The sequence below is a fragment of the Heterocephalus glaber genome, unplaced genomic scaffold (genome assembly GCF_053883595.1).
Source record: "Heterocephalus glaber isolate CG9 unplaced genomic scaffold, H.glaber_assembly_v1.0 deba00001504, whole genome shotgun sequence".
NCBI lineage: Eukaryota > Metazoa > Chordata > Mammalia > Rodentia > Bathyergidae > Heterocephalus > Heterocephalus glaber.
This window is the reverse complement of record NW_028258324.1, coordinates 54,390,708-54,534,886: the sequence shown is the minus strand read 5'-3', so window position 1 is coordinate 54,534,886 and position 144,179 is coordinate 54,390,708. Positions and strand designations below refer to the sequence as shown.

General features: G+C 34.8%; 1 pseudogene; it reads right to left on the bottom strand.

Moving 5' to 3' along the window:
• Window positions 1–81,328: 81,328 nt before the first annotated feature.
• LOC147825351 (U2 spliceosomal RNA) lies at window positions 81,329–81,468 on the bottom strand (annotated as a pseudogene).
• Window positions 81,469–144,179: the final 62,711 nt, after the last annotated feature.

Genomic DNA, 144,179 nt, shown 5'->3' with positions numbered 1-144,179 from the left:
TTTGACAAAGAAATCTAGATATGCTTTAACAAATAATACTGTAGGAAATGCTAAACTCCTAACCCTAATAATTTTTCTCTTTCTACTTAATATAGCCTATGTTTTATTGAGTATTTGCTATACAATGTGACATAAAGAACCATGAATATTTCTCTCACTACATATTCACATCAGTCTTAAGAGGTGGATGCCATTATTATACCAGTTTGAAGGGAACCCAGCTGAGAATAAAATGTGACATACCTTGTCTAATAGCAAAAGCAAATATATGGTCGAGCTTATAAATGACAGTCAAGATCTGAACCCAAGAGTATATGACTCTAAGATCTGTGATCTTAGTGATTTCATTCTATTTAACATGTCAACATAAATCCTCTCTAACAGTTGCTACTTCTGTATGATGTTCCTGTCTGTGATAAGCTCCATTCTATTCTGATAGTCTGCTCAGGCTTATAAAACTATGTCATCAACCTTGCTAAGTTTTGGAATAAAGAATTTCCTCTACTCTAGGAGTTAATGGTCTATTCACATCTGATATATTTCATTTGAGTTTCCTTGGACTCCTTTTAAGTCCCTTTCATTCCCAGGCAGATTTGGAACCTAGTAGTGTAGGTATAAGATGCTTAAGTTTTCCCAGGACACATTTATTCCTGGTGGCCTTTTCTTTTTCAGTGTTGACCAGCTCTGGATTTTGCTTTGGTTTTTCTCCTTATTGTAACAATTGCTCTAGTTAGCCTTCATTTTGAAGATTGAAATATTCTTCATCCAAGGGATTCACAAGATTCTGCCTGAATTTTGTAATGTGAGTTTCTAGGACAAGATTCTTTTACACACTATCATCTTTAGTGTTTGAGCATATATCTCTACACATGTACAGACTGTTAAATGATGACCACCACCTGGTTTCTCTGTTCTTATAGTTGTATTATGTTCCTTAGTGCTTCTTGACTGGATGTTCTTGAATAAATATTTCTTAAGCATTTTATGAGTACAATTGCTGTATGGGGGCCACATATATGCAAAAGTAAATTATCAGTCATTGTGTTCAAAGTCTACTGACTCTGCCCTGTACAGTAGAAGCCAACTATTCCCTTTGGTGCATTAGAGCGATTCACTGAGTTTTCTTTGAGGTTAATTTCTGTCAATCTGACTGCTCTTGTTATAGTTCTATTTTCCAGCCCAGATTCCCTAAAGACTCATTATGCATAGAATACAGGTAATTATATCTCCTGGCTCAGCTCTTCTATCTCTTCTCTATGACACTACCAACATATGACATCGTTTCTTGCTTTCATTGTACATAAATATATGCTCTAGTAGTGTGGACTTTATCAGCCGTTGTAGAACAAGCTACTTTGAAATACCTAGCAAGTTACTCCCTAAGTACTCACTGGAAGTGAAAGTCATAGGGTAAAGTGGATGAAAGCTAGGGCAAGACTATGTACCAGTCAAATGCAGCCACCTGTTTTTGTAAATTACTTTTATTGGAGCTCAACTATACTCATTCACTTATGATGTCTAGTGCTGCTCTTGTGCTGTGATAGCATGAAAAACGAGGTAGTTTTGACAAAGATCCTATGGCTCACAAAGCCTCGATCTGTTACAGACAAGTTTCTGTGGGGAAAATTCACGTTAGCTACTACCAAGGAGATGCTATCACAGAAAATGCGACAAGAGATGCTCAAACAGTGTGGAGTAGTGGAGTCTTTCCAACACTAGCTTTTCTAATGGTAACAAGTCTTAAAATTTATTTTGAGTCAAAAATAAAATTGATTCTCTTGAGTTAGAAGTTGTTAGGATTATTCTTTGCTTTTAGCACATCCATACTTGAGGGAGATTTGTCAACATAATGTGGAGATGGAAGAAGTAAGACAAAAACTCCTTAAAAATTAATAAGAACTGGAAGAGACAGTGCATGCTTTGGGATGGAGACTTCCATAGACATATCAAGAAGACATACTGCACACTACATGACTTCCCAGTGACAGAGGAGTCTCATATAATTATCTTAATCGTGTTCATTCTCTTTCTCACACCATTCCATCTGGGCCCAACAGCTACTATTATGAAAAATTTTCAAGATGGTGTAAAAGAACAGATACAGTGTGTATGGACCTCAGGATATACTATGGAATGTAATTTTAAAAAGGTATTATATATATTTATTGTTTTTACTTTTCTTTTTGTCATTCACTAATAACATTTAGCAGATTTGACTAAAACAGGAAAAGGTGTTTTATCAGAAAAGACAAAAAGTGGCACATTGTTTCAGTACCACCATTCTGCCCAAGTGAAAGACTTACCAGGAAAGTTATTAATTCAGTTTATTTAGGTCACCAGTGCCCGAGTCTTGCTGTACATGGCAATCACCTGAGGTTTAAAAAAAACCCACCAATGCATAGTTCCTATCCCAGAGATTCTGACTTAATTTGTCTGTGGTGTCTTTGGGCATTAATATTTTTTTTAAATAACCTTAACAATTTTAAAAAAATACTTTCACATTTAAAGAAAATTTGCCAAGATGTTGCAGAAAGATAGCATATTCCTCTCACTCAGCTTCCCTTCTGGTTAGGGTCTTCCATGACTGTGGTTCATTTATCACCTGGAAGAAACCCACACTGGTACATGATGTGAACTAAACTCCATTCTTATTCCATTTCCTTTGCTTTTCCACTGGTGTCTATTTTTGGTTGCCCAATCCCATTCACGATGTAATACTACATTTTGTCATCATGTCTTCCTCATCTTCTCAGGTCTGTGATAGTTTCTTGGTTCTTCCTTGATGACCTTGACACCTTCATGAGTGCTGGCCAGGTAATTTGAAGAATGTTGTTGCATTTTCAGTTTTCCTGATGTTTTCCCCTGTGTGAGACTGGAGTTATGGGATTTTGGGTAGAACATGACAGATTTAAAGTGCCTTGATCATTCATGAAGTAGATGCCATGAGCCTGACCCATCGCTGAGGGTGTTGACCTCGATCACTTCCCCATGGTTTCCTTCGCTGTCAAGCTATTTTCTGCCCCTGTCACATAATCTTCCCATGCTCTATTTTTTGGCAACAAATTATTAAAGGTGGGGAGCAAAGGAGAGGAAGGCATTAAGGTTCACCTCCTGCAGTTGAGAATATCTACATAAATTATTTCATATGAAAGATTGATCTCTTCTCTCACATCCACTTATTATTGATTTTTAATTTAAATAAATGGATTCATGAGTATTTATTTTATACCCAAAACTGTGTAATTCATTTTGTTACTCATATTGTTCCATGTCTGTCCATGTCTTTCAGTTTGACATTCATATTTTAAAGCTCACCAGGTGACTTTCAAGTGAGGGCAGATGACGAACTCTAATTTTTAATCAGTAGATCCATGTTTCTCCAATCAAAAGCTTCTTGTCCATTTAGAGAGCTTTAATTAATACATCTAGTTAAATTTGAATTATATCCACACCCCTATAAAGCTCATCTATATTATCCTCGACCATTAAAGGTCCTGACTCTGAATCCTTGATTTGCCTTAAGTACATTACCATTGTAAACAGAAAATACATTAATGAAAGATTCATAGTCTTGTTTCTTATGTCTCAACTAGAAGGTGCTACATGGATTAGAGCACAGCTATCTGCAGGAGAAGTTCTCTTCTATGCAATGCAAGTATAGGCACTGCTTTAAATCCTCAGCATAAAGCAAGCAAAGCTATGCTTTCTTCTCCAGGGCAATTTAGGCTAGTAGTCAGGCAATTACTGCTCATAGCAGAACAAAGCTGCCCCCATAAGTCTGGGATGCTGGAAAGCTGTGAATTAGCTTTTCAACACCTGAAGCATAAGTTAGAGAAAGTTAATGGCTCTGCTTTGAGAATAATAAGATAAGCCTGGGGTTAGATGTGGTCCCTTTCTTCACAGTAATTTTGCACATTTTAATAATTAGTAGTGCATGAATGTTTATGATATCAAAAATAAACAGGTATATTTGGGGGAAATGTTCAGTCATGTTCATATTCTATTCACAGTTGTCCATGACTAGAGAAAGTCTTATGTCAGGGCAGGGACATGATATCGGTTAAAGCTTTCTAAATCAATACATACTGCCTGGAAGAAATTAGGCCACTTCTAAAGTGCTAGCCCTGCAACCCTACAACTAAAATGTAATGCTCATCTTAAACCACACATGCATTTCAGATTAATCCTCCTGACAACCTTACATTTTTAAAGACTAAAGTCTATCTCTGCTATTATCTAATTCAGTAATTCTCAAACATCAGTGCATGCGTGGCTCTACCCTTGGTGCTGACTCACTTAAATTGGGGTGAGGTCCCCAAATTTGCCTATCTAACAACATCCTTGGATGGCAATTCAATAAATCCTGTTTTTCTAGGGAATTACACTTTGAGAAAGCAAGACTTCCAGTTCCAAATGGATACTTTGTGGATGGACAGCAGAGCTGAATGAGTTTCTGCAAAGATAGTCCCCTCACCAGTGTGATAAATACCAAGACTGAATGAAGCAAGTTACAGATTTTGGAATTTTCTGAGTAGGACCAAAAAAGGTTGAGTGAGTTGAGCATGGTTGGTAAGAGAATAGTTGAAATTAAAGCCTAGAGAGTTGAGCCTGGAGAGGAAAGAATAGAAGACAATAGAAAGTTGATGAATGGTTAGGAAAATATGGAGTCACTTTATATCCTTGGCTTTCACTGTGGTTAGAAAGAACAAATTCTCATTGCCAAGAAGTCATAAGATTCCTCAATGTGGGAACTGTGGCTTCCACATTGATGTCAGAGCTCTACCTTGAATGTTATGAAAATGTTCAAGGCAAAAAAAGAATAGTGAGCCTTTCATTCTGTGGGTGGGAGTAAAGAGAGGGCTGGGAAATTGCTAATATCCTTAAAATCTAGGTGTTCCTTTAGCTATCTGAGTGTTAGGAAGAACAGAAAGATAAGAATTGATAAAGCTTTCTTCTGTTCAGAATTACTTTCTTTAGCTTAAGTATTTTTATTTTTATTTTTCTTGTCTCTTGTGATAATTGTCGGAGACAAAGGCTCTGGTTGCTTAGTTGCTTGCCCAACACTCTGTGTAGCAAAAGATTAAAGGGTAATTGAATCAAAAATTTCATAGGAAAAACACTAAGATGAAACATCTCTGTTAGGCGTATGCCCAGGAGGAAGATGGATTAAGTGAGCCACAAATAGCACATGATGACCTCACCAAATGCTGTGGTGCTGATCCTAAAACAGTTACATAATAAGGAGGAGCTGCTTTACTTGTGATGAAAAGAAAAAAAAAGAGAACGATTCACACTCTCCCATCTCATATGCCAGACTGAATCTGACAACTGTCTTGATCTTTGTTTTTATGTGAGAATCAGGGACATTTTAAGATCCTTCTATACCCAAAATGTTCTTTCCTTTGGAGACCCAAATTTCAGGGTATCATATATCAATTTAAATGTATGAGGGTCTCAAGTTACATTCAGTTTGCATGTTGAATTATTGCAATTGTGTAGCTTTTTAAATAATTTATTACTATGCAATTAAAATACTTGTCACTTTTGGTCTTGCAATGTTTTATTATTGGGTAGCTGGTAATATTTTTTCAGACTGCAAATATTTTCTTGGCCCTTAAAAAATTCATCCATCATGGGCATCATGATATTAGGTGGAAGATGATGATGTTAAGTGGAAGAAACTTGATGCGGGAGTAAAAGGCTTGATTTTTTGAGGAGATATAAGAAGAAGTCATGGCCTCTGACAACAGGTTCAAGTTCAAACTTTGTATCTATCCCCTGTGACCCAGGCAAAACTTTGTTTCCTTCTTTGTCTCATTCACCAGTGTCACCATTAATGTTGTTTTCCTCTGGATTTAATAGAAAAAGATAAAAAATAAGGAAAATACAATAAAGGAGCAACACTTATGAAGGGCATAACAGGTTGCTATGGGAACAAATAGAAGAGGCAGAAAGTTCAAGGAAGTCATTTTTTCCCCTTTGTGGAAATATAAATAATACACAGACTTCCTTTTGTTTTACATGCTTCATGTGAGGAATAAAATGAGGTTATGTTATATCAGAAAACTTTCCTTTGTACTTTATGGCACAGTGAAAACAACACAGGATTGGAGTTAGAAGATCTGGTTTTGCATTCTGAACTGCTCCTCTGAATAATCAGGTGCAAATGCTAAGCCTAACTTCACTCTCCACATCTCTACAAGAGGAGTGTGCTGGACTGAATTGCAGCACAACTCTTATCTGTCCAGAATCTGTGGGTGTGACCTTATTGAGAAATCATTTTTGCAGATGTAATCAGTAAAGATGAGGTCATATTGGATTAAAATGGCCCCTAATTTAATAACTGTTGCTCCTGGAAGAAGATGGAAATTTGGGTGGAGACACATAGGGATAAATGCCATGTGATGAGGAGAGGAGAGAAATGCCAAGAACTCTTGGCAACCACCAAAAGCCAGAAGAGGCAGGAAGAATTATTTCCTAGATACTTTGGAGGGAGGCATAGCCTGCCTATATTTTGATTTTGGATTTCTAGACTCCAGAATTATGAAAATATAAATTTCTATTGTTTCAGTTTACACAGTGTGCAGCAATTGATTATGGTATACCTAAGAAACTACGTAACCAATATAGGGGAGCAATATATCAGGAGTACTCTAGATCTGACTTGATAGGGTGTGAATTAACAATGGTGTGGTCTTCCAGGATCCAGGAGGCCCATATGGGAGAAACCATATATATTACAACACTCCTACCTGCTTGTTCACCATATGTTGGCATTCTCACTTCTGATTTTCCTCTAAACATCCAATCACCAAGTTATTCATTGACTTATGATTTGCAGCTACCTTTCTGACTTGATGTCTCATGGCCTAAGAACGAGTGATTCCATTTTTATGAATTGGCCTTTAAAGTCACAGCCTGCTTGTTCTGCATTGCCTCAGTTAGCATGATAAATGTGCTGGATGAGATGAGAAAGATGAAAGAACTTTGGATATTGTAGAACTCCAGGTAAATGATGGAATTTGGATAAATATTACTTATATACAAAGTAGAAAAAGGAAGTCATGTGTGCCATGCAGAGACACAGTGGAGGAGGCACTAATTCAGATTCTGGTCCAATACTGCAACCCCATAACAGGGCCGTGCCAGCATGCCACATCGGGCCTGAATTTCAGGTCTATGGGATGAAGGGGAAGGGTTAATACATTGAAGTTACTTTCAGCTCCAGTATTGCCTGAACTTTACTTAAGGTGACTTTTGAGAGGTATGAATTTTATGAGTGTCTGTAATTCTGTCTTAAGTGTTCACCCTTAATTCAAAAGTAGCTTTTAAAGTACAGCAATTTAGATAAGTGATTAAGAACCAGACTTTTGAATTATGAATCCAGAGGTTGGGAATAAGCTTTTTCATGTACAGTTACACAATACCAGTATAAGTAGCTCTGAATCATGACCCCTAAATTCTTTAAAACTTCTGTCATCAAGAAGGAGGGTCCTTATTGGCTCCCTTTGATTCTGAACTCTGTGACCAATAGAATACCTTGCAAATGACACTGCAGTTTCCAAGCCAAAGCTCTTGGATGCTTCCCTTTCTTGTCCCCTGGGACGTTTACTCTTGGTGCCATCATCTGAGGAAGTTGAGCAACTCCATGGAGAAGTCACTTAAGTATTCCAGCCAAGAACTCTACTTAAGGAGCCAATCGAAGTATCAGCCATGCACGTGTGAGAGCAGTCAGTGATTCTAGCTCTTAGCAATCATTTCTCCCCCATTTTGAGTCGCTTCAGCAGACACTGCTTGGAGCAAAGGTACACTGTTCCTGCAAAGAACTACTCAAATGGCAGAGTTCTGAGCAAACTAAATGATGGGTATGTTTGAGACTACTTTTTGGAGTGGTTTGCTACATAATAGTACATAATTAGAATGGTAAGTTACTTCTTTAAACTTCAGTTTTCTCATTTATAAAATGAGGCAGAGAGAGCTAGAGACAGAAAGACAGAGAGAGAGAGAGAGAGAGAGAGAGATTTCATGATATTGTTATGAAGATTTAAAAAAATAATGTATTCAAAGCACAGAAGATGATGTCATTTAGACTCAACTGATATAAGCCACTATTGTTATACTTGATATTTTAATTTCTTTTGGCTGATGTATTAGCCAGTTCAACATTACTACAATGAAATACCTGAAGGAGTTAACTTATAAAGAGCAAAGGTTTGCTCAGCCCAGTTTTGGATGTATGGTGTCAGCATTCACTTAGTTCTGATGAGGGTGGTGGATGGCAGGGGCACGTACAGACCAAACTGTTAACAGCTACAGTTAGAGCAACAAAAGAGAATTGATAGACAGTGCCCTTAGGTCCTTTTGTAGGTATCCTTCTAGGGGCCTAAGGATCTTCCATTTGATCCCACCTCTTAAAGGTCCATAGCACCTCTTAACACTGTCATGCCAGGGACCAAACTTTTACATATGGACCTTTGAGAGACACTGCATATATAGAAGCCATACCAGCTGATATGATGACTATCAAAAGCCTTATAATCCTCTATAACTAAGTAGTACTAGCACAAGAAAAGTGTATTTGATACCAATAAGCTAAGGAAAATTGATGGTTGCTAAGTCACCCATTCTATATTTCTGTTTTTCTTTGTTTAAGTAGAATTGGAGAAGGAACTAAAACTGCCATACCCATAGAGAGATGAGTGCCTGGACTGTAGGGAGTTAAAAATGAAGCCTCCCTGATTCCCATCACTGAGTTTTGTGCTATGGCTCATTTTCCTAGCGTAGTAATTTGCTTAAAAAATATATCTGATTCTTTGTTTATTGGGGGGCACACAGCTAGACAGTGGGCTTACAGGAGAGATGAATGTGGGTGGTCAGTCTGGCTCTAGAGCCAAACTCTTAATCATTGTACTGCAACTCCAGAAGTCAAGAGTCTCTTACCTTAGCTATTTGTGCCATATTTAAAAAAATATATATAGGGGATAACAAGTTTAAATTTGGAAAGAAAATCTGAACCCCACGTCAAGTTTCACATTTGCTAATCCTCCATTTTTCCTTAGAACTGTCCTTACGTAAAAAGGCAGAAGGTGAGGAAGAAGCTGCGGAGACCTGAACCTGCTTCAAGCCCAGCTAGGAAGAAAGAACTCTAAGGGAATTCCCAAATTACATTGTAAGTTTAATTCAGCAGCACCCATTCCCATTTACAAGGGGACCAGAATTATTCGTCATTCACTGCTATTTCATCTGCATAGATAACAGAGCTTGTTGTTGTCATAAAAGTAAAGGAGCAGACTCTAAAAATTGCTGAGTGAAGGAGCTCTTATGTATCAGTGCCATTAAATTAAATTTCTGCTCTGGATAATGCATAAAAATGGCTTGTGATTTTTTTTCCCCTTGGGTGACTCATTTTGTTTGAACTCCAAAGCAATTCCTCAGAAATGAAAAGAGGCTATTTAAAAATGAGCTGCAAGATTGTCATTTAAAAACCCATTTTTAAAAGTGAGGAGATCTTTTCTACTGGCACCAAGTGACAGAAGAGAAATTTGAAAATCCTGATCTCAGTTTCTACCCGTATCATCTTTGAAAAGGAAGTAGCCATTTAAAAAAAGTAATTTGAAGAAAGTGGAGAAATGAGAATAAAATCTTAATTTTTAAGTGAAAAATGATACTTTTTCTTATATAAAGGGAAGAGTTCTATGATACCTCTGTCTTACATTCCATTTTAGAAATTATTAATATTTCACAACAAACTGTAATATATTTTCTTAAAGAAAAAAATATCAATGCAAGTTATGTTCACCACATTTTTGGTGGTTAAGTATAATTGTATTTGAATATTTTTAATAGATGGCAGAATACAGTGTTAAAGGCTGCCAATAGAAATCAGAATTGTACGGTTTTTCTTTGTGAAATCTACTGTCTTTTTCTGCAAAAATATAACTTAGAAAATGTCCCTCCAGGGAATGCCTTGGACCATTAGAGAAGACACCAAATTGTAGACTTTGCTTTATGGATTCCTTCCCTGCCCTGCCCTTCCCTGCCCTCTTACAGTTCATCTACACACAGCTCCTCTTCAGCTTCCCTCAACCCCTTAGTCAGACTTGTTCACAAGCTTATTCCATAAAGCCTTTATCATCTCATTCAATATGTATTCAAGTATATCTCTGCAAGGGGCGAGATTTCAAGAGAATGGCTTTTCAACTAAAGGATATTTTTCAGCTGCACAATTCAAAGTTTAAAAGAAATCTTTTGGAGTTGCCACCAGGAAAAGCAGTACTAGTAAGGGAAAATTTGAGAGGTGTTGGGGGAGATGTGGAGTCTCTCACTGTGTCATGTAACACAGCCTCGGAGACAGGCCTGATAATCCGAGTAAGTCTTAGAGTTGGTCAGGCATTCTGTCAAGGGAGATTAAAGTAAAATGGATGTAAACCCTTTTGTTGGTGGTAGAAAATCTTTTCTAATCATTCTGGAAATTCTGGAAGAGGTGAGTTATTTAGGTTGTTTTCTTAGTCATTTCTAGCTTCAAAATTCTATTGCCTTTGAATCAATACAATTCATGGCTCATCTCAACTTTGCTCACCGCTTTGTCCATGTTCTACATGTTGTAACCTCAACTTGCTTCTCAGACTCACTTCCTTCATTTCTTTAGAGGTGATAAAAACATAAAAGGCCTTGGTGGGTACTTTTATAACACAGTAATGTGAACAGATTAAAAATGAATATTAGGTAGCTCAAGTTTTGAAATGTGTCTCTGTCATTTGTACCAACATGAGCGCTGGCTTTCCTCAGTCTTCTACTTTCTCTTACTTCCACCTCCCCAATTTCTTTTTCACCCTAGAACCCCACTTCTTTAAAGAATAGTTTTAGTTGTCGCTTTTCTCCCTGTTCTTTCATTCTTCACCTTCCTTTTCTAAAACACAAAATCAAAAATATTCTTTTCCCAGAAGGAATTCTGGTGCCAATTTGTAAAATAATACCCTTTTCAAGTTAGTTTTATTTCTGTCTTAGCTCAAATGATACACCAGAGAAGTTTTAAGTTTAGGGTGACAAGGAGACAGAGAGACTCCTTAGGAAAACTAGGAGGGGGATGCAAAAGAGAAAGGGGGTAGAGTGAGTCAGGCAATACAGAAAGTATGGTGAAAATAAGGTGCAGCTAGACTTGTCCCTGCTCCCTACAAACACTCTCCATTTTCTATGTGTGCATGAACTCAAATTCTTGATTTTAAGCCTTTTTAAAATGAGAATTGTGCCATTACATATTTTATTTTGTTACTGTCTACAGATTTCCAAATGTTGCCTTTCAGAATTACTTTTATCACCCCCTCTCCGGGAGCTAATAATATTTTCTCTCTACAGATTCTTGCATTAATGACTCAGGATCATAACCTCCTGGGAATCGTGTATTATTAAATCTCTTTTCTAGCAGCTGAGATTAGAATAAAGAAAAGTTAATAAGTTGCAGGGTGTCACAAAATGAGTCATTAGAATCTGGGACAGATTCAGACACTGAAACCACAAGTCCTGCTTCTCACCAGACCTGTCAGCTGCATATTAATTTAACTTCACTGCAAAAAAGCTGAATCACACTGTCCTCTTCTATGCCATGCTCCCTGCTCAGACAGGATTCAGTGGATGATTTGTCATTCTCTCCTATTTCTGTCTGTCTGCCTAATTATCTAAATAATTTTTAAGAAAGTTCATAAACATTTCTCGACCCTTCAGTCTTACATGAATATCAAATGCATATTTTTTCAAAGGCTCTCACCCTAAATAACAAACTACTTCTGTACCATTCTGCTTCAGCTGCTCACATGCATTAATTTAGCTTAAACCAATTACTAGGTGCTTTTTAATCTCAGGTTCATTGAGCTAAAGAGCCTTCTCTTAGAAGAAGTTTTTGAAAGAGAAAATTGGAGCTATAATCATTAGTATTTTCAGCATTTGGCGACAGGTAAGAAAAGAAAGAACAGAACTAGAAAACAAAAAGCATATACTCAAACTGTGCCAAAGCCAATTTTTGTCAAATTCAAAGCTTGGGTTTATGTTTATCTCTATAATTCTCTGCCCATGAAAACTATTATACATTAATTCACCTCCTATTAATCAAGAAACAAATTAAATAATTGGCATTTTAAAAGTAATATCAGAGGGCCAGGGATTTAACTCAGTGGTGCCACTGCTTGCCTCGAAAGTGCAAGACCTCAAGTTCAATCGCCGGTACCAAAAATAAAAAAATAAAAAGAAAAGTAATATCAGAAAGAATGTTCAAGGTAAATTAAGGGATAAAATGCATGCAACTGTGGCAATGATTGGACCAGGTCATCTAGTAAGAGAGGCAGTCAACTGGTTAAAAGGGTAAACTGAAAGCGAGAGGGTCTCAACTTTGTCATGTCATGGACAGGAGATCAGGCTAACAGTCACTGTGTAGCTCCACTTAGATAATAGCTGGGAAGGAATCATAAACCCTACAGAGTATATGGCATTACTTCGCCTCAAATAGCAACTCATTCTGATATGAGGCCAAAGGGTGTCTTCTAAGTTCTGCAATTTAGCTTGGGTCACTAGGCAGAATACAGGATGCCCAGTCAAGTTTGAATTTTAGATAACCAATAGGAAATTCTTTGGTTAACTCTGCTCCCAAGTATTCACTGTTTATCTGAAATTCAAATTTAATCAGACATCCTATGTTTGCTTTGTTAAGTCTAGAATCCCTACCAGCGAGGGAGGTGGAGTTGGTTGATAGTTGACTGTTGGTTTTGTAGCTCAGAAACTTAATGTTGACATAGACAGTGGACCAAATCATTTATTATTTGTTGGAGGCTGTCTACAGATCCAAACATCCATACTAGGATATTGGTACATTTACACCTCTAGGCGAGTTAAATATGAAGTCACTTTTAAGTACCTATTGTTTATTTGATAATCAAGTTTTCTCTTATTAATAGCAAGCCTTGGAAATGACAGTATGCAATTGCCTTGAATGACCACTGCCAGTATTTCTTTCTATGATTTTAATTATTTTTCTATCTTCATGGATGATTAATCCATCTACCCTTTTCTGACTGATACATTATATTTTAAATTTTAAATTACCATTTCACTGAGTATAACCCATTTTTGCCCAAATTAAAACAACTCTCTCATAAATTGATTCTACCCATCTCTGCATTGATGTTGTTGCATCTTGCTATTAAGTTTAACCTTTTGCATAGATCTTATCTTGATTGATAAGAGTCTTATCATGGTGGGAGTCTTCCCATGGTCCATATATTGCATATGAATGATAGGTATATGAAGAAAAGTCACGCCATAGCAGAAGGGTACCTTTTTAGAAATCCAAAGAAAATGCAAAGGAAAAAGTAGTACATTTTTGAGAATTTAAAATCAACTCATTTTTTTCAGGCTGACAATTCAGGAAGTAAAAGAGAATGACCTTTAAATAGATTTTACTGTCCCAGAAAAATAATAACTATTCGGCCACTTGTCTACCCCATCAATAAATAATCTGCACCAGAGTCCCTAGGACCTCAGTTTCAATCTCAGGAAACAGGTGAAGTCATCAGCGAGAGGAGGAATTCAAATTTCTTTTTTTTTAAGAGTAGGAAAAATTTATTGGGAGAAAGAAAGCTTCTGCCTAAGAGAGACAGAAAGGGGGCCAGAAAGTGGGTTGCCCACTCACCCCACTTTTCAAAGATGTTGATTTGGTGAGGCGGGTACAAAGTGGGGCACAACTATAAGACCCAATGGAAATTTGCAAGGTGGGAGTGAGGTGGGACAAAACCATGATCAACCAATAAGATTACAAGTACAGTCACCCAGGTAATATTGATTAAATGGGGGTCAAATGGGGGAGCAAGTCACGTAGCAAGTGTACAAAGATTTTCAGTAAGGGTGGGAGTCAGGGATATTTCCTGGAGAGGCTGGGTTAAGACCTTGGCCCCCCACCCAAGTGATTGATACCTGCTTAGAATATCAATCACTGCTGTTCATCCTACATGGGTGTGGTAATTTCTCTTCTTTTACAATTTTGGCCTTTAGTGAATGTGTCTTCACTGTCCTCCATGTTGGCTCCTTGACTGTCCTCCATGTTGGCTCCTCCTGGGCTGGCCCTGTCTAACAGCCTACAAGATATCTAATTAATTTACCTATCTGCAATAGGAACTCAAATTTCTTTGGAAATCCTGCCAAGATAATCCTCTGCAGACAAAATGAATTTAGTAACAGCCTTCTGAACTTCAGAGTCATCAAAGAATGTAAGAACAGTGGGCTTATTAGTTAATCCTCTCTAGAAGTAAAAGTCTTTAATTTTCCAGATATTCTTGTTAGGAAATTGTATTTACTGGGAAAATTCATCCAAGGGGCAAAAAATATCTCCATGATAACCTCTGAGTGTGCTGCAGGGGCTAGTTCAGACAAATTTAGCCATTCCATAGTAAGGATTAGAATTTAATGATTGAGAGCAGGCATTTTTAATCAAAGTAAGCTAGCTCCTTATTAATGAAGTCTTGTGTAAATGTTGGAAATGTGCACAGATAGTGTAATATTTAGAAAATAAGAATGTTCTGATATAATCATACATGGATATTTTCCTATTTTAGCTTCCTGTGCCCTCAATTCTTTGTTATAAATTATGTTCAAATGATATACAAACTGACAAAATATTCTAAAGAAACGAGAAATAAATAGAAGAAAATTCTAATTTGAGGGAATTAATACTTGGAAATAAATTAACTTTCTTAATTAAAAAGATTCTTAAAATGTATTCTCAGTTGACTAGAGCAATACATACTGCTATTTATAGAGCATACTTCCCTCTTAAAGTTTTAAGCAATTTACAGTTCACATAAATGCATTTCTTAGCATCATTAATGTTTAATTTAATTTCCTATAGAAAAAAAGACAGAGGGAATTATTCTAAGGGGTAAAAAAAAAGGACTTCAAACCCTTTTATAGCATTAAATTCATGGACACTTAAAGCATCATTCATTTTACAAATTTCCTTCCTTCTTTTCTTCCTTCTTTCCTTCCTTTTTCCCTGCCATTCTCCCTCCTGTCCTCCCTTACTTCTTTCCTTCTTTCTTTTCACTTTTATGGTTAAAGTTTTATGACTTGTTAAAGAAATCCTTAATAACCCAAAGAAATGAGGACATATCTCCTCTATTTTCTAAAATCTCTATTTTTACCTTTCACATTTTGGTCTTTAAGTCAAGTAATATTGATTGCTGTGTGTGTGGTATGAGGTAAAGTTTCAATCTGTTTGAATAGACACTCAATTATGAATCATTTTTCTTGCAATGTGCAAGGCCCCTTATGTAATATATGAAGGGTATAAATATATGTGGATCTATTTTATCATCATTGTGCTAATAAGGTAAATCCAATTATTTTACTTATTTACAATAGTTTCAGAATATTTTTTTCCCAATTTGTTCGTTAATAGTGGCTTAGCTGTATCTGTTCTTTACTTATTTAGATCTTCTTTGTTCAAGTAAAAAAAAAAATCAAACTTCAGAATTTAATTGCGATTGCAATGAATCTATATATACATTTATATAAAGTTCATATACTTTCATGAATCTTCCAATTCATGAGACATATTATATCCCATCATTTATTTTTGCCTTAAAATAATATTTTATAAATAAAATGATATTTATAATTTTCTTCATAGCAATCTTGAACATCTCTGGGTAGATGTTTTCAAAAACTTATTTAAAAAATTCTATTGTATGTAGCATCTTTTGTTTTAGTTCTCATTTTTCAAATTTTGTGTCTATAGAAAAATTTATTTTTGTATGTTATTTGCATGTACATTAACTTTCCTATCTTTCCTACTGATTCCGATTATTTATCTACCATCTACTAATCTCTGCAAATAATTACAATTTGTTGCTTTATTTCCCAAAATGTTATACCTTATAGTTCTTTATCTAACTCAACTGTACTATTTAGGTTCACCAATAAAATGATGCATTAGCATAATGGAAATCTTTTGTATTTTTTCTGCTTTCACAAAGAAAGTTCTGAATGCTTTTTCACTAAAGCGTACCGCTGCTTTGGTTTTTAAGGTCTATTTTTTAAATCAAACTTGAGAACTTTTATCTCTTCTTAGATTGCTACACATGTTAAATCCATGAATATGTGTTACATTATTTTAGAAAGTTTTTCGTTTTTAATTAATAACATAGTTTTGGTATTATGTATACTTATGTATTTTATATAACTATATAATTGTGTATAAATTATAGTAAATAATTATCTTATTTTTAATAGTTAATATAGGAAATGACATTAATTTTCATGTTATCTACCTTGCAGCCCTGAGATCCACAACTTGATCACTTTGTGTTATCCTCTGTACATACTGCTGAACTTGTTTTGCTGCATTTTGTAAACAAAATGCTAAAAATATTAAAGTATTTTAACATTTATGTATGTGAGCAACTGAGCTATAATTTTCTCATGTTATCCTTGTTAGGTTTGGAAATAAAGTGCTGCTAGTATCCTACCAAAAATGGGAACTTGTTTTTTTGTGATTCCCCAGGGACCTGTCTCAGACTCAGGTTCAAATACAAAGAGGCTACTTTGGGGTGCAATGAACACAGCAGTGCAGTGGGCAAATGATAAAGGCAAGAGAAAACAGCTGCTTTAGGAAGTATTGCTAAGATAGCTTCCACAATGGGCAACTAAAATTTAATTATTCATGAGAAATGGAAACAGTGTAATATACCAGGCATAAGTATACAATTCCAGGTCCAGGGAACTGAGTTATTTGCATTCACAATTGCTGTCAGTTACTGCTGCAGGGGGCATGAGGTTTTTTTGGGGAGGAGGATGATAACTCCTTGGTATTTCCCAACATACACACCTAGGAAAAGTCTCCTTCTAGAAGCAAGAGCCAAGAAAGAATTAAATAATAATATAGATTTTTTGGCTTATTTTAATATTATTTATGAAATAATACTCTGAATAGTCTTAGGAATCTTAGTTTAGCTCAAAATTATGCTACTTACAGTAACAGATTTCTTTCCCTTTATTACATTGGTGTTAGTGGGGTTTTTTCTACACATTATTAATTCAGAGGATCTTGGCTTCGTGTTCAGTGAACTTCCTCTCTATCACAGGTCCTCTTGTCAATGGCCAAATGGTGACTATTACAGTGGCTCAAAATTTCCCCACCTCTCATTTCATGAATACTCACCAATGCTATTGGGATTTAGGGTTATCATATTTACATTCGGTTTCCATCGGAGATCAGAATAGTTTGAGAATTAAGTAAAAGTATCAGACTGGTGAAGCCTTAGTGTTGCTGCTGGTTTAGAGAAGGTAGTTTGAGCCTAGGAATAATGGAATATCTACTGCTTTTCCTCATGAATTAAATCTACTCACTCAGAAGTGGGGACCTCCCTTAGAGAGAAACAAATAATTCTCAATTCCTCTAGACAGACTGAGGTAGATCCCCCTCTAAGTGCCTGAGCCATAACTGTTGCTTTTCTGCTATTGTCTCCAAATGAGTGGCAGGCCCTCCTTTGAAAGAGGAATGAAAATTGTTCCTTCTACAGTGTTCCCCTCTGTGAAACGAGTAGCCCTTGCTCCTTCTAAACATGAGGGATGATTTTTCCCTTATAACAATAACTGTTTCATCCTCCACTCCATCATTCTGCCAGTATTACTGAAACTGTTCTTCATGTAACCACAAGCCTTCACCCACTCCATTCTTTACCACAATGCATCAAATCTCTTTGGTTCCACCTGTTCTCCCACTCAGGCTTTATCTCACGGCCACTCAGCTCAACCATCCTAAAGTTTTGTTTCTTCATTTGTAACCATTCCTGCTGCATCAATCCCCATCTCCAAATAGCTCTCACTTTTTACTTTTTCTATTCTCACTCCTGAGCTTCTGAGTATTTTTTTTGAGATAGTCATGAAGTTTCTAATTCTGGACATTTGATTTTAAATGCGCTATCAAAATTATTTAACAAACATTTTATCCAATTATACTTTTGCACATTCATCAGTAATTTTAAAACTGTTGTTTTCATTTCCTGTTTTGATCCATCACTATGACTCCAAGGCCTATCTCTCATCTAAATACCTATAGCTCTGTAATTATTCCTTTATTAGATTTTGTCTCTATCATAGTCATGTGTAGTTCTGCTATTGCATTATATGATAAATCCTTTGGTGTACAGATTTTACTGTTTCTTGACATGGTATGTGGCTCATAGGTTGATTTTTGGAAAAAGATTGAGGAAAGAAAAATGTCCCTGAGCCTCTGTTGTTTTGTTGACACTATGGAATAGATGTCAGTGGTGACACAGAACCTAACTGTATCCATGATGTGTATACAAAGTAGAACTCAAAATAGCCACTTCATCACCTGTTAATTCATTTGCAGTTTTACCTATTTATAATCAATATATATCCAGCCTTAAAAAGATTGGCTTCTTATTCAGTGTTGCCCTACGTTCAATCCTTATCACACAACATGTTTAGAGTAGAAAGCTTACATAGTAAATATAGGTGAACTTGGTTTAATGTTTACAGAACTCTATTCTCTTTACAATCTTGTTATGAAAAATAATTTACTGAACTTAAAATAATTTTCTTGTCTTTATATGGAAATATTTGTAAGAATTAGACAAATGATACCTGTTCATCTAGTAATTCTGAATAATGGAAATTATTTACTTAGACTTGAAAAAGCACTTCTTCTATTAATAGGAAGCAGTAATTCTATTAAGTCAAAAAGGCTTCGATTTAAGTCAGAAAATGATTATAACTGATATTAGAAAGTATTGATAAAATAAGGTTATTAGGAGTTATTTCTTATTTGTGGACATAGGAAAACATCTAAATCTTTACTGAATTTAAACTTGTTACCTAAATTTTCTACGCTTATCATCTCCTCAATCGTTTTTTGGTTTCAATACTTGGTGTGAAGTAATGGCTAGGTTGCCAATTATTCCTAAATGTTAATCTTGCTCCTACTACAAACTGGTTTAAGGGTTATGTAATATATTTTACCCTTTCGGGGACTCAAGAAAAGAGATATTAACAATTTTAAAATATTTCTTTCATTATGTCCTTATTTGAGAAATAAGGGTAAGAAAATGTAGAAGACTTTGAAAAAAATCTATTGTATTACATAACATCACCACTAGTTTAAAAATATGAACTATATATATGCAAGATATATTTATAATTAGAAGACATAGAAATCCGTATTTCTGAGGTTTGGCCTACTGTTTCAGATAAATTACAAATCTCCTCACACCATAAAGACTTAACACTTTTTTTTTCAACTGCAACGTTTGACAAATTGGGATCAACAAGATGGACTTGTAGCTACTTTTTAGCGAGCTATTTACTCTGAGTTGTTAAATCTGACAAATGATGAAGGGCACCACAGAGGATCAGCTGCTCTGTGAGAAAAGAATTACCATTCCAAAGGAGGATTTGCTCTTGCAGCACATAAATATTAGTCTTGCATTTAAATTCATATAAAATACAGTCTTAATTGCAAATCTACCCCTGATTAGAATCCTATAAACATTAAGAGAATTGTAGATGATTCATCCTTTGAGAAATTCCTTAAATACAGTATTTAACCAATTCAGCATTAAAAAAGAGATTTATTACCAAATATCAAATTCAAATGAAATGTCATAAAAAAGAATTTCATGAGAAACTCAGGAAAGAGGTTATTTCAATTAGAAATTCTAATTTTCCTGACAGACTGGATGTTCTATGTATTGTTCCTTCTCTGTTCTTTCTTGTTCAAGCAAAAATACAGATTTTCTATTTTAACAAACTTAGCTATTATAAATTGAAAGTTCAACTCAAGAACGTCAATGATTAGCTATTTTTCTTTGTATTGTTCCTATCCCAGAGGAAGAAATACAAAATGCAGGGAAGGAACCAGAGAAGGCATGGAAGTTTTGAAACCTCTGAGAATCCAGAGGCCTCTGAGTAGGCTGGGCCCAGTTTCTGATCGTCAGGAAGACATTTGTTGAGGAAAATCTGAATGGACTCACTGAGAGAGAGGCTGGCTTCCCATTCCTTTCCTCATGTAGTAAAATGGCACACCACACATACTGGGTTCAGAGAAAAACATTGTACAAATTGGATCTAGGAAAAGGAGCTAGGAGTCAGAAGGGAAGATACTGCAATTTCAAATGTTGCTTGAGAAAGATTAAAAAATGTAGTTTTTAGTCCTGTTGAACTTGAGTAATTTTCTAAGACAGAAGGACTACATTAGACAGAGCCTTAAATAAAAGAGCTGTGTTATGTGGGGCAAGCATTTCAATGAATGCATAGTGTAAGGAAACATTTTGTTACAGGACAAGCTTTGAAATTAGAAGGATTTGAGTTCAAATTATAGATCTATAGGTTAGCTGTCTGATGGTAAATAATTTAATTAACCTCTTAAATTCTGTATTTTGGCTCACATTAAAGGAAATAATCTTAGGATATGGCATTGTTATGAGATAAAAATGAACTATTATACAAAATGTGTACTATTAAAAAACACTCAGGCCAGGATGGAAAAACAGCATTTAGAAAAAGTGAAGTAGTATTAAAATTAAAGAGGATGTAGTAGTATTTTGCTAGTACCACGGTATAAGAGGGAATATTTTGCCTGTTTATTTGGTTTATTAGTCTACTTTTTGTTCACCTTTTCAGTATTTATTCTTTAATTGTACTGGACTAAAGGTTCAGAATAGGAAGGCAAATCAAGATATAGTTGCTATTTATGAAATACTAATTGTCTATCATAGAGACCAATGTGTAACTGTTAAAATACACTGGTATTAAGCAGGCTGTAATGGAAAAACGAAAGAATGTATGGTTTCATTGGCATCATAAAAGGCATGTTTTATTCCACCTGGTAAGGTAGAAGAGGTCATAAAGTAGGTGAATCTTTGAACCTAATCTTGGAAAAGGAAAAAAGACATTGACTTAGTGGAAGGGGTAGAAAAGAGTTGGTAGGATCTCAGCAATTAGAACAGGAATATGTCTGAAAGCATGGAAGACATTAGGGGGCCACAGAAGGCATAGGAGAGGAACACAGGTACAGTAAATAAGAGAGAAGTAGGGCATTATCATTTAAGAGCCCAAACTGTCATGTCTTACACAAGAAGCAAAGAAATTGGAATCTAATGCTCCTTCCATTTTACTAGCAGGTTTCACACTCCAATTAGCTCTGTGACATTAGAAAACATTTAATCACTGTAAACCTCTGCTTCTCTGTCTATAAAATTAAGCTAAAATATCTACCCCACAGAGGGATGTTGATGATTAATGAGGAACTATATATAAAGGATCTAGCAAAGAGTAAGTGTTCAAAATGATTGCAAATATGGCATTTTAAGTGAAATAGCAGGCTGGGACTAGGATGGCAAGAAGGCAGAAGTGAGACATCAATGTTCAGGATTAAGAGGGAAGAGGAATAGGGATGACAGTGGGAGAGGGCTCTGAAAGAGGAGACATGAGGGAGGGGAAAGTGCAGAAGGAAGATCATAATTTTCAAAGTTTGGCTACAAATTTTCAGGGCTCAGTGAAAATTGAAAATGTGGGCTCCCTGTTCAAAATCAAGGAAAATACGTCACAAAAAAGTATACTAAACATAAAGCTTTATCTTTACAAATGGTTTGTTAATTATGCAACAAAATGGGATAATAGTGATATATGAATAACAAAATCATGTCAGCAACAAAAACAGTATTTTAGTTTCATGATTTTATATAGTACAAAAGTAGAACTTTTAAAATGTAGTATCTTCATTCATTATAAGATTTTTCTGACTTGCTTTTAGGAAATTGCTTCTGGTAAGCCATCAAAATACTGTACATGTTTCTGGCAATTTCATTTTCAAATCATGCAGTTGAAAATTATATTAGTGCTCTTAGCAAATGCAAAATCACAAATAATTTTTGATAATTTTTAAATTTCAGAAAAATTATTTTGCTGATACAAGCATTATTGGAGCTACTTGGATATTGGAGTTTCAATGCTGCCCCATGAAAATCCCTCCTCTATCTCAGGGCTGTGGCTGCTGAGCCACCTCTGTCATTGCCATGTCTGCTGCTGCAGCCACTGCCATTGCCACAAGTCTGGGTCTATGCCCTCAGCTCTTCTCATAGCCACATGCATACATGCTGGGTGGCCAGGAAAACTGCTCGGTGCCTGGCACTGCCTGCTGCGCACCAGGTCTGAGACTGTCTGTGTACATGCTGCTGCCTATGGTGCTTTCTCTGCTTACATCATGCCTGTAGTTCTATTGTACTTCACTTACAAAATCCAAATTCAAAGATAAAATGATTTTAAATTTCAATCTGCTGGTGGTTGGCTATTAAACCATGTGTGGGTCTATACAGGTCACAGTCCCTGAAGTTGGATACCATTCAAAGCGAGACAGAATCCTTTATCCATAACAAAGAGAATAAGTCTGCAAAACAGACACATACTCCGCACAGAATCCAATTCTTGATAATTGCCAGAAGGAAAGAAAGGGGTGCTATGAGAAAAACTACACCCCCGTTAAAATGAATGATTGAGGTCTCTACTCTGGTACATCCAAGTATTCCTCAGTGATCTATTTTTTTTAGGAATTATTTTATAAGCACCAATTTATAAAATTATACTGTCTAAGGAGAGTTTATTGTTTTATTTTTTAAATGCATTTGTGAAGCTTAGAAAGTTACACCTTTCTAAAACATAAATAGTACTATGGCATCATTCTGAGAGTCTTACTCGGTCTCACAAATCTTTGGCTTCTTTTCTCCTTCACATAACTCAAAGTTTATTAATGATTTCTTTAATCATATTTGTAAATTCTCAAAACTTTTAGATAAGATGCCTGGGGTAAGATATACATATGCAAATTATGGTGATCCTAGCTCATTTCCAAAAAGCATATGAAACACTAATTTTTTTTCAGATTGCCATAAAAATCCATCTTAGCAGAAATAGAAAAAAATTTAATATACCCTTGAATTATTGACTAATGTTTTATCAACTCAGCACATTTTTACAAAAACATGTAACTCAAAAGTGCCCTTAGTTTTATTGAACTTAAATCATAATTTAAGATGGCAATTTCTGATAGGTTGGAAAAAACTCCTTCAAATGGAACTATATAGTAATTTCATTCCTGTGTATGTAAATGATCCATCAGTGTTTACTCAGGAAAATATTCCCTTTGAAATGTCAGAAGCAAAAAGAATTGCTATAACGTTAGCATTAGCATTTAAAATATACCCCTCTCCAAAATATTACATCTGAAAAAGGGTTTGAGTCAGGTTTTCTGTGGAAAGCATAACCACATCATTCCATATTCAAATTGCTCTTTGAACCTAATAAAAGGTATATTTGCACACTGCTGTCAGATATTGAAAGATGTTGTCAGCAATTCCTATTGATTCTTTTTTTTTTTTTTTTTTTTTTGGTACCGGGGATCGAAATCGGGTTTGCGAGGCAGGCGGCGGAATCACTGACCTAAATCCCCGGCCCTCCTATTGATTCCTTTAAAATATTTTTTACTTCTTCCTCTGCTGGGGTTTCTATTAGTTCTTGGATAAAAAGAACATGGGCACAATAGATAGTACTCCTTGCCTGCTCAATATCCATTCACCTCTTTTTTCTAATCCAAAGAACCTTAGTTTTATTGGAATACATGGTCCCCAACGAACACCTTTATTTGCTGCCCTACAGTAGTTGGAGCAGAAACTGCAAGCAGAAGACGGCAAATTTTGGGTAAATTTTTGGTTTTTTTGATTCATGGGTTCCCCCATCCTCCTTCATTCTTCATTTTTCTTCATGCCTGGAACATCATTATGAAACCAGTAAAACATGCTAAGATTGGCAGAGTAGAAAAGTAGAAGAAAAATAGGACATACAATTTCAAATGGAGTTTCAGCAGCAACGCTGGACACCCAAGCTTGGGCTAGAGTTCTTATTATGTGAGAAAAACAGTGTCTACTTATTTTCACCACTGTAAGTGTGTTTCTTTGACAAGAAATTTAAAAAATCCTACCTGACTCAGATTTTATCTACAGCTGAATTTATGCATAACATACACAATGGTAAAACAAACTCTGTAACACCTTACATTCAGTTAGTTTATTTACCAATTCAATGATGTATTCAATTGTATATTTTAGTGTCTATTAAAATAAATTTACATTAAAGTTCTAATTTAACCTTACTAGTTTGCCCTATTTTGACACTAATGGAAACACTTGCCAAGATAAGTATAAAAACTTGAATTTCATCCTTAAAATAAACTACAATTTTCAATATATGTGCTAATGGCCCATTTGATTCATAATGGACTAGATTCATATATGAATAAGCAGATTCAACTGGGTTTTATTTGAATACAGAAGCCACATGGAGACATCCTCTAATTCTTTTATTTTTAATAAACAATTTTATTAATGTATGAGGTGCCTGTACAAATTGACAGTATCTAGCTTGATGAATTTTTTCAAAGTAAAGATATATAGTTAACTACTACCCCTATCACCTTGATCAAGAATTGCAATCCTAGCAGTAACACAGATATCTATTTATGTCTTCCTCACAGTGATGACTACATACCTTATTCCTCCCTAATGGTAACCATTACCCTGACTTTTAATGCCATCTGTTGGGTTTACTTGTTTTTGAAATTTTTACAAATTTAATTATATAACAGTGCATATCCTTCATGCTTAATGTCTTTTGCTTGATAATTTTTTGTGAATTTCACCTAGGTTCATATGAAAAATGTTCTAGAAATTTTTAAAATTTTAAATTCTGTATAGCTGTATATAATAACATCATTTTTCACGTCTACATGATCTATTCAGGATAATTGTGTTTTGTATTGATATTGGTAAATACTTTTACTTCCTCTCTTTTTCATGATCAGTCTCAACATATGTCAAGACTTTCAGTAGGCTTCTCTTTCAAAAATGCCTTTTGACTTTATGGAGCTCCTCCAGGGTATCATTTTTTTTTTTTTTTTTTTAGATTTTTGCTTTTGTCTTAACTTGTTTCTTTTATTTTTGTTGGGTTTAATCTACTTTTTTTACTTCTCAAGAATGTAGAGCATTTTCTAAAACTAACTGTATATAAAGCAAGTCTCCACAAATATGAATGTCAATATCTAAATATTCCTTTGAGAAATAAAAGGAAGATATTTTAATGTCATATTTTCATTATCCTATAATTGAAAATATTTTACATTTTCATTATTTTTTTCTCTCTCTGACCAGTGACTATTTTAGAAGAGAATTTCTTTCTTTTATATATATTTTTAGTACATGTTTGCAGTACACAATGTTTCTATTCCTCGTGTGGACTTGGTACATGCACATAACACATCTTTTTTTTTCTTCTCTTTACTCTTAATTCATGGTTTATTTATTTACACACATAGTATAATGCTTTCCTAATTATCTCAAAATGCTACAAATAAAGATGAAGGCTTTGCATTACAGCTCCTGGACAAAAATGTTAATACTGTTGCTGCATGTAACACATCTTAACTCCTTTTATCATCCCCTTCCCTTCCCTCCCTCTCTTTCCCTCCATCTCTTGAGCCTCTTCCCATTTGGGAAAGATCTTCCTCCCTTCTTCTTTCCTATTATCATATTTTTCTCATGCATCTATTATCAGCATTTGTTATTATTTGATGTTTTGAGCCATTTTTTTCTGGAGAAAAACAGAATCTCAGTGTTGTTTGAATTTGCATTTCTCTAAGGCCCAGAGGTGGTGAACATTTTTTCATATATTCATTAGCCATTTGTACTTCTTGTTCTTCTTTGGAGTGTCTATTCATTTCAGTTGCCCATACTTGATTTGGTCTTATATTTGAGGGATCTATTTTTTGACATCATTATATATTCCAGATATTAGTCCTCTGTCCAAGGGATAGCTGGTAATTTTTCCCATGTATCTTGCTACATTGCTGAATTTATTAGTTTTAGGATCCCCTTGGTGAAATTTTGTATTCTTCTGTTTAAAGAATCATGTCATCTGCAAAAAAAGAATAGCTTTAATTCTTCCTGTCCAATACATATCCCTTTTATTTCTTTCTCTTGTCCAATTGCTCTGGGTAAAGTTTTGAGTACTATATTGAATAGGAACAGTGGAAGTAGATATTCTTATTCCACATTTTAGAAGGAAAGCTTTCAGTTTTCCCACTCAGTATGATGTTGGCAGTAGGTTTGTCACTAATGGCTGCTTTTCATATTGAGATAAGGTCCTTCTAGACCTATTTTCTTCAGTTCTGTTTGTTTGTTTTGTTTTTTGGGGTCAGGAATGGATGCTGGATTTTGTCCGGGTCTTCTGTGTCTGTTGAGATGATCATGTGGGTTTTTTGGTCCTTGTTAGTTTTCTTTTTTAGTTGAGTCCTTGTTTGGTTTTGGAATCAAGGTTATGTTAGCTTCCAGAAATGAATTTGACAGTACTCTTTCCCTTTCAATTTTACTAAAGAATTTGAAGAATACTGGTATTAGATTTCCCCTGAAGTTCTTGTGGAATTCAGTAGTGAAACTATCGAGTCCTGAACTCTTTGAAAACATTGTCCTTTACCAAAGGCAAAGTGAACTAGTTAGATCACAAGATTTCTGATATTACAACCTATCAATTAGAGGACTATCTAGTATTCAAAATTTGTTTCTACTTTTAAGTCCCTTCAAGACATATTCAAGAATTGTCTTTCTTTGTTTATTTCCTATAATTATTCTCACTACTTGGTATGGTGTAGTAGATAAAAAACAGAAAACCCACAGTTGGGATTAAAAAAAGTTTGAAGTTTAAATTTGACTCTGCCAATCATTAGAAGTCATGGAACTGCCTTTCTTTGTGTCTGAGTTTTTATTCACTTGTGGATAAAATGAGTAGGCTTAAGTACATTTCCAAGGTTCCTTTCTAGATCTACAAATTCACGATTATTGGAACCATTGCCTCTAATGCTAACAATAAATTCATAGGACAGTTCTTCCATAAATTCCTTTTTGATGCTATTAGATTTACTGTTATGTAACTTATGTCTAGCATAAATAAGGACACTCTGCTTTGAGAACTCTGTGACTAACTCATTGAACCACTGCCGAGTTCTCCTCACTCCGCAGGATGTTACCTGCAGGAACGTTCAATAAATAGTCACTGATATCTCCTTGAGTACATGAATGTTTTTGAAACCCCGATGCTTCTTTCTATTTCACAGTGGGAACAATCAGGATGGACTCTTGAAATTGCTTTTACAGTTTTATGACTTCTTTAGAACTCTTCTTCCTACTCTCAAAGAAAAATGACCACATTCAGTTCACCTAAGATGAACTCCTAAAAAGCTTTCCATTTAAATGATTGAATGATGTTTAATAGTATTATGCAATAGAAAAAGATTGGCAAGATATTTGCATTGATTATCTTTGGAAATAGAAAAGGGTTAAAGTGACAAGGGACTAGAAGGGTCTTGATTACTGATAAATCCCATAAGCATACAGAGGAAGGCTGCTGCAGCAAAATACAGTAGACAATATTAAACAGATGTAAAACCAAGTCAGAGAGAGCTCATAATTTTTGTCTGTTTGCTTTACACAAGGCAATAAAACTGATTTGTGATAGTTGATTGGAATAATGGTGCTTATCAGATTTTTTGAAAGGTGTAAATTTTTTTTTCAGACTTACACAGTAACTAGGATTATAAGAAAAATGCAAAATAATTTGTTACAGGAAATAATACCAGAGATGAAATATGAATATTATATCTCTCAACTTGCTAACTACATGGTATGCTGATTTCTTCTTCTCTAGAAATTGAAGAATGAGTCCTAGGAACAACGGAGGTTAAGAGTAGAAAGATATTTATTGATAGGAAAGCTCCTGAGAGACATGAGGGGACCTGAGTGGGTATCCTGGGTACCCCACTTTACAGAGGAGTTTTATAGGGTGAAACTCATGTGGGGACAATGTGGGCCACCTCCATGAACAGTTATAATAAAGGTACAAGTATAGTCACTTAAGTAATGGTGGTCCAATTGGGAAATAAGTCATGAAACAAGCATGAATGGAAAGAACAAAGACTCTCCTAGGAAGTGGTGGGTCCAGAGGTCTCTGGTCACCCACTGAGGAGGCTGATGTCTATCTAAACTTCATTAGGCCCAGAGTTTGTTCTTTGAGGAAGTATGCAGGTCTGGTCATCTTGTCTTTATCTTGAAGCCTGGTTTTCAGTCAATGTATCTCTGATGTAGCTGTGATGTGTTTCACCTTTGTCTTGACCCTTGCGAGGACCTAGCCCTATCTGACTGCCTATAGTATTTCTACTTAGTTCATCTATCTACAATAAATTCACAATCATACAAATAAGAGTTTCTAAAACTATAAAACTATAAAATTATAATGAAAGTGTATTTTAAGAATTTTGACTAAATAGAAACTAATATCAGAGTGCTATATTTGTGATAGAAAGACATAATGAATCAAACATCCTAACAGCAGGTAATGAGTGTAGGATTAATATAAAGAACTGAATTGGAAATCTCTAGCAAGGGTCTTGCTACTGACTGAGTTGCTAAGGAGGGGAATTTAGAAACTTTACGTAAATTCTATGCACTTTTGTCCTTCTAAAACAGTGATAAGAATTAGATTAGGTCATGGATCTCAAACTGTGATCCATGAGTTCCTTGGATGGAGGAACTCTGGAGCTATCTAAGATAAGTGTGAACTTACAGATGTGCTGAGCATTGTTAATTTTATTGAACATTGTAACAAAATGGTATTATTTGTATGCTTATGAACCACAATGCGTCTAACACACATATTAACTACTGCAATAAATAAGATATGTAGTAATTCCTTACTAACTAGGGAATAAAAAATTATTTAATCTTACTCGCCTCAGTTTCTTCACCTATAAAATAAAAATGTTCACAGTACATTTTTCTTAAATACATTATGACTGTTAAATAGCATGATGAAGGAAAGCTGTTAGGAGAGCACTTTGTATATAAACAACATTGAAAAACATGAGGTATTACAATTGTCATGGTTATTACTAAAATTCAAAGTTGGTGACTACAGCTTATTATCAGTACATCTTTTTTCAGTGAATGAGTATTAAAAATATAATGATCATAACAGCCCACAAAGTCATTGTTCTTCTTACTTGCATTGGTCATGGAAGATCTCAACTGGAGGTTGTATCTGATCTACATGGCATCAGCTAAAACAGCTGGGGCTTGAGGCTCCACATCCAGTTCATGGGAACAGACTCACAAGGGTTTGAATTCCAAGAAGCATGTTTTTTTGGAGGGAATGCTGTCTCAGTTTCTCTTCTCTTATTACCGAGACAAAATACCAGATACCTAAAGTTAAAGGGGAAAGGTTTATTTATCTCACTGTTTGTGGAGGTTTCAGTCCATAGTTGGCTGGTGTCAAGGCGGAGTGAGTGGCACATGGCAGAGGGGGTCACAGAGGAGAACAGTTCCTATCATACAGAAGACAGGAAAAGCAACAAGGGACCTTAATAGTGTCTTTCTCCCCTCTTTTACCTTATCCAGACTCCTTAGGGCAGGTAGCACTCACACTCTTAATCCTAGTGCCCTTAAGCCTAGCATTGCACCATGAATCAGTTCTATCCTTACACATTCTAGATCCAGCCACCTCTGAAAAAGCACCACCTATGACTGCATGAGGTTTTGAGAGGACATCTAAACACAACCCATAACAGATGCAGTTTTGGAAACTCACTCTTAGGGTTATTATTCTCACATAGATTCAGAATGACTGGTGATATAGTTGTTATACCCCTTTTCAGCTCTTACATTTCATGAATCTGATCAGTGCTTGCCTTTTGTGCAGCAGGATGCCTTTATGAATGCCACTCCCTCCACTACCAGGCATTCTCAATGGCACATTTTTCTTTCTCAGGATATAAAAACAGTGTACTCTGCCATTGCAGACACATTTGCCATTTACAAGCCATAAGTGTCATTTTATGACTTATTCCCTCTGTTTTTTTCTTTTTTTTGGTACTGGGGATCGAGCTCAGGACCTTATGCTTGCAAGGCAGGCACTGGAACCGCTGGAGCTAAAACCTCAGCCCCACTTATTCCCCTCTGTACATTACAATGTGAGCTCTCTTCTTATTAGCAAATTAAATAATGCATTGGTTTGCTCCTTTAATATGTCAAAATTTGAAGATGAAAATCAACTAAGATTTTTTTCTGTTTGAATGTGGCAATAGACCTCAGAAATGGATTATGTAGGGAGACTAATTTTTTTTTTTTTTTTAAGACAAGGCTCGAAGGATTATACTGAATTGCTCATCATACAAAACTATTTTCAGGGATCAGGTGATTTCTTTCAAAACCTTAAGCATCTATAAATTGAAACCTAATCTGCATAGAAGAGGTGACCTTTTGCATATCACAAGGCCTTAGAACTTGTTCTTTCAGCTTATGTCTATACACAATTAAGGATTAGCTATTTTCATTCATGTCTTTTCAAATGTAAGAACACATTCTCAACGTTTAAGCTAAAAGAAATTTTCAAATTTTGCATCAAAGCAGATTAAAATCTCCTTAATATGAAAATGTTTCCCCTTTTAAGGAGTTGCGTGTTTAGTGTATTTTATAATAATATATCATCTTTATATCATGCATTATCTATTTGTATTCTTATCCACTGATAATCATCTTATTAATTATATTTAGAGGTCTTTTCTCTTGGCTGCTACTGCTGTACAGCTGCTCATATTGCCTTACTGACTATACTCATCATACCTCTTCCTATTAACCTTTGATCTTCATCACAGCAAGTAGATTTGTGACATTTGAAATATAGTAAATAAGACACAGAAGGTTGAACATTTTTTTATTATTGTCAGCTAATGATAGTAGTATTCAAACAAACTAAATGGTTAAACTCTTATAAATAATTTTCCTGGTAATTCTGATTAATTCTAGCTAATGTGTTTGCTGAAATCCTCAATTCTATTTCCACAGTACGTGTAATTATCTTGTTTATAATGATACTGAAGATAAAATCTTTTGTCAGAAATCTATGCATTTAATATACTGTTTAGGGTTTATTACTAACCTTTTAGATTTAATTTTTACTGCCTTACTGTGTTTACAAAGGAAAATTACTTTGGATAATGTATCCCTTTTTGGCTCATTTACTTAGGAAAGTGAAAGAAGTGTTTTTTACTATCCTCCAAAACTTTTATGAGTAAACCAAGTGTGTGGATCTATTTTAAAACTACCAGACAGCATCTTGTTAGTTAGCTTCCTTTTGGTGTAATAGAGAGGTTGAATGAGTCATGTCAAGTGATCCCTGATATTAATATAGACAAAGACGTCATAGTCTCATGCATGCAGCTATGAATGGCATATCTACTTTGCCATCTGTAAATTTAATGGACAAAATGTACCAGTGACTGCTTCAGGGTTTAAAGTAACTCAGTTATCAGCAGCCACATTTCCTTTTGCCTAATACCCGAATCTAATTTTATGGGGAAGCTTCAGTCTGGCTTTTCGAGTAGGTAGAAAAATTTTCTAGGCACATTATGCTCTTTCATAACTATATTGAATTAGACTACTAGCTAAGAGTGAGTAAATGCAAATACTATTTATTTTAAGAGAAGATATGTTTTACATGGATTGATATTCATTCTCACTGACTTGGTGTTTTAGCTCAATAGTGAAATTAAACAATGCATGGTAACACAGCAACTATCATCTCTTTCTGGGTTAAGTAGGATCTGAAAACAAACCATTCTGTAAAGTAAATATGTAGCATGGTTAATTTAAATTTAATTGGGTTATGTAACATTTATTATTATTTAAAACTGAATATGATATTCCTCCTTCCACATTGAAAAAGGTATAGTAGTTTTTTTCAGAGGTTAATTTTACCTGTCACAACATCAAAATCTTAATTTTTATCTTGCTCCTGGTACAAACCTTTCCAATTATAAAGTAGAATTTCTCTACTCATTATAATATACTTTATTTACAAAAAGAATTTTACATTTAACAAAAATTGAGAAGATAATACAGAAAATTTACATATACTTCCTCCATATATTACCCGCATGCCCATTTCCCCTATTATTACCTGCTTGCATTAATATGATGCATGTATTGAAATTAGTAAGCCAATAGTGGCACATTGTTGTAGGTTAAAATTCATATTTTATATTCACATTTACTCTGTGTTGTGAAGTTTTGGCGGTTTTGAATAATGCCTAATCTATTTTATCTGAAATTGTAATTGTGAAGAGTTTTATACTCGTCCTCGAAAAAATTACACTGTGCTTTACCTATGTCCTTCAGTCCACATCTTCCTCTCTAAATTTCTGGGGATCACTGATGTTTTCATTGTCTTTATTGTGTTGAATTTTCTAGAATGTTATATCCTTGTAATCATACAGTATTTAGTTTTTTCACACTGGCTGACTTTAGCCATAAGTACTGTATTTAAAGTTTCATTGTAGCTTTTTGTAGCTTCATAGATTATATTTTATTGTTAAATAATAAGTACTACATTATAAGATATAACATAGTTTGTTTATCCATTCACCTATCGAGTGACATCCTGGTTGCTCATGGTTTGGGAAATTATGCATAAAACTGCTATCAATATTTGTATGTGGATTTTAAGTGCACATAAATTTTCAACCCATTTGGGTAATACAATAGAGCATGATTCATGTTTCACACATAAACCTATGTTTAGCTTTCTAAGAAAATATTTGTCTTTCAAAGTAGACTTATCATTTTGCAACCCCACTAGGAATGAATGAACATTAATTTTGCTCAATATCCTTACCAGCATTTGGTATTATCAGTGGCTTGGATTTTAGCCATTGTAATAGGTGAGTAGTGGTACTTCACTGTGTTGTAATTTATAATTCCTTAATGACATAGGATTTGTATCACCATTTTATATACTTGTTTGGTATCTGTCTTCTTTTTTTTTAATTAAATTCTTTTATTGGTACATTGTAGGTATACAACACAATTACATTTCTCATTGGGAATTGTACCTTTACATGATGCATCTTGGTTCTTATGTTTTCCCCATTCTTAGCCCTCTCTTCACGGCCTCCACCTTTCCCTATTTACAAACACTTTATTTCCATTTTTTCCATTTCTCATCATTTTTCCTTTCCCTTTTTTCCTTTCCCCTGCCCCTCCCACTACCCCTACCACTTTGGACCTTTTCTTCCTATTTTGCATTATTGATTATTCATTCTAATCAATGGTACATTTTAGGTATACAATATAATGACATTCATCATTGGAAATTTGCACCTTTACATAGTCTCTCTTGGTTCTTATTTTTCACCCTTGCCCAGCCCTCCCTTCAAGCCCTCCAGTCCTCCCTATTTACAAAGATTTTGTTCCTATTTTTCCATTTTCTCATATTAATTCCATTCCCTTCTATCCTTTCCCCTAGCCCTCCCACTTCCTTCCCCTTTGCCCCTTTTCTTCCCATTTCACATTACCTATTATACATTTAGTCCTTATTTACACTTTCAGTTTCTCACACCAGAGAAACTATTTGGTATTTATACATGTGTGTCCTATTTATTTCACTTAAGAGTATCGCCTCAATGTGCATTCACTTAGCTATAAATGTCTCTAATTTCTCATTTTTTATGGCTGAGTAGTACTCCATTTTACTAAAAAACCACATTTTCTTTATCCAGTCTCCAGTTGATGGACATTTGGGCTGTTTCCAAGTTTTAGCTATCACAAACTGTGCTGCTATGAACATGGGTGCACATATATCACTGTGGTATGATTCTTTTAATTCTTTGGGGAAGATCCCCAGCAGTGGAAGAGCAAGGTCAAATGGGACTTCCAGTCCTAGTTCTTGGAGGTATCTCCATACTGATTTCCACAGTGCTTGCACCAGTCTACACTCCCACCAGCAGTGGAGCAGGGTTCCTCTTTCCCCACAACCCCGCCAGCACTTGTCATTGGTTGATTTCATGATAGCAGCCATTCTTTTTGGAGTGAAGTGGAATCTCAGTGTTGTTTTCATTTGCATCTCTCAAATGACCAGTGATATTGAACATTTTTTCATGTGTTTGTTTGCTATTTCTACTTCTTTGTCTGAGAAATGTCTGTTCATTTCAGATGCCCATTTTTGGATTGAGTCTTTAAGTTTGGGAGGTCTGTTCTTTGTTAGTTTTTATAGATTTGCGATAGTAGACCTTTGTCTGAGGAAGAGCAGGTGAAGATTTTTTCCCACATTGTGGGTTGTCTCTTCACACTGCTGGTGGTTTCTCTTGCTGTGCAGAAGCCTTTTAATAAGAAGAGATCCCATTTGTTGATTGTTTGTGCTAGTTCATGGGCAGCTGAGGTTTTGTTCATAAAATCTTTTCCTACACCAATGTCTTCAAGGGTTCTACCTAACCTCTGTTCCAACTGGTTCAGAGTTTCTATTTTAATATTTAGATCTTTAATCCATTTTGATTTTAGTTTAGTGCATGGTGAGAGATATAGGTCTAGTTTTAATCTTTGGCAAGTTGAAGCCCAATGTTTCCAGCACCATTTATTAAAGAGGCTATCTTTCCTCCAATGAGGGTGCTTGGCTCCTTTATCAAAGATGAGATGGCTGAGTGTGCCTGGCGTTGTTTCTGCATCTTGTAATCTGTTCCATTGGTCCTCAGGTCTGTTTCTTTGCCAGTACCATGCTGTTTTTATCACAGTAGCTTTGTAGTATAGTTGCAGGTTGGGGATTGTGATAGATCCTGCCATGTCTCTGTTACCTAGAATTGCTTTTGCTATTCTGGGTCTCTTCTTGTTCCAAATGAATTTTTGGATTGTTTTCTCCAGATCCATGAAGTATGCTGCTGGAATCTCATTTGGAATTGCATTGAATCTATATAGCAGTTTTGGAAGTATGGCCATTTTCACTGTGTTGATCCTTCCTACCCAGGAGCAGGGGATGTCTGTCCATTTTCTGATATCATCTTCAATCTCTCTTTTCAGAGTGCCATAGTTTTCAGAGAAGAGGTCTTTGATTTCTTTCATTAGGATGATTCCTAGGTATTTCAGTTTTTTGGATGCTATTGTGCAAGGAATTATTTGCCCTATTTCTTTCTCAGTGAGTCTGTCATTGGTGTAGAGGAAAGCTATTGATTTTTGTGTGTTGACCTTGTAACCAGCTGCTTGACTGAATTTGGTTATTAAGTCTAGAAGACTTTTGGTGGAGTTCTTGGGATTTCTATATAGAGTATCATGTCATCTGCAAATAATGACAGTTTGATTTTTTCATTTCCTATCTTTATTCCTTTTATTTCTTTCTCTTGTCTAATTTCCGTGGCTAATGTTTCCAGAACTATATTGAACAAGAGTGGTGATAGTGGACATCCTTGTCTTGTTCCTGATTTTATTGTGAAGGATTTCAGTTTTTGACCATTTAGTATGATATTGGCTGTTGGTTTTTCCTAGATGGCTTCTATCAGTTTGAGGTAGAGACCATCTATTCCAATTTTTTGTAGGTTTTTTTTTTATCAGAAATGCATGTTGGATTTTATCAAATGCTTTTTCTGCGTCTATGGAAACAATCATGTGGTTTTTGTCCTTGGCTCTATTGATATAGTGTATTTCATTGTTTGATTTGAGCATATTGAACCATTCCTGCATCCCTGGGATGAATCCCACTTGATCAGGGTGTATGATCTTCTGGATGATCTTCTGCATTCTGTTTGCCATTATCTTGTTAAGGGTTTTTGCATCTATGTTCATTAGTGAGATTGGCCTATAGTTCTCCTTTTCAGTTGGGTCTTTCTCTGCTTTGGGGATCAAGGTGATGCTTGCTTCCAGGAATGAATTTGGGAGTATTGCTTCCCTTTCAATTTCATTGAAGAGTTTAAACAGTAGCGGCAGCATTTCCTCTCTAAATGTCTTGTAGAATTCAGCAGTGAAGCCATCATGGCCCGGGCTTTTTTTAGTTGCTAAGTTTCTAATTACATTTTCAATTTCATTGGTTGATATTGGGTTGTTCAGAATTTTTAGGTCTTCTTCATTCAACTTTGGTAATTCATATGTATCTAGGAATCTGTCCATTTCTTCTGTGTTGTCCATCTTATTGGCATATAGGTTGTGGAAGTAGGTATTGATGATCCTCTGAATTTCTGCTGGGTCTGCTGTAATTTCATCATTTTCATTCCTAATTGCATGGATTTGGGCCTTTTCTTTTCTTTTTCTGACAAGGTTGGCTAAGGGTTTGTCAATTTTGTTGATTCTTTTGAAGAACCAACTCTTGGCTTCATTGCTTTTTTGTATCGTTCTCTTATTCTCCATTGCATTGATTTCTCCTCTGATCTTTATAATTTGCTCCCTTGTATGAGCTCTGGGGGTGTCCTGTCTTTCTTTTTCTAGAAGCTTGAGGTGAAGCATCAGGTTGTTTTTAATTGGGCTCGTTCTGTTTTCCTAATATGCGTATTCACTGCTATGAATTTCCCTCATAAGACTGCTTTCATTGTGTCCCATAGATTCCGGTATGTTGTATTGTCATTGTCATTTAATTGAAGGAATTGTCTGATTTCTTCTTTAATTTCCCCTGTGACCCATTGGTTATTCAGAAGTGTGTTGTTCAATTTCCACATGTTTATGAAATTTTTTGAGTTTCTTTTGCTATGGAGCTCCAGTTTCATTGCACTATAGTCTGATAATATACAGGGGATAACTTCAATTCCTTTGCACTTACTTAAACATGTTCTATGTGTGAGTTTGTGGTCTATTTTGGAGAATGACTCATGTGCAGCTGAGAAAAATGTGTATTCTGATTTTGTGGGGTGGAAGACTCTGTAAACATCTGTTAAGTTCATTTGTTCAAGAGTTCGATTGAGTTCTAGTATTTCATTACTTATTTTTAGTCTAGTTGACCTATCTATTTGTGACCGTGGGGTGTTGAGGTCCCCCACTACAATTGTATTAGTGCATATATGACTTTTCATGTCTGTTAGTGTTTGTTTTATATAATTGAGGGCACTAGTGTTTGGTGCATAGATATTTATGATTGTCATCTCTTCCTCTTGGATTCTTCCCTTTACAAGGATGTAGTGTCCTTCTTCATCTCTCTTCATCAGTGTTGGTTTGAAATCTACTTGATCTGAAAAGAGGCTAGCTACTCCTGCTTTTTTTCGGGTTCCTGTTGCATACAGTATTGTTTTCCACCCTTTAACTTTCAGTCTATGAGTTTCCTTTTGAATGAAGTGTGTTTCTTGTATGCAGCATATTGTTAGATTTTGTTTCTTGACCCATTCTTCCAGTCTATTTATTTTGATTGGTGAAATAAGACTATTAACATTGATGGTTATAACTGAAATGTATTGACTTGTCATTGCCTTGACTTTTTCTTTTTGTTGGGTTCTCCCCCTTTACATTTAATTTCTTGTCATGCCAGATGGATTCATTCTGCTTTGCTTTTGGGGTTGTGATCCTCAATGTCTGTTCGTAGGATACTGTGTAAAATTCTTTGGAGTTCTGTTTTGGTATTCATGAGGTTTCTAAGGTGCTCTTTGTCATGAAAATATCTTATTTCTCCATCCATTTTGAAAGATAGTTTTGCAGGGTACATCAATCTGAGTTGGAGGATGTTTTCTTTTAGGGCTTAGAATATGTCACTCCAAGCTCTTCTTGCCTTGATGGTTTGTGTTGAGAAGTCTGCTGTGATTCTGATGGGCTTTCCTTTGGATGTGATTTGTTTCTTTTCTCTAACTGCTTGGAGAACTTTGTTCTTCTGTTGAGTTTCTGGAATCTTCACAATTATATGCCTATGTGTAGATTTTTTTTGATCAAGGCTATTTGGAGTCCTATATGCCTCATTTATCTGTATGTCAAGCTCTTTTCCCCTGCTTGGGAAGTTTTCTGCCATTATTTCTGTGAAGAGATTTTTTTTGTCATCTGCACTCTCTCCTGTTTCTTCATTGACTCTAATCAGTCTTACGTTATTCTTCTTTGCATCATCTAGCAGCTGCTGGATCGATTTCTCATTTTCCCTTATAATTTTGAAGCAGTTTTTCTTTTCCTGGTCACTAATTGCAATCTTATCTTCTATATCTGAAATTCTGTCCTCACATTGGCTCATTCTGCTGTGTAGACTTTCAATGGAGTTTTTCATGTCCTGGAAATCTATTTGCATCTGTTTTATGGATTGCATTTGTTTCCTATGTTGGGATTCCATCATGTTCCTGAGCTCCTCTCTAGATTTATTAATCATGTCTTGCACTAGGGGCACAATGTCTCCTATTATCTGAGAAATTATTTCTGATTTCATTTTTTCCAGATCCCCTTTTGTTGCCAGCTCCAGGAGTCCAGATTGTTGAGTATCACAGTGTTCCATCTCATTTTCTTTTGGAGTTGCTGTGGGTGATCCGGAAGTCTGATTTTGAGACTTATTTACATGTTTTCTCATTTCGACTGGGTGGGGGGAGCTGTTAGCACCTGCACGGATTACCTCCTCAGAGCTGGGAGAGGTGGGATAGGGGCCGGGAGCAGTGGTAGGGATGGTGGCCCAAAAGCCCTTTCCTGTGGGCTGGAAGCTGCGGGAGGGATGGTGGCCAGGAAGCCCCTTCCTCTGGTCCAGGAGCAGTGGGATGGTGGCTCAGAAGCTCCTACCTCTGGGCCAGGAGCAGTGGGAGGGATGGTGGCCTGGAAGCCTCTTCCTCTGGGCCAGGAGCAGCAAGACAGAAGGTGGCCCAAAAGCCCTTTCCTCTGGGCTGGGAGCAGCAGGAGGGATGATGACCAGGAAGCCCCTTCCTCTGGACCAGGAGCAGTGGGACAGTGGCTCAGAAGCCCCTACCTCTGGGCCGGGAGCATTGGGACTCAGTACTGTGGTCTTGTGGTCTGGTGTCCTCTGTGTCTTTTTAGTGTGGAACCTGGTGGCTGTACAGAGGAGTGGGGGTGGGGTGGGGGTCCAGTGGATTGTTGCCAGTGCGCAGGCTGATTTGGCGTGTTCTGCACAACTCGGGACCTCGGTAGGGCGTGCACAGACCTGCCTGTCTGCAGGGGGCTGATTCAGCGTGTTCCGGTATCTGTCTTCTTAAATGAAATGTCTACTTAGATATGTTTCCCCCTTCTTAACCATTTGTTCATTTTCTTTTTTGTTGAGTTCTTGGAGTTCTTTGCATATTTTACATACACCTCTTTTTTCAATATATGTATTACAAATCTTTTCTCCTGATCTGTGACTTGTCTTTTTATTGTCATAGTAATGTCTTTCACAGATAAAGGTTTTACTTTTAATAAGTCCAACTTACTATTATTTTATTTCAATGATCATGCCTTTGACGTTGTATCTAAAACTTGTCATCAAACTCAAAGTCTGAAATATTTCATCTATGTTATCTTCTGGAAGTTTATGGTTTTTCACTTTAGATATTTGTTTGTTTGTTTTTTGGCGGTACCAGTGATCAAACTCGGGGCCTTGTGCTTGAGAGGTAGGTGCACCTACCACTGAGCTAAATCCCTGGCCCTCACTTTGGATTTTTGTCTATGATCCATTCACAGATGATAGGAATGAGAGCTGTGTCAAGATTCATATATCTATACAATCTTTTTAAAGATTATATATAGATGTTCAATTGTTTTAAAAAGATTATACTTTCTCCATTGGATTAGTTTGCTTCTTTTTCAAAGATCGACTGACTATATTTGTGTGAGTATATTTTAGGCTCTCTCTTCTGTTTCACTAATCAATTTGACTATGTGTTTTCTAGTATCATACCATTTGATTACTATAGAATAACCACCAATCTTGAAATGAGGTAGCATAGTCTTCCTTTATATTCTTTCACAGGAATGTGTCACATATTCCATGCCCTTTGCTCTTTCACATGAAGTTTAGGATAATTTCATGCATATCTACAAAATAACTTACTTAGTTTTTTATTGAAATTATGTTGAACCTATAGATGAAGTTGTTAAGAACTGACATCTTAACAGAATATACAAGACAGACATATTAGAGAATCCATACTAAATCTATTAACATGGAATACTGTTATTTACTTAGATCTGTTTTTATTTCTTTAATCAATGTTTTAAATTATGTAAATGTTTTATGAATTTATACTAAGTATATCATTTGTGGTGCAAATGTAATAGTATTGTTTTTTTAGTATCTTTTATTACTAGAATATGGAAAATTAGCTTTGGTATGTTTCCTTTTCACCCAGAAAGCATGATATAATCACAAGAGTTTTTTCATTGATTATTTTTTAAAATCATGACATCCAGAAACAGAGACAGTTTGTATTTTCTTTCCCAATCTCTATACTCTGTTTTCATTTGGTTTACTTTATTAGCAAGTACTACCACTGAAATGTGGAACAAAACATTTTTTGGTTCACATTTTCTTTTTTATCTTAGCATACAAAGTATACTTTATTTTAAAAATTTTGGGTGATTGCTTGATGATTTCCAATATACTTTTACAGGTAATCTATGTTCACTTTCATGTACCACTGTACTGCTTCCTGGGCATTGCATTTACCTTATAACTGAATACTTCCAATTTCTCCCTTCTATCTTTTATGTGATTGATGCCACTTATCTGTATAATTTCCAAATACACAACTGCTATTGCTATATTGAACACACATATACCTCTCACTGCAATTAAAAATAAGAAAAATAAAATTTTGTACTTTTTATTACTTCTTTGGTAAATTCCCTTTCTATATGTAGGTCCAAATTTCTGTCCTATATCATTCCCTTCTCTTTGAAGTACTGCTTGCCAACACTTCTTGCAAAGCAGGTCTATGTCCAACAAATACCCTTAGTTTTTGTTTGAGAAAATATTTATTTCATGATCACTGTTAAAGGATGATATTTCAGGACATAGAATTCTAGGTTGATGTTTCTCTCTCTGACCAGTAAATATCTCACTCCATTCTCTTTTTGTTTGTTTGGTCTCTTACGAGAAGACTGATGTAATTCCTGTCCTTCATTTTCTATAGATGTGGAATTTAACTCCTGTGAAGTTTTTCTAGATTTTCTCCTTGTCTTTTGTTTTCCGCAATTTGGATATAATATGCCTATTGTAGAAATTTTTTATTTACCCTGCTTTCTGTTCTCTGAACTTTTCAATTCTGCAGTTTGTTATCTGTTATTAATTTTGGAAAATTCCAGTCAGCATTAATTCAAATAGTCTTCCTGTTTCTTTTTTCTATTTTCTATTTTTCTTCTTCATTCAATATTCCTTCAGTGCATATTTTGCAGCTTTTTTGGTAGTTTTTCCACAGTTCTTACATATTCTGTTCTTTCTCCCATTCTTTTTATCTCTTTGCATTACACTTGAAGAAATTCCATTGACATACTTTCAAGTACACTGCTTCCCTCCTTGATGGTATTCAGTCAACAGATAAGTTATCAATTGAACATCTCATTTTGTTACAGTGCTGTTCAGTTCTAGCATTTCCCTTAGATTCTTTCCTAGACCTGTCTCTCTGCTTGTGTTACTCATCTATTTTTGCATGCCATTTTCTTTTCTATTAAGGTACTTACCATTCTAATCACAGTTATTTTAAAGACCTATCTAATAATGTCAAACTCTGTATAATATTTGAATCTCATTCACAAGCTTGATTTATCCCTTCAGACTATGTATTTTTCTTTCACATTACCTTTTAAATTTTTATTAATATGTGAACATGATATAATGAGGAATAGGATTAAAGTAATTAGGTAAGGTGTGAAATTTATGCTAATCTGGTTATAAACTGGACTGTGTTTAACATGTGTTGTAACTGTAAGTGCTAGAGGCTTTAGTTTCTTCCGATGTTCTTGCAGTTAATTTTTTCTTTGTCTGCTGTTCTTGAGTTTCCCTAAGAACTCCTTCTTAAGTTGTCTATGTCTTATAATTCTCTATTGAAGCACATGTTATTAAACTACAGTTTCATTAAGGTGCTGGTAAGGTGTTGGGGAGGAAAACATTCTATATTCAATCTTACTATTAAATTTGTTTTTTAGAGGGCATAAATCATGGACTGTGAGCTTAGGTAGTATTTCTTAGCATTTTATTTTCCTCTTTTTATCTTAGGAAGTGTGTGGGGGCTAGAGTTGAGTAATTTCTCTTTTTCCAGGTCAAGTAATGCTCTTGTAGTTTCCTTTGGAGAAAATGTCTTTGTTATAAAGGATGCAACAGGCTTATTTCATTCTCTTTTTGGTACTGGTGACCAAACTCGGGTCCTTGTGCTTGCGCGGCAGGCGCCGGAACCACTGAGCTAAATCCCCAGCCTAACAGGCTTATTTCAAATGGCTACTTTCTCTCTCCTGGTAACAAACAAGAGGACATATTGAAAACTATAAGATTAGCTCATATCAACTTATCAGAGTAATGGGTTATATTTTAATATCTTCACACATGCACATAATGCACCCACCCTTCCTACTACATTCGCTTGTCCCCCTTGCCCTTGGTCCCCTTCTATTTTCTCCTTTTAATGGTTCACCCTCTATTTCCATGGTATTCACCTTTCCTTTTTTCCTTCATTCCTTCATTGCTTCCTTCCTTCCTTCCTTCCCTCCTTCCCTCCGTCCTTCCTTCCTTCCCTCCTTCCCTCCGTCCTTTCTTCCTTCCATGTGTCCTTCCCTCCGTCCTTCCTTCCAAATCTAGATCTAGCACATGAAAGGAAACAATGCAATACTTTCCTTTCTGAGTCTAGTTTATTTCACTTAACATTCTGATCTCCAATTCCACTCATTTTTCTAGAAATGACATGATTTCTTGTTCTGTTTGTTTGTTTTGGTTTTCTGAGACAGATTCTATCTATGTAGTTCAGGCTGGCCTTGAAGTAATTGTGTAGTCCAGAGCTGCCTTGAACTCCTGGCAATCCTCCTGCCTCAGGCTCTCAAGTGCTAGAACTAAAACCATGATTTTATTCTTAAAGAAGAATCCTTAATTTATAGCTAAGCAGTACTCCATTGTGTATATATACCATATTTTCTTCATCTATTCATCCTGTGATAGATGATTCTTTATCTTGACTATTTTGAGTACTGCCTCTGTAAACACGAATATGCAGGTATCTCTATTATATACTGACTTTGATTTCTTTGAGTATATACTGAGGAGTGGTATAGCTGAATCATATGTAACTTTTAGTTTTGAGAGGAATTTTTGTGCTGATTCCCATGGGAGCTGTACTAATTTATATTCCCACCCACACTGTATTAGAGTTATTTTCCCTCTGCATCCTCACCAGGACTTTATTTTTTGTTTTCTTGATAATGGCCATTATGAGTGGGGTGATATGAAATTTCAATGTAGTTTTGACTTGAATTTCTCTGAAGCCCACAGATATTGACCATTTTTTGCATATATTTATGGGCCATTTGTAATTCTCTTGAGAAGTATCTGAAAAACAGGAGATTTTTTTATCACAAATTTTATTCTGTAGATCCAGTAACCAAATCCAAAATCACTTGGTAAATTGCGTTTATACAGTTTGATTAAAATATTTTTAATTCAGTATAATAAGCTATGGGTTATTAAGAAGTATATTGCTCAATTTCCAGATGAGTGGATTTCAACTATCATTGCCATGCAGCCAAAGATCACCAAATATAAATTTCTAGTTAAATATATTGGGTTTTTTTTTTCAAGGAGAAAACTTATTCAATGGAGTACCATGGGGAATCATAATAAGGTGTTAGGAGGAATCAACTATAGATTTATTTTTTGGCTGAGTAATTTTTTTTGGTTAAGTGACTGTCTTTAAGTGTTAGAGCAAGTAAGGATTAAGGGATTAATCTCCCTAAGATTAGAGAGAAAGTACATGTAATTTTATGATTGGTTATCCCAGTAATTTCATCTAGATCAAACTGAGGAAGGCAGCTGAAATTGGGAACAATGTGGCAATCACTTATATTAGCCAGAAAGGTGGGATGTTCTATACTTTGTTGGTTGTATGCACACTAATTTTTTTTTTTTTGCCTGTGTTTAGACTACATTATGAAATTCTTGCTTTCTCTACCTCTGTCAAGGTTGGAGTGACCTTATCTGATGTCTCTGTTCTGTGAGATATTATTTAATGTTTATTGTAGTGCAAGCCTGCCAAATTCTCTGTGAAGGTAATATCTTTTGCCTTTTCTTTCTGGCCCATGAATAATTAGGTTATTTTTTTCATCAATTGAAAGTTATTATTTCATTGTGTTGTGTCTTCAGTCATCTTTGTTGAAAAGTATTATGGTTCAGATTTAAAATGTACCCCCAAAGTCTCATGTGTTCAGAGACAATATTATCAGAAGAGGGAGGTCATGGGGGCATGACCTTGGAAGGGTGTATTTTTTCCCCCTCATTCCTTCCTTCTCTCTCTGTTTCCTCCTGCCATGAGGTGAACATTTCTCTTCTGCCACACCCTTTCACTATGCCATTTCTGCCTTGGAGCCAGTGGACCATGGACTGAATCCCCAAAACAGTGACTTAATTTAAACCTGCTTTAACTTGGGGCTGTCAGGCCTTTTGTTCCAGTGATGGAGGAATGACTAATCCAAAAAGTTAGTTTTCATTTTTATTGCTTCTTCTCTAAGGTAATAAGTGATTTTCTTCTCTTCCTTTTCCTATGTTTTGTTATTTAGCAGTTTGGTTATGACAGGCCTGTTTTGTTTTATTTGCATTTATTTGCTTTCATAATGGTTTTTGAATCTAGCTTAATGCCTTTGTTTGGTTCTTAAAAGTGATTATACTTAACCAATATTTCTAATCAGATATTATTTATTTTCTTTTATTTTCCCATTTCTATGCTAACTTAGAAATACCTCTTTTTCTTCAGCTCAGAGTGACTGCTGCTTCTTGCTTGCACCTTATCCTTTAATGCTACTTTTTTAACAGAGTATGTCAATGGAATGGAAAACAAGGTGAATCCACATTCTTTATGTTTTTATCCCAATGAGAATGAAAGTCTTCCGTTTTCTAAAAGTATTTGCAAAACATCAAAAACAATATCCTCTGTAACTTTCTAAATTTATGAAAAAAAGGATTAGATGTCATTTTAAAACATCTGAGGAAATTGCCTTTGCTTGAGGGAATCTTTTAGGGCTTGCATCAACAAGAATACCTGAAGACCACAAATATGGAGAGAGGAAAATTGCATATAGGGGCCCAACATAGGTACTGTGGGAACTGACTCAGATACAGCTGCTGAAGCAGAAACTTTTCTTTTCTTGTGTCAAGAGAAATAACAGTGTCAGATAACATTTGTTACAAGTAGCAGTTTGAAGGAAACATTTTGTGTCCAGGAGGTAGATTATGAGCACTGTGGAGATTGTAAATCAGGAGCACCAGTACAATACAGGTAATGGTATGAGAAAGGCACTGAGATTGAGGGCCCATGGTCATTTAATAAGAGTGGATATATCATTATGTAAACAATAGAGTGCTGGGAACCAACAGAGCAGAAAGTTTTATGGAAGAGTAAGCGCTGAAGCACAAAGCCTGGAAAGCAGCATCCAGCTTCTGTTACACGCAATGACTCTTTTCTGCCCCCTCACTTCCAGATACCGGAAACAGTGTTATCTAGAAAAAATCAAAGTGGAACCCTTTTGGGAATGGAGCTTTGGGTTATGCATATAAACAACACTAGGGAGTCATGGTAGTAGTTGGAAAAAGGGAATGTGGGGGAAGAGATTTGATTTTTTTTTTCTTTTTTTTGTACCGGGGATCCAACTCGGGTCCTTGAGCTTGAGCAGCAGGCGGCGAAACCACTGAGCTAATTCCCCGGCCCTAGCTGGATTTGATTTCTTACCGAATACACAGTGTCTTTGCAAGATCAAGATTTGTATTATTATATCACATGACAAGGAATGTGACACCCAGGATATGCTAATTACTACTATCTGTCTCCCATTCTTTTCTGGGTCATAATTGTTAGTGTAAATATCTTACTCTTTGAGCATAAGAATCAAACTTAATTCACTTTCATATCCCCTAGTAGTGCCGGGTACAGGAAAACTATTAGATTAACTTTTTAAATAAATGGAAAATATAATTAATGAATTAATATGGAAAAAAGAGCAGTATGCTAAGATTGGCTGCTCCTTGCTGCTGCTGATTCATTCTCTGGATGTCTGTACCCTGCTTTGTGCTTTGTAAATGCTGACCCTCCCTGGACCTATGGTCAGGCTCACATTAAACTCTCCAATCTGGCTAAGAGAGGCACCTAGAGATTGAAGGGTAAGAGAAGAAATAGATTGAAATGTGCCTTTACCCGCCTTTTCCCATTCAGTGTCACAGACGTGTTCTTCTGACTCGTATCTTCCTGCTTCTCTTCCAAAGCCCTACTGTCTATCACTGGATTCAACCTACACAGTTGTCTCCTCCCACCTGTTCCCACTATGGCTAGTGCAAGTGTGCCTGAACATTTCAGGTTGGGTTCTTCCACCCTTCAGTTAGCTCCATAAATTCTTGTTAAATTAGCTTCAAAATTTCCAGCTGGGCGGGCCATTGACTCTGTGAAGATCCTGACTGATATACTTAGGAATGATGAAAATTAATATTACTTGGGGGCTAGTGAATTACCTTATTTCTCACATGTTCATTTTGAAATGCAGCTACTTTCTTGCAGCACCATCCTGTCCAGTTTCAAGCATTTCTAGGGAAACTATTTGTTCACAACATGACTATAAAGTGATATAACTGATGTGAGAGTTTTGGGATGCATAGAACCTAATGCAAGTAGAGACTCCAGGAGATTTCTGAGGGGCTGTGCTGATAAAACATTTGGAAGACAGACTGGATGTTGTCTTCATACCCTCGTTAATATTTTTCTGAATATTCCCACTGCTGGCAAAAGCCTGCCTTTGTATTTGATGTCTGTACTAAAGTATAGTCTTTTAGCAACAATGTAGAAATTGAACTTGATGATAAAAAGTATACTGAGAATCTGATCTACCCCCTAAAGATATGGTTTATAAACCACAAGGGAAAGAAATTTAAAAGAATTCCAGGAATGCTTGGAAAAAGAATAGCCTCTTTGGAAGACATATATAGGCTTCCCAAGGAGCTCTTTGAAGAGCATGCTTATTTGGATAAGTAATTCTAGGGTGCTCATCACCAAGATTATAAAAACATTGTGTAATAACCACGGTTTATTACATTACTGAAATAAATGATGCCAGAATTTTTTCCTGACCCTATACCCACATATAACATAAAATAAGGTATACAATAAAAATTTCTGCTGAATAAATAATAGTTATTGAACATCTAGGTGTTTGTAGTACCATCGTTCAATATAACAACTCAGCCAAGAGTGATTATTCTTTTCCTCTGAAGACATTACATTTTTCCTCTTTCTTCTGAAGAATCAATATTTCCTCCTCTTTTAAAAACTATATTTCTTCTCTGAAGTTTGTCAGTGATAGAATAATTTCCCACATGAAAGATTAGTAAGAAAAGATTATGTGTATACGTGTGCATACATATTAAATCCTCATGTATTGGTAATTGCATAAAAATTTTCAGATGGAGGTTTATATTTAAAGTTGTTTATTATTCCCCTTATAGTGTTAGAATATAAACATGTCCTTGTGTACATTTTAATAAACCTTAAGTTCACTATAGGCTCTTATTAATAAATGCATAATGATTTAAAAACATAAATATGTATGCAAATATAAATACAGTATTTTAAACATCTAAAAAGAGCCATTTTAAATTGTCTTAAAAATGATTGATCTCATTATAAGAACTAATTTATCCCTTTCCTTTATGATCTCCAACACTTCCTGCTGGGTCCCAAAGTGAAACTGCTAGATCCCTTGGAGTTACTGAAGAAAAATGATTTTTCCTTCCATGTTTTTCTGACTCTTTCTTAGGAGAGGGGAGGTTTTTATCTAATTGATGCTAAGATGAAAGCTTGACATTCAATTTTACACTTTTTGTATTTAACACAAGATGCTAACCATTGCTATAACTTAGTAACAACAGACCAAAACATAAAACTTGCTAGCTGAAAGGGGTACTAAAAATTCATCCAGTTCTATTTTCACCTTAAGAATCAAGGCAATTGATGGCCAGAAATGTTTCTTTTCTCCTGTATAGTCATGTGGAGATAAAGTATTTCCACGTGAGTTTCTGTTGTAATTGTTTGCATCTTTTGTGTTTCCTTTTAACAGCCTTGTCTGTCTTTGTTCTATAAACCCCAAATAGAGAGAATTTCAGGGAACAATTTTCTGGGCAGACTTGCCTGTCAGTCCATCTGTAACCACCGTTGACACTAATGGCAGTCCCCCATGTGCATGCAACAGAGAATTACTTCTTTAGATTTTTAAAAAAGATTTCTGTGGGAGTTTTGTCTCCAAGAATATTTAAGTTTATCTCTCTTGTGTCAAATGATTTTTCCTTGACATTTCAGTGATCACAAGGCAGCTGGTCTCATCTAAAAACAACAACAAAATGCAAGGGATGGGATGACGGGGGAAATGCTTGTCTATGTTTGAGAGATCCACAGATTGTCATCATTTTTAAAAGGCTTGCAAAAGCCAAAGTGACGGGGAGTGTCACTATTGTAGTTTTTTTGAGCAGCAATTGCTATCAAAAGATGGTGCTGTAAATATTTTAATATGACTACCATCCAACTCAAAGTTTTGCTGTGGAAAAAAGATAAAATTCTGACATTACTTATATGAGCTGAAAATACTTATGTGATCCTCTTGTTATAATAAAATCCACCAGTGTTGAAAAAATAAAAATAATCAATGCATGGCTTTAAAAATTCAGTCTCACACATTTAGGAAAAGCTTCTACTGTATTCCTAAGGCAACTAGTGGGTTCTGAGAAATGAGGAGGCAATAAGAAATATTATCTGGTTTTAGTAGATAATAAGAATTGCTCATTACAAATGGCATAGCATAACAGAGGAGAAAAGAGTTAGAGATAAACACTCTTGGCTAGTCAAAATATCTGAATAAAAATCAATTAACAACATACTTTGGGTACTTCACAATTAACAAATGACCTAATGTTCTATGACATCTGTGAGAAAATTCATCATCACTGAAACCAAACAAAATATTGCAGTAGGAATATTTTGACTGCAGAGTCTAGGAAGATAGCCTCAATTCTAAGCCACACAATTGCAAGGTAACCAGCATCTACTTCATCAAATTTTCAGATTACATATCACCCCAGCTTCAAAACAGAGGCCTCTTTCTCCAAACTGGAAGCAATGAACAATGAGCACTATCTAATAACCTGTGCCATGAAATGAAAAGCTGCTCTTCTTATGTCCAAGAGTAGCCACTTTATTGACCCATAGTATCCCCTCTTTGTTCTTTTCTAGTGCCCCTTACAAGGCAAGCACCTATCAGGGGTTTTTTTCTGCCTAGTCTTTTTGCATTTAGAATTTCTCAAATCTTGAAAGAAACTAATTCAAGACCTACAAAGAACTCTCCAAGGCTGATCAATTATTCCTAATTTTTGCCTTAGAAATGCCATGATTCTGTACCTGCCTCTTGTCATCACTCTTCTGTACTCTGAACACTCACCATCTTTAATCATCAGATCTATTTCTTGTCCCTACCTTTTTCTTTTTAATACAGTCACTAAATAGATCTGCGTTCCTAGCATTTTCAAGGAACTAATCTAATCATTGACTTGATTTTGGCAGACAAGGTGAAGACTTACAAATTTCTTGTCATTTTGGGCCAAATATTCTAGCTGAAGAGATAACTAACAAACAAACAGCAGAGTTCTATAGAATAATAAATTTTATAAACACTAAGTAGAGGAATTTGATACCAAGCTATTAGCAGGAGAATATTTTTACAGAATGATTTTTAGAAGATACAGTATTTCAGCTGATGAGAAAAAGTCAAGGAAATGTCAGGAGCTACTCAAGTAGAAAATGGGACCAGCAAAGGCTTGCAGGCAAGAATGAACTTGACAGTTTAAAGGAGCAACATAAATGGTGTAGATACATCAGAAAGAGAACGAGAGAGAGAGCAAGAGAGAGGTGGAAAATGAATGATATGAGAGAAAAGGGTAGATAGGAATCAAATTTTATAGGTCCTTATAGACCATAGTATGGAGACCGTGTTTTATCCTAAAGGCAGTGTGTAGCCACTAGAAGATTTTAGACAGAAGAGCAACACTACCTGATTAATATTCTTAGCTGATTTCCCTGGCTTCTGTGTGGGGGATGAATTACAGTAATGCTATTGGGGAAAATGCTCATATGGCTTTGTAAAATATGGAAATATACAATAATCATACTGTATTGACTAAGATCGTCTCATGACTTGTTCATTCTTCCCTTCAGTGCATGGCCTTAGAGGTTCTATGGATTCAGCTAAGAGAAAGAAGCATTAGAGAAATGTTTACTTTAGGTTTAGTGGAATGGAGTGACGTGTGGTAATTCCCATGAAAAGTTCTGGTGTAGGAATAACCTCCATGGAATTACTACTCTGCACCAAATTATGAAGGTCCAGAGTTAACAGGTGAATCTCAACATGTTTTGCAAACATCTGATACCAGATTATGAGGATGAAGGAGAAACAAGGCATGAAATAAATGAAAACAAAAGTTAATCTTTGTAAAATTCTTGTTAACTTTGATGGGTTAATTTGATTTCTCTCAATTCTTAGACAAAATGGAAACTCCTTCCCAGCAAGAGTATGTCTGATAATGCAGTATATACAAATCTAAATGTACAATACAATTTTTTTTTCTTTTTTGACGGGATTTAAGAACAATGGAATTTAGCAGAATCCCTTTGTTTTCAAAGCACAATTCTGTATCTGTGCCACAAACAGGGAAGGCATCTGTGTGTGAAGTCACATGTTTTATGCATCCTAATTATCTACAATAAAACCAAAATTTGATCAACTGTGTCAGAGAAACGACTGAGTTAGCTTTATCTCCTCTCTATACAAAATGTTACAAAGTCATTTGTCTATGAAGTGCCAACTAGAGTGTTCAGTCAGGAAAATAAGTAAAAGTATTATAGAGGTATGTCAGGCAACTATTTAATAAAATGTTTAAAATATTTTTTAAATTTTGTGAGACATAAGGGAGTTTTGCCTTTAAATAGTATAATTGTTATGATTTACTTTTTCTTTCTAAGTAAATTGCTATTCTATAAATTAATTTGGTTTTATAACTGTGTGATTTTCTTTTTAAAAAGAACCCCCTTTCCAAATTGTTAATTGTTAGGTATTATAAAACCTAGGTTTGCTTGTACTTCCATTTCAAAACAGGTAACACTTATGAGATTCAAAGATGTTATCTGAAGATGCATAGATATTTGGATATATCAACTAAGCATATACCCGATGCTATTGTAGGGTACACCAAGAGACGATCCTTTCATTTTCTGTCTTCTTATTGTGGACTTGTATGGATAACTCCTAAACCTTCTGGTCTACCTCTCACTTAAAGACTTTCCTCAGATCTTATACAAATCTTAGATGTTCAAAGTAATTACTACCATTGTGGCCTAGAAAGTTACAATGGAAGCATTACAGTATTTAAAATGTTCTTACTATTTAGAGTAAGATACATGAAATATGCATCTTGACTTTTGCTTTGTTTTGTTTGGATTATTCTTATGAATATTTAAAACCAATCTTGATTTTAAATTAGGTGAAATCTTATTCTGCATCTCAGAAGGTCATTTACATCTTTGTCTTTTAAATTGTACTCTTAAAGATATGATGAATGTCTGTGGAGTAAAGGACTGTAAAATGGTGCAGATTTCTACTACTGATGGACTTTTGAAACATAAACTCTTCTCAGAGATCTTAAGTCAATACTAAAATGGAAAAGCTAAACCTGATGCTATTCTGGTTATGTTCTATCAAACAAATTGAGAAATTATGATTGTCAAATCCTTGATATTAGCAGTGCTGAAAAGAACATAATTTAATTTTCAGATCCCTTGATGCAGTTCACAGAAAGTCTTGTAGATAGTATAACAAGTGGACTCAGAGAATATTAATCTTAAAATACCTGAGTGCTAATTCATTTCCCAGGTGCTACTGGGTATTTAAATAAAATCTTATCTTCAAATAATTTTCTGTGTATATAGGATGTGTGTGTGTGGAGAGAGAGAGATGTATTCACATACAAATATATAAAAAATAAGAACAATTGTGAATAATACTGTCAGAAATGCTGTACACTTGAATACTGAAAAAGCAAATGTCTCTTTGTCTGAGGGCAGAAAAATAAATTTCTTGAATGATATATATCTTGTGCTAAGTTTTATAAGAAGTGATGAGCAAAGATAATTCAGAGTAGGCAATTCACTGATTTTATTAATTAGTACAAATGAACAAATTTTATTAATTTTAAATTATTGAATTTATTATTTAGGGGTGTGGTTATTAAAAGGAAATGACAAATAGAAATGGATATATTTCTATATATCCATTAGGATATATAGGATGAAGCAATTTGGCCTTCTAATATTTTAATCCAGTTTCAAGTCATGTCTTCCTAGTAGCAGTCAGCTCTATGGAGAAAAAAGGCCTGATTTGTGGTGCTGCCAATTCTCTTGGTATAAATACAACCATATAATTAATAGTAAGCTACCAACTGATGCAGAGCTGGAGAGAGAGTTACAACTACACATAACTGTACAGAACTGCCACCACACGAATACAATAAATGTGAATATCAAGAACAAAGTGTAAAATTTAAATAATCAGGAAATATTGAGTTTTGACTATTCCTTACCTGTATTTTTATGTGATTTACTTAATTGTATGGCCATATAATTTAATTGCAATCAAATTGCAGTATGTTTAACAATGAGCTCACAAAATTTCACAGTTGGCTTTCATGGTCCTGTGTAAAAAAAAGCCCGTTCCAACTTAACACTGCTTTTAGGCCACATATCAGATTAAGCTTTATCCTAAATAGAGTGTGGAAAGCCATTAGGAGGGTTTCAGAAAGGAAAATGTATTATATTTTCAATTTCAAAAGCTCCTTTGTGCAGCTGTGTGGCAAATGGGTTAGGAGAAGATGAGAGAGGAAATGCAGAGCCAATTAGAAGATTATAGGGTCTGTTCTCCAGAGGCGCTCTGACCTGTGATGTAATATGGGCTTCAATAGGAAGAAAATCGTTTTCTTCTTCGATTAAAGCACACTTAGATTCTCATAAGGAAGTCATGAGAAAAACACATATCAAAAAAAGGAAATTCCAAAAAAGCATGGAAACTAAATGAACTTCCAGAACATAGACATTCTTCCTATGCACTAACTTTTAACCACAAACTGGCTCAGTTTGTCAGATCAAGTTCCAGAGAAGCACAAGCATAATTCTTTAAAAAAAATTGAATTCTTCCTTATTTAGTTTGCCAGATGCATATTTACTTCCTGTTTTCCTGAAGCAATATTTCTTTCCTTGGATACTTTAGTAGCTAAAAGCTTCCCCAGAACCAAGCCTCATGCACAAGCATAAACCATTAGGGTTTCTTCTCTTCCACAAGGCCACATCTTTTATGCCATAGCATTTTTATGATGTTTTGCAGTTGCCATAACACTTTCAACTACTTTATCTCATTTAATCCTGCTTGAGACCTTTATGGTGGGGCCAGTCAGCACTTACACTCAATAGTTGTACTTCCCAACATTTATTGGGATTTCACAGTTTAGAAGCCCAAATAATAAAACATGTCAGTCAGAAAATTGAAATTCCAAACTTTTCCCTACAGGCACAGAGTACTACATACAAAATCTTTTAAAATATACCTATCATTAACATTTAACTTACTGTGCAAACCTTCAGAGAGAAATTTGGAATCTTCTCAAGGACTATGTGGGTACTTGGATAGTTTCAGAAAATACTTTTCAATCCCTAAACTTCCCTGTATACTGTTTCCTTAAATTGATTTACCTGAGAGGCTAATTCTCAAACACATCTTTCCAACTTCCTCTTTCATATCTCGTCTTCTTTCACTTTACAGAAGCAAAGTATACCTTTTATGTATTCTTAATCTCATCATGGTTCATTATTTTTGGGTTGAAATATGTTTTAGTATCATATATTACAGAAATTTGAAATATTATTATAGGTATTGGGAAAGTGAATGATCAAAATTAGTGGGTAATAGATCTTTTTGAAAGTCTGTACTTTCTAGTTGCTGATTTTAACAGTCTTAAAGGAACTTCTGATTAAGTTGTTGGGTGATACATCATTAAAATAACTTTTTATGTGATAAATAACTAGAATAGATAGCTTGGAAAATGTTCAAGGGATCTTATGTCATTAATTTAATAAAGCTACTTCCATTTTCCATGTGTATTTTTATTGGACAACATTTTTTAATATTCTCATCTATGGAAACAAAAATAGAAATAGAATCAATGCTGAATCTTGGCTCATCTAACAGAAAGTCACATCCACTCACAGAAACAAGTTTCATGTACCTTATTAAGGAGGTACATTTCAAATAAAAATGTCCTTTATGTTAATCATAATTTATAATATGGTTTTGTGGTTGTTACTGCATGCTATTATAAATTATAATAAAAATATACCAGAAAATAATTTTTAAACAGTACTTTATGGTCCCAGGAAATTTACAAAAGAAATTTAAATGAATAAATTTATATTGCAGAGAAACACGACAGGGTGATCAATAATAGGCTTTTAAACATAAAATATATATTATTAAGATAAAACCTCTGTTGCATAAGTGGAATGGAATTATGAGTTTAAGAGGGTAAAATTGATGTGAGTTTCTCTCAGAAAGAGCTTGTTCATGTACTTTTGTAATGCATAATGGTGGCTATCAAGTCATGATATATATAGGGCCTTTGGAACCAAGCTAACAATGATTTAACAATTGTATTTAAAATTGCCAATATCTATAGCATGTTAGAAATTGCACCATTTATAAATATTTAAACTTGTGATGGAACAATTTTAGACAAATTTTAAAATGTGTAAGAGGGAACATAACTTTTCTAAGTTCTTTAAGGGGATATATGGGAAAATGTGGAAGACTGTGCTTTTAACTATAAAACATTAGATGGGCCAGGTGTGACGACACACATCTGTAATTCCAGCACTTTGGAAGGCCGAGTCAGTAAGATCATAAATTTCAGTCCTGCCTTGGCAACTTAGTGAAATCTTGTCTCAAAATAAAACATAAAAGGACTGGGGATATAGCTCAGTGCAAAGGTCCTAGGTTCAATTCTCAGAACCAAAAACCAACAAACAAAACCACATCAGATTGATGTATTACTATCATCTCTATTCCTTCAACCCCAGCAACTTTTTTTTTGTCTTCTCCAAGACCATAGACTTAATTTTAATAGCTCCCAGAGGGTTATTGTGCATACAGGTCAAGCAGAAAACAACAAATCATGTGGCTACTTGCCTGCTGAGCAGCTAACAAGGCTCATGCCTCAACAAACAGGCTCATTTCTGTATAACAGCCCCCTAGAACAGGAGCCTCAATTTCATGCCTGAATAAAATTACAAATCACCACATGTCGTGTTCCTTCATGGTCAGTTGCACAGGGTTGATATCCTGAACATTAAATTTGTAAATACTATGAATCTACTGAAATGTTCCATTTATAGATGAAGAATCTGATATTCTAAGAGGGTGAGTAATTCCCAACTTAACACTGCTCGGAGAGGAAGGCAGATCCAGGTCTCCTCTGTGTGTGTGTGTGTGTGTGTGTGTGTGTGTGTGTGTGTGTGTCCATATTATGTATAATTTAGTTTGCCCATCACTGGGACAAAATATCTAACAGTCACAATGTGGAGAAGGAGAAGTTTACTTGGCTTCCAGTACTCAGTGGGTTCAGTGCAATGTTGGCTGGCTCGAAGGCAGTACCTGCATGGCAGCATGGCAGAAGGGCCTGAGAGAAGACAGCTGCTCCTCCATAGCAGCCAGGGGGTGGGGGTGGGGGGGCGGAGAGAGGGAGGTGTTTGGTGTTTGGAAACAAGAATATAGTACATCCTTCCAGGTCATGCCCTCCATGTCTTACCCTCAAACAGCACATTTAGCTACTAAACTCATCAATGGATGAATCCACTCTTGACTGTAGTTCCCTATAATCTTATCACCTTTCAAACACATGAAGCTTTGGGAGACATTTTACACCTAAAACACAGCAATGTATACATATATGTATGTGTGTATGTATACATATATATGCATATATATTCATAAGTATATAATTGTCTACTTGTGTATGTGTGCATCTAATACAGGTTGAAGTATACATATATGCATGTGTATATGTATACATATATATTCATAAGTATATAATTGTCTACTTGTGTATGTGTCCATCTAATATAGGTTGAAGCTCATAACATGCTAGTGAAACTCATATCTTAACATGCTCTCACCTTAGAGATTATATGTCTGATTCACAGAGAAGGGGCCCTTTGAAGTGTATTCTTTTCTACTACAGGAAGAGATAGAGATATGGACAACTAGAAAGAAAGATTTTTTAAAAATCCTATAGATAGAAAGCGACTGTATAGGCAAAGGCTACAGAGCTGGTTTCCAGGTAGGACCTCAAATGACATCAGGGTACAGGGAAGTTGATTAGGACTTCCAGGACCTCAGGATTAAACCAGGAGATAAGAAGGGTTTTTTTTCCCGATCTCTGCACAGAAAACCACACTGCTTTGGATCTGAGGTCTGGTTGGTTTGGGAGCCTTAAGAGAGGACACTTTGACCTAAATAATTGTCATTCTGATGGTTCACAGAAGCAGGCACTAGTGAGGTTTTCCTCAGACGGTCTCATGAGTCTTAGGATTCCGTGGATGAGTAAAGAGCTAGGGAGCCCACAGCACATACATATACTAACTCACATGGTTTCAGACAATATTTGACTGCAAAATGCTTCTAGAAATTTTCAAAAGCTTAAAATTTGATTCAAACAGATAGAATTAGTGACAAAATAAGAACAAAAAACTAGATCATTAAACCTTCTTTGATCCCATTTGCCTCCTTAGGCTTAATAAGACCTACACACATTCAGGTTATATATGAATGCATTCATGCACTTGCATGCATACACAAACTCATGCACACAAACAGTAATCAATGTGTATTATATATAAAATGTATTTTAATAAATTAGTAGATGTTTCTCACATTCCTCCCCTTTTTGCCTCATCTTTACCACCAGGTGTCCATTTACTAAACAGATACTTATTACATAGATTGGATTGGGTATAAAATGAGAACAGGGCATACAAAGTTTCTGATACAAAAGGGGTTAAAATCCTAGTGGGAGAGATGGACAAGAACAGTTTTCAAATGGCGCAATGTATAATAATGTAGAATAGGAGTGCTGAACCTTTACATGTGCATAAGGAAGTTCTCTATGGGAGGTTACCTGAAGTAGAGGCCTGAACCTATCATTTGAAGATCTGGTACAATATGTACTTATTCACCCTGATGGCAAATTAGTATTAATTAGAAGGCTTCAAAGAACTGACATATAGATCTTCATAAAAATCATTTATATCAGAATCGCTATTGATGGCTTGGCCATTTGTAATTTTAATAGTTCTCAGGTTATTCTTACATTCAGTCATAATAAGAGAGTTTTTGCTTAGATAAGAATGAATAAAACAAAGAAAATTGTTAACTGAATACGTAAGTGTCCACATATGCATAGTTAGGCTGTGTAAGGGACAAAAGGAGTTGAGGTCAGAGAGATAAGAGCAAGATCATATAATGCTTTTGAGGTGATGGAATAAATTTATATTCTAAGTATAGTGGGAAGTCATTATATTATACCTCCTAAGTCATGTGATAAAAGGGAAAAAGAAAAACAGAAAAGATTCCCATTCCCCGAAACTAAATGTGAAACACAAAGAAACACTCTATTTTTTTTAACACAAGGTCATATTGATCATCCGGTATTTGGCACATGAGTAAGTTGTTCCCATCAATTGAATCAGAGTGAAATTAAATATTAATCAATTAGACAATATGGCTCAAAAAAGAAGTAGAATGACACTTAACTTCTGAGTGCTGTCACAAAAGTAAAATAAAAGGCATTTTATATATAATGTATACATACATTTATTAGGATTATGTGTACACATATCCAGGAACCTGTTTATAAAATCCATTGTTGGGTAAATGCAAAGAAATACCATCTCAGCTAACAGCTACTTAAAATTGTTATTTATATATTTTTTTAACTACCTAATTTTTCCATCTCAGTGTACGTCCTTTCCCTGCTGTGGTATTCTGATTAGCCCAGTCTGCTGGAAAGAGAAGAGTAAAGAATTATTTATCCTAGAGATGAAATATTTACACAATTAAGGCTACGATTTCTGAAAGTACATAAAATGAAATTTATACTTTTTTCAAGCACTTGTGAAAAACAGCTTGCTAATCTGCCATACATAAATGCAGATACTGAGTTGACTATTATTTCTTATTTTTTTATTATACTGATTGGAAGATGTTATAAGGAAAGATTTTGTTTCTTTTGGCGTGAAAATAGAACTTTCAAGAAGTCCAATAATTCCACTGAGCTTTATGTAACACATTAGAAGATATGTTAGAATTCTACTCCTACTTGAATGGATGATTCTGTTTCTTGTGGAAAGAAGAGAAATATCTACCTACTCCCCATAGCCAAATGAGTCTGAGCTTCGTGTACTACGTGAAGCTGCCCAAGTGGTGTTGGGAAACATATCCCAATATGTGCAATTCATGAGGTACTAGAGATGATGTTCAAGAGCCACCAACAAGGGCATTAAGAGCCTACTCATGAAAAAGATGCTCCTAGTATTTTTACACATTCCTTCAATTTCTACAGAGTCAACTTAGTCCATGATGTAGGGCACCGTATTTATAGTGAGATAGAATCTAAGTTTGAATATTGGCTCAAACTTGCCAGATAACTAACAATAGATGGATGGGCTACTGCCTTCTCTGACTCTCTAAATTTTCCACTGCACAATATAATTAACAACTCATGCTCTAATGAGGTGGGTTTTTTTTTTTGGTACCGGGACCGAACTCAGGACCTTGACTTTGCTAGGCAGGGGCGGTGCCACAGAGCTAAAGCCCTGGCCCACTAATGAGGTTTTTGATGTGATGACTGAGGGAGAAAACCACTTTGTTTTGAAACTAACATCTAGTACAAGGCATGTTTTCTTTTTAAAGCAGTATAATATGCTCAGTCATTTGACATATATATTTGATACAAATTCCAGAAATTTTGAATGTTCATCCACTCAAAACTCTACAATGGCTTCCTAATCCAAAGTTTTGTTAATGAGTTCATTCTTCTTAGATAAACTCATCAACAAAGGACTGAATGATCTCTGTTACCAAGGCTTAATATATTTTAGCATAACACCATTACTTACTACACATCCCACTTTCTATTCTGGTAAGTGCAGATACTACTACTCTACTAATATTTTTTGCTTGAACAGACATATCTTAGACCATTTTTATTGCCATAAAACACCTAAAACTGAATAAGTTATAAAGAACAAAACTTTACTTAACTCATGATTTTGTATTCTAGAAATTCCAAGATCAGTGCCAGTATGTACTCAGTATCTTGTGAGGGTCTTCTTTCTGCATTATAACAGCAGAGAACATTATATGATGAGACAGAGCTAGCTAAACAGAGAAAGCTTGCTTCTATGACAAAGACACTCCTGTGATAACCCATTATTTCATTCATGTGGGCAAAGTTTACATGGCCTAGTCACCTCCGAAAATCCATTTCTCAACACTACTGCCTTAAGGACTACATTTCCAACTCAGGAACGTTGCAGGGACACATTTAAACCAGATTACTGCCAGGGATGGTTTTGTCTACATATCTTTGATCATATTATTCTGCATGCCTGTGTTTCTTTCACATAATATTCACACGAATGAATATTCTACTTATTATTTAAGATGCAAGACAAAATATATATTAAATAAAGTTATTAATTTCCCCAGTAAGCATTAATATGTCTCCTGTTCTATTAAAGAATGTAATGAGATCATCACACTATGGCTGTTTATATGCTGCTGTTTTGTACATGATGCTGTAAATCTCTTGAGGAAAGAAATTTGGCAGAAGTCACCTTTGCCAGATGTTGAAGGATTGAATTGATATAAAAATTCTTAAGTTGTCAATGTTATTAAACAAAGATTTATTTATAAGTCAAGTTTTGCACTCATTGCCCATTCTGTCTTCACTCTCTTTTTGTTTTATTAGCACAGAGTCCAAAACATATAGCCAGTTATTTTCCATTTGCTTATCCAGATAAAAATTTTGGTTTGAATCCCAATTGTTTATAATTTAATTACACATTCTCAACCCAGAGATTTACTTAATTTATCTTACTAAGGCTTCTGTTCAACTCCAAAACTTAGTGGTTCTAAAGTAAACTCCTTGAAAGACTCCAAACTTTGGTTTTCTAAAACCTTAAGCTTCCACACTTCTGTCTCCTCATTCCATGACAGTGGCTGGAGTCATAGACTTGAGACCTCATATCTTGACCAACATTCATGAACATATCTTTACATAAACTGTGTTCAAATTATTTTGCCCCAATCAAGGCCCATAAGCTTTTGTGAGAAGGGAAAGTTTTATCATGATGTTATCTCCTCTAAAATGGTTTGTCTTTGCTAAGAAAGCAATGCTAGAAAAAGTAAGATATCCTCTTAACTAAGACTATTTGAACTGTCTTCCTAGCCATGAAACATCCTTCTAGTGAGAGCTGGAAAACATAATAATCAGTCTTAAGGGTTATGCTTACCAACAGTGCTTGGTAGGGTGTTTTCTGAATCAACCTCAGAAACTGACAATTCCATTTGTGCCCTTTCCAGGAACACCTATTCAAGATATTTACAGTCTAGACATGCAGGCTAGTTCCGGTATTATATGCTCTATATACTTTTTTCAATCTTTTCTCTCCCATGTAAAAGTATAAAAATAGATTTTTATTAAGGTTTCAGGGCATCTTTGGTGCCACAGTAGCTCAAGAAGAGCCTTTTATTTTTTAAAATAAAATTGTAAATGTCCTAGGACTGTCATGGACAGGAGACTAAGCTCTTATGCTATTTAAAAATTTTATGTGATCATAAATCTGTTCCATAGTCAAGTTACAGTTTTACAATACATTGTAACCTTTTCCTTTCTCACTTTCTCCATTTTTTTCCAAAGGATACATATACATTTATTAATTATATTTTGTTTAGAAAAATCATGACATTTTTAATTTGGAAACACCCTGTTATTTATTTCATTCATTGACAGCATGTGCATGAATTTAAAAATAGTATTTTCTTAATGATTGATCTTCAAAAGTTGAATTGGAATTCAAGAATATAATTGATCACTGCTTGTAAAAAGCAGAACGTACTGCTAAGTAGTGCTGTCTGGTGAGATGCCTCAGACCACTGGGTTATTTTAAAATGAGTACATGAACATAAAAACAGATAGGTTCTATCCTCCCCAGGATTACCTTTAGTTTAGAATGAAATTTCTCAAGCACTTCCACATATCTGGATTTTATATTGCATTCTTTTACTCTAGTAAGCAAGTTTAATATGTTTGACAAAGGAATATTTTTACATGGACGACACTAAAAGAGTGATAAAATAGCTTCTGCATCTCACAACTGTAAAAATCTTTGGGTGTTTAAAGTCATTGTTGCCATAAATCCATTTAGCTTCCCTTGTAGGGAGTAGCCAGTAACAAAATAGCTATTTTCTAACTGAGGATGTACACAGCTGTAGTGGACAGTTTACTCAAGGACACAAAATATCTTTTAAAAGAATATGTACCTGTATATACATATATTGGAAGATGCAAGAGATTCAGTTATTTGAATATTAAGCTCTGGTAGCTTCACTACAACAAAAAGATTTTATTACTTATATAAATTTAATCTTTGGGTATTTATGGAAATTAATCTTTTAAAATTTTGGCTTAGAAGATCTCTTGCTTGATTCTTGTAGATGTGGCCCCATCACACTGGAGAAACCACAAAGATTAGATAGTCCCTCTCCTGGAACTTGGAAGCTAGGAAAGAAACCAATGCGTAGGATCACATAGAAAATTCCTTCCACCTAGGACTCAGATTCTTCAAGAGATTACAAGGATGTAACAGATTGGTGGTGGCATGAGTGATGGAGATGAAGAGCAAAGGGAAGGCTGTAATGTCCAGGGCAATGCAGTCAGCAGAGCAACCTAAGCAGCTGCTGAGGCAAGCTTGTAATTTGGTTCCTGACTTGGTGACTTACAATGATTCCCAGCTGGCTCCTGAGTATAGGTTTTTAGCCATCCCAAATTTTTGAATCCATTCAACACATTTATTTTCTACTTAAATCAGAGTTGGTTTCTGTTACTGAAAACTCAATCCTGCACAAAACATTTTACAGAACAGTAGCCATCCCAGAAGGCCTTCCAAATGGAATTTAAAGCATTTTAGAAGTGGAATGGATTGAATTTTCATTCTAAGAGTGTATATATAATATATTATATATAATAATAAAAAAAAAATAAATGTGATATAATAAGAAATAAGAGTATATATATAATATATGTGTATTTTATATATAATATATATATGTATTATATATATAATAAAAAATAAATCAGAAAGCAGACATAATCACAAGAAGCCATGTTTGGCTGACATGATAAAAAGGAACATCCTAGGAATGCTCATGACCACTTTCCTTAACTGGTGATTTTGGGTGAGATCCTTTCTGTATGGAAACAAGTGTCCCTTCATCTGTACAAGATGGATGATATTAATTGCAAAGATTATTTCCGGCAATAAAGAGAAATAGGAAATAAATATAAGGTAAGCAAATTAAAGTATGTTATTATCATTGTGGCATTTATATTGTATAAGAGATAAGTAGCAAGAACCAACCTAGTCCTCAGTGTATAATAACTTTCCAGAGTAGTTCATAAAAAGGCTACTCTTTGGACACAGATATAGGCTTAGCATGGTGGAAAAAGAGGAATCTGTACTGTCAGGCCTGGGTTTGAATCTGGGCTTTGCAGTTTATGTGTCTGGTGGTAAATAACTTAAACTTGAGGAGCATGCTACATAATAGAGTAGTATAAAGTACACATATTAATAGTCATTTCAGTAATGATATGAGGATAAGGATATGAATTATTGTGATAAAGACTCATCCATGTATTTAAATAACTAAAGGTAAATGAGTGTATGTGTGCTAGTTCTGCCATTGTTAGTTATGTAACTCAGAAAAGCCCATTTACCTCACTCAGTTGTTTCATTTGTAAAATAGGATCCATAAAAATAACTCTCTCATAGAATTTTTAGAAGATCAAGTTACTTGCTACTGTAAAAGTATTTGGACATACCCTGGAACATAGTAAGCTGTCAATAATTTTTAGTTATCAAAAATATTTTAGGCTAAATATCTTACACAGTATGTTATTTATTCGACTTTCAATAAATTCTTATGTTCATTACTAGATTTTGATTTTTTTGTATCTAAATGATAACTATAAAAGATGAGAATTTATTCTGTGACATTAAGGCAATAAAGTAGAATATACACACCCTTAATTTATCCTATCCATTATCTTCTTAAGACAGAAACTTCCTACATTCAGTTGCTGCCGGGCATTCAGTTGCCATCCACAAAGATTGACTTTGAAATTCAGTGGATGCCATACAAACCAGATATATGACAATACAGTTGCTTGACCAGTAATACTGGAATCTCTCCCTCTGTCCTGCGCATAACTGTGAATGCTTCAGCTTTACAGTGTTCTTTTCATTCACTCTTTATCTTGTTTCATTTGGGAAACTTGTGTCTAGACTGTGTATGCCTCTCTGTTTGAGAATTCTCAAGAATGCTACTGCTAGGAATTAAAGGTAGGTTTATTCTTAGGGTAATAAAGCTGGACCATGGTAGCCAGTCCCTTCTTGTAAGCCAATGAATGAAAGAGTGGAACACGCTGTATTGAGAAGAAAAGATCAAACAGTCCCATGTTGAGTAGCCCAGATGTTGTTCAAGGCTGTCCAGTCTAACAAAGTCATCAGCAGAGGTACAATGAGATGGAGCAAAATGTAGACGAAATGTGTTCAAGAACTGTATGTATTTTGAAGTCATCCTATAATATAGAAGAAATAATCAAAATATTTAACAGATTCTGGGTTCTCCTAGAAATGTATGTGGCCAGTATTTACTTTAATAGATGACCCCCCCCATTGCATATCAACTGGGAAACCATCTCAGATGAATTCCAACTCCTTCCTTGTTGCCAATGACTCTCTTGGTAACCTTGTGTTCTGTTCTCCTACTTCTAATGGGTCTGCGATCTCACTAAGACCACATCTCTGTTGCTAGTTTCTTCACTTTGCCCAAGGCTGTAACAAGAGTGGAACATAGCCCCTTTTAGCTGTGTTATTATTGTACTTTTCTCCATTACACTAGCTGAAAAGCATTGTTTTATTTAAATTTGAATGTATTTTAATATTGGCAGTCATTTTTACCACATTACTTTCTACTTGCATTTTTTTGTAAATCATCTGGTCTTTGCTTGTTTTTTCCATAGAAATATTTTCTCTTATAGTATTATCTTATATGTTTCTTACAAATCAAATATTATGCTAATATTTTGCCTTTGTGTACAATTTGCCTTTAATTTTCTCTTGGTACTATATCAGTTAAAATGCTTGTTTCAGGAGTATGTTAATATTTTAATTTATGAGTTGCTCCTTTATTTTGAAAAATGTATCTGTCTTCAGACAAGTTAAATATTAACAATTTTCTGTATTTGTTATAAAATATAGGTTTTCACTTGAGAAAAGAAGTTAAGGTAAAAAGGATGAAATACAACATTAAAATTATGTGAAATATCTTCTCCTTTAGATAAGCAAAGCATTTTATATTTAAAATTTAATATTTTTTAAAAAATAAAATTACAGCTACTATATACTTTTATGTTCTGTTGCTTTATTAATATATCATAATTCTTTTCCAGTATATTCTCTGAAAGTTTAAACACTGAATTTTATTTTTATAGGATACATTATTTTGATTTCATTAGATATATTCTCCAGTGTTTCTCAGTACCATACATGTGTTTTAAGTAAAATCATTACTGTTATCTAATATTTTCCTGCTGTGCAGAGTTGCTCATGTTAAAAGTACTCTAATAACAATCATAATATGGTGCTAGTGAAGGTATCTTATTTTCCAAATCCAATTTTTTTGTTGAAAATGTGTAAGATAGAATATGTGGGCAGTGCAAAATTATATACTTTACATTTTAAGGGGAAATGCATTTTGATTTTCTAAAATATGCTCAAACACTCGCAAATATTACATGAAATGTTAAATAATTTACCAAAAATTTCTGCCTAACGTAAATCATATAAAATGACAATTGTGTAATTGTTCAGCTTTTACTGAACTGAATTTAGGGAATGCTTTACTATAGTACATAGCATCAGCTTCAAATTACATTTTTCTTCTATAATGCAGCAAGTATGACTGACAAATACATATAGGAAAATAATGAAGGTGCCAAGAGCAAATAAATGTGGCAAAATAAACTAAGACCATTATATAATTTAAAAATATTGCCATTTGAAGAGTTACCTGGGTGAAGTTTAAGAAATGAGATGAAAATTGTAGTCAATTAATCACTGCTGCTATTCAGGAATGGATAAAGGAGATTGTCAGTGAGTAGGAGAGGAATGAATGTTCAGATTCACGGAACTAGTGGATTTTGTCTCTTCTTGGAAGGAGAAAATCAGAAATTGGCTGCTAGAAATCATTCTTTGACGCTATACACAAAACCGTGGGAGGAGAATTACTCAAATAGGGGATCTTTGCTTCTGGTTATAATTAAAGATATTCTCCCAGCTTTAAACTAGAAAACTAACACAGTATATAAAATAGCAGGAATCAGGGCCAGGAATTTAGCTCAGTGGCACTGCACCTGCCTGGTAAGTGCAAGGTCGAGTTCTATCCCTGGTACCAAAAAAGTGGGAATTGGACTTTTAAAAATATTGGGCAGAGAACAGTCATTCCTGAAAGAGATAAACAAATGTGATGATTCCTATGATTGCACAGATTTCCTGATTGCTACCAGTAGGTAAGGCTATATAGCAGAGAAGAGGAGAAAGCAGAAACGCCTAACCAAAGATGTCAAGGTGGAGATTAGTAGGTCCAGAGTTCAAGACCATTACAATTTGTGCAAAAGAATGGCAATGAGAAAGCTGCATGGGAAGAAAGCTTCAGAAATCTAATCTCTGATTTTCACTTGCATGACTGTAAACTGTAGGAAGCCTGGCAACAAAAAAGCAATAGGCCAAACAATCCACAGAGTTCCTATAGGGCTGGTAGTAATTTGAGTTTTCATTAGCCAAACTGGAAAGGCCTCACACTGTGTGGGGCATTGGATAGAGTCGTCAGAGTAGAATCATCCTATCTATAGATCTAAAGCCCTAGGCTTCTCTACAACTGCCATATCAAATTTTTAAAGCAAGTATCAAGAAAACCAATTGATATCATATATTGGTAATTCAAGGGGGTGGGGAACAATGTTATTTAAAGAAATACAATTAAATCCAACATGGAGAAAACAAACAAATAAGCAGAACAAAACAAAATCCATATCACCAGATAACAAGTAGAAATTTGCCAGTCATGCAAAGAAGCAGAAAAATGATTCATAGAAGAAAATCAAAGAACAGTAACAGACTAAAGAGAGGCAAAAATAAGGAAGCAGAGAATATATTAAAACAAATTATTCCTCTTACTTGAATGAAACCAGGATCACAGTAAAGAGAGAAATAGAAGTTATACAAATAGACACTAAACTGAATTTCTACAAATGAAAAATGGACTACTTAAAAACTAAAACCCATTGAATAAGATTAACAACAGTTAATCTATTCAAGTAGATTAAATATCACTGAAGAAAAAAAACAGTGAACCTGAAGTCAAGGCAATTATCAAAGTAAAGCAAAAAGAGAAAAAGAAAAATATTCAAGAGGACATCAATAACTTGCAATACAATACAATATTAATTATGTATATAAAGTTCTATTCCCAAGAGAGATAGTGTTGTAAAATATTTAAACACATAATGACTAAGCTTTTCTAAATTTGATGTTCAATACAAACTTACAAATTCAACAATCTTCATAAACTGAAAGAGAATAAAACTAAAGCTCATCCTTATTTAGCAAGAATGAGTGCTGAAAATTAATTACATGAAAAATTTCTTTAAGAAAGAGATAGGACACAATATAACAAAGAAACAAAATTAAGAATTATAGCAATCTTGGAACCAAGGATTTAGCTCAGTGGTTCTGCCGCCTGCCTTGCAAGTGCAAGGACCCAAGTTCGATCCCTGGTACAAAAAAAAAAAAAAATAGCAATCTGCTCATTGAATCCTAGAAAAATCAGAAGACATCACATTTTTAAGCTACTGAAGAAGAAAAAAAAGTTAGCCTATAAGTACATATCTAGCAAAGACCTATCTAAAAGAAAAGACAAATAAAATTCAGCAAATAAAAACTCAGAATCTATACCAGTATAACCACGATAAAAAAAATAAATACCAAAAAGTCCACTAGGAAGAAAGAAAGTCATAAGTGGTAAAAATTTAGATGTACTCTAGGGAAAGAAGAGCAAAACAAATACTAAAGGTATATTTCAATTTAAATTTTCTAAAATATAACCAGTTTAACTAAGATATAACAGTAGTTTAAATGATTAACAAGATATTTAGATGTAAGATATGTGGTGACAATGACAGAAAAAAATGGGAGAAGGAAAAATGTAATTATACAGTGTATGTGAAGTGATAGAGAAAATGTCTATATAAGTAAAAGGTATAAATATTCCAATTTTAAAACCATGGGTTTTCAATTGTGTGTTTAAAGAAAAGATGCCAAAAAAACTTGTCTAAAAGACATTCACTTTAAATACAAAAGTCAATTCATCTTAAGATGAAAAGCATGAAAAAGGATATATAAGGAAGAAAAACACTATTTGAAAGAAATGGGGGTGGCTATATTCATGTCAAATAAGCAAACTTCAGGACAAAAAAAATACTACCTTGGATAAAGACAGACATTTCATAATGATAACAGTCAACTGACAGAATTGAAAGAAGGAATGAGTAAATTCAAAATTAGAATTGGAGACTTCAAAATTCCTCTCAGTAACTGGTAGAAGAAATAGGTTGAAAGTTAAAGGTACAGAGTTTCTTGAAAAACACTATTACTCAACCTGATGTTGATGTTTACAGAACATTTTATCATGCATTAAATAATTGCAGATATTCTTAAACTCACATGGGGTAGTCACCAAAAAAGATCACATTTTTTAAATAAGAAACAAGACTGAAAAAGTCTGAAAGGATTGAAACTATACAAAATGTTTTCTCTGACCAAAATGGAATTAAATTAGAAATCAATAACACGAACATGTTATTAAATATCCAAATTTTTTAAAATTAAGCACATATTTAAATACCCATAGTCAAAGAAGAAACTACAAGTTTACTTTACAAAACACTTTGTAATGAATAAAAAAAAAACACATTGAAAATAATATTTGGAGGAAAAATTATCATGTTAAATGTTTCTTAGAAAAGAATAAAATTCTCAAACTAACGATCAAACTCTTACCTAAAAAAACTATAAAAAGAAGAGTGAGAAAACCCCAAAGCTATGTAGTAAAGGAAATATAAATACTGAAAGCAGGAGCATTGCTATAACTCCCACAGACATTAAAAAGAGAAGTAGATTATTATGAACAATCTTATGGGATTAAATTTGACTACTTAGAAGAAATAGAAAAAATTCTTGGAAGGTACAAGCTACAAAAATGTACTTAAAGATAAATAAATCATCAGATTAATTATGTATTAAGTTAAATGTGTAGTTAAAATAATTCAGTAAGTCTAACTCCACTACCACACGTATTCATAGATTTCTTTTTTTTTTTTGAAAGGAAGTTGAGTACTGTATTTATTTCTTATTTATATAACTCTTGTTCTTTACAAAAATGGTTATAGTAATGCCCATAAAAGTATAACCCATGGCATTTGAAATTAAACACTTTGTAATTATTTAAAAGGGCCTTTTTAAAAATTATAATACAAAGGTTTGTCATAGGAGATTTCTACTCAACATTGATTGACAAAATAAAATTGTAAACTCAGATATTTTAAAAGAGAAAGACTACTTTTCAACTGATTGAGACCATCATAACCCTTGTTCTCAAGTTTTGAAAGAAAATATTTTATTAAAAATTATTAATTCTCCCCACAGTGATCTACAGACTTAATGTAATCTCAATACAAATCTACTTTTTCTAAATATTAACACATGACATAGCACTTTCCCTTCTAGACGTGTATGCAAGAGAAATGATAACTCTTATTTAAGTGCTAATAGCAACCTTAATCACCATGGTGTCTAACTAAAAAAAATTCAAACTTTCATTAACTGGTGAATGAATAAACAAAGTGTAGCACATCTATGTGATATAATTTTATCCAGTGACATAAAGAAACCACTAATAATATTTTTAAAATATGGATAAATCTGAAAGCATTTTAAAAAGAAAAGAGTCAGACACAAAAGACTAATCCTGTATTATTCTGTTTATGTAAACCTCTAGAAAAAGGTTAAATTTAAGTGACAGAAAGCAAAACATTAGTTGCTAGGGACTGGAGATGAAAAGAGGAAAACACTTAGAAATCAGACTGTGGTAATTTAATAGGGTCCATGAAAATAGTTCACATCATAATTGTGATTGTGCTTACATGATTTTGTACATTTGTCAAAATTCACCAAACTGACAGCTTTGATAGTCCTTTTCATCATACATAACTTACCCATCAGATAAGGCTGACTGAAATAACAGGAGCGCAAGAATGGATCCTACTTACACAGCATTGTCGCTCATGTTCTCTCTTGGAAGAGCATATCTTTAGTATTCCTTGTGGAATGTGCATTTATTATAGTTTTTCCTTCAAATAATGATTATCTGGTAAAAGTAATTGTAAGCCACGATACCAAATAATTAGCTACTGTGACTCCTGATAAACAGGGTCACCTGTATTTGGAGGTTCTGTTTTCTTCCCTCTTCATCTCATATTATGTGCAGATATCTTAGGCCTTTTTGTGTTTCAAACATTCCTTGGGTGAGAATTTATTTGTGGTGTCTCTGTCTTCTAAGCATCTCACATTTACATCATGTGACTTATATTGAAAAACAGAGCACTCTAGGCATAACCTCAGAATTTGGTGAAAACTTGTCCCTTGTCAATGTCACCAACTGTGTTAATTAGGTATTTATGCAATCTCTGAAGTGGATTCAAACAGATTGTCAGTCTTCAGATCCAGTTTTACACATGCTTGGACACTGAATTCATGGATTAAAACTCGGTCTGTATGGTGGTGATAGTAAGAAGTGAGGCTTTCTGGGAAGTGACTGAGTCATGAGGATCTGCCATTTTGTGCCTTACAAAAGGACCAGAGGGAACTAGCTTAGGTCCTCTTGCTGATTCCCCTTGCACCATGTGAAGTTCACTGCAGCAACAAAGTGCCATCATGAAAGTGGGGAACAAAGCTCCCACCAGGCGTTAAACCTGCCAGCCCTCTGATCTTGAACTTCCTTGCCTTCAGGGCTGTGAGAAATAAACTTCGGCTCTTGATAACCCAGTCTCAGACATATTATTATAATAGTGTGAGTGGACTAAAGAGCTCTAATGTACACAAAGACTTTCCAAAAGGGCACACATATTTGTAATGGAATCTACTTTCAGAGCCTTGAACTGCACTTGTGGGCAAGTGTTTTGTGTCATTTCTCTATGCCTAGCTGCAGATTTACATTAGTGCTTCTTCCTTTGGACAAAAAGAAGACATACCTCTCACACTTTCAAGATTGTAAGATGATGCAGTGTTCTGTTGTGTAAAAATATACAAGACACATGTCAAAGGGATAGTTTCAAACACTGATGTCTTCAAAATCTCCTTTAATCAAGATGCTATGTTTTTAATAGACTTTAGTGCCAGTCTTCATTTTGTACCTATTTCTTAGTACTCATTTCTGTTACCTTGACCTGTGTGGCAAATTCAGGTATATTAGAGAATTAAATTCCAAAGTGCTATTAATTTTCTTCACTAGTTACACCACTGCCATCCCTTTACTGATTTTTCTTCAAGAAATACATTTGACCTAAGGAAAATTCCTTGATATTCTTTACAAATAATATTATCTCTTGCCTTTTTATTGTTTACAATACCATACAGATTTTAAACTTCATTTCTTATGAGAAAATTTAGGGAACTAGTGATATTTTAGGGAAATATCACAAAAAATTTTCCTATTCTATAGATTGGCTTTTCACTCTGTTGATAGTTTCCTTTGCTTTGCAGAAGTTCTTTAGCTTGATGTTATCCCATTTTTTGACTGTATTATTTCTTCTGCAAATGGGCTACTGTTCAGAGAGGACTAATAATACAATGTATAAAGAACTAAAAAATGTTAGACGCCCCCCGAATAAAAAGACTCAATCCAAAAGTGGGCATCTGAAATAGACACTTAACAGATGAAGAAATACTGATGGCCAAGAAATGCATGAAAAATAGTTCAACATCATTGGCCATTTGAGAAATTAAAATTAAAACAATATTGAGATTCCTTCTCACTCTAGAAAGAATGACTATCATCAAGAAATCAGCCAATATCAAATGTTGGCAAGGCTGCAGGAAAAAGGAACCCTTCTGCGTTATTTGTGAGAGTCTACATTGGTACGACCATTATGAAAATCACTATGGAGATTCCTTAGAGAACTATAACTAGAGATTCCATTTAACTCAGCTTCCAGATATATTCTTGAAAGATTTAAAGTCATCATAATACAATAATACATGCACACTCATATTTATATCAGCACAATTTATATTAACTAAATCTTGGAAACAGCCCTTATGCTCACCAACAGGTGAATGGATAAAGAAAATGTGGTACTTATATACAGTGGACAGCTACTCTACCATAAAGAAGGATAAACTTCAGTCATTTTTAGGTAAATGGCTGCACCTCAAGACCATAATCTTAAGTGAAATAAATCATATACACAACTTTATTGCATCGTTCCTCTTCTGTGAGAAATCTGAAGTACAAATAAAGAGTAAAATAGAGGATAGAGATAGGAAAAACTTTCTCAAGTGGGAAGAGGAACAAGAGAGAGGAGAGCGGGAAGAAAAGGAAAAGAGATTTAAAGAAAAAAGAAAAATTGAAGGAAAAAATAGAAATAGTGCTTTTGCAAATGGGGGAGAGAAGTACGGTTGGAGGGAGGGGAAGGGAAGGGAACTAAAAAATAATTAAATTGTGTTATGTTCATGTACAAATTCCTTATGATGAATGTGATCCTTATGTACGCCAAACATGTACAAAAAACCCTAATGAATACATACACAAACAATAGTTTCACACAATTATTGAAGTCACTTTGGAAATTTCACACAAGTCTCACTGCAGTGGCCAAAAAATTATACATGACTGACAAAAGGTTATATCTGGTTCACTGTTAACAGATGAAAAGAATATGATATGCCAAAGAATGGCTGAGATGAAATCCATTTTCTATTTCAATGCCCACATACTTCGTGGAATGCACCAATGGGCACAGGGCAAGAACTGCTGCTTTACAAGTAGTAGTGACTAACATGGTGAGTAGGAATAGAGGCCTCCATATTGGGGGATCCTTGAAAATTTCATTTTCAGTCAGTAATTTGTGTGTACTTTACATAAGTGAAAAGAACACTAGTGATGAGATTGTACGACTCGGATATTTGCACATGACTCAATTATAGCTGATATTTTCAACATTATGAAATCTGCTTATTCCAATTCACGTACATTCACAGGGAAAATGACTCTTTAACATGGCTGCTGCAGCAGGGCAGATTACTCAAATTTCTGCTCTAATCTCTCACTTAGAAACATTGTCTAAGGGGAAGAAAAGCTTCTGTAGCCAAAAAGTGGAATTTTAATTGGCACAGTGAATTGGTTGTTTCCATTAGAACAATTACAATGAGTTTCAGCTTATTCAACATTTCCTTTTAAAGACTGATATGTCTCTTAGTGAGATCAACGCATCTTTAGATATATGGTGTTCAAAAGTGAGAGTATTATAAAAAGAGAAGCATATTTACACATTTGACTTAACTTAAAAATGAGGGCAGTTTAATAACAGAAAGAATCAGTACTGGTTTTATCAATAAAGTTATATAGAAGACATTATCCGTGAATTATGTGAACTGAATTTGAAGCGTCAAGGTTTATTCTATTCATTTGATATAATTATGTAACTCATAAGCCATAAATTTTACCATTTAAAATGGTATAGTCCAGTGATTTTTAATATATTTGCAGAGTTGTGGAACCAACAATTCAATGTAATTTTAGAATATTTGCAGTACCCCAAAACTAATCCTATGTCCCTTAGCAGTTTATATACTGTCGGCTCAGATTTGTCTAATCTGGTCATGTGATAAGTGGAATAATGTCATATATGACATTTTATGACTGATTCCTTTTACTTGATATGTTTTCAAGATTCATACATATGTATATCTTTATTAGTACCTCTTGTTGGATAATATTTTATAATGTAAATACTTATTTTATTTGTACTATTGTGTGGTATAACAATACCACACTTATTGATCCATTACAGTTGATAGAGCTTCAGTGTTCTATGAATATATATTGGTAAATGTGATAAAAACAGATATTTTATTTAAAATTGTTTACTAGTAATGGTATTAGCATTATAAAACTTTTATTCCCATCAATTATTTCTGTATGTTTTGCTAAGTAAGTTGACTCCAAGTGAAAGATTAACAATACAGCTAACTTTCAATTTATGAGGCTGTGTTAGATATATTTGTTGAACTTCCCAAAAACTAGTAAAGTGAATAATGCTACTGGTTGGGTAACAAACCATTTTACAAATCAGGAAGTTTTCAGATTTTATTTGTATCAAAATTTAAGGAAGGCATAATTTAATTATCAATTGATAGATTATTAAGTATATTTTTGATGATAGATCATTTCACTTTTTTGGCATATAATTCAGAGTAAGTTTAAACAATTGAGTAACACTTCATAATAAAACTCTTCTATATTCCTATTTGTCTAATTATTTACATGGACAAGATTTTTAGTACCCATATTTATTAAAAAAAAAAGCAACATAAGATTCAAATTGATTCTAAAAATGATCTTATTCAAGTGCTCATCAATAATAATTGCAATATTGATCTACAATATGAAATATATACACTTCATAAAATACACAATTATAAAACAATGTTTTATATTTTTATTGTTAACCAAGTGTAATATTTTTGGAACTTTTTAAATCACTGCATACTAATAAATATAAAAATAAATTAATCTAGAAATATAAACTAATGTTTAAGGCTTATGTTGAGAGACAAAGTAAAACATTTCTATAATAAAATTTATAATTATTTTCCTTTATGGAAAATGTTATGAAAAGAGGGATTGGAAAAACTCTGGAGAATGAAATGTTAGAATAAACTTACATAGGGAAAATAGAAATATTACCTTGAGGAAAAGGAAGACTGATATAAATTTTCTGCATTGGAAAGTAAAGGTTCTATTTTTAAATAGGTAATGTTCTAAAAAATTAAGATTTTAAAACATTGGAATTATGTTTCCCGCTACCAGTTTTTAAAATATATTAAATTAATAAAAAACATATTATCATACAGTTTTCCATTATTGTTTTGGGGGTTATTTGAGCAAAATCTTTAAGAACAATGGTGTAGACCACATAACATGTGTTTAATATGTTAAGTTTGCATTTCCCCCAACAATATTCTCCAAAATTAAAGAATAGCCATCCAGCTTTTTTCAAATAATGTGATAACAAAATACTAGCAGTGACTTTATTTATTTATTCAGAATTCTGTAAATCAACTTAATCACTCTGATAATTCACTTTTCTGATTATAATAGAAATATATAGTTGTTAAGAAAACTTGAAAATATTTTTTAAAATTGAACAGGTAATGTCCAATATCATAGTCAACATATAGGAATTTTTAATTGTGTATTTACAATTATACTTTTTATAGACTGTGACCTACTTTATATATGTCCTCTTTTTCTGGTTTTACCCTTATCATATCATGAACTCTTTTATGTACTGTTACATAGTCTACAAAACACCTTTAAATTTTTTGTTCAATTTTTCAAGTTATTTATAACAAAGTTATCACTATGGGACTTCTCTGAAACAGATTCCTTTAAATTTAATTACAATATAAAATCAATTATCAAAAAGGCCAATAGAAGAATGTTTAAATGTAAAAATGACATAATACTGCATTAGCAATGCACTTTTGTCACCTCAAAGTTTTACAAAAGTCATGTTTAAACATTACTTATTTTTGGAGTTCAGAATGAAATTATCCTTTGACTTTACAGCAAATAATGATTTTGAAATTATCTATTAACCTCCTTTAAATTTTTAGTAAAATCGTGCTGTGCTGATAATTCTTTTCTTCTGTTTCCTTGAGCACAAAGATCAAATTGGCCTAAAACAAGATGCTTGACTATGACTTTTGTTGATGAAATTCTAATTTTTCTGGATAGTTTATCCACAATAGTATTTGAATATACAGTTGCAAGAATAAAGCCTAGTCTAGGTAAGTTTTTGGTTTTGTTTTGTTTTGTTTATTGTTGTTGTGGTGGCTATGTTTTCTCTGTCTAAATATTTGTAGAATTTTATCTTAAACTTTCTTGGGTACAAATTTAACAGAAAATGTCTATGTGTGGATGACTTCTCATCAAAATCTCTTGAAAGAGTTAATATGTATCATTTCATTTACACAGCCAGCTCCTCCTTCCTTCCTCTTCTCCATTTCTCTTCCTTCTTTCCCTCCTTCCCTCCTTCCTTCCTTCTAATAATTATTAATTTCAACTTCAGGAAGTTTTAAAAAAATTATGTTTATTGTTGGTTATTGCTTTATCTTTTCAAGCCTAAAACTGAGGAATGCCTAGAATGATTTCAAATGTTCTTCATTCTTTCAATTCTACTTTATTTTTATCCATTTTCTTATTTTCATTATTTTGAGATATCATGAAAATTAGTTATGATTACTTTGTAATTTTTAATACACATTTTATTCTGCTGAAATTTTGGTGTCCAATATCCCTTAGATCACTCCTTTTCTTTATTGTACTTTTTGTTAAGTTTTTCTCCATATATTTTTTTGGGATCTGTCTTTACTGATTTTTCTCAATCTAACCCTCTGTAACTGTCTGTTTGGGTTTTTTTACCATACATTTGTTCATATTATTGTGGATTTACAGATTTTCTTCTGTTGTATACTTGATGAGAGAACTATTTTTTCTTCTCACAGTATTGACATTTTGTCATAAATCTAATTTGTGTTTTATCTTTATTGCTCCTCTTTGAAAAAGAGAAGGTACATGTAAAAATGATATTTGCCCAGAGACAGGAGTTGTGGACCTTCCTCAGTGCCATTGATCACTTGACCCTAGAAAGTCTGCTCAGAAGCGCAGTACAGGGGAGGTGACAGATAATCAGGCCCAGACAAATGCACCGTGCCTACTTTGCTCTCCCCTGGCCACCCCATCTCTACTGCTGGCTTCCTGCATGTTCTGAAATCAGAAAATATATTCAAACTTAAACAAAACACAAAATAGCCACCATGATGTGTATCTCAGATTTAGCCTTTATCACCCTTATACTGTATATTTTTATGGCATTTGATAGGATTAATCATCCTATCACCAACCTCCTGCCACACACACACACACACACACACACACACACTCTTAATAATACCCACCATGTTTTCTTAACAACATGAGAGCCAAAGAGCAAGAAGGTTAACAAGTTTTATTGTTGATTTAAAATCCTGTTGAAATAATATTATTTTTTAAAATAAGCAATATTATATAGAATAAATGCATCATAATCCCCAACTTTAAAGTCGTATTTTCAAACAATTAGACATTTAGGCTATTTGTAAAGTTTTTTCTAGTTAATTTCTAATTTTGGTCCTATAATAAATCTCTTTATACATCAGGTGACCTGTTTGAATTATTTTCTTTAGGAGGGCTCAGTAGAGTGAAAGAAAGGCACACTTTGGGAATCTGCTTCTTTTTCTACATTGTTTTGAAAAAGACTCTCCTGGGTTTTAGAAGCATTAACAAAGAATGAGCCATCTTGCTTTGCTGCAAAGTTATTATACTTAAAAATGCAATTTAAAACGTTGTTTCTTCTCTTTCCCTGTGAGAGCCTGTGTACCTATCATTTTGCTTTCTAGCCTCTTTTAGGAAAAATATCGCTAAGACAAACGCAAATGTTATTTATCAATTCTGGTGAAATCTGTTCTTGCTATTGGTTTCCTATAGTTTAGACAAATTTCACAGAAATTTCAATAAGACAGCGAAAATTGTTGTCTTAGTGAGAATAGCATAGTGCTGAACAGTTTTAAAACAGAGAACAACGTTTAGAGAAATAGTATTGTTACTTTGGATCTAAGTAAATTGAAAGCAAACACACAAGTCTTATAGTCGAAAGGTGCAATAGAAGGTCCACTTCCTAGTCCCTCATCACCCTCATCAATACCATTCTTTCTCTGGGGATCCCCTCTTCCCAAGATCAGTTTACTCCCTCTATGTGGTTATCAGTAAATAGAGATTAAGGTGTTTATTGGTAGTTAATTGATCCAAAAATATTAACATTGCAACAAAAGATATTCAAGGTATTTTTGAACACGAAATATGTTTACTCCTTAGCGCCATCTTCCAATTCACATCACCCGTTTCCTGAATTAAGTTATAACTATTGAGCTATTTCAATAAACTCAGAAATCTGAAGCCATCTATTCTTTTTTTTTTTTTTGGTACCGGGGATTGAACTCGGGTCCTTTCACTTGCGAGGCAGGCGGCAGAACCACTGAGCTAAATCCCCAGCCCAGCCATCTATTCTTTTAGATCATATTATTAAAGAAATCATTTTTTCTGTTCTCACTTTGAGCAGCCTTAAGAGTTAAATTGACTCTTTCTTGAAGGAAACAAATCCAAGAGTGAAAGCAAAAATAAAAATTATTGTATTTTGTAGACAAAACTCTGAATCCTAGAGAATGTATGAATTCCTGCATTAGTGTAGTTTATATTATAAACAGGCAAATTAAAAATCTAACTCTGCTTTGTATTCAGTGTGACATTTTCCAGGTAATGGTCAGAGCTTCCTCTTTTCTAACTCCAGGCTTAAACATAATAAAGTAAATAAAGTTTTGTGTGCTCTTCTCTCAAATAAAATTCAGGTGACAATAATGTGCTCTGCGACTTTGGAGAAAGTACCTAACTTGAGATGCTGACTTGCTTATTGCTTTTATTCGATCCTTTTCCCTGATCCTGGCTTGGTGTAAAATCTGGGCCTGGGGGTCTGTCTTGTCAGCACTTGCTATTTGAGTTATTTCAAACATAAGAGGTAATTTCATTCCCAGTACAGTTTGTAATTAGTCCACGTTGGCTGGAACAGAAACTAGAAAATTTCTTACTAGAAAAAGTAGACCTTACATCTGACTCAGTTCTAGTACTTTCAAAAATTCAAATAGCTGATGGAGCAGAGATCTTTCTAGTACATTGCTTTTCTCCAAAATTTGTCCTCTAATTCTGAATATAACTCAATTAGTTTCCTTTGAATACTAAAGAATGTCAATCTGAGATTTTTTTCTTTAAATAGAAAAGAAAAAAAGGATACTTTAAATTATATAAAGAAAAACTACACTGATAGAGCACAAGAATATCTTATGATAAATGGTGAATTTTTAGAGTCTAATTGGTAAATTTTGTAAAAAAGGAAATAGATCTTTCATAAATGGGGAGGGGAAGAAGGGTTGGAAGGAGGAGAGGGGACAGGGACCAAAAAAAGAAAGAAGATGTGTTATGTACATGCACACATCCCCCATGATGAACGTAATCATTACGTATAGCAAGCATGTACTAAATATATAGAATATATAAAAATAAGGGCATATTTATATTTTAAGTTTTTACTCTCAGTTCAAATATTCAGAGGTAGAACTTGATGTGAAATATATACGTAAAGGAGGATGCCCTTTGTCATCATTTCCCTCCTCTTCCCAGGGCCCTCTAGCTCTTCCTGCTTTCTACTTAAAATCCCTCACAAGCTCTCTGTTTTTATATGAAGATGTCCAAACCACTTAGCATCATGCACGTAGTCCTTTATAATCAAACGTTTCCCAGCTACACAGCTTCCGGTTCACCACTTTCCAACAGAACAAAACTGATTGTGTCCAGAACATCTGTCTGTCCATCTCTGCTCTTCTTTATTCAAGATGTTGAGGGTCAAGTTACAGGGACTCACAAGTTTTGCAGGAACCATCAGTAATATCTCATACTTTAATTGGCTTTGAAAAATGTGGGGAGACCAAGTCTGCTCAACAAGGCAATGTGAACCCTCAGTGTCCAGAGCATTTATAAGCCATTCTCTACCTTTTTTCACAGTTCACCATGACCTTGTGATGAAAAAACAACAGATATAGAATTAATTGATTAAGACAAGGGTGGGGCAAATGTCACTAATTGGGTCCTCAAATTTTACTCTCTTTTTCTTGCTGATTATATGTGTCCCATTCTGTTTAGAATAGTGACGGATTCAGTCCTTTAATCTTTCTCTTATTTTTTGCTTGGAATGAGGCCAAAGGTACACCAGCCATTTTGCAACCATGAAGTGAGCAGCCTGAGGCAAAGGCCTGACCTCTAAAGATGGGTGGGAGGAAAGATGGGAAATATCCGCTGCTCAGATGGTGACCCTGCTACCTGCCCGTATTGGAATTTTTGTCTGTAGAAATAAATATTTTTGTGATTTTTAGTTGTTGCAACTGAATACATTGACTACTGATTATATATATATACACACATATATATACATATATACATATATATACACATATATATGTATATATGTGTATGTATATGTATATATATACAAACAAGAATTTAAACGTTAAAATTGCATGAGACTATCAACAACTTTCCCACCAGATAAATTCATTCCTATCTATTATAATGTGAAAGGATAAAAGTGGGGTTTTAAAAATGTCTACCTTTATTCCCAGATAGGATAAAAGGAAGAGGCTAGTAAACTGTGCTCCATGTCCCCTATTCCTGGTTAACTCTGCCTTAAGCCTTTATGCCCATCTCTCAAATACCAGCATGCAATATCAGAAGAGCCACAGATGGGTAAGCTTCTGTATATGTTGTTCCAGGGTATTAAAAAAATTCTAACTAATCAAAATAAGACTTAGAGCTGAGTAAATAACCAATAGTAGTAGCCTAGATTTCTTTACAGACCATAACCCATTAGTCTGTTACTCTACCTTACCTTCTCCAAATTCCTCATTAACTAGCTCCCTCTCCCTCCCAATTCACTCCCCTCTCAGTATTGAATCAATGTCCATGCTCTAGTCCTTCCCCTAATTCTAGCTGGGTCTTCCTACTTTCTTTTACTTCCACCCCTTCTAGGAAATAGCCTCCTGCATGTGCCATTAGCTCCTTACCTCACACCTCCTCCACACTTAGTAAGCGCCCGTTCCCTCCTCTTTTGATGCTTAGGCTCTTTGATCACTTCACTTCTTTTGACCTTCTTCTTTTCAAACAATGGGGGTCAGACAGATTTAAGGATAAAAACAATTTTCATTCATGGTGCCAACCCAACTGACATTTAGTGACCAAAATAAATAACTTGGATTTAGAATAGACTGATTTATCTTCCTTTCCAAACTCATGAAATCCTGTATTAGATCAGTAGTCCAGCCTATGGAAGAAAAATGTTTCCTTACACTGGATGGTTCTGCCTTCCTTTAAGATAAGGAGCTATTTCAGGAACCAGTGACAAAAGTGAATTTTGCCAATTTCAAAGATAAATAAGCTCAAGGAGTCAAGATAATTTTATAAGATTTTATAGAACACTGTAACTCTGACTCAGACCCTTCAATAGCAATGGCTCCAATGACTGCATTAACCCATCTGGAGCAAAATGCAATTGGACAGCACTTAAAATATTTTGAAGTACTACTAGCCATGCAAAGCTAAAAAACAGTGGCCTATTTTTATTGCTTTATAAGTCTAGCCACTGATATGGGCACTTACTGTGATTCCTGTGCCACCTACCAATTTTGTGTTGGAGTTACTGCTTCCCAAAGATGCACTGCCAATGATTATAGAAATCTCTAGGAGGGGTATGGGTCAAAAAATGATTAAGATATGTTATGTACATGTAGTAACTCCCTGTGATAAATGTAATCATTACGTACTGGAAACATGTACTAATAAAATAGATAAATGAATTTTTAAAAATTAAAATCAGATATCAACATCTTTACACTTGATCTTAGCCAAAAGGCCGAGAAGCGATATATCAACATCTTTAAACAGATAAAAAAGCAGGGAACCTGGGTGCATACTCTACCCATGTGAATTCTGGGGAAGAGGCAGTTCTTCTGGGGAAAATATGATGATATGATTGCTTTCCAGCCAAAGACGATAGGCTTGAAGATGGTCAGTACCTCCACACCAGGTACATTAGAGTCTCCCTAGGAGCATGGAATTATAACTTCGAGATTTGGATTGTGTGCTACATATTCTTTAATAGAAAAAGTGAAAATTTCAAAACTCTTGCAAGTCAAGGTCTGCAATATGAGTTGAAGAGTAAAAAAATCAGTTTTCAGAGATAGAGATCAAACTGTCAGGCACTCAGAAGAATCATACAAATGAAATGGAGAGAAGTGATATTTTAATCTCTGTATAGTGTAGCAGCCTTTGGTTATAGTTCTTCCCTGGAGCCCTGCTGATTTCCAGCCAGTATTTGTAGTGACCTTATACATATATAATAAATTTACTACTCTTTCTAAATTTAGTTTACTGGGTTCTTTCTAAAAATAATAAATTTCTGTTTTATGAAGCCAATATTCTTTCAGCAAAGTTCATGGAAAGAATGTTGGTTTTTTTTTTTTAAAGATAACTGTTTTCCTTCATTTTAAATAATCTGTGTTTAAGAATCCACTGTATTATGTTTTTAGAAATTTGAAGTTGAATCATATCCAGGTCCTGCAATCAAGAAATATGTGGGCAGAAAAATTCATTGTATCATTTAGTGTTCACTAGAGAAACAGAAGTAATATGACATATGTATATCATATGTCAAATGTATATCATGTAAAACATGCAAAAGGGCCATCTGCACACTGGAGATCTGAAGGATCCAGTCAAAAGTTAAATGCTTGGAGATCAATGCAGAGTCCTATGTGAGCCTGCATCAGGACACAGAGGGGTCTACTTAAAAGGGTGAAGAGTCTACACTGCAGGACTGACGAGTCTGTGCTGGAACCCTGGAGGTAGACTTCCAAATGTGATGGTGAAGACTAGAGTTTCTCAACAACAAAAAAAGAAGAAGCAAGACTTCCTTCATCTTTCCCTTTTTATTCCATCCAAGCTACAAGCCTATTGGTTGGTGCCACCACATGCAGGGTGGGTCTTCCCTGTTCAGTAAATCTGTCATTCAGATACACCTAGAACTATGCTGAACCAGTCAGCTGGGCCTGTCTTATTCAAGTTGAGAGCACAGGTAACCATCACATGCATGTATCTAAAGAGATAACATGCACACTGGCAAGGTGTGATGGCTCCAAGAGGCACAGAACCAATAAGATAGGCAGATTATATTCACCACAAAGAAAACTTCAGGAAGAGGTGGGGCTTGAGTTTGCATGTGACAGATGGGCATGACTTGGACAAACAGAGTAAAGAGGATTAGCCTTCTTGAGAGAGAGTGTGAATATGACTATGACATTCAGGCAAAGGGAAGCACAGTCTAGTTTGACAGAAGTCAAAGGTTCACATGTTCATGTAGTGATTTGGTTAGAAAGGTAGATTTGGACCAGATTAACTGAAGTCTTTAAGGTCCATCATATAAACTTGTGTTTTATCACTTAAGTCATAAGAAATCAGTAAGGATCTTTTAGGCAGGACATGAGATCAGGAGTGACTCAGGAAGCTGAATCAAATGGTGGTACCAATGAGGCTGTGGATGTACCAACAGTAGGACTGGAGGATGCCAGTGAGAACGCTGGTTCAACTGTCCATCAGTGGTGATGAGGATTGGAGAAAGGAAGATTTTCCTCAAGAGCATTTGGAGAGTTTCAAGACCATTAAGATAGTCATTTAAAGTGAAATAGCAGCCAAAGTGCTCCAGAAAGAGAGCGAGATGGGAATGACAGTTTGCTCCCAGCTGTGGAAGCCACTGTTGAGGAGTTGGGAACCTAGATGACAGTGTAAGGGTTGTGTATGACTGGCTATACTAGGGAGTTGATAAGAACATGGAAGGGCACAATAGATGATTCCTTTATAAAGAAATTGTAAATGAAAGGGCTGAGGAAATGCATGGAGTTAGACCAAAGACATGAGATGAAAACTCATATAATTAGTATTGATTGTTTATAGGGGTCAATGAAATCACATTTAATATTATCTCCATTTTACAGATATACAGGGTTGAAAAACTACAAGTGCATTTTAAGAGACACAAGTGGGTACTGAACCCCAATTTTCTGTGAACTTGATTCTTTGATTTTAATTCTCTGCACTATATCAAATTGTCTCTAATTATATTTTGCAGCAATACCAGGAAATAAACAGAGAGCAAGACTATGCTTTAATGGGAATGTTGGTTTCACTGTAAACCCAGCCTCCTTAAATCAGGTACTTTCAGTGCTAAATCCAGATCAAAGTAATTTCCAGTTAGGCCACTGGCTGTTAATAAATAATTCATCACATGAAATTACTAAATAAGTGCCAGTGGTAAGGAATTATGTATTTTCATATTGTGACAAAAACAATAAAATGCAACTACCAGATTTTTTTCTTGATTATATAGCTTGTTACTTTTGTGACTATTCATTTGAGTAAATACATCTGAAATATAAAGAGCTAGTGGCTATTTGTTTGTGTATTATAAATGCCAAATTCTAGAAGTGTGTGACAGCCATGTGAATATAAAAGAAATTTATTGTAAATAATGTTACTACCATGCATTAGAAATAAATTCATAACATCTAATATGTAAATACTAAGCAAAGGATGTAATTTGTCTCTTTTAAAAATTAATCTCACATTCACATTAGTATGATTTATGTTGTTGTAATGTACATTATGCCTCTGGAATCAGATCGGGAATGATTCAGTCTTTATGTGACCTTACTAACAAATAAAGTGCTAATAATACAATAAATATCAACTAAAATTAATTGATTTTTCTGATATCATTTAAATAGCTTTCTGTATTTGAAGTTTCAATAGCAACAGAATGAAAGAAAATAAGTGACATGACATATTAAAATGTTAAAACTGAAGACACCTATGGTCACAGATGGAGAACTGGAGCATAGATCACAGAATGTCAGAGGCAACAAGAACCTCAGATATCATTCAGTTCAATCACTTCACTTTCCAGAGGAGCGAGGAGAAGGCTGAGACTCAGGATTTCTCCAGGGTTAAATGCAATTACAAAACAGCAGTGCCAAGAGCACAGTGCAGACCTCTGATTTTAGTCCGTTGTTCTTTTTGCTACATCATGCTGCCTGAAGAATCATCTTTCATCATCTTAAAATGCAATCTCATTATTGCATTGGCAATTAATGTGTATAAATTCTTTCACTTTTTAAATGAGAAGAAAGCACTTTCACAGCAAAAGCATATTTACCATAAAGTGAGCTCAAAGGGTAGTTTTGTTTTCCATACATTCTACAGCAAATCAACTTTCTAGATTAAAATCTGTGTTGTCATATGGATGAACTTTAAAATGAGTCACATTTATATTAAAATGAATTATTTGACTCATTGACTTTCATGATACAAAAGAGAAAATAATTTCAGAATTGTACTGTGTCATATTTGGAAAGTAAATTAGCACTTTTTATTTTCCCTTTTCTGGTATAATTTACAAAAACAGAGGCCAGATCTCAAGGATACCATTTCGTAGATTCTGACTAGAGCACACGCAAGTGTAACCCACATCTAGATAGAGGTGTAAGATATTTTATCACCCCAGAAAAACCCTATTGCCCCCCCCAGTCAATAAATCCATTGTCTTTCCTGAAAGGCAACCACGAATATTCTGCTCATGTTGGACATGACTAATTAGTTATCTTTATGTTTGAGTTACTGTAATTTTGGTAGATTTTAGATAAGAGTCTTATCAGATATACATTACATATATTTCTTGCCAGTCTGTATCTTATCTGCTTCTTTACTAAAGAGGGGGTTTGGAGGTAGATGTTTAATTTTGAGAGTATAAGAATTTTTCTTTTATGATTATTGATTTTTATGTCCTAAGAAATATTTGTGTGCCTCAAAGTATTAAAGTTATTATACACTGATGTCTTCTGGAAGTTTGATAGTTTGTAAGTTTTAGTGCTGAGATCCATCTCAAGTTAAGCTGTACATATGAGGTGAGAAATGAGGCGAGTTTTCTCTCATGTATCATTATCCAGTTGACCCAGGATCATTTATTTAGAAAATGCTCTTTTTTTTTCCTATTGGACTGATTTGGAGCCTTAGTTGAAATTGACTTTCCGATGAAAGCATCAGTATTTCTGGCATCTCTACTTGATCATTATTTACCTAAATTTATGTCAAAAACATACTATTTTGAGTATAGAAGCTCTATGATGTGTTCAAATCATTTGCAAGCATTCAAAAAAATGTTCTTTTTGAGACAGGGTCTCACATTGTATTTTAGGCTGGCCTTGAACTCTCCATGAAACTTGTGGTGATCCTCCTGCCTCAGCCTCCTGAGTGCTGGGATCACAGGTGTGAAGCATCATGCATGCCCTGCTTAGTATTCAAATTTTATTTGTGTTTTCAAGGTTATTTTTAAAACTGTCTTTCCATTTGCACATAAGTTATAGAATCAGCTTATTAGTTTCCATTTTTAAAAAATGAGTCAAATTTTGATTATCATTGTACTGAAACTATTTTTCAATTTGGAGAGAATTGATATCATAACAGTTCTGAATTTTCCAAAGCATGTAATTAAGTATGCTATATTTCCATTTGGGGAAGAATGTTCATTTGCCATTAGGTAAGACCTAGCCACCGAGTGTTCTCAGAGCCCTTCTTCAATATGAAGATATCTTTTTCTCTTCTGAGTTTAGACAGAGCTTGATCAAAGTAAGTTTTGGATACTGTCAAATAATTGCATTATTCTGAATTATACTGTTAAAATTGTGAGTTGCATTAACTTCCAAATGTTGAACTCCATAAAAGGATAAACCCCACTGGCATGTGTGTAAGTCCTATTACTTTTTATAAAAACTTTTGTTGATGAGGGAAGTCAGTCTGTAGGTTTATTTTATTGTAATGTCTTTATCTATGTTAATATCAGGGTTATGCTGACTTCATTAAAAGAGTTGTTAGGGTTCTCTTTTCTTCTATTTTGTGAATGGATTTCTAAGAGTTTCTATTATTTCTTATTGAAATGTTTTATTTAATTCAAAAATGAAGTAATTTGGAATTTTGTTTTTAGGAATGTCTTCAACCACTAATTGTACCATCATTAGTAGATATTGGCTTATTCATATTTTCTATTTTTATTTAATAAATCTAGCATTTTTTCTAAGGAGTATGTCTATTTAATCAAAATTGCTGAATTTAAAGACTTTAATATAATCCTTAATATTTTCTTTTATCCTTTAAGTTCTTGTAAGATCTACACTACTATCATCATTTACACCCTTTATATTAGCAGCTTGTGTTTTCCTTCTTTTTCTTGGTCAATATAGTGAAGGAGTTTACCAGTGTTAACCATTCAAAGTACCACGTTCGGTGTTTTTAAAAAATGTCTTCACTGTTATCTATTTCATTAATTTCCAGCTCCTATCTTTATTATTTTCATTGTCCTACTTTAGTTTAATTTTCTTTTCTGAGTTTCTTCCACTGAAGTTTAGGTCATTGATTTTAAACCCACTTCTTTTCTAAGATAAACGTAAAGAGATATGTTTACCTTCATTGTGTGGATTTGGTACATTGATTTCTACCTGAATTCCACAGTGATGAACGTGCTTGGTAAGACTTCAATCCTTGAAAATGAGACTTTGTAATAATGCATATGTATACCATTTTGGTGAATATTTCACATGCATTTGACAGAAATTCACATTCTGCAGACTGTAAAATCCAGTGCTATTTAAACGTCAATTCAATCAAGTTGTATGATAATTTTCAAATTGTATTCTCACTGATTCACTATCAATTAGGTTTGTCATTTTGAAGTTTTGAAATGTCTTACTGTGAGTGTGAATTTATCCGAGAGAGAGAGAGAGAGAGAGAGAGAGAGGGCAAGAGAGAGAACGGTAAGTCCCCGACTTACGAACTTTTGAGTTGCAAACTTTCACAGACACGAACTGACTTCACATTTGGTTTTATTAATGCATTACATTGCATATTTGTGCCAAATGTGTATAAGACTCACTTTGTCAGACTTACAAATGAATCTGACTTACAAACTTTCTCTGGGAACGGAACTCATTCGTAATTTGGGGACTTACTGTACAATTATCCCTTGTATCCATAGTAATATTTCATTCCGAAATTTACACAAAATAGATATGATATCCTATGGTAACTACTTTGCCTTTCTTATAATTGGTATCTGCATAATACTTTATTAATATTTAATTGATAAATTATTGTATATATACAGAACAATATGATGTTTGACATACACTACTCGATTAAATCAAAAGAATTCATACACATCCATCACTTCACATACATATGGGATAAGAATTTTTAAATATATTCTCTCAAGAGTTTTCAAATATAAAATGCATTATTATTAACTATAGTCACCTTGGTGAACAATAGATCTCCACATTTTATGCCTTCTACCTAGTTAGAATGTCGTTATCAGTTTCACCATTATCTCCTCTTTGCATGGTACATTAAAAAATTTATATTTGTTTTTAATGTGTGATTCTTATAAGCAGAAAAAATTTGTGTTTAGCTTCTTTGTTCTATTTGGCATCTGTCTTATATATGCAATATTTATTTGTAGATAACTTTTTTGAAAAGTAATTTAAATTTATTGCCTTATCAGCTATAGCACATTTTATTGATTTTAGTTGGTGTTTTAGGAATTTCAATATATATTGTATGCTTTTCCAAGTCTACTTAAACATTGTACTAGGTCTTAAAAAGTGTAAATTATAGATCCATTTACGTCTTCCAGTTCCCTTACATTATATTTATTATATGCATTACATATAAATCCATTAAGACCCCATAAAGTTACAAATTTTGGTTTGTAAGTATTTTTAATTATGATGAAAATATAGTCTTTTTATTTATACAGATACGTATTTTTTTAACAATCTCACTGTTTTCCTAAAGATCTAGGTTTTCTCTTGGTATTATTGTATTTGAACATGAACTGTTTTGAAATATTTTTTTGTAATGCATGATTTTTAAAAATAAGTTATTTTTATTTTCATTATGAAAATATAATTTTTCTCTTTCTTTCCTGAAAGGCATTTTGTTGAGTATAGAATTTAAGTGGACAGAGTTTTATTTGTTTTTTTCATTTTCTCTTTCAGGATCTTAAAGCTATTTTAAGATACTTAGTGCCTTCTGACCATCCTTGGTCCAACATTGTTTCCCTCATAGTGTCATTTTTCTTTGGCTGCTTCAATCCTTTTCTCTTTATATTGGATTTTTAGAGGTTTGATTGTGATGCTTCTAGCAATGATTTCCTTTGCTACTTGTGCTCTTTTGAGTCTGGTAAGTTTCTTACATTTATAAAGTATGACTTTTATAAAAATTGAGATTTTTTTCAGCTCTTTACTCCATCAGATATTTGCTTTATCCTCATCTCACTCTCCCCTGTTTCTAGGCTTCCACTCCACATATGTTAGCCTTTACCTCTCATTTTTTATTAGCACATGTTTGTAGTACATAATATTTGCATTCACTGTGTGGAGTTGGTACATGTACGTAGCAGATCTTAGTTCCCTTTTTCATCCTTTTCTTGCTTCCTTCCTTCTTTTCTTCTTTCATTTCTTGATCCAATTCTCATTTGAGGATGATCTATCATCCTAGTTCCTATTATTTGACTTCTATTTTGTTCTTTATTTATATTTTGGTTTCTTATATAAGAGAAACCATGCAATATTTAAGCTTGTATGTCTGATTTATTTCACTTTATGCTCTAGAGGTACATCCATTTTCCTAGAAATGATTCAAAGTTCACTCTTCTTTATGACAGAGTAGTGCTTCATTGTGTGTAAATATCATATTTTTTTTAACCATCCATCTGCTGATGGATATATAGGCTGCTTGCAAGATTTATCTGCTATGAATTGTGCAGCTCTAAAAATAGGTAGTATGGATCACTATAATATGATGTCTTTAATTCTTTCAGGAAGATACCTAGAATGGGAATATCTGGATAAAATGGAATTTTCTTGTTTTAGTTTTTTGAAGAATCTCCACATTGATTTTCCTAGTGGTTGTGGTTGCACTAGTATACATTCCTACAATAATATAGATAGGTTCCTTTTGATGTCTTTTTGATAAGTCTGTGACATTCTGTTCATTTTAAATTATTTTTCCTCTAGGCTCCTAGGAAAATTAATTTTCTTCTAGGCTTTCCTCTATTGATCTCAAATTTAGCATCTTATTTTAACATTTCACAGTGAACCTTAAAAATAAACATAAATTTCTTAAAGATTTACAGCTTTCATTTGATTGCTTTATATAATTTTTCTCTCTGTAAAACTGCTGTCTTTTCATTCACTGTGAGCAGATATTCCTTTACTTACTTGAGGTTAGTTAATATAATATTGCTTTGAAATCCACATATTTTAATTCTATGCACTGATTCATATCAGGGATGGTCATCTTTGCCATATTATCTTGATAATGAGCATATTTCCTGCATCCTTATAAATCAAGAAATTTGTATCTTAGACATTTAAGCATTATACTATGGATGATTTGGACACTGGGAATTTCTGGTTGGTCTGAAACTGCCATTTCTCTTGGTAGCAACTCAACTCTCACATCAGTGTTTTATCTTTAGCTGGGGTCTGTCCCATACATGCATATTTCAGAGGTAAGTCAGAGATTTGGGCGTAATTTACAGAAAGAATTCAGGGTTTTTATTTTCTTTTTCTCTTATCAGGATATGTTTCCTTTTATGCAGCCATAATTTTCCTTCCAAATTCCAGCCTCCAGGAGAGAAATACTATAGATTTTTCCATGAAAAATTTAATCATCTAATGAAGTGCTAGATTTCACCTGCCCTTAGTGTAAAAGGCATAAAAACGGATAGCTCACCTTGTGCTATTCCCTTTTTTCCAAATCTCTACCTCCTTCCTTGTTTGGTTGTGAGCTCTTTGTTGCCCTCAATCTTGATTTTGTTTGTTTCATATTTCATCTGTAGCCTGTAGTGCCTATACTTGGGAGGATATCATCCTTTAGAAAGTCTCAATCATTCCAGAAAAGGTACTAGCCTATTTGCATTTAATGTGATTGTTAATCTGACTGGTTTAAACCTGAAATTCTGCTGTTTGTTTCCCATTTTTGTTATGACTTTTCTTTTGCAGCTTTATTTTGTGTTCAGTGAGTATTTCTTATTATTGCATTTCTTGTCTTGATTGGTGTATTAGTCATACCATTTTGTTTTGCTTTGGCTGTTAAGTGTGTGAATGCATTTTCTCTGTGATGTACAACATGTGTGTTTATCACATTGTATCTTCAAATAACATTGTATCCCTTCAAATATAATATATAAACCGCACAATAATGTATTTCCATTACCTACTCTTTTTTGTGCTTTTTTTTGTACACATTTTGCCTCCATATGTACTTAAAGCCACAATATATTGTTATTTCTGTTCCTGAAATTTAATTCACTTTAAAAAATAGATTTTAAAAATTATATTATGTTTACTCAAATATTTATCATTTCCAGCTTCAACATTTCTTTTTGTGGACCAAAATTTACATCTACTATATATTTACTTCCCCCCCAAAAAATCCCTTTAACACTTTTTCTATGTTTACCTAGAATTAACAGACTCTCTCGGCTGTTGTCTGTTTAAAAATGATTTTACTTTGCATTGAGATCTAAGAATTATTTTCACTGCTCACACACTTTCAGGTTGATAGTTTTCCTTTTCATTCATTACTTTAAAGATGTTATTGAATGGTCTCCTGGCCTCTGTGATTTCACATAAAAATTCAGCCCTCATTTGAAGCATTGTCCCCTTGTGTTAAAATATCTCCCCACCTGGCTATTTTTATTTTATATTATTATTTTATTTTATACCATTGTAGTTCAGAAATTTGATTTGAAATGCCTTAATGTATTTTACTTTGAGTTATCTCAAATTGGTTTTTGTTTATCTTCTTGGCTCCTTTTTATTTTTTGTATCAGGGATCGAACTCGGGACCTTGCACTTGCGAGGAAGGCAGTGGCACCACTGAACTAAATCCCCAGGCCTCTTCTTGGGTTCTTTTGTTAACATTTTTCATCAAAGTTGAAAAACCATTTCTAGAACAGCTAATTCACTGTCAAAATTCAAAATGTAGAATTCTTGTAAAATGGATTTAAATTACCAACAAGACTAATGAATCCCTCTTTTCTCTGAGCTGGCTCTCTCTGCAGAGTCTACAAAAGACTTAATCACAACTTATTTGTCACCATGAAGGAGATAGCATATAAAAATAAAAACCTGATTAAGATGCTTATTATTGTTTGGAAGAAATAAGAACAAAAGAGAATACCTCTCATAAAGGCCAATCATTAAGAAACAAAACTTATGTTTATAATAAATGTGGCTTCAACAAAGCCTAACTTCTAACCAATCATATTAGGAATTTCTTCCTCTAGTAATAAGCAAAATATTTAGAAGAAATGGTAGGGAAATGGAGTGTGGCCACTAAAGATAGAAGTTTCCACACCAAATAACATACACAGAGGGGCCTTGTCAGTACCTTTGATTCATTAAGAGATTGCTAGTATTAGAAGTCATAAGGACATATATTAAACTAGAGAAAAGTTTGAGGGGAATTAGATATAGAATTTTGAGAGGGCCTAGTGTATGGATCTTGCTTGAGAAACTGGCTAATTCCTAAATTTCCTTAACAATTTTAAGGACTGTTGGTATCACAAACATAAAAAAAAATATTATGAATGAAAGTTTATGCTGAAAGGATAGTAGAAAATGAGGGGATTGGTTTCATTTGTTCATGTGCATTCTTATTCTCTTCAAAGGAACAGCTGATGACCTGAACTAAGCTGAGAAGATCCATAAAATAAGATACATATACAGGGAGGAACTCACATTGAGGAAATGAAATAAGTTTAGCTTTGGGCGTAATGATTTCAGAGCCACAAAAAGAAACCTTATGGAAATATCCAAAAGCTATTGGATATTTGGATGCATAATGGATTAAGATACTGTGTTATCTCGGACTCTGTCAACAACTGAGTAAGTAAATAATTCAGTAAGAAGTCAAAGTTTGTTTAGGAGTTAGGTAAATTGAAGTTGTTGGTATTAGTTAACCACTTATGTAGGTTAATTCTTGTAGTTCAAAATAGCAGTGCTGAAACAAAAAGGTATACTTCAAATAATTATCAGATACCACTTCTTCTTGGTTATCTCCTTTGATAAAAGCAGCATATCCAAGAGGCAAAGTTAGTACTAGCTCCAAAAAGATCAATTTGGCAATAAAGCTACCTCTCCTTTGGGGCATAGGATAAGAAATTTTAAATGCTTCTCTGATGGTGAACAAGATCATAGGTTTAAAACCTTTTTTTCTAAGTATTGAATGATGTATGAGTGTATATTCCATACTTGCTATGTCAGTGTTTTAAGAACACACCAAGGTTTTAGTGACATATGTGTATGTGAAATGTGTCCTACTCAATCATGTGGAATACAGGAAAGAGGAATGGACAACATGAAAATAATACCACGGTGTCTATCTGGTTCCACCTCTTCCTGGCTGTGATTTGAGGCAAGTTTTCCTCTCACTTGATTATTCTCATACATAAGCGGAAGGGTTTGGATTTGCAAAACATGAAAATCTTTCTTAATTTATTACTCTCTTCCATGCAAAATCAAGTATCTAGGGGCAAATTATACAGTAATGTATCTGTGTGATTCAATTTGCCTTGTATTTATTTATCCACTACAGTTAGTTTTTAAAATATAGAAAGCAATCAAGGAAACCATATCTGGAAGAATTTCATGAAAAAACATGTTAATAGTTACAAAGTGATAGGACAATTGACATAAATTGGGTCTATGCATCCCTTTTTCCTGGGCAAGAAGAACCAATATAGTGAAAATGGCCATACTTCCAAAACTGCTTGAAATCCCAACAGTATATTTCACAGAACTAGAGAAAACAAGTCAAAAATTCATTTGGAACCAGAAAAGACCTAGAATAGCAAAAGCAATTCTAGGCAACAAAGACATGACAAGGGATATCACAATCCCCAGCTTGAAACTATACTACAAAGCTACTGTGATAAAAACAGCATGGTACTGGCAAAGAAATAGGCCCAAGGATCAGTGGAATAGATTAGAAGATGCAGAAACAACTCTAGACACTCTCAGTCACTTCATCTTTGACAAAGGAGCCAACCACCCTCACTGGAGGAAAGATAGCCTCTTTAATAAAATGTGCTGGAAAAACTGGATTTCAACCTGCCAAAAATTAAAACTAGGCCCATATCTTTCACCATGTACTAAATTAAAATCAAAGTGGATCAAAAATCTAAATATTAAAACAGAAACACTAAACTTGCTGGAAGGTTAGTTAGGTAGAACTCTTAAAGATATTGGCATAGGAAAGGACTTTATGAACAAAACCTCAGTATATGGGAATTAGAACAAAGAATCAACAACTGGGATCTCATCTTATTAAAAAGCTTCTGCACTGCATGAGAAACCACCAACAGTGTGAAAAGACAACCTAAAATGTGGGAAAAAAGTTTTACCAACTGTTCCTCAGACAAGGGATACTACCTAGAATATATAAAGAACTTAAAAAAATCAGACCCTCCAAAATTTAAAGACCCAATTTAAATAAAGGACATCTAGGGCCAGGGATTTAGCTCAGTGGTTTCATTGCCTGCTGCACAAGCACAAGGACTCGAGTTCGATCCCCGGTACAAAAAAAAAAAAAATGGGCATCTGAAATGAACAGATATTTCTCAGACAAAGAAGTAAAAGCAGCAAATAAACATATGAAAACATGTTCAACATCACTGGTCATTCGAGAGATGCAAATGAAAACAACACTGAGATTCCACCTCACCCCAGAAAGAATGGCTACTATCAAGAAATTAACAATAACAAATGCTGGCAAAGTGTGGGGAGAAAGGAACCCTTCTCCATTGTTGGTGGGAGTGCAGACTGGTGCAACCACTGTGGAAATCAGTATGGAGATACCTCAAAGAATTAGGATTAGGAGTCCCATTTGACACAGCTATACCTCTGCTGGGTATCTTCCCCCTAAAATTAAAAAAATCAAACCACAGTGATATATGTGCACCCATGTTTATAGTGGCACTGTTTTTAATAGCTAAAACTTGGAAAGAGCCTAATTTCCCATCAACTGGAGACTGAATAAAGAAGATATGGGTTTGTTTTGCTTTTTTATAAAATGGTAGCCATAAAGAATGAGAAAGTAGAGACATTTATAGCTAAATGGATACACATTGAGGCTGTACTCTTAAGTGAAATAAATAGGACACACGTATGTACATACCAAGTAGTTTCGCTGGTGTGAGAAACTGAAAGTGTAAATTAGGATCAAAATGTATAATAGATAATGTAAAATATTAAGAAAAGGTCTAAAGGGGAAGAGGAAGTGGGAGTTTAGAGGAAAGGAAAGAAGGGAAAGGAAAAAATAAGAGAAAAGGAAAAAATGGAAACAAAGCCTCTGTAATTAGGGAGGGGTAGAGGCGTTGAAGAGAGGGGAGAAGAGTGGGGAAAAAATGAGAGCCAAGATACATCATGAAAGGGTACAAGTTCCCAATGATGAATGTCATTGTATACCTAAAATGTACCAATCAACTTAATGAAAATAAATTGGGTCTATGGTAGAGAGCATGAAAAGAAACAGAAAATACAGTCTAAAGTACATAGACAAAGGATCTTAATTGTTCCTCAGAGAAAGAAGCACATGAACTAAATCCGAAAACCATAGAAGGGTTCATCAGACAAATTCAACAATAGAAATTCTGGATAGAATTTGGGGCAGGGTGAAAATGTAGAAAATGCAAAGGTAAAAATGTTTTATTTTTAGACAACTATACTTTTGAATGGCAAGGGTTCAGTGTGTCTGTGATGGCATGGTGACACATAAGATGAGGCAGTCAATCAAATTTCAGGTCACAAAGAGCCTTCAGACTTCATCATCATATAGAACACTGGCCTACAAACATTTTAGACATGATACTCATAAGTAAAATTCTTGAATATATAATTGAATACTTAAAAATACTTTGAAGGACATTGCATATACCCATAAATAACATGTTATAGTAGTCAGGGTTCTCCATAGAAACAGACGAGAGAGAGAGAGAGAGAGAGAGGACACACTTATTTTAGAGAAAGACATGATTGCAGGGCTAATAAGCCCAAAATTTGCAAATCAGGCTGGACACGCAGGATGAGTTAATGTTGCAGCTTGAGTCTCAGTGTAGTCTGTCTTCAGGAAGAATTCTCTCTCCTCAGGGGAAGTTGGTCTTCATCTTAAAAACTTCAACTAATTTGTATAAGGCCCACTCACATAATTGAGGCTAATGTATTTTGCTCAAAATCTACTAATTTTTATGTTAATTTCATGTAAAAATATCTCCACAGAATATCCTGATGTATGTGACCCAATATGTGGATTCTGTAGCCTTGCCAAGTTCACATGCCAAATTAACTGTTCCATGTGTATGCTTCGTTACTACCATGTCGGCTACATGATAAAATGTAAAAACATTATGTACATACACAAAAGTATTTTTAGAAAGCATAAAATTATAGGCCGGGAATTTAGCTTCTTGGTTCCACTGCCTGCCTTGCAAGTGCAAGGTCCCAAGTTCGATCCCTGGTACAAGAAAGAAAGAAAGAAAGAAAGAGAGAGAGAGAGAGAGAGAGAGAGAGAGAGAGAGAGAGAGAGAGAGAGAGAGAGGGAGGGAGGGAGGGAGGGAAAGAAAGAAAGAAAGAAAGAAGGAAGGAAGGGAAGAAAGAAAGAAAGAAAGAAGGAAGGAAGGAAGGAAGGGAAAGAAAGAAAGAAAGAAAGAAAGGAAGGAAGAAAGAAAGAAAATGAAAAGTTCAAATACTTTCTTCTTGGCTTTAATAAATTATTTTGTAAGTTCCAAGAATGCACACAACCCACTAGAGACCCTGCAGTATAAAATATATGGCCACTGTAAGGAGTTATCAAATTAAATATTTATCATCATAGTCTCTCTCATGGCAGAATGAAAAAGAGAGGTGAGAGTAGAGGCAGGAACCATGGGTGTGATTGATGCAGATTTACTGCCTTTCTTTCTGGAAATACTGAATCCGAACGCTGTTGTTCAGACACATGAAGCTACCCTCTTGGCATCAAAACATGAGAACATAGAATGCAGCTGTGAGTTCCAAACTAGACCTAAGAGATCAAGAAAATATGGTGACAATATAAAAAAGAGCAGTTTTGGAGCCCTAAGAAGCACCAACATTAAAAATGATATAGATAACAAAACCGGTTGCCATTTAGTAAAGGCTTATTACATTCAAGGCATTGTGCTAATGCTTTGAGTATATTTTCTTAACTAATTTTTAAAAAAACTTTGGGATAAAAATTGTGATGCCCTTTTTTAATAAGCACTGAAAAACTAGTGCTCATAAAAATTAAATAACTTGTCTTTTGAGTAAGAGGAAGAGCTAGAATTAAAATCCAGGGTTAGCCAAACTTTAAGCCCCATGATCTTAATCACCAAGTGATTGTCACCTATTTAAAGAGTAAATAGAAAAAGAAAAAAAGTGTCACCAGACAAGAAGAGCACTTGGGGAGGAAGTGATGGTGTGATTTGTTCATTCAGCTAGATATTTCTTTTCTTTTGGTACCGGTAATCGAACTCAGGGCCTCATGTTTGCAAGGCAGGTGCTGCACCTCTGAGCTTCATCCCCAGCCCAGCAAGATATTTCTTTGTGTAAAATCTTCATGGAGATTGCTTCGTGGGTATTGCTTAGCAGTTTCGGAGGCACATAGACTTTAATTCAAATATTTCTGTGAGTCTCAATTTCTTAAACTATGAAATTGAGATGAAAAGCAACATTATATATTTGTATAAGAATTAAATTAAAGATACAGATATGTAGATATAGAAACTACCTGCTAAATAAATTACAGTGATTATTGTATTTCTCCATTTTAGTCTAATTATTAAAAAATTGTCATTTAGAGTAGAACAGAAATTATTAAGACCACAATGAATATGGTATTTCTTCAAAGAGATTATTCCAAGAGGTCCTATGTATAAAAAGTAATTATTAAAAGTAATCTACTTTTATGTTCTTCATAGGAGTACTTTTACTTTGTGGTTTTAAGGAATATATGTATTAACAACAAACAGCCAAATATTCTCTTTAGAGCTGCATTAATTCCAAATCAGATTTTTCCACTTTCCAAACTAATTGGAAAAAAAAAATCCAAAAAATCATGATCACAAGCAAATGGGACTGAAAAATCTGTAATTATTTAAGCAGATATTCAGGACTCCTGAAAAACATTAAAATACACCCCCAGAAGGAATAAAAATCATACAATTACTTGAGATTGCTGTGTATATAAATATAGATCAAATCTCAAAGAACTAGATGGGCAACAAGTATCTCTCTGTTCCAGGTCTGTTCACTGTGATGCTGGACACGCCCAGTGGGGGGATGAGTGTGTCTGCTGTAACACCTGTGTGGGCCAGCTGAGGGACATCAGCGTGCTTGTGCCTAAAAGGAATGATTGCCCCCCTTCTCTCTCATTCCATCCAGAGTCTGCTAATGATGTCCAGAGGATAGATTTGGCAGAGCTCATTCTTCCAGAGTAGGAGGGATATTTGGTAAATGATAAATTACCCACACCCAAGCCAAATGGACAAAAGGACACTAAAAGTAAGCAACTGAACAAAAATGCATACAAATTATAATAGCCCTCACAGTACCTCTTTTTCAGGGTTACTATGTTGGAACACCACTGAATTCATTAGATTTATGTTGAGCAAACTTCCACTTGCGTTAATTAGCAAAATTTTATTTGTAAGAATTAGGTGGTGGTCCAATATATAACTTTCTATTAAATAGTGAACTGTCTTTTTTTAAACTATGAAATTAATGTCCATTTTACCTTTTACTATATCTGTATTTTTTGTTTATATGAATACAATGAAACCATCTGGGAAGGTATGACAAGATTTCATCTATTGAGGATAAAAGCTAAAGCTGTCTAAAAAGTGCAGCTTAAAATGTCTCTAAGTCCTTTACTATCCTCCCTAAATTACGCAGACAGAGCTTATAGACTATTAGGGCCTTTAGAACTTTAGATTGGAAACATTTTCAGATTTAGGAGATCTTCATTGTTTGTTTTGAACTTTTCAGTTTAAAATAATTAGGGTAGAATGGGGAACATAATCCTCTCTCACTAATGTGGTTTACTGTGTGAAGTCTGAGAAACTTAGCCTAAAATACAATGTAGAAAGAAATAAAAAGAAAGAGAGAGAACTTTTCCACCTTTCACATAATTTCTAATAATGAAATTATAAAACACAGAACGTACTCATGTGTTTTTTTATTGGACAGTGTCAGACTCCCCAGAGACCACAAGCATCTATTTGAAATAAATCTTTCCGTAACACCTGAAGATACCGCTCTGTGAAGCAGTCCCTTCCTGGGCACTCCCTGTCATTTCCTAGGCAGCTGTCACCCACTCCATCCCTATCCAGCCAAATAAACCCAACAAACAGAAGATGATTCCTCTTTGACTTGTACTTTACATGTTATCCATTTTTCTATTATTGTAATTCTAGAATAAAAGAAGGCTTGAGAGGAAAAAAAAAGCATACCTCTAATTTTGTATTTAGCATACATTCCTGAACTCACATTAGCAAACGGTTCCTAGGAAACCACAGTGCAGACTTAAAACCATTTAGTGTTATTAATTTAGTAGGTGTACAGTGATGAATTTTTCAAACTGCTTCTGTATAGATCTCTTAAGACTGAAAATGTGCAGACATCACGGCCTTGGTTCCTCAGCTCTCAATATAATGACCTTATTTTCATGATGGATGATGTTCAATAGCAAAATTACTGATACACAAAGGCACTGCCGGGGTCTGGGTTTTGTATGTGGGTCTGTGTGTTTTAAACACTACTAGCCGAATATAAACTCATTACAAACTTGGAAAGTCCAATGTAGTTAATATTTCCCCCACTAAATGAAAATGATTTCACAAATTTAGCAACTGCCATAATTATGCTTCCAAAAGAAAGCATCCTTAGATTGTTTTAAATGCCTCTATCCTTGGTTTCAACACAGAAGTTCACAGTAAAAATAACAACAACAACAACAAAGCCATTGGTCCACTTCAGCTTGAATTTATTTCAGGTCATTATTTTTATTACTAGAAAATATAGTAGCCATTTTACCTTGTTAGGACAATGAACAATTACCACACTGTGAAATGCCATGGAGATTTCTGTGAATCTGAGTTTTTCCCAAGGAAGAGCTGGCTAGAAAAGATAGATAAAATAAATTGGTCTTCCTCATTTAAATTCCCAACTAAATGGGGAAAATACTACCACATTACCAGCTCTGAATAATTAACTTTCATCCACTGTGCCAAAAATGATGCACTGTATTTGAATTGCATCTTTTCAATAAATACTTCTTGAGAGAAACCACCACAGAAATCATGACAGCTGTCATTGCACTAAACTTTTACTTACTGAAATCATTTTCTGAAAGCCATCATTAGATTCAAATTAAAATAAAGCTGAGGTTTTCTAAATAAAACTGTCAAAGAAGATAAAAGTTTTTACATTGACAGTAAAGCAAATGATTTTTTCCAGTCTGTTGAGATTGCATAATAGTGCAGTATATCTGAATGACTTATGGTCCATTAATGACAGATTAACAGCTGGAAGAGGGGAGATCTTTCCAAGAATAGTTTTCAAATGAATGAAACTTTAGGCCCCAAGGCAATGGGAAATGCAGTGTGGGAAGCTGGGGGAAGATGTGGGTGGAAGAGTCTTTATAAGATCAGACTTTCATAATTCATTAAAATCACTGAAAATGACAGAGTATGAATTTTCCATATTCACAGGGGAAAGAGAACATAGTAAATACTAAGTCCTTGAAGATGACTGCAGGAGGTAGAGAGCCATGAAAGTTATTTGTGCAGCATACCTGAAAGAATCAGCCTTGCTAGGGCATAATTTGGTGAGAGATTCTATGTACAAGACATCGCCCCTCAGTACTTTTGATGCCAAAAGAATATCAAACACTTTATGCAACTAGATATGATGTGGGGTTTGACATTAACAAAGTATTTTATGTATAAAACTGTCTTATTTAGAAGGACTCTGGAATGAGAATTACACTATGTATACATCCTTCAGTAAAATGATATGAAATAGGGCTGGAGGTGTAACTTGGTGGTAGAGCACTCACCTAGCATATATAAGACCTTGGATTTGACCCCAGTACTGCAAAACAAACAAACAATTATATCAAACAAATTCTAAAAAGTGTCATCAATTTTCTTTTCTTTTCTAAATCCACCATTTTAGAGCCAAAATTTAATTTTTATCACAAAATTCAATTCATGCTTTTATACAAATTACATCAAGCTTGTAAAGAAGAAAGTAAATTTCACTCCACAGTAATATATTTAAACTTCAGTGCATTTCTTTCTACTATGTAGTATATTTATTCATACTTTTTAAACAAAACTGGGGTTATATTGAATGTATATGACATAATGTCATGAACACAGGAGTCACTTAGACTTGCTTTTGAAGTCAGTGTATATCCAATAGCTTACCAATGTATTATGGCTCCTGGACCCAGAGATATTTATCTTTGTCTCTTGCCATCACTGGACCTAGATATTAGGTGCCCATTAAAAACATTATCAATTATAGTTATAGTGACATATATTTTAGTGCTTAAGAGTATGACTCCAGCTAACAGCCTAAAGTAAGCATAGAAATCATATATACCCTATATCTAAACACCCAACAACTATTATCTTCCTCTGGCTTTTGATTCCTTAAGGAGCTCAGTTTGCATCAACAAATAGCTTTAGTCCTCAATAAGAAGCAATTCTGATATGGTGGAATGTGATACGCCCATCAGCAAGCAATCAGCATACTAAAAAAGATTTAGGCTATCCTGCAATGAAAAAAATATCATGAGCTCATTGTGATGATTTGATAGCATAAGGGCCAAAAAATGATTAGTTTATATCAGAATTAACTATTTTTCTTTAAAAAAGATTAATTTCATAATAAAATTTTAGATATTTATATTTCTCTAATTCAATATAAAAGATAGTTTATTTTGAATTTAGTGTATAAGTCTCGTACAGGGAGAAAAGTTAGTAATAATTTTTATGAGATTTTAGGCTTTCTGACATTGCTAAGTATGAGTCCTTAGGCACAAAATCTGTCTCATTTAAGTGAAGTTTATAAGAAATAAAGATGCCTTTCTGTGTGCTCTTGTGTCTTTTTGTGTTAAGTAAATGCCTACTATAGTTTATTGTTATAATAAATATTATAATAATCTCTAGTTCCACACCCTTAACAATCTTTTAGCATTTCACTTTCTTGTTTATTTAAAATATGAAATTTATATGAAACTGTGTTTCTAGGGAAATAAATCTCTGGATTTCATTTTTAAGCTTCATATTATATGATACACATGTTAGTCTGTCCTATTTTTTACCTACTCTTCAAAATAGTAATTTTAATTAGATGCATTGAATTTAATAAAGCAATAGTAGGATAATTAATTTATTTATTCTCCAATTTGGGGTTAGAGTGTTTAAAATGTTTTAATTTCTTTGTGTTTTCTTGATTAACTTTTAATCTGTCTCAGATTTGTAGCTTTCCTTTTTCTTGATGTATTAATATACGATTCTAGTAAGCCAAATTACTATTTTTTATTTTTAATGATTTCCCATTATATATGGAGCCTTTTTTTCTTTCCAAAGTCTTCATTTTTATACCTGAACAAATTAGTTTAGTTATATTTTTGTGATAGTTATACACATATGGACCATGGAATATCTACATAGGTAGTTAATCATTATTTGAGCATGTGTCTTTGGGGGTGATTCCAGAACTGTTGAACTAAGAAAAGCAGATGATATTCCTCAGTATGGATGGGCACCTTTCAATCCATCCAGGCTCTAAGCACAACAAAGAAGTGGAAGAGGTCTAGATTGCTGTCTGTGACTGAGTGCTTGAACTGAGAAACTGGTATTGGCGTTCATCTATCCATTTCCTGGGACTTAACACTGCAGGCTCTACTGGTGCTCAGCCTTCAGCTTGTACTAAAATTCCCATCCCCGGCTTTCCTGGGTTTCCACCTTGCAGATGGCAGACTGTAGGACTTACCAGCTTCCATAATGGCATAAAATAATTCCTTACAATAAATTTTATTCTAGATATAAATATATGTATGTATGTATATTTATTCATATGTAAACTATACATAATATATATTATATTAATTCTGTTTCTCTGGAATTATATAATCTAGTATTATTTCTGCATGTTTTTGTCTTTGCCAATAATTCTTATTTGTCAAAAATGATGCTCACATGTTTCATCTTTCATATTTGTTCTTTAGCCTTGCATTTTAATGTGGTCTACTGTTTTTATTGAGTGTTGGGTGTCATTTGTAATGACTACTGGGTTCAACAATGATTTCAAGTGTCGCTTGATCTGGCTAAATGTTTGTTTTTTAGTTAGGACAGAGTAGGCTATAATGCAGTTGTAAATACCTAAATCTCAATAGTTAAGCTTACCAAATGCATACCTTGCCCATTTTACATGGCCACCTATGTAGGTTTGGCAGTGGGATAGCACTCTTGGTAGCCACAGAGGATCGGGGTGATAAATCTACCAGTATTGGAAACACTGCTTGCCCTTTACTAGAGTAAAATGTGAGCTGAATAAGTCCTGCCATTGGCAATTTAGTGCGTTTGCCCCAAAATTATCTATACTACTTCCATGTAGAACTCATTGGCCCAATATGCTCTATGCAGTTACACAGCAGTGGAAGGATAGCACATACACAAGAGAGTGGAAAATTGAAAATATTTGACAAATGGTATTAATAATTTCCATATCTATCCTCTCTTTATTACCACAAGATAAGATAACCTCTATTTTCTAAAATTTTTATTTTTATATAAAAGGTATAGAGTTGCTTCCAGGTTTTTTTCTATTTCTTTTGTATTGTAAGTAAATTTTTCATGTTTGTTTGTTTGTTTTTCTATGGATAATTTTATGTTCATTCACATTTGCATGTGATTAATTTGCTAATCTTTCAAAGGCAGACCAGATGGAGAATTGCTTTAAAGCGTATTCCTGGCAATCTGAATATTTTCTGGCTGAGTGAGTCTCTTTGATATTGGCTTAGAAATTTGGCTTTTTAAAAAATTTTGAAGCTATTTTCTTCGTAATCCAGTTGTTTATTTAATAATTTGGTGTCAGAGTTGGTTTTGATGAAGAGTTAAGGTGTAGAAGATAGTATTCTTCAATTCAAGCTGGTCATTATATAATCTCGTTACTTTCTGGGTCTAGAGTTAAGAAGTAGAGCACATGGATAGCTTATTTCTGTCTTATCCAAAGGAGGGCAAGACATTGACATACAGAGGTACTTAACTGAGAGACTGGAGGACTCAGTAATTGGAAGTCAATTCTACTGATAGTCTCAGAAGATGGCACAGATTATCTGAATTCTGCATCAAAGACTGGTGCAAATTCTATCTGTCACTGAGGCCTGCTATAAGAATTCCTTTCAGTATCTATAAAATTTCTATATGTAATATTACTTCTCATAATCATTTTTATTTCGACAATTCAAAGCACTTTTTATTTGTTTTATTTTTGTTCTCTTTTGAATTAGGTATATTAACATATATACAAATTGCCATTCACATTATGTGCTACTTAAAAACTAAAATATTGTTGGCTTAAGTCCCACATAAATTACTTAAGAAGTCTGTTCAAAGTTTTTGACCACCTTTCCTGAATTTTAAACAAAGGATAAAAGCATGAAATACAATTAGATTGTTAACATATTAGCAACCCCTTTATTGTATAGCTTAAGTATTGTTCCGCTTTTGGTAGATTTTATTGTTTTTAATTTAAATTAAATTTATTTTTAATTGATACTTGAAAAACATAAAATTAATGTACAATTATGCCATGTGACATTTTGATGCATACATAATCCTTCAGTCATCTTTAGCATATCTCCCTCCTAAAACATTTAACAGTTTTTAATGTTGACCACATTCAAAATGCTCTCTTTAAGAGAGCGTGGCTTTCATTGCCATTTTCAATAGTCATCCTGCTTTGCAATGGCGCATCATAACTTATTATTCCCTTCTAATTGTAACTTAGTATCCACTAAGCCACCAGTGTCCTCCCCTCCCAAACCCCTATTCTCCCCAGTCTCTAGTAGTCACCATTCTACTCTCACCTTTATCTTAAGGAAAATAATATGAGTCCTCAAAAAAAGCAAAGTACTTTTTGATTTTATGGTACTAGAGTCTGAACCCAGGGATGCTGTAGCAATGAGGCAAACAACCAGTCCATTTTATTTTCAGAGAGGTCTTGAGCTGCCCAGGCTAGCCTTGAACTTTCACTGCTCCTGCCAGTACTTCTTTTTTTTTTTTTTTTTTTTTTTTTGGTACCGGGAATCAAACTTGGGTCCTTGAGCTTGCGCAGCAGGCAGGGAAACCACTGAGCTAAATCCCTGGCCCTCAAAGTACTTCTTAATGAGAGAGAGGAGGCTTCCCTTTACCCAAATACATAGCTCAAATTTTACTTTAAAAAAGCTTAAATTTAATCATACTTTGTCTTAACAAAAAGTCTAGAGCATAATATTAAGTTAGGGTCTTGAGCCATGGAAACCTGAGTTCAAATTTTGACTCTGGTACTATTCTTACCAAAGGTATGACCTTGGGTAAGTAATTTGGATATTTCTCATGTTGAAGAAGTGAATAATAATTTGTAATTCCCAAGTTTCTTGAGGGAAAAATTAGTAGGTCATAAGTATTTTCTCAAGGCCATTACTGGGACTAAGAGAAAGGAAACACATGAACAAATAAAGAGAGAAAAAAAGCCTGTGCTGTAGGTTGCTGCTTTGGATATATGAGAGTAGGATCGCTGCATATACGCAATATGATAAAAACTATAGTAAATGTTTATATTTTTAAAAACATGTATTAGGTAAAAGACACATTGTCATTAATCCCTCTCAAAATACTCCCCCTTGCTTTGTACAGACTTACCCCGTCATTCTTGCCACATTCTGAAGCAGCTCTGAATGTCCTCCATTATGTCTTTATTGCGCAGTCATGGCTGCCTCTGTGTCCTGAACCAGTTCAGATTGTTTACATTTTATGGCCATTTTGGCTTTGGGAAGGAGGCAGAAGTTGTCTGGTATCAGATTCAGTAAATAAACTGCAATTTTTTTTTTATGAGTCTGCCTTTCCGTTGGATGGCACTCAGCAGCGGAGGTCTTCAGATTTTTTATCACGTCTTACAAAGACACATGGGAAAAAAAGACTTCCAGAACTGTTTCAGAAAGTGGCAAGAATGATGGGATAAGTTCAGTGCTGTATATCCAAAATGAGGAGGAGGATTCTGAGAGGGTAAATGGTAATGTGTGCTTTACTGCAATAAAGTTTTGTATTTAAACATAGGTCGTGTATTAAGATTACCCCTAGTAATTGTGCAGCTTGCTCACTGCATAAGGATGCCAGACCAAAGTGGCCAATAGTTGAAAACTGGCTTGTATGCTGCTTGTCCAGAAGCTTCTGCCTGGGATAGCTCATCTGTCCAGTGCATTTTTCTTTCCATACTATGTTCAGGTAGCCCCAAATAAGTAAAAATTGTAAGAAACTTGATGAAAAATGCTTCTGTGACCTTAAACAGAAAAGAGTTCTAGAAGGACACAACGTTCTGTTTACCTGGATCCTCTCCTTTCCGTAAGAACAGTGCCTCTGAACCATTTTCATCTATTTGCTTTTTGAAACAAAGCAAAACTACAACACATTTCAGCCACTTCCTTTCCATCTCAGTCTTCCTTCAGAGCCCCATGACAGCAGTTTGCAGGAAGTAGGGTGCCCCAAGATTTTTACTGGAAACTGTGTTGCAGTTGCTTTTCATGTCAGGACTGCCTCAGGATTGAAAGGGATTTTAAATGGTTTGGATGAGACCCATTGTTTAACCAGCTGCCTCAAATCACGACCTTTTTTCTTTCCTGCCAAGTTCATCTCCAAGGACAGTGGGGAATGGAAGAGGAAGAGGACTGCAGAAAGGGATGCTGAAACCTGCTTCCAGAAAGTATTTTATACTATGGACTGTCTACATACATTCATTTATCACTTCTTCCATTTGCTGCCCTGTTAGACTACAGGTTTCTCAGGAGCAAATGCCTTTAATGCTTTTTGCGTGTCGTCTGTAATATGCAACACATATAGAGGAGCTAGCATAAAAGGCTTTATAAATATAAGAAAAATGGGACAGCAACTATTTTGTCATTGCCTCTTTTAGTCCTCTTTCCAGTTTTCAGCTCTTCAATTTCTTATTTTTTTTAATTGAGAATGTAATGAGAAGAAGAGGTTGTGTTAGGTCATAAAGGAGTCTAATAAAAATCTATTTCATTGATCCATATGTTCCAAGTGCTTTATATAAATTATCTTTAATCCTTATAAAAACACGGTAAGATATTTATTTTTCTTACTCTTCCAAAGATAACTTTAGTGAGAAAAGTTATCTAACTTTTTCAAGTACACAGAGCTTTTAAGTTGTGACATTAGATAAATTCTAACACTATCTGTGTAACTCACTTTCTTCCTCCCTCTGTTCCTTCATTTCATTCCTTCCTACTTTCTTTCCTTCCCTCCTTTCTCTGAAATTATTTTTAAAGGACATAATATATTTTTACGGTGTACAGTTCATTTAATATAAAGTATACATAGTACATATGGAAATACTTTTCACATAACTTCCGTACCCAAATATCTGCTCTTATGGGAATAAATTTCTAACATTTTTCAAAACTTTTATAAACACACACACTACTGTATTTTTTTAAAATACCTGATTGTGTGTTATTCTAACAGTTTCAATATAAGATAATTTTAGAAATTATCTTCCAATGCAAGTATTTTCATACTTGCCCTTTTATAATAGTTGTATAATATTTAAATTTATCTGGCATCTCATTCTATATTTTGTTTGTATTCAGTGTCCTATATGTAGATTTTTATGAATCCCTGGTATCAGGGTAAGTAAACATAGACTAAGGGGATTATTTATAGGATAATATTTTTTTCAAGGTATTCTAACTTTTTTCAAAATAATTTATTATTTTATGAATAAATATCAGGTTGTTGCAAAAATTGCTCTGTTTGCCTCATGAATGTGACTGCTTGTGTACCAGCTTTTCTGTTTGGTTGGATATAGTGCGTTTTTATTAAAGTCATGGTATAGTTTTCCTCAAATTTTCACTGACTACTAGACATTTCAACCTAACCCCCATTCCACCTCTGTAATACAACACTGCAGTTCATTTTACAGCCAAGGAAACCAAGACCAGAGAGAATGAGAGACAGCCAAAGGCCCTGAGCTGTTCAGTGCTAGAAGTGGTAATAAATCCTATCTACCTGTTGACTCCTGGCTCTGTACCTTCTTCTAAAACAGAACATGTTATTAATGTGAAGTCTTAGGGCAGTGAGCTAGCTTATTGGTAAGCCTGTCTTGTTTTTCTCTTCACATTTCATGTACTATTTTTAGACACACTTGTTTAAAGGGAAGAGTTTGACATAATTATTTGACCTTGGCAGAGAACTCTGGAAAAGACCACTTATCTTTGTATTTTATTTGGAATAATTTCTGGGAGAATCTAGTACTTTGACACATTCAATAAATAAAAAGTTATAATATTATGGCACCTTGAAAAATTTGATGCAACTCCTTATTTTATAAATTCATTGTGTGTGTACTTACCTAAATAAGTTTCTACACTGATGTATGTCAAATCACATTTATATAGGATATCTAGGAAATCAAAACCAAAATTGAATAATTCACTTGAAAACCCTCATAGACTTAATAGAAATGTCAGGACTAGAGTCCATATCTCCTGACTCAAAGCCCAGTGAGAAACACTCAAGTGACTTATTTGGATGCTATTATGTGCAGCCAATAAAATACTGTAAAAATACAGTAAATACAGTAAAATACAGTAGCCCAGCTGACTTATAGTATGTGCTAATTTGTATTCATTGTCTTTTTTTGTGGTTTACGGAAAAACACAGTACTAGTCATGAAATCTATTATGCATTTGTACCTCTTAAAGCTGAAGACTTTTTATTTAGTTTGCTTTCAAATTTGTAATCACAGATAAATAGCAACGTTTTGAGGCAATGAGTTAGTTCCAGTGGCCTTCATTGATTTGCATTTGTTCTCTCTCTCTCTCTCTCTTTCTCTCCCTCTCTCATACAAAAATAATTCTGGAGAATTCTGGAGGTTACATCTTGTATTCCTGAAATTAGTATGTGTTTGCAAGTTCAGTAAATATACTGTAAATATTTTGTGATCATTCCCATTGAATCCTCTGAAATATTTGATGATGCTGATAATCTTGAACATACATGAAGTACATTCTAACTGGGATCAAGGACATTATTGATCTGGATTAAATGGGTAGGACAGTTTGGTCCAGTATGAGACACTGGTCACCTGATCAGGGGCAGTATTTACTGATTCTGCATATCCATTAGCATGGAGAGAGGAGCTGATATGATGGATGGGGCATTGGATTTGCCATCAGGCACTCAGGGTTCCATGCACTTTTTGTCTTGGTGTGCTCAAGGTCTTGGCTAATATATCTTTAAAAAAGAGCAGTAACATCCATCATATTTTGAGATTTGATTGAAGGAATGAATGTGAATTTACCCTGGCACATATAAAGAGTTTAATAAAACCTAACTCCTTTCCAGTTTTCTTGATGTTTCCTACTTTCCTAGCATTCATTCCCAATAATGCAGCTTTGATGGCAGTAACAGAGCCATACACAGCTCATGCATGCTCTTTCCCTGAAGATCAGGTTTGTCCATTAGAATCTAATCTTGGCCAATCAAAATCCTTCCTAAAGCCTTCTAAGTGACTTCTAAATCCCTGTGTGCATTAGTCTGGATCACTTGAGTGTATCTTGCACATTTCATTAAACCTGTTATTTCTGGAAACAAAAACAAAACAATCAAGAAAGAGTGGCTGAGAGAAATCATTGCTTTTTTCAGTAGTGTGACATACGTATAATTTAAGGAATCTTTTAAACTTAGATTTAGTTTAATTAGTTTCTGAATCCATTCATTTCCAGACTGTGCTTTTATTTTTTCATCTACCATTGCTTAGTGCCACTTTTCTTTGAGGTTATTTGTTATTTTTAAAAAAAGGAACAGGATGAGAATTAACTTGCATCTGACTATATCCATTTATCCACTTGAAGATCACCATGGCAAACTATGAAAGATGTGCTAGTTTTGAAAAAATGACAAAGCTCCCAGGATCGAAAAGGTGCTTATCTTCTCACAGGAATCTATTTGTTCTGTGATCCTGCCTTCCTTGTCAGCTGCAGTTGGATTCTTCAAAGGGAGATGCAGATTCTATTTTTCTTCATCTACTCTAAAAATTACATCTTGCTTCTGCAAAAGTCTTTTCTTATTTGCACTGCAAATAAAAAAACACAACCTCATTGTAAATTGATTTAACACCTTATCAACAATCTAAGCCTTTCCAGGAAAGATATGCTGGCTATTGTGTGCTACACACCGGTGTGTTTGTAAGGAAGCTGTCTCCTTCACTCCTCTCCAAGGCATCCTTATCAGTGGAAGAGGATGGAATCTGTCTAATGTATTGTGATAGAACTAAATATATCTCACTTTTAATTTCAGTTAGGCCAGAACTTTTGTCTTAGTGATAGAAAATTAATAATTTATTTTATATGTTATCCTCTTGTGTTACCTCCAGATCCAAGATGATGTCATGTTTCACTTTGGTTGAATACTGCTGGCCTTCTAACCTGGGGCTTGTCAGACTTTAGGAAACACATAGGTCAGTTTTCCCTGAGAATCCTCTCATCATACCTCATTCCCATGATGACATAAATCCCATGGAAGCCTTGTACATGGTTTGAGATGGAAAAGAACGCAGGAACACAGGGTAATGCTAAAGCATCCACATTAAGCAATTCTACCACAGAAATGGCCTCTTGTTATTAGAGTATTTTCTTGTATGTAGGTTGGAGGTAGATGATACTGTAAAGACCATGAACTCCATGTTGACCACCTCTTGGCAAATTCTTCAGAGAAAGTGTATCTTCTCTCATTAGAATGTGTGTGTGGGGGGGTGGAGGGGTGATTGTCAGCCATTCCTACCAACATTAGGATCCCAATAAGCCTTAGAAATCTTGTTAATATTTTATCACCAATGTATAACTTTCATAATAAAAACTACATTGTAAGAGATAAACCTGTAAAGTACAAAATGAAGAATCGTAGACTTTGGGAGAAATTTTCATTGTGGCACAGCTGAGACTGATGAGAGTATTTCTCCTTTTGCTTTGATTAAAAGTGCAATTTCACATGAAAAATGGTGTGTTATTTCATCTCCAGTTTCCCAGAAGACTCTATGGAGACTGTCGTTAACCAGTGTGGTCAGGCAAACCATCAGCTTCCCTGATTAGTTCCTCCCGCTGTGCAACAGAGACAAAACCTCAATCACAGGACATTCCAGAGAGCTTGAGTGTCCATATTCCAACTGTGCTACGTAGAGAACTGTAAAGTGTCTAAATATTTTGCAGTTCCTTAGGAAAAAGTTTTATCCTTCTGAGAAACAGCAAAGTGAGATTGTCTTTGTATCTAGCCCTGATTCTGAGCAGACTTGGTTTGCTTTCTTATTTCCATTCATTCCATTCCTCTGATTATTCCCATATCTGTAGCTCTTTCTTATCTCTTTATGTGGTTTATGTGAAATAGTATTATTCTTCTGTCATGTCTTCTGATTGTCCTTGACTCATTCATGACAGAGAAGCCAGGTCATGGAACAAGGAAGTCAAGCCCGGACATCCTCTGGATGAGGGGGAGGCATTACCATCTGTTGCTCCTTATCATATGTTCAATTGATCACCTATATTTTTCATTCCCTCCTCCCCCATTCCCATTGCCAAGGTCAAATAAGACACATAATCATCTTTACGTTCATTTCAAGTTCTTTCCTATCAGCTTACATTTTAATATGCTTCATCCTTTTTTCTTTTCCCAGATGGTAGGTTTGCTTACTGTGTGAAGAGTTAACTAGCAACTTCAGAGCCTTAAAATGTGCAACCACCACACAAAGCAATCCGTAAATACATTGTTTGTTTTGAACAAACCTTCTGTTCTTGCTCTATTTGATTAACAAGAATAATCAAACATCTAAATAAAAATCATTGTCTGTTACCCCTGGAGGGTGTCCAACCTAGTCACAGACAGCTTGGAAGGCTGGCAAAAGGCAAGACCGCATTGTGCTGGGGGACATCCAGGCCAGCATGAAGGGACCTGTGTGCCATCTGCCCCCACCGCTTCTGCTAGGATCCCAGCCCAATCATTTTATCTCACCAGAGCAAGATTCTTGTCAAACCAAGAGATGAGATTTAGCTGCAATTCCCAATTACAAAGCTAACAAATGCCTCCCAAAGAGAAGGCCAGCTCCTTGAATCACCTTGAGTGACCTCCTACCTTGGTACTTCCCAATACTGCACACTCCATAATGGCTGAGTACCTTTCCTCTGCATTTTGCTTTTCCACACCATGAGACTCGTATAGAGTAACTGTATATGTTCCTCAGGCACAGTGTTAGAAGTGCTGGAAGATATTATGTGGTAATTGTTTGTTGCTTTTAGAGCAAAGCTGGCCCATTGAGAAGCTGTCCTTTTTTTATATTTGTAGAGCTGCATTTACCAGGAAATAAAGTTCAGGCGAAAAAAACAATCTGAAACCCTTTCTTCACAAAATAAGAAACATTACCGACACCCTATTTAATGACAACATTCAACTGTTTCTTTTCCATCTTTATTGCCCTTCTAAGGTTAGCTTATTGGCTCATTATGTGCCTGGAACATGAAGAATGACAAGGAGATGGAACTCTGGCTCAGCAGTTTCAGAGCCCAGCCCCCACTGGCTCAGTGCGCTCCCCTCCTCCTCTCCAGCTTTTCTCTCTTCTCTTCCCCCAGGTCTCCGCCTCCTGCTGCAGATCTCTTTCTGCTGCCTGGCAACCACACCACAGGCAATGTCACACAGCATTGCTTATTGCTGCTTCAGAGAAATAAACCGGAGGGGGAAAATTCTTGCTGTTACATTAGAACTGTGATGCACAAATGTACCAAAGCCAGGTAATTTCAGGAGTGATATTACAGCAGAATTCTGCACCGTGTGCCTAGGTCTTCTTTTACACGATTGAAAAAAAGGGTGAGGGGAAAGTAAAAAAGTCTGTGGAGGGCTTTTTGCCAGCAGTGTGTCAAACATAACCATTCTATTGGCATAGACCTCAAACTTAACTGTTTCTGAGCTTAAAAAAAATTACTAATTGTCATTTGAAAAATACAAGATGCATGTGAAAAGTATATCTAATGCTTACCGTTATAGTCATGACTCAATTATTTTGCAGATAATTTTAACAAGACTTAGGAGCAGCTTGTCTTGAGGTTATTTATTTGTTGCTATTATTTATTTTTTACTGTGAGGGTCTTTTGTCCCTTCAGATTCTTGCTCACACAATCCATTGCTTCCAGCAGCTGACAGTGACTAAACACATTCTTTGTGTCCCCCGCCGGACCCAATCATCAGCAGAAAAGTCCTAATGGGCCTCCAAGGAAGCATACAGTCATAGAGAAGATTGATAATTAAGCAAATCACTAAAATAAACTCTTCTGAAGGATAAAATGGAAAAATTTTGTTCCATTTTCTACTCTGTGCTCTCTGCCTCTTTGCAACAGGAATAATTTCATATCAGGATTTCCTTTTGGATCCCATCTGTTCAACCAGGCAATGGAAGGAAGCAGATTCTTCCTAACTCAGTTTCCTGAGTATGATATCCAGATAGCATAAACACTGTTTGAAGTGTTTCTCTCCAGAAATCCCGACTCACCTTTAACCTAATTGTAAAACCCTTTCACCTTTCTATTCCTATCCCTGTTTCTCTCAGTAATTAAAATGAACAGGACTGGCCTATTTAGCAGGTCAAATTAACTATAAATCCTAAAATCCTATTTAAGACCTTGTTATGGCATGTGTTTAGATGTTCCCCAAAGGTCTAGGTGGGGCTTCTTCAGAGGTGGATGGATCAAGAGTGTGGATACTGGAGTTGATTCATGGTGCAGTGCTAGAGTCAAGGGCACTAGGATTAAGGTGTGAATGCTACTTGCCCCAAGTAGCCTGGATAAGATAAAAGGATCAGAAAGATGGTGTTAAGATCTCTTGTTGGTTTACTACATCTGTCCGCCCTAAACTGTTGCCCCTCTGCCATTCTGCCTGGGAGCCAGGAGATTATGGACTGAAACCTCTATGAACTGAGAGCCAAATAAACTTTTTCCCCTTTAACTTTGGGTGTCAGGTATTTTGTCTCAGCAATCAAAGTAACTAAGACAGATTCCTTCTTGTTCATAAGTTGATTTGTTTCTTTTTGTTTTTGTTTTTTTCAGTACTAAGGATTGAACCCAGGCCTTTGCACTGAGCTACAGCCCCAGCCCCCCCTTTTTTTTTCATTTTTCATTTTGAGGCAAGCTTTCATTAGGCCTTTCATCCTCTTCATTCTCCTGACTCAGCCCCCCAAGAGTGCTAGGATTGTAAGTGTGTGCCACCACGCCCAGCTGTACAAGTCACTCTTGAAGACATGGGTGTTCTCAGGGAAAATCATTGTATTTGAGGAAGTGCAGGAAATCCTAGGTACAGTGGGATGCATACTCTAATCAGTCAGGACAGGGGTAGTGTCAGGGTTTCTAAAAGAGCCATTACTGGCAGCAAGCAGTATCCAAAGCATAAGCAAAGTAAGTCAGTACAGAAACATTTTCTATGACATGGGAGCCAGTGACAGTCAATGAAGAAATTTACTATCAAGACCTAGACAAAAGTACCAGGTAACAGTTTCCGTAGCTGGAGTTTCAGTCCAGAGTGCAAAAATGGGATAGAAAAGAAGGACACAGTCAGATGTGCAGTCAGACAGACTGGGCAAATAAAGACAGGATGGATGGGAGCCCCCTCCTCCTCCCCATGTCACCAGCTATCCCAGATAATAGACCTCCAGGATCAAGGAGTAAAATCCCCATGCTTGTGACCCTGGGGGGTCCTCCTCACTCCTAGAATTCAGTGGTTCGGTGACTAAATGGGAGTTTTCCTGCACCTTCTTTCTGTGATTCAGCGCATACCTGGGGGGCTCAGGGGAGGCACGACTCCTTGCACTGAACGCAGGAACGCACCCAAGGCACAGGCTTTGATCACACAGACATAGGTTCGAATCACAGTTCTGCTCTTTAGTAGTTGCATTAGAAAATTTATTTGAGTTGGTAGAACCTGTTTTCTCACCTGTAAGCTTTCAATGAATTCCATTCTTTGATTGAAGTCACTCTTACATCTCAAAAACATATATGCAGAAAATCTTTTACCATAGTATGAAAGCAAAATTAAGAAACAATTAAATTGTTCTATTTAAATTTATAGAGTTGTAAAATGATGATAAGTGGTATTAATAACATTGAAATGGCATACTTTCAAGAACTGAAGTTGCTGAATATATATCAAGCTCAAAAAGTTCTCCACTTTCATCCCTTCCCTAACTCCTATTTTGCTGTCACATTGCAGTACTGCAGATATCAACGACTTTGCCTATAGGCTAAAACTCCTCCTCCAATGATCACAATATGTGTGTTAGGAATTGAAGGATGTGCGGAAGGTGTGTGGACCATAACAGAGATCTCTACACTGGGCAGTGAAAAACTCTGCATTCTCCCTATGTTTGTTACCAATTAAGCAAGTTTCACTTGTTCCTGTACTTTAAAATGAGGGTGAACCAGGCAGTTCTGAAATATTTCAGTTCCACTTATGGAAATCTTTGTTCCCTCTCATCCTAAGCTACACATGCCTCTTCATTTTCATGCTGGCTGCTGGCCTATTTGTCTATGTCTCTGCTTCCGTCCCTACGCTTCCCATTTGGTCTTGTCAGTAGAATGTGTCAAGCAGGTTTCACTTTCAATTTAAGTCATGCTTTGCCTTCCACATGGTTGACAGTTATCACTCACGACTGAGCTATGGCTCTGAAACTCAGCGGCAGGCACCTGAGTGACAAAATCTAGTCCTCTGCTAGAGATGAATCAGACAGGCATGTAGCTATTTTTCTCAAAGTTACAAAAGGAATTGTGAAAGCCATAATGGAGTATTTCTCAAAGCACGTCAAGGAGCAGCTGTATCAAGGTCACTGGAGGTTTATTAACAAGTTAAGATTTGGACCCCCTCTCAGATATACCAGGCAGTCCCCTATTTAATTATGATAAACATTAAAGTTTGAAGCTTGTTGCCATCATTTTTTTGAAGATTGAGACTCCCCCCAAATTCCAGGTGAATAAATGACAGTATAACTCCAAACTTCAGCAATATTTATTTTAAAAATACTTTAATTCAATCTATTCAAAATTTTAGGAAAAGTTCCTCTGTAATAGTGTAGATCTATCCTCTTAAGAGATCCCTGGAGCAGAAACAAACAAAAACTGATTCACAAAGGGCAATAAAACAAGTCCTAAAATGCTTACCTTATTCTCTTTACCCAGGAACCCCAACAGCCCCTCTGGCAGGTGCTGGAGACATGGGACCTTTTCTGACAAGTCACTGTCCTCACTGAGCTTCCATGCAATGGGCAATTTAACGATAGGCATTTCTAGGTAGAAAGAAATACTATGAGAAGTGAAAACAAGCATCCTGTGGAGTTTGAGACTAACTGGGGATGCTGGAAGGAGGCTGTTTGAAAGGGGAAGAAAGGTAAGAAAAATTCTCTCTGAGATAATATTTCAGTAGAGCTCCGGGTGGTGTGAAGTATGCATCCTGTGGAGCCAAGAAGAAAGAATATGTTAGGCAGAGAATAGGGCGTGGCAAGCCAGGAGGCAGGGACTGCCGTGCGTGTTGGAGGGAAAGCGAGCAGGCCAGGAGAGCTGCCTCAGAGTGAGGGCGGTGAGAAGTGGCTGCAGATGAGGGCCAGGATCCACTCGAGGCTGTGCAGACTGTGGGAAAGAGGCTGCGTTTTCCTTGACTTGTGATGGGAAGCCATTTTACAGTTCTAAGTAGAGAAGCTTTGCCATCCTATGTCTAGTTTTTATTCATTGGGTTTTTTTTTTAATAAAGAAGAGATTGTAAAAATGAAAAATTGAAAGCTAAAAATCAGCTTTTGTGGCTTTTATCTGTAGCCCATGGAAGGAGATAATGGTAGCTAAAAGGAGAGTCATATCATTGTAGACAGAAGAAAGTAACATTGGGACACATTTGGTAAGAATTGGTAGGACTTGTACTGTACATGGAAAAATGAGCAAAAGAAAGAAATCAGGCACTTTCTACATGATTTTGGCCTGGTGCATTTTATTTAAAATGAGAAATCTAGAGAAAGACCACATTTAGAGAAAATATTGGGCCCTGTAGTCATGATTATTTCATAACATTTTATGGATATAAGATGTTGAATATGGAATTGTTATGAGAATCTGGAACTTGGAACTTTAAACTGGAAATAAAAGCTTCGGATCATCACTACTTACATGTGTAATGCCATCGGGGTGGAGGAACTTTCCCAGGTAGTGAATGGCCATGGAAGAAAGAAGATACAGAATCAAGCCCTAAACCACCCAGACATTTACAGAATAGAGGACAAAAAGCTAGTGAAGGAGGCTGAAAAGAGAAAAACCAATGAGATAGAAGGAAAACAAGTGTGGCAGCCTAGAGGCCAGCTGAATGTTTTGGGCATAGGACACAGATTATGGTGTGGAGTGATCCAGATGGCTGATTATCAGTGTGAGAGGAAGCTTGGACCCAAGAATAATCGTAAGTATTTAGATGTTAACAACACTCATATATTTTGTATTTTGTTAAATAAATGACATGTGAAGACATATAAATGGATTCTTCCAAAAGCCCTCCAAAATGAAAGCAACTATTGAAACAATTCTGACAAGCAGTGATATAAAATGTTATTTTCCCTAAGGGACAGAGACACTTCCAAAAGCTGCTGGCTCTTTTTTATACTTCTTCTGGCAGTAAATCAACATCATCAAACAGCTTTTTTAAAAGGGCAAAAGAAAATATGCTGATTAGACCTGCTATAACGTCTTGGCATTTAAGAGACAAAGGTTAAGGTTTAATTAGTGGTAAGTGAGAACTAATAATCTTAGGCTTCTAGTGGGTTGCACAGCAATTTAGGGAACACGAAAAAGGGGAGGTGGGAGAACTACAGGCATATTTCAAGTTGTGGTGGATTGTGTTTTTTTTATGTGTTCACCAGCTCAGACACTTTACAGAAATAATGACACTCTGACTAGACAGGAAAGGAAATTGCCATCCCTGTTTGGTATTTATTGAGTACTCAGAAAGAGAGACATTTAGGGCACTTACAAATTGGGTGACTAGAAAGTTATGGGAGTGATTCCACATTTCATCACTTTGTGGTCAAACCTGGTATGATTTCCTTTTAATCAGATTAGTTTATAAGGCACCTGGAAAAAAATCTCATTTCTACTATTTTCACATCAATAAGAATCAAACTCACTCACACATACTATTGATCACTTTCATGATAAATTTTGATTTTTTGTTGACATTTAATTTGGTTCATGCACAGTTTAAAAAAATGTGTTCATTTCATTGATGTTTTAAGACAATGGTCTATAAAAGGGTTTAACTGGTGGCCAGACATTTTCCTTGGGGTTATTTTTTATATCCACTTACTGAAATTTTTAGGAAGGAATTTCTCTTTAAGAATGTAGAAATATCTATTTTTACCCAACAGACTAGTGATATACAGAATCAATAATAAAAAATTCACTTTGTGGGACAAAGTAAGAGATAATCACAAAAATAAGAGATAATCTATACTGGCAGATTAAAAGAACAGACCAAACTAAACCCTACAGCTAGGAAGAGACCAAGTGTTCTGCAAAGTTGATTTCCTCCCTTTCCTGATGTATCCTTTGTGTAATTCAGGATACCTGACAATAGTGGGATTGTGCTGGACTAATCTGTACCCTAAGCAGTTACAAGAAACGTGTGATTAACTTCACTAATAGAAGGGAACAAAAGTATATGCAATCCACAGTGATGGCAAACTCCCTGAATCATTCCCTGTTGGGTTTGGGATGTGTTTAATATGGGTGCATCTGGGAATTTCTGGGAATTTACTTCAAAGAGAATAATGAAATGACACAATGAAAACTTGGCTCTCTAACCTGGGGAACACTCCAGTTTTCCTTTCCTAATCCTGTCCATTCAGGAAACAGACATGACCTTGCTCAAAGTTCTCTCTGAACAGAAAAAACAAAACTGTGCCCTAATTCTTTGGATTTCAAAGGGCTTCCTCACAGAGATTTGATTTCCCTTAAGGCCAGTGCTATAATTAAGCTGAATGTTACAAAGCGCTTCAGCTGAGAAACTTGAGTGGCCAGATACCAACATGTCTACTAGATGGGACTGAGCGAGAAGTACAAGAGAGTAAATGAACTCCTTCATACATCCAGTATTGTCTTGCAAAGCATTATACTACAGGTAGTAAACCCTCCCTCATGTTTATATGTAGATTATTTCTCTTAATAGCTCTGAAATTTTTAACAAAATTCTTAATTTTCCTAGTATCTTAAATCTATAGAATGATGCCTCATGGGCTTGTTGTAAAGATTAAATGGGCTAATACTCCTGAGTGCCACCCGAGGTTCATAGTCAATGATCAAAGTCACATTAGCTATTATTAGGGTCGGTAGCCTGAACTTAAAAATATCTCACATGGAAAAGTTCTGATGTTTTTGAAGTATATTTATATATAATTATGTTAGTAAATGCAATGTTAATGTATAAAAGCATCATTAAATTCATGTGTTTGACAAGGAAATGTCAAACTATTATGTGTTAATTATTCTTACACATTCATTTCTTTTTTGCCATTATGTATTTTCTCAATCACGTGGTCTTCAATGAAGAACTGCCATAACATGAAAGCTTTCTCAATTTGTGACATTATGGATTACCTTGAATAAAAACTGTAATGCAAGAATCATGATTTGATTGTAGGTTGAAGTAGAACAAGAGGAAATTACAAAAGTCAATTTGAAGACGAATGGGGACATTTGTATGTGGCTTAGATAACCAAAGTGCTTATGTAGTTATTGTTACTTTTCTAAGTTGTAGTAAAGTCAGTATCACTGTTAAAATATTATTCTTAAGAGAATCATGTTGAAATATTTAAGAGTAGTGTCATAATGTCTGCATGTCTTTCAAATGTTTTATAAAAATAAACAGAATATAAAAATCTTAAAGTTTTGAATCTAGATGAGAAGTATAAAACTGATTATTGTACCATTCTTTTCTTTATATTGAATATGAATATATGAATATTTTTAGAAAAATTATAGGGAGTGCAAAAAACACGTTTGTTACATATTGAAAAAATTCTATATGAATACAGAATAATCTTTTCCAAATAACTCGGTTGAGAGGAGAGAACTGAGACTTGATTGTGTGATCTCCGCCCCCAAAGCACATGCTCTCTGAGGCTGAGCATTTTTCCATCAAAGCACATGGAATTACTCATATATCTAAACTGTTTCTTTCTTCTGGTCAATGATTTAGAAATGGTGCCTTGAGTCACCAGAGAGAGAAATAAGAGAGTCAAAATAGATCAATGTGAATCCATTCACACTAATGGAAAAAAAGTAAGTGTGCTCCAGTGATGGGAAGGAAATAATATCCTCTACTAAAACAAAGGCCAGGTGACTTTTATTCATCATGAAGATAGACGATAGGCTTGAATGCTAAAGAAAGTGAATTTCAGAGAGAGAAATGTCTTCAAATATTCAAATGTTGTCAACATTAAAATTAATGAAATATATTCATTTTATATTAATACCCAACTAAAATTTTAACTTATATCACAAATGAAGAAATAAGTTTGAGTAACTGAAATCTGAATGGCTATATTATTATAATTGATAATATTCTACAACATGTTCGGGAAATTTCAAAGTAGTGATGATGGTGGATGTTTATGATGTATAATTATAAAAGATCATCAATTGTCTATAATTCAACTCAAAAAAGCCATATTAAAATTGTGTATATTTTCAATTTTTAGGGTAGAAATGTCAGGAGACTAGTATGGACTTTATGTTATCTCCTACAACTTTAAGGATACAGACGCTATTTCTCAGCCACTCCAGCAGTTTTTCGACATGCCATATCCTTTGTCACATTGCTGCTCCCAGCAGCAGCCTCTGTAGCTTCCTTTTACTTTGAGTCTACAGTGTAGTTTAGAATGAGAAATTAGATTCGGGCTCCTGAACACAGTTATTACCCTGAATTAATTCAAGTTTCAAAATAATTAAAGGTAAGATATAGTCTCTAAGTTCTCACTAAGGCAGTGGAGAAAACCAGTATGTTGTATTTCACTATATGGAAAAAAACAGGATGAACAACTCCATGCTAAGTCACAGTTTTTGCTCTTATTTTACAGGAAGGCCTAGCAATTCTATCAATAATCTGGTGACTTGAAAATTTGATTAACAAAAACCATCACTTCCCTGAAAACTCCATGTGACATAATTGAGGATATATATCAGTTCCTCTTTATCCATAGGTTTGGGTTGCACATCCAGCAAACAATTGTGAATTGAAAAGTAAAAGAAAATGCATCATTACTAAACATGCGCTGTACAGATATTTTTCTTGTTATTATTTCCTAAACAATCCAGTACAACAACTATTTACATAGTATTTACATTGTATTAGGAATTATAAGTAATCTAGAGATGATTTAAAGTAGGCTATATGCAAATACTATCTCATTTTCTATAAAAGGCCTGAGAACTTGCAGAGTTTGATACCCACAGGGGATCCTGGAATCAGTAACCCGGCCCCTATAACTATAGCTGTAGCTACTGAGAAATGATTATATGGATATCAAAGTGTGTGTGTGTGTGTGTGTGTGTGTATAATTTACATTTGTAAAATTTCAAAATGCATATATATTTGGAAAAAGAAATTCCTTATCTCTTTTCTATAGTAAACTGTGTCCACTCTACCACAACATTCATGCAAATAGCCTCCTGTTGTGGGCAGATCTCTCTTGGGCTTGTGTGATTGTGTTGAATATTAATGCATTTAAAAATAATCATACATCCAAAATCTTTATTATTTGTCTTATGGCAACATAGAAGAAGATTAATCAGTGGCATTTTTTTATGAGGCAGATTTATTTTCCTGGAGGACTTTAATTTTGTAACATATAAATTTGTATCCCAAACATTCAGATAAAAATATGAAAGTAGCCTTTTATTTGTGCCTCAAATTGTCTATTATTTCTGGGTATTTTACTCTAAAAAAGAGCAGACTCTGAAGCATGATTCATGAAAAATGTGCCTATGGAGTAATATTATTAACACTAAATATATCATGTATCATTTCCATTCAACTGAACAAAACAGGATTGCTTTCTTTTTTTAATTATCCTTTATCGAATACCTATTATACAAAAATATGTGGGCAATGGCTTGCATTCTGTAGAGTTCTGAGCTGAACATGTGTATTTTGGCTAGCAGCACAATTCTGCATAATACAGCTTTCTGCAATGTGTCAGCAGTTCAGAGCAGTGCTCTATTCTTTGGATCACTTATCCATTATTACTTCAGACAATGAGTATCTGATACAAAATAAAAGTGATGGATACCAAGTGAACTGGTGAGTGTGTTCTGGGTAAGAACAAACAGGAAAGACATTGTGGTTCATTGCCTGATGAAATTACTTTGGGATATTTAAATACATCTTACATTATGTTATGCATAGGCTGTTTCATGTGAACTCTGGAAATCAGTCCTAAAAAGTTAACTGTTTCTATTTCACAGAATATATTATTTAAATCTCAAAAATGGTATATCAGAAATCATGGTTAAATAAGGTTCTTCATATTTATGCTTGAGGCATCAGTATTTTAATTATTATTTTTAAACCTACCTGATCCTTACTGTTCTCTCTCCCTCTCTCTCTCCCTCCCCCTCTCCTTTTCCTTCTCCTTCTCTCCCTCTTAAAACCAAACACTGAAAAAAGCAAATATGCTTTTCAAAATATTGTATAATAAACATTGCTATTTGGATTTGAGGCAGTGAATTTAAGAGAAAGGTGAGTCATCATTCCTCGGGAAAACAATCGTGGATTTTTGTATGCTCTTCTTGGCACTTGGGGACATAGAAATGATCGATCTCCTGCACTTAAAATTATGCAGTTGACTGACTTAGCGGAGCACTCCTGTCCATGGCTCCATGACACCAAGTTTGTGAAGTCCTCTGTTATTCCCACCCAAAGCAAAGTTTGATATTTGATTTCCCTACTCAAAACTTTTCAGAATCGCTCTCTCACATTAGCCATTCCTACAGACTAAAGATCCAACTCCTTCATTTATGTCCAAAGTCTACCATTATGGGCCTCTGCATTAAGACCTTTCCTCCAAGGAAACAAGTAACTTGCACTTAGCTCCACTTGATATAAAATTAGTTCTTAATCAGATAATTATTCTAGCAAAGCTGTGGACTCATTGTAAACAATGAAAAAATAGAATGTTAGGAGTAATTTGTAACCTAGAACCAGAATGACGGAGGACTATTTTGCACTTTTACTTGTTTGGTCAGTAATTTTTCTTGTCATATTCTAGGAGGAACAGGGTGAGGGATCAGAGTTCCTCTACAATATTCCCTGACCTGTGGAAGGCAGAGTAGAATGCCCTCAAACTACTCTTAGTTCTTAGGGCTGACTCCCAAAGGTCTGACTTACTTCTGAAACTCACTTCAAGGTGAAACATCACCTCTAAAATTTACAAATCTCTATTTTATTAAGGTCTTTAAGAGTTTGCACACTAATCCTTTGAAAAATTCTGAAAAAAAAATTCTTAGAGCTATTTTTTCCAAATAAAAGGACAACGTTGTCTCTTCTATTCAATAACTACTATAAAGGGAGAAATCTACTAAATTTTTCAACAGAAATAATTATAACAATTATCATAATGACTCACTTCTAAAGTAACTAATTAAAGAAACAGAAACTGAGGTTGGGACACTGCAGAACAAAACAGTGGGAGAAGTAAATCCTCAGTGGATGATTTTTCAGAGGAGAGATTGGCATACAAGAGTTACAAGACAGTTCAATTGTTATGAACACAGTCATACTTTCCTAACAAATAAAGTCTTTAGCATTTTCTAATGTTTAATGTGATTACATCAGCAGAAGATGGTGAAAATGGAATAAATCTATTCACAGCTGAGAAGAAAATCCTGGCATAACTTCTTTATTGCCCATCGCTTCTATTTGCCCAAGGACTATTTGTGTCAAAAACTACCCTATTTTGTGTCTATATTCACAGTCATTTTCATCATGATAGACTAGATGAAAAGTTCAATAAGTATTAGTTGATTGGAACTAAATATATACTTGAATACACAGAGTGGCATCCTCTATGGAGGCTGTTTTCATTTTCTGCTTTTGCTGAATGGGTAATTCCTGCTAACAGGCATCAAGGAATGCCCTTATGTAGCAAATTTGAATGGTGTCAGCTAAAATATGCAGTGAATATATCTTTCCCAGCTCCAATTTTACCAGCTTTTCAAAACACAGAGATTGTCTTTCTCATCCAGGAGGAGAAGTTGTGGGGATTTGGGGGTCAGACATCACCCTGCCTGAATTGTTCACCTTGTTGGATGTTTGAGAACCCCTGGATGGCTGAAGAAATGCCACAAGAAAAAGTCCTTGTTGGTATGAAAGAAAAAAAAAAAAGGACTATTTTTTTGTGTGTGAGCTCCCTCTTGCCAAGTGTTAGGTCTAACATCTGGCACTAGCTAACCTGCAAAAAGATAACAGAATGTGTTTAGGGGCTTGCAGGCCTAGAGATGAGGATAATTTGTAGACCCAATTTCTAATATCACAGGGGGCAATGCTTTCATTTGAATCACTGATGTGATCAAATAAATATGAGTGAATACTCGCCAATTGCTAAAGCAATTTATCTCTCCAAATGTATTCAAAATGTTAATTTTATCAGGGTGCAAGCTGCTAAAATGCAGCTAGTAGATCATTAAATTCAAGAGGGAATAGAGTTCATATTAAACATAAACAGTCAAGTCATTTTGACTGCCTGCATCTTGTGCCACATTTAGAAAGACTCTGTGTAACCATAGGAACAGTTTTGCTTAAGCACTGTTGCTTGTGTAAATCCAATTCATTCTACATTAGCTGAAAAAAAAATGGGGCAGTTTGCATGATTTGTTTCTGCCCATTGCTTCCCAAGTTGTCTATTTAAAAATCTGAAAGAAAATTAAAACTTGGGTTTTTTTTCCTTTCCCTTTTGGGGATTGAGGTGTGGGTGTGACTGAAAAGTAGAATCCTTTTTTTCCCTAGCATTAGTATCTTTGAGAATAAAAGGTAATGAAGTGATCTTCTGTAGTTCAGAATCTTTGCTGCTTTGTTAGGCATTTTTAGCATTTAAAAATATTTTCTATGCTTACATTTCCTTAGTTTTGAGTAATCTCCCCTAATAATGTGATTTAGGAACATACTGTTTTTGCACATAATTTTACACATGGCCTAAATTTCCAACAGAAATGTATTCATGTTAAGAAATTCTTGTTTGTTTTAGGATATTTTATGAACTGAGCTATACGTATCATGTAGTGAATTAGGTTAGTCATATTGTCCTTTCAGTACCTAGTTTAGAGAAGTTAATTTGTGGGCAAGTAAGAGAGGATAGTTTTCCACATGGATAGCTGAGGAGGGGTCAAGTTTGGAAGGGCTCTCTGAAGGCAGTACTTAGGGCAGCCAGAAGGAGGCAGGAAGATACAGTTCTAGATTTCCAAAGAAATAAAAACAAGCTCCCCCCTGTCCCTTTCTCTTGTCTGAAATGTCTTCCAGCATCATTAATCCACTGATATTTTTCTTATATTCCAAGTTCATTTCAAATTTCACTGGGTTCAATATGCTTTAGCCCCTCATTCCAAATAATAACTAATTCTTTCATTAACCTATATGTGTTACGGACGTGTCTATGTAAATCATATGCTCTCATTCTCTACATTGCATGTGATTGTTTACCTATCCAGCTACCACACCAAGTAACTGAAAGCAACTTGTGGACAGTGAATATTTCTTCTTCTCCTAATTGCCTAGACTTTAGGGCATTAAACTGGATACACTGAAATAAATATTTTTAACTTGTTAACACAAATAGAAACAGAAAGGCAACAGGCATGCTAATGGCAAGCATAACCTGTTTCATACTTTTGTCTAGCTTTGTGGTTAAAGATGGTGCTATAAGAATAGTGATGGATATTTGGAGGAAGAGTGGTAAAAGGAAAAGGAATGAAAAGATTATTGAATTTATAAAATATGCTAGACATTGCAACATCAATCCTAAGAGGCTATCTGTGGTAGCATGAAAGAATGGTTCCCCAAACCATATTTGTGACTTAATCTCAATTGTAAATTGATTGCTTGGGAGATGTCTAGGGGATTAGTAAAGCACACTTCTTGTGTGTCTGGGTGGATCATAGAGGTGTGACATTGGGGACTATATCTGGTCACTGATCTCTTCCTCTCTGGCCTCTTTTCTTGGGCTCCATGAAGTGAGTAGCTTTTTTTTTTTTTTTTTTACCATGTCCATCCACTATGATATTTCTGCCTTGGAGCCAGCAGAACACGGACTGAAACCTTTGAAAACATGATCCTGCAATTTATGAGTATCAAATATTTGTCCTACAACAGGAAAGCTGACTAATAAACTATCATATCCTAAAATTCCTAGGATTTATAATATGATTTTACTCAGGAAAAGGGTCTTTGTAGAGGTGATTAATCAAGAATCTTGAGCTAGTGATGTAATTTTAGATTATCTGGTGGGTCTGAAGTCATCACAAATATTATTATAAGAGACAGAGAGATTTCACAGAAGAAGAGAAGGCAACATAAAGATAGAGGAACACATGAGAGTGATGTGACCACAGGAAATGCCAGCAGCCACAAAACAATGGATGAGTCAAGAGAAGATTCTAATCTAGAGTCTCGGGTGTGCATGGTCTTGCTGACACATTGATTTCAGCCCAATGATAACCATTTCGGAATTCTGCCTTCTAGAACCCTGAGAGAAGAAATTTCTAGATTTTAAGACACCATGTTTGATGTAATTTGTTACAGTAGCCATGGGAAACTAATACAAGTTACAGGATCTCCCTTTATTAAAGAATACAAAACTGAAGCTAGGAACAGTTCAGTAATCTAGCCAAATTCAAATAGATGATTATTGGCAGAGCTGAGAACACACCTCAAGTCTGAACAACTTCAATGGTGCTTAGTTTTTCTCATCCAGTGGGTAGGGGGGCAAATCACAATCCAAGCCAATTTTTGCTTATTGACTCACTTTTGGCCCTCTTCTGAGAGCTGAGACACGATGACGATGACAGGGTGGTTCCCCGCAGCCACATAGAAATAGAGATTTCGATTACTTAACAGTGATTTAGGTAGATCTGTATGCCTCTATCATAATTAAATCCCAAGTTGGAAATTATGTAAATAACCTTTTAGAACATTTTAATTGTAGCTATCAAAACAGTGACCTTGCCAATTCTGCTTTCCCCAATCCATAGTTTTTTGTAAGCGTCAAGAAAGAAATGGAAGGGTTTTTTCCAGCTTTTTCAAGGGTAACATGTTCACCTATTAAGCATTCATCAACATATCTAGACCATACTGTCTTCCAGGGCCTGTTGCATATGTTGCAAATACATTACTTTATTAAAAATCTAAAATTTCTTCACTATTTGGATTTAGTTCCTCTATATTTATTAATGCATGTTTGCAGTACATAATGTTTATATTCCTTGTATGGAATTGGCACATGTACATAACACACCTTAATACCTTCTTCCCCTTTGCTTTCCCTCTATCTCTTGATTCCTTTCCCATTTGAGAAAGATCTACTCCCTTTCTTATTGTCTATCTTTTTTTTTGGTACCAGGGATTGAACTTGGGACCTTGTGCTTGCGAGGTAGGCAGCAGAACCACTGAGTTAAAACCCTGGCCCTTGTTTATCTTTTATTTTGCTCTTTATTTATAATTTAGGTTTCTTATATAAGAGAAATCATGTGATATTTAAGCTTGTATGTGTGATTTACTTCATTGAAAAATATGGTCTCAAGATGCATCCATTTTCCTACAAATAATCAAGCTTATCTTTCTTTATGACAGAGTAGTACTTACTCTATTGGGTGTAAATATCACAGTTTCTTTGTTCATTCATCTGTTGATGGACATATAGTCTACTTCCAAGATTTAGCTATTATGAATTGTGCTGCTCTTAACATGGCTATGCATGTATCACTGTGATATGATATTTTCATAGCTCTCAGGAAGATACCTAAAAGGGAAATAGCTGGATCAAATAGAATTTCTAGACCTAGTGTTTTGAAGAATCTCCATACTCATTTCCTTAATGGTTACACTGGCTTACCAGAAAAGACAATCAGAAAAAAAAGGTAAATATGTATGATATTTGTTGTTAGATTTTGAAACATGCTAAGCAGAAAAATAAAGTCAAAGCAGATGAAGAATGACAGGAGTCAGTATAGAGAATATTAGTGTAAAGTGACTAAGGAAGACCTCTTTGAGAAAGAGATAGCTGAATAAGTACTTGAAGAGGCTAAAGGAAATATCCAGGGATCTCTGTGGAAAAAACCTGAGTAGGTGGATGAGAGATTTGAAGATGTTGAGAAAAGAAAAGGTGAGAAAAAGCACAAGAGAGCAGAAGGAAAATTGAGAGTTGAACTATAAAGAACCTTAGATGGCCATTAAGAGAATTTTGGACTTTATTCTGAGCACAGATAGGAACCCATTAAAGGGCTTTGAGCTAGGGAGATATTATTTCTTTCAAAAGGATCTTTCAGGTATCTTGCAAAGAATAGAATTAACCAACGCAAACACTAAAACAAGTAAACTACAGTCATTTGGAAGGTCATAACTGTACTCATTATAGGGAAAAGGCAAATTATCTGATTTCTTTTTATCTTGAAGTTGTCTCACCATTGAGTCTCTTGAAGACACTGATTATTTCACATATTACACTCTATTTTACTTTTGCCTTTTTGAGTTTCACACTCAAAACATAAATGACCTACACAGTTAAATGTCTTGCTGTAATACTGCCTACTTCTATCTGAAGAGAAGGAAAACATGAAATTAATTTTGTTTATAGCTGGTCTTTTCTTACTGCCCCCAATTCTGTGTACTCTGTGTCACAAAGAGCTTTGATTTTGCTTTCTTTAAGGTTTTGGAAATCTTTTTAAAAGTACGTGAAATACAATGTTCACTCCATATTTCTTCTCTGCTAAAGACTTACATATAGAAAAATGTAGAGTTAAATATTTGCATTATTTTAATACTTAGCGTGAATTCTGCAAAAATGGATCCGAAATAAGGAACAAGGGGTAGAAGAAATCAAGAGTATTGAGGAGAAAGGAATAGAAAAAAGAAGGAAAGGAAGTGGAATGACAGGAAACATGAAGACAGGAAGTATAGTCATTCTTCAGTTTCCACTGCAGATGACAAAATTTTCAGATGTTCAAGTCTCTTATGATGCTGTATTTACATTTAAGTTACACACATACCCTTATGTACTTTAAATCATCTGTAAATTACTAATAAAATGTATTATAATTTAGATGTTGTATAAAAAGTAGTTACAGTGTATTGTGGTAATAATGATAAGAAACAAATGTATATATTAAGTACAGATGTAATTTTCTTAACAGTCCTGGCGATCGAACCTAGGGCCTCAACATATTAGGCAAGCTCTCTACCACTGAGTTATATCCCCATCTACTAATGAAAATTGTAAAGAAAAAAAAATTTCTATCCATGGTTGACTGAACTACTGAAAGGTTGACTATACTCAAAATTTCTAAGTGCTATATTTTATATCAGCTATTGATGACTTAAGAGAAACTTGTGTGGCTTTTATTCTATGAACTCCATCACTATTACCCAGTGGTAGCTTCTTCTGTATAGATATAGATACTGTATAGCACCCAGAAATTTCTAACCAACCTGCTGCTTGTCCAATGTACATAATATACCCACTATTAGTGACTGGAAAATTGCAGAGGGTTTGGGAATTTAGTTTGGAGATATATATTTGAAAACCAAGATGACAACTTTAAAATATCCTAGGTCTCAATGATCATACCAAGTACTTTCATATAGGACTTCAAAACATCCCAAGCAGAATGTATCTCACTTTCTTGTTCTCAGTAATGTCAAATACCACAAGCGTAATTCTTGGGACAGTGCTTCTCACTTAAGAGGAAAACATGACAAGTTACTTCATGAACAAATACCATAATAAGGGATTCTTCAAACTCTGTTAACAGTGCTCCTCTAAACCAACACAGACTGATGTTGCATTTGAGAACCAACTTCTGGCTCTTTCATCTTCCATCTGTATCAGATTTTGCAACTTCAGAAATACTTGTGTAAAGAAAAATCCCAAAATGCTCTCACAGTGAAACATGGTTTTATGGGGGGTTTTTTAATTATGGAGAGTGGAAATTTTTTAAATCTACCGTTGTTTACAATTTTAAATTCTCTTTTCCTTTCTGCATGCTAAACAAAATATTTACCATGTTGAAAATTTTGCATTGACATCTTTTCCTTCATATTTTTCAGACAGCACAGCTATCATTGTTTCCTTCACTTTGCCTTAATTTTTCGTGAATACTTACTGTGTTTGTTCTAAGAAGCCAGGAAACAAACTCAAAAGAACAAACGTTTAAAAAGTGAGTTTATGTGTGACCAGGTAATAACAATAGAGCTGGGATTTCCCAGTGGGTTTTTGAATTTTTTTCAGATGCTGTGAAAGGAGTCGTGTTTTGGGGGCAAAAGTTAGTCCAAGTGTCAGCACGGAGGACTTCAGCTTATGAAACAGGCTCCAAATTTGGAAAGTAATTGGATCCTTTTTGACTCTTAGTTTATTTTTTTTCATGGACATGAATGTTTTGATACGAGTAAATTATCAAATACACGAACCCTTAAGGAGAGGGCTGTAGAAAGAGTCTGTCATTACTCCACTAGTTACAATACCTCAGGATAACAGTGAGAAAAATGGCAAAATGTTCAGTACTTTACTAAACATCTGGCTTCTGTAAATAATGCAATTCTCACAAAGATTAATGGTATAATCCCTTGGAATATAATGTCTGGGCTCAAATTCTGCCTTTCCAATTTACTTACCCTGTGAGTTTGAGTAAATCATTTAACAACAGTATTTCAGTTTCTTTATCTGTGAAATCAGAGTAATAATACCTACTGTAACAAGTTATAAAAACAGTGAGAAATGGGTTATTGACATTATTAAATTGGTAAAGATATATAAAGTGCTAACAGTAAAATAATAAGGCACTGAATTAGCACTCTCTTAAGAGAGTGCATAAAGTATTGTTTTTCATAAGTGTAGGAAATTACAGCTAAACTTTTATCTTCTTTGATGTGGAGAATTACGAGGGGAAGGGAAAGTGGGAGGGGTAGGGGAAAGGAAAGAAGGGAATGGAATTAATATGAGAAAATGAAAAAATGGAAATAAAGTTTTTGTAAATAGGAAGGGGTGGAGGGGTTGAAGGGAGGGCAGGAGAATGGGGAAAAAATAAGAACAAAAATAGATTATGAAAAGGTACAAATTTCCAATTATGAATGTCAATATATTGTATACCTAAAATGTACCAATAAAATTAATTTAAAAAAGAATTATGAGCTTACAAAATTATAAATATATTTCAATGAAGGGAAGATTGTTTCTTCAACAAATGGTTTGGAATAATTGAACACCCATACACACACACACACACACACACACACACACACATACATACACAAGGAAAAATTGGTTATATCAATTTCAACAAAATTTAAAACTATTTGAACACCTGAATATTCTGGCTACCTACTGGAAGAAATGTTTTCAAATAATACCAACAGATTTTGTTACATAAAGGTTGTGTACTAGGGTATATTTTATTTATATATTAAGTTATATAAAGAATTCTCAAAAAAAAGAAAAACAGTAAAAGTAATCCAATTAAGAAGCAGACAAAGGACATTCATAAACATTTAACTAAAGAAGACAGACACATATAAGCTGAAAATATGTTCAACTCCATAAGCCATTGGAGAAATGCAAAATAAAACCTCAATGAGAAAGCACTATACACTAATCAGAAAGACTAAAATAACAAAAAATAAGGACAGCACTACACTAGATACTGGTGCATACATGTATGGAGAAAAGGGATCCTTCATACATGGCAGTTGGAATATAACACGATAATGATGATAAAGCCACCCTAGAAAAGAGTTAAGCAGTTTCCCATAAAAGCAAATGTACAGTTATCATATAATTGAAAAAGTGCTTTTCTGGACATTTATCCCAGAGAAATGAAAACATATTTTTTTCCTAAGAACCTGTAGGTAATATTCATAAGTTTTTTTTCATTGTAGCCAACAACTTAGATGTCCTTCAATGGCTGAAAAGTTAAACAAACATCTATAACACAGAATACTACTTGGAGAGCAAAAAAAAAAAAAACAAAAAAACCCAAAAAACCAAATGGTATACACATCAACTTTAATGACTCTGCAGGGAATTGTGCTGGGTAGAAAAAAAAACATGTATCAGTAGATCACATGCTATGTTTCAATTTACATAAAATACTTTTGAATTTACACAGTTTTAGAAATTGAGAACAAAATAGGCTGTCACCAAGGATCAGGGACAGAGAAGGACAAAGCTTAGCATGACCCTAAGAGTACAACACAAGAACCCTTTTTGTGGTGACAAAACTATCTGATAACCGTATCAGTATCCAGGTCCTGGCTATGGCATTGTTCCAGCAATGAGGGACACCAGGTGAAGAACAGTATTTCCCTGCATTATTTCTTACCACCACATATAAGTACAAGCATCTCAAAATGAAAAGATTAATGTTTAAGAGAGTTATAGGGCTAAGCAGGTCTTTTAAAATAATTTTAGACTCTACATAATGATAACTTCAGTGACTCGTTCTAGCAGGAAATATAGCCTCTCTCTCAAGACTGTTAGAGAATTGTTTTCTTCACAATCTTTTGGGATTCTGTCCCTAATGCTCTTTTTTATCTGCATCTAAGTTGCTCGTGCTCTGTAGCTTATTCTCTCTGAATCTAATGGGATAGAAAGAGTCATAATTCTTGGAATATTATTCCGTGTGAAAGAAATAATGTTTTAAAACATTTAAATAATTATTTAAATAATTTAATTATTATTTTTCAACTGATAATTCATGAGGTGAATCTCTGATTCCCCTAATCACCCATTTAACTAATAACATTTGTTTAGCTTCCTTGGTTTTAGAAAGAGAAAATAAACCAGTGAAATGCCTGGATGGTCACTTTCAGCAGTTTTCACTGTTACTCTTTTAGTGAAAGGGGATGAATCAACTTTTCTTTGTAAATATTGGTACATCTTTGCTGGGGCTTGTATGATGGGGAATATTTTGATGCTAATTGCATACTGAAAATTTACCTTTTGGTGGAAAACATTCATTGGTGAGCAAAGATATGCCTTAACTTTCTGGTTTTCTTCTCAAATTCTTTTTTTCCCGAAGTTTTGGTGAATCAGTTCTCATTTCAAAAGGGAAATGACCAGACTGGAAACTAACTTTATGTGTAAGAATGCATTATTATGACATAGAATATGGTGGCACTAACAGCAGTACCGTAGGGGTATGTGAATCTCAGGCCCCCACTGGTTGAGGGTCCTCATCTTCACTGTCTGTGCTCGGTGAACTACATACAGCAAGCTTCTTCCTCAGGACGAAGTTGACACAGCTAGCCCTAAGAAGGCAAACATTAATCTCCTATCATTCCTTTAGGCCCTAATAAAATTCACTTAACCCATCCCTAAAGCCATGTGTCAGTCTCTCAAATACAATCAACTTTTATCCATTAGAAGAAAATGTATTTGGATATTTCTATGAGAGAAAAAAAACATGCATGTAAACATTTTTGCAATTTATATGCAAAAGCTTTTTTCTGCTTTTCAAAATTATTTGCCTTCTGCTTTCTTAAAAACAAAACAATAAGCACCATAAAATCTTCTGCCCTGCTTTCTTGACTTTATTGATGACAGTTAGTTACAATACAGTGCAGAAATGGCCTGGGGTGCCATAGCTTGGCAAAGGGAAGATAGCATCAGAATGAGAAGTTGTGATCTTGCAAGAAAGAACTGTTGTGGTTTCAAGGTCGGTGTTTTTTAAAGTAGGAGATGGTTGTTTATTTTTCCCCTTAGGCTAAGAGCTAAATAGGAACAGGGGACTGATTTATAACAGTATAGAAGGCTAGCCTAGGAAATGCTTCTTTTACTGAAGAAAAGAGTAGCCTTTTCTTCCTGCCATCAGTATGGTCTTAAATTAACACAATCTTCCACTGCTTAGCTCTAATTTCCACCAACTGCAAGCAAGAACCAATGAAGTATGTGGTCTTCAACATCAGCAGGATGCTGGTTGGGGACTTATCTTGAAAACAAAATGAAACAATAAATGAGTGTGAAAGTGCTTTGTAAAATGCTGGTGTTATATACATAAAAATTGCTTCTGTGATTAATGAAACAAAATAAACACTAACTCTAGGGTGGAGAAAAATTCTGCACATTTTTTCTTTTCTTTTTTTTTTTAAAGTTTTTTTTTTGTATTAAATTCTTTATTGGTGCATTGTAGGTATACAACACAATTACATTTCTCATTGGGAATTGTACCTTTATATAATGCATCTTCGTTCTTATTTTTTTCCCATTCCCAGCCCTCCCTTCACCCCCTCCACCCTTCCCTATTTACAAAGACTTTATTTCCATTTCTTTCCATTTCTCATCATTTTTCCTTTCCTTCTTTCCTTTCCCCTGCCCCTCCCACTACCCCTACCCCTTTGGACCTTTTACATTTTTTCTAATACAAGATGAAGTTTTGGAAACACTTTTTTTCAAATTTTTTATTTTTATTAGTGCATATTTGTAGTGCATACAGATTACATTCATTGTGGGCAGTTGATCACGTACATAGCACATTGTAATTTTTTTACATCTTCTTCTCCTCTCTTCCTTCCCCCCTCCCTCAATCTCTTGGTTCCTTTCCCATTTGCAAAAGACCTATGCCATGAAAATAGATATTTTTGACATAACCTTCATCTGTGTAATTTCCTTTGCCTAAAAACCACCTGGGTCTTCAGATTTGGATTCAACTTAGTAGTGTTCAGTATACAAATGATGTTCATTGAATGAATGCTTGAATTTATTCTGGAAAATGAGAAGGATGATGTATTGAGCCACTCTCATGGGCCTAACTTGTGGTGTGTGGTACTTCTCCATCTTACCGTGGTGAATTTGAATAGAATCAGGTCAAGAACTCTTACCTGGAAACCATGGGACAAATGACTCAGTTATGTGAACAAGCGAGAGGCCAGAGCTCAAGTTATTTTTCACCAATGATCAGTTAACTTTGTTCCTTCCTCTTATTTCTTTGTTACTTCAAAATAGCACACAAAACAAATGCATAAAATAGAGGCAGAATGTTCTAAACAGGACTGAATTCAATTCCATAATCTCTTTGCAACCTGTCACAGTGCTTTGACAATAAAACTACAAATAAGATATATAGAGGGCCAAGAACGTAGCTCAGTGATGCTGTGCCTGTCTTGCAAGCGAAAGGTCCTGAGTTTGATCCCCGGTACCCCCAAAAATAAATAAATAAAATAAAAAGATACATATAAAAGTCTGTAGAGAGGCACAGAGGTGAAGAGGAAACAGTAATGAACTATGATGGGAACATCTTTGGGAAGAGTGCTTAATACTGACTTTGGTAAGGGGAAGAGTTCTGAAAAAGTTTACTTAAGGAAAATGGCATTTGACTTGTGCATGAAAAGAGGTCAAATTGTGAGAGGCACAGAAGACAATCATTTACCTTTGAGGAACATTCATCCCTCTAATCTCCTCATTTTCTTAAGGGAACAGAAGGCATTCTTCAAGATGAATACCAGCTTCACTGAATTCTAGAAGAGGGATTCTATTAATGCAAGATATTAAAGTATTACCCAGAAATACCCTAGTAACAAATTTTAGGTTTCTCTTGCTCCACTATATTTTGAAGGAAAGCAAATATACCACGGTAAAAAACATGGTATTTAGCATCAGATAAATTTGAGTTCAAATCTCACCTCTGCTACTTGAGCAAGTTATTTAACTTTTATAAACCTCATTTTCTTTTCATTAATATGAGAATTATAATGGTATTTAACTCATTAGAATTTTGTTAGGATTAAATGGCATGGTGCATGAAAGGGGCTTAACCTAATACCTTGCTGTCAGGAAGCACCTAATAACCATAAGCTCTTGTCATTACAAGGAGTTTCACCCTCCACTATTACATTTCTCATCCATGCATCCTCCATTGTGCAAGAAAACACAAATTATCTCCAGTAAGGTAAATATTTAATTTTAAAACATGGATTTGGTTTAAGAATGTCAATAAGAGGAAAAGGTAATTTAACTGTATCTGACAGCTCCAAGAATGGAATAGTGCTGTAAGCTATACTATGTGCACAGTGCCTCCCCAACTGTCACGGAGAAACTCAACTGCCTGCTACTTGTTCCCAGCAGCAGTGTTGCAGTTTGTGTTGATTTACTAGGCCTCACATAGCATGGGCCATCTGGGTTTACTGAAGAAATCATCAGGCTGGGGAGGATCACTTTTTGCACTTAAGCAGTGTATAAAAGGGCTAGGATTCTTTACGAGAAATGTGGCTCCTTATGCTGCTAAACTATTAACTATCATCTTTCATTTTGAAATACAAATTCTGGTCTCTTGGCTGCCCCACTGATCTGGTCATAATGTGCTATGTGTAATGGAAAAGTACAAAAGGATGGAAATTTCGAGATGGAAATTTAGACTTCAGGAACTACCACAACAGGAGATGACAACCCTGATTTCTTCTTGCAGATGCCTTCCTTTTACCAAACATGCTTGTTCCAATTTTAAATATCATGATTAATAAGTACATACTGGTCCTTTTATTGTTAACTTTTTTCTCTTTCAAAATGTTTTTTGAAATTTCTCTTTTCACTTGGTATTCCCTGAAATCAACAGTATTTGGATATTCTAATAGAACTGCATAGCCTTGCAATTTTCTCTATTTTGTAATATATGTTTTCTGTTTTTGATTTCTTTATAGGCCAGGGACTCTTCTGTAGTTTTGATTATTTATATTGGTCTTAGAATTGTCTTCTCTTTTCTCTGTCAAAACTGTTTAATCCCATGGGGTGGACCACTGCATGTCTCTGTCTTAAACCCACCTATAACATACAGAAGCCTAAGTACAGACGAATATTCCAGAGCCATCCTACCTCCTGTTTTAAAAGTTTGGTGTTCTTATTTCCCAGAAGGCATGTACCATCATATTCTTAAATAATCTTCTCTCTTAAAAGTCAAAGAATTCTGATTCTGGAAGAATACCGGAAGTTGTAAGAGAAATTCTATATCCCTTTCCAGAGCTACTTTGTATTATACGCAGTTAGCAGAGTGTGCCACATTTCTCTATCAATCTCTAATCACTGCCCCATTTCTTTTTTAATATTACCCACTTATCTAACTTCTATTTTTAAATTCACCCAGTAGATCATTCTAAGAACCTTCTCAATAAAACAAATCCAATCTGACTAAAACCCTATATATGCTTCCTTAGATATAGACTTTACCCATGTGTTTAGAAAGGAGTTTGCTTCACCTTTTGCATTGACCCAGCAATGTTCACATTTGTGAATGGTGTGCTGTTACAGAGCTCCCATCCTCAAAGTTCGAATAAAGCAATGTCAGCACAGGTCTACTGCCCATTAGGAATCTTTGATAACCAACATGTAAGGACATCTAAGAAGCCCTAAATGAGCTGGTTCTTAAGTTCCCTGGCATTAGTTTTATTATAAACATCACTGGTGTTATAAGAAGTTGTTTGGAAGATGTTAAAGTCATAAGGTTTTGAAAATCCAAAAGTAATTGTTCTGGGTGGGACTAGCTGTAGACAAGAGAAAACATGTGCCATGGAAAATAAAAAAAGAAAACAGTCTCTTTGTTTAGCCAGAGCAAGACCAATTCCTTTAAAGCTGATCCAAAATTTTTCAAAAGGTTTCCCCTAAGGGAATGCCAATCTTATCCCTTCTACAAGACTCAGTGATTTTTTTTTTAACCGATAACATCAAGAGGATTAAGGAAAACAACTGTTGACCCTTGGATGTACTCCCAGTGATCTCATTTTTTATAAACACCTTTTTTTTTATATCCACCTTTTTATAGAAAAAGGTAAACAAGGTTGCTTTCTATGAACAACTAATGGTGAAAACTCCTTTTCAAGGCTCATAGTCTCCTTTCAGTAAGTCCTTAAATAACCCATCTGTTTCTTCACAACACCCAGCTTTTCACACTGTGTTTGTTCTACTACTTCTGTGGTAGTATCATACAGTCATTATTTATTACCATATTACCTGAAAAATAGCTCCCAGAAGTGCTCCCATAGCATCTTATAAAGCAAATTGGATTACAGTGGAGAAGGGAATCTTTGAGATAGCTTCAATTCCTCCTGATACGTAGGTAGAGATAGAGGTAAATATAGACAGACAAGTAAAAATCATGTTTCTTCCCATAATTTCTACTGATTGAGGGCTTAAGATTCTCCTATTATCTAAGAATCCCCCAGAATAGTTCGAATATTTCAAGTGAAATTTCTAATATCTGCCCCTAAGAGGTAATGCCAGTATGCTTCAATATCAAACATCCTCATTGACCAAGCTCTTACCTAATATGCTCTGTCCCTGTACATAAAAGCCTTTAGTGTAACGTTGAATACATGGAGGATTAGCCAATCCTTTCATGTAACGTGTGCCGTTAATCTGTCTTATTATTACACGATTTCCATTTTAAAGTAACAACTCCTAATTACACTATTTCTCAAGGAAATTTTACATGAGGGGATGATTATTCAGCCTGTTTCTCAAGCAAGATGGGAAAGACTATCTGCTCTAAAATTGTACATAGTTCTAGTAAGGTGTTTTTTGCTTTGTGCATCAACTTCTGAAAGACTTCTATTGTGTTTTACCTCATACATTCATTCTAATAGAGGAAACAAGCACACTTCTTTGGCTGTGAATTAATCATTTTCTACTCAAAAGCTCCACATGTACAAGTAGTGTACACTGCTAAGTAAGATTTTACATTTCTCCTCAAGCATAAGAACGTATCTAACTTTTTTCAATATGGGGGATGAACCCAGGGCCTTCACATTAAGTTAAATCCCCATCCCTTCTTATTTTTTTTATTGTATATTGGTACATTTTAGGTACACAACATGATGCCATTCACTATTGGGAATTTGTACCTTTACATGATATATCTTGGTTCTTATTTTTTCCCCCTTCCCCCGCCCTCCCTTCAACCTCTCCATCCCTTCCTATTTACAAAGACTTTGTTTCCATTTTTTTTCTTTTCTCATATTTTTTCCTTTCCCTTCTTTTATTTGCCCTACCCCTTCCACTTCCCCTTTCTCCTATTTTTTTTTTCTTTTTAATTTTGAGACAGAATCTTGGTAAGTTGCTGAAGTGCACCAGCTGGGGTGGAACTTTCTCTTTTTTATTAATTATATTGATACATTTAAGGTATATAATATAATGACATTCATCACTGGAAATTTGCACCTTTACATAATCCATCTTGTTATTTTTTCCCTATTCCCCTGCCCTCCCTTCAACTCCTCCACTGTCCCAAACTACAAAGACTTTGCTTCCATGTTTTCTTTTTCTCATATTAATTCCATTCATTCTTTCTTTTGCCCTATCCCTCCAATTTCCCCTTCACCTTTGGACCTTTTCTTCCTATTTCACATTATCTATTATACCTTTTAGTCCTTATTTACACTTTCAGTTTCACATGCTAGAAAAACTATTTGGTATTTACACATGTGTGTTTTATCTATTTCACTTGAGTTTCACTTCAATGTGCATCCATTCAGATATAAATGTCTCTAGTTTCTCATTCTTTATCGCTGAGCAATATACCATTTTATTAAAAAAAACCACATTTTTTTTTATTCAGTCTCCATTTGATGGGCAATTGTGTTGTTTCCAAGTTTTAGCTATCAAGAATTGTGCTGCTATGAACATGGGTTCACATATATCACTGTGGTATGATTTTTTTAATTCTTTGAGGAAGATACCCAGTGGGGAAATAGCTAGGTCAAATGGTACTTCCTGTCCTGGTTCTTTGAGGTATCTCCGTAGTGATTTCCACAGTGGTGGCACTAATCTAACACTCCACCAGCAGTGGAGCAGGGTTCCTCTTTCCCCACAGCCCTGCCAGCACTGTTATTGGTTGATTTCATGATGGCAGCCATTTCTTTGGAATGAGGTGGAATCTCAGAGTTGTTTTCATTTGCATCTCTCCGTTGATCAGTGATGTTGAACATTTTTTCATATGTTTATTTTCTATTTCTACTTCTGTGTCTGAGAAATGTCTGTTCATTTCACATGCCCATTTTTGGATTGGGTCTTTAAATTTGGGAGGTCTTATTTTTTAAGTTCTTTATAGATTCTAGATAGTAGACTTTTGTCTGAGGGAGAGCAGGTGAAGATTTTTTCCCACATTGTGGGTTGTCTCTTCACACTGCTGGTGGTTTTTCTTGCTGTGCAGAAGCTTTTAAGTAAGAAGAGATCCCACTTGTTGATTGTTTGTCTTAGTTCATGAGCAACTGATGTTTTGTTCATAAAATCTTTTCCTACACCAATGTCTTCAAGAGTTCTACCTAACCTCTCTTCCAGCCGGTTCAGTGTTTCTGTTTTAATATTTAGATCTTTCATCCATTTTGATTTTAGTTTAGTGCATGGTGAGAGATATAGGTCTAGTTTTAATCTTTGGCAAGTTGAAACCCAATTTTTCCAGGACCATTTATTAAAGAGGCTATCTTTCCTCCAGTGATGATGTTTGGCTCCTTTGTAGAAGGTGAGATGGCTGAGGGTGTCTGGAGTTGTTTCCGCATCTTCTAGTCTGTTTCACTGGTCCTCCAGTCTGCTTCTTTGCCAGTAGCATGATGTTTTTATCACAGTAGCTTTGTAGTAATTTGTTTGTAGTAGTTTCAAGTTGGGGATTGTGATACCCCCTGCCATGTCTCTGTTGTTTAGAATTGCTTTTGTTATTCTAGGTCTCTTCTTGTTCCAAATGAATTTTTGGATTGTTTTCTCTAGGTCTGTGTAGTATGCCACTGGGATTTCAATTGGGATTGCACTGAATCTACATAGCAGTTTTGGAAGTATGGCCATTTTCACTCTATTAATCCTTCCTACCCAGGAGCAGGGGATGTCTTTCCATTTTCTGATAACCTCTTCCATCTCTTTTTTTAGAATGCTATAGTTTTCACAGTAGAGGTCATTGATTAGTTAGGTTGATTCCTAGGTATTTCAATTTTTTGGATGTTACTTTGAAAGGAATGGATTGCCACATTTCTCTCTCAGTGAGTCTGTTTTTTGTGTACAGAAAAGCTATTAATTTTTGTGTGTTGACCTTGTATCCAGGTACTTTACTGAATTTGGTTATTAAGTCTAGAAGACTTTTGGTGGAGTTCTTAGGGTCTTCTATATAGAGTATCACGTCATCTGCAAAAAATGACAATTTGACTTCTTTGTTTCCTATCTTAATACATTTAATTTCTTTCTCTTGTCTAATTGCTGTGGCTAATGTTTCCAAAACTGTATTGAACAGGAGTGGTGATATTGGACATCCTTGTCTTGTTCCTGATTTTACTGGAAAGTATTTCAGTTTTTGACCATTTAGTATGATACTGGCTATTGGTTTTTCATAGATGGCTTTTATCAGATTGAGGTAGAGGACATCTATTCCAATTTTTATAGGGTTTTTATCACAAATATGTGTTGGATTTTGTCAGGTTTTTTGCATCTATTGAAATGATCATATGGTTTTTGTCCTTAGTTCTATTAATGTCATGTATTACATTTATTGATTTGCATATGTTGAACCATCCCTGCATCCCTGGGATAAATCCCACTTGGTCAGGGTGTATGATCTTCTTGCTGATCTTCTCCATTCTATTTGCCAGTATCTTATTAAGGACTTTTGCATCTATGTTCATTTGTGAGATTGGCCTATAGCTCTCTTTTTCGGTTGGGTCTTTCTCTCCTTTGGAGATTAAGGTGATGCTTGCTTCTAGGAATGAATTTGGGAGTATTGCTTCCCTTTCAATTTCACTGAAGAGTTTAAACAGTAGTGGCAGTAGTTTCTCTCTAAATGTCTTGTAGGATTCAGCAGTGAAGCCATCAGGACCCGGGCTTTTCTTAGTTGGTAAGTTTTTAATTACATTTTCAATTTCATTGATTGATATTGGGTTGTTTAGAATTTTTAGGTCTTCTTCACTCAACTTTGATAATTCACACATATCTAGGAATCTCTCCATTTCTTCTGTATTTTCCATCTTATTGGCGTATAGGTTCTGGAAGTAGGTATTGATGATCCTCTGGATTTCTGCTGGATCCATGGTAATTTCACTCTTTTCATTACTAATTGCATGGATTTGTGTCTTTTCTCTCCTTTTTTAGATAAGTTTGGCTAAGGGTTTGTCACTTTTGTTTATTCTTTGAAGAACCAACCCTTGGTTTCATTTTTTTTCATTAACTTTATAGGTATAGTTCAGGTATAAAATACAGTTACATTCATCATTGGCATCTTGTACCTTTACATGATGTGTCTTGGTTCTTATTTTTTCCCCTTCCCTGACTTCCCTTCAGCCCCTCCACCCTTCCCTATTTGCAAAGACTTTGTTTCCATTTTTTTTCCTTTTCTCATATTTTTTCTTTTCCCTTCTTTCCTTTCCCTTACCCCTCCCACTTCCCCTACTCCTTTAGATCTTTTCTGCCTATTACACAGTATCAATTACACATTTTTAATTACAATATCAAAATTTATAGGACATTGACACAGATTTTACAGAATTTAAAAGGATATAGAAAGCATATTACAAAAATCTTTATTGAAATAAATTTGACAACTTCTAAGAAGTATCTTGGAAGACAAATTAATGAAACTGACTCTGGAGGAAATATAAAATTTGAATAGCACCTATCAAAGAAAGTATATTCCTAGCTTGAAAACCTACCTATATGACAACAACAGGGTCATATACATTTTAACTGATGAATTATATCAAACATTTAAAGCAGAAAAATGAAGGAACACTTCTCCCCTCATTTTAGGAAATCAATATTGGGCTAATAATAAAACTGGATAAAGATAATAGAAGAAAAAGTGTGAACACAGATAAAAATTTGTTTAACAAATCAAACTATTAGAAGTCAGATCTGGCAGTATGTAAATAGAGGTTTCATTATAGAGATGGCAGTGTTGGTTCAGCATTGGAAGATCCACCCCCATAAGTCATCATTGTAACAGAGGAAAGGAAAAAGCCATACGATCCTGTCAGTTGCAGAAAATGTATTGGACTAAGTTTTACAGCTGTTCGTGATAAAAGCTCTCAGGGGACTACAAGTAGAAGAGAACCTTCAAAACAGATAACACATGTACTCCATACCTCCAGCAAAAGTGCCTTATATGAATGGAAAAGATACAATGCTTTCTCCCTAAGGTAGGGAACAAGGGCAGATATGCCTACTCTTCAACTGTCTATTAAACTTTGAAACATAGGCCCAAACCAAAATAGTCTGTCAATAAAAAGAAACAATTAGCATGGGATTGCCAAGGTAGAAATATAATCTTTATATGTAGCTGAAATGATCTTCTACAGGAAAAAACTAACAAATCTCTAGGACCCCCTAGAACTTATAACTGAATTTATCAGGATTAGAAAACACAAAGTATATATAAAAATTCAGGTCTATGTATAATTGCTATAAATGAAGAATTAGATATTGAAATTTGAAAGTTATGCAGGAGTACAAAGGACCTAGAAAAGTGAAAAAAACCCAAAAAACAAAAAACATTATTGGAAGACATGTGTTACCTAGTTTCAAAACTTCCTCTAAAGCTACAGTAATCAAGGCAATGTTAGCATAAGGAAAGACATATAGATCATTGGACTAAGAGAATCTAGAAATAGAACCACACATATATGGTCCACTGAATTTTGAAAGATTATTTAACATTAACATTTTATAGAACATAAACTTAACTCAAGAGCACAGGAAAAGATAGTGTTTTCAGCAAATGGTGTTAGAATACCTGTTATCTGTGTGTAAAAAATTAACCTCAACCTTTTATTTCCATACATAAAAATAACTTGAAAGGATCTATGAACCTAAATATGAAATTCTAAAACTGTAAAACTTTAAGAAGAAATAA